The sequence below is a fragment of the Heloderma suspectum genome, chromosome 10 (assembly GCF_057233095.1).
Source record: "Heloderma suspectum isolate Gila_16-S chromosome 10, 16-S_ref, whole genome shotgun sequence".
Classification (NCBI taxonomy): domain Eukaryota; kingdom Metazoa; phylum Chordata; class Lepidosauria; order Squamata; family Helodermatidae; genus Heloderma; species Heloderma suspectum.
Genome location: NC_139467.1, coordinates 33,100,011 through 33,244,189, shown reverse-complemented (window position 1 = coordinate 33,244,189; position 144,179 = coordinate 33,100,011). Strand labels below are relative to the sequence as shown.

General features: G+C 47.1%; 1 protein-coding gene across 1 annotated transcript; it reads left to right on the top strand.

Moving 5' to 3' along the window:
• Window positions 1–49,292: 49,292 nt before the first annotated feature.
• On the top strand, window positions 49,293–139,300 carry EXTL1 (exostosin like glycosyltransferase 1). The gene is made up of 11 exons (XM_084814410.1): window positions 49,293–50,921; window positions 110,509–110,602; window positions 113,125–113,232; window positions 114,613–114,732; window positions 115,772–115,904; window positions 117,670–117,788; window positions 127,161–127,256; window positions 130,000–130,086; window positions 133,521–133,681; window positions 134,535–134,706; window positions 138,802–139,300. Exons 1-11 carry the CDS (start codon window positions 49,984–49,986, stop codon window positions 138,988–138,990), a joined length of 2,217 nt encoding a protein of 738 aa, XP_084670536.1. The 5' UTR covers window positions 49,293–49,983; the 3' UTR covers window positions 138,991–139,300.
• Window positions 139,301–144,179: the final 4,879 nt, after the last annotated feature.

Here is a 144,179-nt window from a genome sequence, read left to right as displayed (position 1 = left end):
GTATGGAATGCAAATCACAGACACGGACAGCATCTTTTGGTAGAGTTTCACATAATGGGAAAAGCCGGTTTTTCTTGCTAATTAATGTGTTTCATTGTGCTGCTTGACATGAGCTCAGTGAGCGGAGCAGAAATCAGGACAAAGTTGAACGTGAGCGTGTCCTGCTGGTAGCGTAACAGTAATTTAGAAATGGAGGTGCCCATCCTGAGTCCCATAGCCACGCCTCCAAGGAAGGTCCAAAAATTCAGGCATCTGTGCTGATCCATATCAACCAACCAGTTCTAGCAGTTTCCATCTCCAGCAGGAGCAGGTCTTTTGTAAAGTTAATGGGTCTTAGTTGCCATTCAAGACCAAATCACCTCAAAATACTTTGTATCATAACAGGGAGCAAGGTATTGTTGCTGGGAAAATTCATTTATATCCTGCCTTTCCTCCCAGGAGCCCAAGGCAGCGTACATGATCCCCCTCCTCTCCATGTTATCCTCACAACAACCTTGTGAGGTAGGTTAGGTTGAGAGTCAGTGACTGCCCCAAAGTCAGCTGGTGACTTCATGGCTGAGTGGGGAATAGAACCTGGATCTCCCGAGTCCCAGTCCAATACTCCCACTCCACACTGGCTCTCAATTTCATCCCCACTCAATATATATCCGGAGAACTCTAATCGGTAGAACATCCTTCATCTCCCATGTGAACCTGCCCAGTGGAGAACTGAATCTGAGGCCCTGATCTGAATGGCCCCATCTTCAGTGGTTAGGGAGCTGGCTACCAAAGACAGGGGCTTTTCTGTGGTGACCCCCCAACTTTGAAACCTCCTTCCTAAACATGTTTGCTTGTTGCAGTTGTTGCTATTTTTTAGACGCCTGGCTACGGGCCAAACTAGACTAGATGTTAACTGATGGGCTGGCCCTACCATTAGGTGGAGTGAGGCAGCTGCCTCAGACACCAGCTTTGGGTTTCATGAAAGCGCAGCAAATTTTAGTTATTAAATTTGTTATTATTGTATGCTTGGGATCAAGGATGGGGAGGGGTGCTTGTGGGATTTTCCACCTCAAGTACCAAAATAACTTGTCTGGCTTTGGGCACTGTGCACCTTGAATCGAATCATTGGGGGATGCCATTTGTTGCTCAGGCAGCAAAAGGCCTTGGTGAACTGCATGAATGAGAGATTGAGGTGCGTGTTTTTTGTTATGTAAATAGCAGCCCCAGGGGAAAGTGAGCAGGCCTAGGACTGTGGATGGTAAGGAGGGGGAGTTTAACTCTTTCTGTCCCTGCCGCAGCCCCCCCTCCCCCAAATCACCTCCCTGAGAGTGCTTCTTTGCATTTCAGGGGAAGCCTCCACTACGTCTCATTTGACCCCAAGCCCATCCTATTTCCTGGAGGTTTTTATTGTATTTAAGATCCCTAAGGTGACTGCTTTTATCTGTTTTAATCGCTCTTTACCTGTGTTTTTAATTATATTCATTTATGCTGTTGCATTGGTTTTGTCACATTTTCTGTTCTTTACATTATTACATTTTCAGCAGCATACATGGCTTCTCCCCCTCCCCGTTTTATATCTTCGCAACAACCCTGTGAGGTCGGTTAGGCTGAGAAGTAGCGACTGGCTCAAGGCAGCTAGTGAGCTTTGTGGCTGAGGGGGCATGTGAACGTGGGTCTCCCCACTCCTAATCACACCCTCTCCCCACTATACCAGGGCTGGGGATCCTTTCTTCAGCCTGAGGGCCAAATTGCTTTTGAGCAAGCAATCTCTCTTGCTGTCTTTCTCACCCGCCCCCTGCCCCCTTGCATTGCAATCAGGCTTTTGAAAAGCCTCTATTGATGCCAGTGGAGGCTTTTGCTGCAGCAGGAGAGGGGTGGTTTTGGGGAGGGGGCTGCAGCATTCCTCCCAGCAGTGACCCCACCAGAAATGCCCCTCCACGCTACTTAAAAGGTTAAAATGCAACATACGGCCTTCTTAGAGTACACCTATTGAAATGAATGGGACCAAACTTAGTCATGACTAACTTAAGTCCCATTCATTATAATGGGTTTGCTCTAACTAGAACTTGTGTTGAATTTTACCTAAACCCTCCCGTGGCATCAACGGAGGCTTCTTCTTTTAAGCCTCATTGCAGCATGGGATGGAGGCAGGGGAACCCTTTATCTCCCGTCACTGATTGGAGAGAAAGGCAGCAGGGAAGTCAGTCGCTGGATGGGGACCTTCGCTATCCCTGCACTACAAAAACTAGCTGAACCCTTCTGCCTTAGGTGCTACATTTCTATGTTCAGCCTGTGCAGGGAGATTTTCTTCTCATGCATTCACATGACCACTCTCAAGTATTCAATCCAGGCTTAGATTCTTGACTTTTTAAGGGCATTTAATTTTAAATTAAAATAAACTGCTGGAATGCCTGAATTGGAATGGGGCGGTGGTGCAAGGGGAGGGGAATGTAAGCTCCCCCATGCATGCCATGTCCTGAATCTCAATCGCCCTCCCCAAACCTGCTATTAGACCCACAGTGGAATGCATAACAGGTGTTTCGGAGCTGAAACGTACTGGGAGACCTGATCTTACGGATCTCCAGCGGTTCATCTCCTTTGGCCCATAGGCTCTTGATGCAACCGGTGAGAACTACTCCCTTTCCCCGTTTGCTAGCTGGCAGCAAGATGTGAACACTCTTCTGAGGGTAGGGCATCTCCCTGCAGTCCTGTCTGTCATCTCTCCTGGAGAGGAGCAGGGCCTGAGAATAAAACTTCTGTAGAAGAAAATTTACATAAAGGGTAGACTGAAATTAATGTTTACTAATGAGAGCTGCTGGGCTCTCTGGGGACCAGTTTATGAAAAATAAATCACAGTGCCCTTGCTTTGGAAAACAGGCTGTTAATTACAGCCTGCTTCCCTTTGGGACATTCACACTCGGAGGCAGAGAGAGAAGAATGGCCCCGTCGCGAGGGCGTTTATGGAACTTCTCCGAGCTTTCAGCTGTTTAATCTCTGCTTCAGCCTGTATTGGCACAGCGGGCCCTGCCCAGAGGGCTCAAGGTGAGATGTCTGCCCTCATGCAGGCGATTCGGGGAGCCATGTGAATCCCAGTGGACGTGGGTGGCTCCAATGTCAGTGGGGCAGTGAACCCACTCCAGGGTTCAGTCAGAACCAGTCAGAACTGTGCGAAGCACCTTGGATAGCTCCTTTAGAGTTCTGACTGGTTCAGACTGAAACCCGGAGCGAATTCAGCATCCCACTGACATCGGAGACACCAGCTTCCATGGTGAATCCTGAGAGATCCCTTCCTTTGACCTTTGCGTCTCCAGCGCACCCCCCCCCCGCAGTCTGAGGGTCTCTTGCTCCCCACAAAGGCTCCGCCCTTTCTCCCTCACTGCCCCTCATTCCTGAAATGGCCTCCCGAAACACCTGCATGATGCCCCCTGTCTGACTTCCTCAAATCCCTCCGTATTGGAGTTACAGGAGAAGCTGCTTAGGGTGGCCATGTGTCCTCTTTTACAGAGGGCAGGCCTCTTTGTGAAGGTGTCCTCTGTTTGAAGAGCTGTCCTGTCCAATGCCAGCTTGAAGATAAAGAATCATAAGAATGGTTGCCTGTCCACAGTTAGCATCAGGCCTGTAGCTGCAGGAGGGGGTCTAGGGGGCTGGCCCCTGCTAATTTTTTTCTTACACACAAATAATTCAAAAACAGTTTGCAGTTTGTCTGCAAACCAGATGAACCCCCCATTTCCCCCCCCCCTGTTTTTGGCTGGCTACAGGCCTCATTAGCACCTGGACAGCGGACTGAACAAGCAGGCATGCAACTCACCTGGGTAGACTTCCCCAGTATAGTGAGATGGCCTGGATTTCTATTTAAATTATAGTGATTATTTCTAAGTGTGCATCTATGCCTATAAATTAGCACATGCACATTTTATGCAAATCGGGGCCCTCTTTTGAGATGTATTTCTTTTTTGGTGATTCATAAGTGGCCACCATGCTTATATCAACTCAGACCAGTGGCCCAACTAGACCAGTACTGTTTACACCGGGGGTGGAGGACGTTTGTCCTGTTGATGTCCCCATCCCAGCACTCAGTATGGTCAGAGGCCAAGGAGGCAGAGGCCAAGGGGGCGGCGTTTACAAAATGGGCCGGGCTCCATGTGAAACTAGGCCAAAATCTGGACTGCACGTGGCCCTCACTCAGGATGGAGGTTCCCCACCTCTGGTCTGCACTGACTGGCAGCAGCAGCTCTGCAGGGTTTCCCAACCCTACCTGGAGATGCCAGGGGTCGAACGTGGGATCTTCTGCACGCAAAGCAGGGGCTTTACCACTGCGCTATAGCCTTTCCCCAGAAAATGCCTGCGTTTTATGACTTTACAGTTTCCACCCTTGACTGGCGGCAACTCACCAGAGTTTTAGACAAGAGCCTTCCCAAGCCCTACCCGGAGATGCTGGGACCTTTCGTGTGCTCTGCCCCCGGTGGAGGCTGGTGGCTCCAAAGTCAGTGGGGCTGTGTATCTGCTCTGAGTTTGAGTCAGAACCAGCCAGAACTCTAAAGGAACTATCCAAGGTGCTGAAGCTAGTTTGGGGGGTTGGGTTCAGCACTTTGGATAGCTCCCTTAGAGTTCTAACTGAAATCCAGGGTGGAAACACAGCTCCACTGACATCGGAACCGCCAGTCTTCGCTGACTGCCACTGAGCTATGGTCTTTCCCATAAAAGTGAAGCCAGGTTCCCGTTCTCAGGGCTGATTAAAATAGGAAGATGGGCAGCTGCCTTATACCGAGTCAGGGCCATTGGTCTATCTAGCTCAGTATGGTTGATTCTGAAGGGCAGCCAAGGGTTTTTCCTAGCCCTATCCTGAGATGCAGGGGATTGAATTTAGGACCTTCTACATGCAAGCAAGGGTTCTACCACTGAACTCCGGCCCTTCCCGAAATTTTCTGTGATACCTCTGGCAAAAAACCTTAGTTCCTATCCTTAGTCCCCACCGTAGTTAAGACTAAGTAGGCATGATTGAGGTACATTCATACTCTTCTCCCATTTAGCTGTGCCTCCATTTCCCTCCCCTTCTTGTGCCATCTCCCCTGTGTTGGAGTTTAGATTGTAAACTCCTGGGGGCAGAGAACTGTCCTCTCGTGCTTTGTAAAGCACCATGCACATTGATGGCATGATATGAATATTAACTAATATTAATAATATGATATATGATAATCATCACCATCATTTAATTTGTATGCCGCTTTTCCACAAAAAGTGCCCAAATCAGTTAACGAAACAGCAATACAACAACAACATTGTAACAGGACCTCATTACAATCCTAAACAACTCATTTCACTGATACTAACATAATAACATTTCAGATTCATTACAAAATAGGCGAAATCAAACACTGCAACACAGTATCAATTATTATCTTTCAGTAGTGTGTGAACCAGAGCCCAATAAACTACATCTTTCCTATGCATTAAGGCTTCAATAAACACCGCGAACTGCAACAGCTACACTGGGAAAACAAAGTTCAGAAAACAGCAGCCAGGTTTCTTACAGCCTGCAGCAGCTGATCTCTCCCATGCTCCGCTCTCTCACGCTGGCGAAGTGCTCAGGGCTGCAACAGTGGTGTTCAGTCTCTTCCTCTGTGCTCTGGGTGTTTCTGCTGCTCCTGGAGGGCCTGCGGTGGCTGCAGATACACCCGGATATATACCCACATATATATTATGTTGTGATAGTGTATTTTATTCTTTTAAATATCTGTGTTGTGTTTCATATTTTGAACTGTGACAAGGCATTTTAGTTTTCTAATTGGTTGTAATCTGCCCACGGAATATTGGTTATTGGGCTGATTAGAAATGTAGCAGTTAAAATCAAATCAAATAATTTAGGGCAGCAGAATCGGAGACAGGTGCGAGCCATCATGGGCACAATCCACCAGGAATTCCTCCTGCACTGGTCTCACTGAGTTCAATGGGATTTATGCCGGAGAACTTCGCCATCATTGGACCCTGTCTTAATTTGTGTGCGTGTTTTCAGGTGCCATTTTGATTTTCCATTTGGTTGTTTACCTTTCTCTCCCCACCTGCCCTGGGAGAAATGCGGAATTACCTTTCTCCCAGGGCAGGTGGGATGGAGGGGAACATTTTGTTACCAGCAAAGTAACAATGATGGCAATAATAAACAGGGATTCTACTCCATGAGTCATGTTATGGGTACGGTTGCCAACAGTAGAGGCTGGTGGCTCCAATGTCAGTGGGGCAGTGAATCCCCTCTGAGTCTCAGTCAGAACCAGTCAGATCTTCGCACCTTAGGGAGGTCCTTTAGAGTTCTGACTGGTTCTGACTGAAACCTGGAGCAGGTCCACCACTCCACTGACATCAAAGCCTCCAGCCTCCCCTGGTTGCCACCTCCCTCCTGCTCTCTGCAGGACTTCTGGGCCTTTATGTCTGGGGTGGGGAACCTGTTGCTCTTCAGGTGTTTGTGGACTCCGACTCCCATCCACTCCAGCCAGCATGGCCAATGGTAGCCCAACAACATCAGGAGGGCCACAAGTTCCCCCACCCCTCCTTGCAGTGCTGTATGACAGGCAGAAATGCAACAGTGAAGCATTACTTGTTCCTACACATGCACGCGCACACACACACACACACACGCTTCACCAGTTGAATTTCTGCCTGTTGATCAGCTATTAGATACATAGGAGCCTGCAGAGACGGAGAAGAAGTCACAGCAATGCCAGCTCCCAGGACATTGGAAACCTTAAAAGATTAAGAGTGTGGATCTCTGGGCTGCATCCTGGCAACACAAACGAAGGCTGCAAAGCACTCTGCAAAATTATGATAGCAATATAAAAGACAAATAGTAGCAGTCTAAATTTCCCTGTGATGTAATCACATTAGCGTGTCTGTTTGCAGTGATGTAACAGGGACGTAGCACCAGCTCATTTTGATTATCAGGGACACTGATATGGACCTGGTTTGCACGATCACTGCAGCCCCACCACCACAGCTTATTAACCATGGTGGGTTGCGACACCTGCAGGCACCAAATTGCTAAATCAAGCCCCCACTACCATGGCTTCTCGTTTCATCCAAACCTGGCGAGGGAGGCTTGTTCGCAACCTGCAACAGGCCATGGGTCCTGGGTGGTTTGTTAACCAAACCACCCAACCAGCCACCCTTGCCGGGCTCGGAAGACACGAGAAGCTGCGCCCGGTGAGGCTAATTGTGTAAATCAGCTGGCCTGTGACTGGCAAGTGCAGGGTTCACAAGCCACTGTGGCTTGTTAACCACCCTGTGATCGTGGGAACCAGACCGTGATCTTCCCCTCCCCTCCCAATTCCCTGTTCCCTCTGAGCTTAGCTGGGTCACGGTAGCTAGGGGGGAGATGAATTTTCCCAGCAACACCATATTCCTCCTTGTTCTAATGCAAAGTATTTTGAGGTGATTCGGTCATAAAACCCGTGAGCTTTACAAAAGACCTGCTCCTGGTGGAGATGAAAACTGCTAGAAGAGGTTTGTTGACAGGGAGCAACACAAATGCTTGCAGTGTTGGACCCGCCTTGGGGGCTGTGATCATACACACCTGGACTTCAACATTTACCCCTGCACCATTGTGTGCATGTGTATTATGGGCTGGGGTGCCTTCCCATTCTCTTTGAGGTGTTACAAGACGATCACAACGGGAAAATGTTGAAAAGAAGCCCCCCCCCCATAAAATATTGCAGGCTAAAGTCCATTCTTCGCTTTCAGGCTCAACAGGCCTGAAAAAATTCCAGACACCTTAGCCAGACTTGTCCAGACTGCTGCTTGCAGGTCAGACTAGCCGCTCACAGTGACACAAGATATATCAGTGAGCACGTGCGCGTTGTCTGCAAAATGCGGTCTCTTTTTCCCCTCCGTTTTGGGCGATTCATGAGTGACAGGCCTAGTGGTGTGAACTGGGGATCTTCCCAGCTCACAAGAGTCGGATCTGGATGTGGCAAACCCAGGCTCTGACCTCAGGTTCTGGCTTTGGAGCAGCTGCAGGAATGGTTTCAGCCCCACCCCCACCCCCAGGGCTGCGTGTGTGATCATGCAACGTAGACTGGCTTTCAGAACCCGGGGTTCTGCTGGACTGGCCTCGCCCGCCTCACTGTTCCAGTCACCCTGCTGTTCACTGTTCCAGTCACTGTTCCAGTCACTATGATGGCAGATCATAACACCCTGCTGCTGCATGCCAGGCACTCCAAGTCGGTTAGCCTGGGGAGTCAAGAGCCTGCCCATCTTGGAAATTTCGGCGACGGGCCCTCGAGGCTTGGCTGTTTCTGATTTTATGCCAGCCAGCTTGACCTGATTTCCATGCCGAGGGGTGACGGGCAACCCTCCAATCTGATTGGCTCACAGCTGGTTTCTGTCCCGCTGGCTGTTTTGACTCAGTGCTGAGAATGCCGTGGAAGGGCGTGGAGCTCACGTGGAGGCAAATAGAACTGGGACCGGGGGAGGGAGAGGCAGCCCGTCCAGACACGCCCGCCGCAAACTCCTCCTGGCGGCGTGACGACTGCAAGAAGTCCTTGCCTTCTGGGCCTGACTGCTCCCAACAGTGGCTACTTGTTCCAGGCCTTGCAACTTACTCACTATGGGTATCAACCCGAGAACTCTGGCAACCACTGGAGGCTGGTGGCTCGGAGATCAGTGGGGCGGTGAATGCGCTCTGGGTTTCAGTCAGAACTCGAAAGGAGCTAGAGAGTTCTGACTGGTTCTGACTGAAACCCAGAGTGAATTCACCAGCTCACTGATATCAAAGATACCAGCTTCCACTGGTTGCCAGAGTCCTCAGTTTGACACCCTGATAGTAAGTTGCAAGGCCTGGAACAAGGGTTGCAAGGCCTGGAACAAGGCCTGGAACAAGGGTTGCAAGTCCTGGAACAAGGCCTGGAACAAGTTGCAAGACCTGGAACAAGGCCTCCACTGGAATTAGGGTTGCCACCTCTTTTTTTTTTTTAAACAGGCTCCTCCTCTTTAGCAACTACCTGGCAGGTGGGTACGTCATGCTCCTCTCCATGCTGAGAATAGCTGCACCTTTAATTTGTCTGGTATAAATAGATGAGAATTATGTTTTTAAATAAGAATTTACCAAAATGCACACATTTCTTCACATTTGGGATGGAAAGAACATGGGGTTTAAAAAGTTCGAATCTGGTAGAAATTGAAACTGAGCAGTTAATCCATCCCTAGTCTCTGTGTGCCACCAAGGTAGTTTACTGGAGTTAGTCACCTGCCTTCTGCTGCAGTTCTGCGAGTGGGACATACAGGCACCCTTTCTAGAATTACTTGATTGCCCAAAGTGGTACAGATGGCAGATCATAGCAGTGTGCTGGGGTTCGCAGCATATCCTGGTTTTTCTCCCATCTGTGTATGTCAGCAGACTAGGCCCTAAGAAGGCCCCCACAGCCGTCCTGATGGTGCCCCACTGCCTCCCCAATCGACATTGCCTGTGACTGCCAGATCTCTAATGACAGCCTTTGCAGTGGTGAAAAGCAGAGGATCGTGGGAGCTTAGCTGAGGTCTAAATGCAGCATGAGCCATAAATGTAGGGGTTGGGGGAGGGAAAATGGAGCGGGGAACAGAAATTCAGCACTGTGACGCAGGCGTTAGAGAAAGAGTAACGTGTCCAGAAATGCAATCGCAGCAACAGCTATTTTACAGTTCTAATAACATATCTGCACCACAGACCTAAACCACACTCATGCATCCACACGCCAACTTTCCTCCAAGTAACTCAGGGCAGCACACATAGTTCTCCCCCTGCTTTATCCTCTCAACAACCCTGTGTGGTTGGTCAGGCAGAGGGATAGTGGCTGGCCCAAGGTCACCCTGTGAGCTTCATGGCAGAGTGGGGATTTGCATCCCACGTCTCTCCATTCCGACGCCATTAACTGCCACCCCACACTGGCTCTTACAGTAATTTTATTGCCATTTTCTCTCCCCAGAGAACCTTGGAAACTGTATTTTGGGTGTGGGGGGGTGGGAACTAGGATCTCTAACCAAACGTACAGTACCTTCACCAAACTACAGTTCTCCAGAAATATTCTTTGGGGAAAGCCATGGCAATTAAACTGGAACATCTACTGCTGAGGTGTGGGCCCTCCCAATTGGTATAAAACCACTATACATTTGTAGTGCAGACATATCAAGGACCGTATCAGGGCCCTGAAATTTATCCAAGGAGGGGGTACTGACCTCACTACATCCTGTCCTCCATCCTTCTGTGTCCTCTGTTTCCTATTTTTGGTTTCAACACAAAAACTTGCACATCTCAAAGACCTACACCATCCCCAAATAATGGAGCCTTTACAAGCAAACAAAGCAGAATTCATGCTGCCCCCCATATAACTTGCTCATTTCACATAGCAGAAACTAAATTTGGGCCCCATCTACATGGCACCACTTTCACCCTTCACCCCATCACAACTGCACAGCATTTCAGCTTCAAATTAACTTCTGCTGGGATACACTCGTGATTTACCCTAACAGACTCCGCCGTGCCCTTTTTTTGCCATTATACTTTACTGCGCAGCTGTGCAGTCCCATGAGTGTGGGGGTGCGACACTGCAGTGGCTGTTTTGTATTTTAGGGGTTCTGCTATGTCTTTCCGTCCCTTGTTGGGTAAAAAGTGGGTGTTCTGTGCTCCTTCATTTCCACGCCATCTGTTTGTCAGTTCCCCACCCGGAGACGCTCGCGATGGTTCGCACTCACAAGGCGTGAGCAGTACGTGCCTACCCATCACTCCAAAATGGTGGCCGGAATGAAGTTGGTCCTCCCCCAAGACACCCCCACCCCCAGCCCTTGGGCACTGAGTCCAAAAGTAACCGTTGCGAGGATATGAAGCTGCAAAACTGTGCAAAAGTGTGATTAAATAGATGAAAACGCCTCTCTGTGCCTCTGTAACTGCGCAGCTGCGAAGGGATGGGGGAGTAAAGAGGCATCACAGAGTGATACAAACACTACACACGCTTACAACACGCCCACTGCAAAATGCGAAGTCAGTTTGGTGAAAGGACAGACGGCTCGCAACCGTGGGGAAACCTTCAACAAACGGAAAACATCACAGCAAAACGCCTCCTTGGAAATCCACATTTTACAGGAGAAAACCACAGATGGCTGAGAGAAGTGGCTACTACATTGTCTGTCCCGAGGGACCTCAACTCGCAGCTGCCCTGGAGTAAAAGTCCCTATAGATGGGGCCTTGGCTTCACCATCCCCTCTCAAGATACCCACTGCAACCTTTTAAAACCACAAACAGACTGGTTTCGCATGATCACGTGGGGAAAAGAAGCCACCATGGCCTCTCCACCAGCCCTGAGCGTGCTGCGTGGCAGCACAGGTAATTATGTAAACGACCAGCGTGCACGCATGGCGCACACACGGGTGGGAGGGGAGAAGCCACGATGGCTTCTTTTACCCCCGTGATCATGTGAACCCGGCCACTGCGTCAAATGTATTGGGTGTGTATATCCATGCAGGCATTCATACAAGGGGAGCAAGCTTTATTAGATCTCTTTTCCTTGCATTTGCAGTCCCAGGAAGAAGGACCATTTTATCTAAGGGAAATATGTGAAGCTTTGGTCCCAGAGCCAGTTCTTCTGCTGTCAAATAACTGCAAGGTGGGCAAAGCGGCCCAAGATATCTTGATGCCTGTGGTGAAGAACAAGGTGGCACCCCCACCCATTCCATGTAGAAAAGCTGACTAGACTGACAATTAGAGCTCTCTTCAACACTGGTGGTGGGACAGTACGCTCTGCCACACCTGAAGGCAGCAGACCAGCTAAAGGGGCACAGGGCAGGCTGTGCTCTCTCCTCTGACTCCTTGTTGCTGCCTCTCGGCATCTGCCGCCCAAGGCAACTGCCTCACTCTGCCTAATGGTAGGGCTGGCTCTGAAGATCATAGAATCATAGAATAGTCAGGTTGGAAGGGGCCTATAAGACCATCGAGTCCAACCCCCTGCTCAATGCAGGAGTCTAAGTCAAAGCATCCATGACAGGTGGCTGTCCAGATTTATCTTGAATGCCTCCAGTGTGGGAGAGCCCACTACCTTCCTAGGTAATTGGTTCCATTGTCATATTGCTATGTCAGGAAATTTTTCCTGATGTTCAGCTAGAATCTGGCTTCCTATAACTTGAGCCCGTTATTCTGTGTCCTGCACTCTGGGACGATTGAGAAGAGATCCTGGCCTTCCTCTCTGTGACAGCCTTTAAAGTTCTTGAAGAGAGCTATCCTATCTCCCCTCAGTCTTCTCTTCTCAATGCTAAGCATGCCCAGTTTTCAGTCTCTCCTCATAGGGTTTTGTTTCCAGTCCCTCGATTATCCTCATTGACCTCCTGTGAACCCTCTCCAGTTGTCTGCATCCTTCTTAAAGTGTGGTGCCCAGAACTGGACAAAGTACTCCAAATAAGGCCTAACCAGTGTTGAGCAGGGGGGAACTAGTAGTTCACGGGATTTGGAAGCTATACTTCTACTAATGCAGCCCAAAATAGCACTTGCCTGTTTTGCAGCCACATCACATTGCTGGCTCATATTCAGCTTGTGATCTACAACAATTCCAAGATCCTTCTATGCTGGCTGGGGAATGCTGGGACTTGTAGGACTTTCTTCGGTCTAAACATGCATAGGATTGAGCCCTTAGTTGTTCTTTTCTGCACCCTTTCCTGCTCTACATTATCCTTTTTGAGATGTGGCCACCAGAACAGCACATGGTATTCCGTGTGTGGTTGTACCATAGATTTGTATAAGGGCATTACTATGATATTGGGAGGTGAATTTTTGATCCCTTTCCTAATTATTCCTAACACCATTCAAGGCCCTTCTATGCCACAACTGGTCTTCTAATTGCAGAACTCCCCTAATAAGACCATTTGAAACCCATAGGAGAATCAGAGTTGTTAATTTAAACACACTCCCCCCACGCCCGCCCCCAGACAGAGTCAGGATTCTGTGTGGGCGTTTTTTGTATATGAGGGAGAGAACAGGAGACAGACAACCAAGGCACATAAAAGCTATTAAATAAATAACTGAAATGAAATCAGACTTTCTAATCAACACTAAAGAATGTGCCTGTAGTGCAATAAAAGCTTCAATTAAAACACATAGTGCTCCTGACTACAAAGGGATTCCACACTCATAAACACATTCCCCAGGATCCAACAAAAAGAGCAACACATTCATCTGTTTTAAAAGGAAGACAAATTGGGTTAGTAACACGCTTCTGCTGGGACTACCAACGTTGTAGCCGTGCCTTTAACAGAGGCCTGAGATTGGATCCAGATTTAGTCTTACTTAGAGAAGACCCATTGAAATCAATGGGACTTAAGTCTGGATCCAACTCAGTGTTCATTTCCTTGCTGTGCAAAGCTGATTCCTACGGATCAGGCTGATATTAATGGCGTAGGAGCAGGTCAGGTCTTCCTTTTTTTCTTTCCTGGTTACTGCTGTGTTTTTCTCCTTTGTCATTGCTTCTGGGGCAAACTGTCACCCAGCTAGGCTGCCACCTTCATTTTTGGCATGGCTCCTCTGCCTTCAGCCACTGGTCATTTAAAAATTCTCTGAAGAATGGTGCTGGGAATGTTGGAACACGATAACATAGTATTCGCAGTGACATAAGAATAGCCCTGCAGGATCAGACCAAGGGTCCATCTAGTTCAGCATTCTGTTCATACAGTGGCCAACCAGCTGCCCACAGGAAACCCACAAGCAGGACATGAACGCAACAGCACCCTCCCGCCCATGTTCCCCAGCAACTGGTGTACATAGGCTCACTATCTCTGGTTCTGGGGGTAGCACATAGCCATCAAGACTAGTTGTTGTTGTTGTTCAGTCGTTCAGTCGTGTCCGACTCTTCGTGACCCCATGGACCATAGCATGCCAGGCCTTCCTGTCCTCCGCTCTCTCCCGGAGTATGCTCAAGTTCATATTCATTGCATCGGTGATGCTATCTAGCCATCTCATCCTCTGCCATCCCCTTCTCCTTTTGCCTTCAATCTTTCCCAGCATCAGGGTCTTTTCCAGAGAGTTTTCTCTTCGCATTAGGTGGCCAAAATATTTGAGCTTCAGCTTCAGTATCTGTCCTTCCAATGAGCAGTCAGGGTTGATTTCCTTTAGGATTGACTGATTGGACCTCCTTGCAGTCCAGGAGACTCGTAAGAGTTTTCTCCAGCACCACAGTTCGAAAGCATGGATTCTTCAGCGCTCAGCCTTCCTTATAGTCCAGCTCTCACAGCCATACATTGCTACTGGGAAAACCATAGCTTTGATTATATGAATCTTTGTCGGCAAGGTGATGTCTCTGCTTCTTACTATGCTGTCTAGGTTTGCCATAGCTTTCCTCCCAAGGAGCAAGCGTCTTTTAATTTCATGGCTACAGTCACCGTCTGCGGTGATCTTGGAGCCCAAGAAAATAAAATCTGTCACTGCTTCCATTTCTTCCCCTTCTATATGCCAGGAAGTGATGGGGCCAGATGCCATGATCTTATTTTTTTTTAATGTTGAGTTTCAAACCAGCTTTTGCACTCTCCACTTTCACCCTCAACAAGAGGCTCTTTAGATTCTCTTCGCTTTCTGCCATTATCGTCTGCATATCGGAGGTTGTTGATAATTCTCCCAGCAATCTTAATTCCGACCTGTGATTCATCCAACCTGGCGTTTCTCATGATGTACTCTGCATATAAATTAAATAAGCAGGGCAACAATATATAGCCTTGTCGTACTCCTTTCCCAATTTTGAACCAATCGGTTGTTCCATGTCTGGTTCTTACTGTTGCTTCTTGACCCTCGTACCGGTTTCTCAGGAGACAGGTATGGTGGTCTGGTACTCCCATCTCTTTCAGAATTTGCCAGTTTGTTGTGATCCACACAATCAAAGGCTTTAGCGTAGTCAATGAAGCAGAAATAGACGTTTTTCTGGAATTCTCTTGCTTTCTCCATGATGCAGCAAATGTTGGCAATTTGATCTCTAGTTCCTCTGCCTGTTCGAAACCCAGCTTGTACTTCCGGTAGTTCTTGGTTCACATACTGCTGAAGCCTAGCTTGTAGGATTTTGAGCATAACCTTGCTGGCATGTGAAATGAACGTAATTCTACAGTAGTTTGAACACTCTTTGGCATTGCCCTTCTTTGGAATTGGAATGTAAACTGACCTTTTCCAGTCTTGTGGCCACTGTTGAGTGTTCCAAATGTGTTGGCATATTGAGTGCAGCACTTTAACAGCATCATCTTTTAGGATTTTAAATAGGTCAGCTGGAATACTGTCATCTCCGCTAGCTTTGTTGTTACTAATGCTTCCTAAGGCCCACTTGACTTCACTCTCGAGGATGTCCGGCTCAAGTTCAGTGACCGCACTATCATGGCTATCAGGGACATTCAGATCTTTCCTGTATAGTTCTTCTGTGTATTCTTGCCACCTCTTCTTAATCTCATCTGCTTCTGTTAGGTCCCTGCCTTCTTTGTCCTTTATCATGCCCGTCTTTGCACAAAACACTCCCTTGAGATCTTCGATTTTCTTGAACAGATCTCTACTCTTTCTCATTCTATTGTTTTCCTCAATTTCTTTGCATTGTTCATTTAAGAAGGCCTTCTTGTCTCCCCTTGCTATACTCTGGAAATCTGCATTCAGTTGGGTATATCTTCCCCTTTCTCCCTTGCTTTTCACTTCTCTTCTTTCCTCAGCTACTTGTAAAGCCTCATCAGCCAGCCACTTTGCTTTCTTGCATTTCTTTTTCTTTGGGATGGATTGAGTTGCTGCCTCCTGAACAATGTTACGGATCTCCGTCCATAGTTCCTCAGGCACTCTGTCTATCAGGTCTAATCCCTTAAATCTATTCCTCACCTCCACTGTATATTCAGAAGGGATATGATTTAGGTCATACCTGAATGGTTTAGTGGTTTTCCCTGTGTTCTTCAATTTAAGCTGGAATTTTGCAAGAAGCAGCTCATGATCTGAGCCACAGTCACCTCCAGGTCTTGTTTTTACTGACTGTATAGAACTGCTCCATCTTTGGCTGCAAAGTACATAATCAATCTGATTTCGATATTGACCATCTGGTGATGTCCATTTGTAGAGTCGCCTCCTGTGCTGTTGGAAAAGAGTGTTTGATATGATCAGCATGTTGTCTTGGCAAAACTCAATTAGCCTTTGTCCTGCTTCATTTTGTACACCAAGGCCATGCTTGCCTGTTATCCTGGTGATTTCTTGACTTCCTACTTTAGCATTCCAATTCCCTATGATGAAGAGGACATCTTTTTTTTGGTGTTAGTTCTAGAAGGTGTTGTAGGTCTTCATAGAACTGATCAACCATCTTCTTCAGCCTCAGTGGTTGGGGCATGGACTTGAATTACTGTGATGTTGAATGGTTTGCTTTGGATTCGTACTGAGATCATTCTGTCATTTTTGAGATTGTACCCCAGTACTGCTTTTCCCACCCTTTTATTGACTATGAGTGCTACTCCATTTCTTCTAAGGGATTCTTGCCCACAGTAGTAGATATAATGGTCACCTGAATTAAATTCACCCATGCCAGTCCATTTTAGTTTGCTGATTCCCAAGATGTCGATGTTCAGTCTTGCCATCTCATGTTTGACCACCTCCAGCTTACCTTGATTCATTGACATTCCAGGTTCCTAAACAATATTGTTCTTTACAGCATCGGACTTTCTTTTCACCACCAGACACAGCTGAGTGTCCTTTCAGCTTTGGCCCAGCCGCTTCACTCTTTCTGGCGCTACTTGGAAATTCCCTTTGCTCTTCCCCAGTAGTATATTGGACACCTTCCGACCTGAGGGGCTCATCTTCTGGCGTCATATCTTTTAGCCTTGTGATACGTTCCATGGGGTTTTCTTGGCAAGAATACTGGAGTGGGTTGCCATTTCCTTCTCCAGTGGACATTTTGTCAGAACTCTCCACCATGACCTGTCTGCCTTGGGTGGCCCTGCATAGCATAGCTTATGGCTTCACTGAGTTACTCAAGCCCCTTTGCCACAACAAGGCAGTGATCCATGATGGGGTCAAGACTAGTAGCCATTGATAACCTTTTCCTCCAGGATGAGGAATTTGTCTAATCCCCTTTTAAAGCCATCCAAATTGGTGGCCATCACTACATCGTATGTGTATTGTATGGGGCAGGGGGACATGGCTGTGGGTGAGACATAAGATGATGTGTAGTCCAACACATCTGGAGGGTAACAGTTTGGGAAAGGCTGCCCTAAAGAAAAACAAAACAGGAAGTGTATTGACTCTTAATCACATGTATTTTGAAATTAGAAGTCACTGAGGCTGTGCATACAACACACTTACCCACACTCAGTGGTTGAGTGTGAGCTGTTTTGAACCGTGGGTGGTTTATTGAAAGATGGGTTAGTGTGCTGTCTGAACACAGCATGCTTTCTGCAGGGTGGGTCATTGTGTTGTCTGAATGCAGCCAGTGTGTCTTGTTAACCACTTGAAGAAGCCAACAACAAAGCATAGGTGAAGCCACACTGTGTGGTTAACAAGCTACCCTGCAGAAAATGGCCTGGATTCAGAAAACACATTAACCCACAGTTCAACAAACAACCCATGGTTCATCAACAACCCACGCTCAGTCACTGAGCTTGGGTTAGCGTATTGTGCGAACCCAGTCACTGTTTGGCCCTCTTCAGATGTGCATGGGGGGAGGGTGATTAGGGTAACTACGGAGCGGGGAGGTTAGTATAACCGTGACGCGTGTGCCCATCACACAACTGGGAACCATGTGGTGCCACGTGATTCCCATAACCACCTCCCTCTGTAGTTACTGTAGCCACCCTCCTGCTGCAGGTGCCGCTGGCGATCCTAGTGGCCCTCATGCTGTGAAAATGCCGAGCACTCCATCTGTCATGATGTGCCGGTGACCACAGAGAAAGTCTGCACTGGCTAGAGTGCTGCTAGAAGTGTGGGATGCTCTAGGCCACCGTCTCTATGGTTGTGACCTGTACACCACCCGGAGCCCATTTAACCACTGGGGAACACAACACACATAATGGTAAGCCACCCGGGGGCCCCTAAACCCTGCTGCAGGGGGGTGGTTAGTCAGGGTTTTGGAACCATGGTTAGCGGGTTTTTCTCCCCCCACATGACACACTAAGCCACCATGGCTTGCGCAAATTCCCTAACCATCATGGCTTCCTGTTATGTGTGAACATGGCCTTTATAAATGCTGATGTTTATTATCGATGTGATACACATCTTTTTTATTTGAAGAATTTGTTTCCAAGCTAAATCTGTTGTTGATGTTGTTGTTGTTGTTGTTGTTATTATTATTAGCAGTAGCACAATAATGGTCTGAAACTAGATTTACCGGCCTTTTTTTCTAATAAAGGATCCTGCACTTTTAACTGCTGCATGCCAAGCAGAAATTCAGCGGGTGAAGTGTTTCCCCGTTTGCCGATGAAAGGATTGGGAAAGCTTCACCAGTTGAACTCTGCCTGAGCCACTGTTAAAAGCCTAGGAGCTGTTCTAAATTGGTTTGTTTGGTTTGCTAAAAGTGCCAGTTTTTCAGTTGCTTATAGCTTTGGGTTGCTTGCTTTCTGAAGAACAACTAAAAGTAGAAATTCCAGAGGGATAGCTGAATTAGGCTGCAATCCTAAACATGCTTACTAGGGAGTAAGCTCCACTGGACACAATGGTATGTATTTCTGAGTAAACATACATAGGATTGTGCTGTTTGCCTGTTAACAGCCAACACAACTCAACCAGAGCCTGCTTGCACCTTAAAAGCTAATAGATTTATTGTGGCAGGAAGTTCATAGACTTTCATCAGATGTGAGTGGGCTTCTACTCCATGGAAGCTTATGGTACAATAAATCTCTTAATCTTTCAGGCTCCACAGGACTCTTTTTTTGTGATTAAAGATACAGGAGCCCTGTCAAGGCTGGCTTCAGCACCTGGCCCCTTGGGCAAGTGCCCTGGTAGGGCAGAAAAGGCCTCAGTCCTCCCTCCTTGTGCTGAATAGCCAGGTATGTGAGCCACCATCTTTTCTTTCCCACAATGCCTCTGACATAGTGCCACTCCAGAGCATTGTGGGAAACTTAACATTATGGCTCGTAGCTGCTATCACAAGCAGGCCTAGCATCAGGCATGTTGGTAGCCGTGAGCCCCAGAGGGTCTACTGGGACTCACATCAGCCGCCGATGTCCCTTTTTCTTTTCCAAACTTAAGTTGGCACTGGGGCAGCAGGGCTGCTGGTATTCAGAAGCGAAGTGCTGATGTGGGCCTGCCACCCGCCGCCTTCCTTCCCCAAAATGCTTCGGAGTGCTGCCAGCCCTGCCCAGCAAGTAAGAAAGGGTTTTAAAAAGAAAGAGGGGGAAGGATGTTGGTTCCCACTACTGCCAGGCACCACCTGGTAGGCTTACAGAGCGACCTGCCAAGGTGGCATGGGGGACTCATTGGTGGGGAGAGGTTAGAGGGCATCTTTCCCAGAGGCCCCTCAAACCTGGCCCTGGCTGCCAGGTAGGTAACCCTGCAGCTGGCAGCCTGCCAATATAGAAGGGGCAGGGGGCAATTTGCACAGCCCCTGCCTCCTGAAGCCATCTTAACTTTCTTTTGGTCACACCTACAAAGCAGTCGTGAGCGAGGGTGCAGCAGGGGATTCCTAGGAGCAATTCAAGGCCCAGGGTTAGAGCACCAGGTTTCTCTGGGCCTCCCCCATCTCTGTCTCCTTCACTGTTATTGTTTCCTCCCCAAGGTAGAACGCTTTCCCCCCTTCCCCATCCTTCCTCGGCTGCGAGTATTTATGCGGCTGGCACACACCAGAATAATGGTGGCGTCTCCATAGATCATCCCCAAAAGCCATAAAAGCTGGCAGAATGAAATGAGTTTAGTGCACGGGAAAGGGCGGGTGGGGAGAAGAAGAGGAGAAATGATTGAAAATGTTGCAGATCAGTCCAAGGCCTCGTCTCACTTTTGCAGGGAGCAAATGACCCCCCTCTCCCATCCCAGGGCCGTGCCGCTTCCTCCTCTCTGCTCTTGATTAAATCGGGCCTCTGCAGCTTTTTACATATTTATTGGGCCACCGAGGAAGTGCTGGGGCGGGGAAGGAGGGGTGTGTGTGCCGTTCCCTGGTTAGCCCTCTAAACATGGCAAGGACACCACCGTTCGTCCTGCAGTGGCTGCAGTTGGAAAGACGTGCAAAGGTCTTTCTTAGAAGCTCCCAAATTCAGACAAGCAAAGAAACAAATAAGGGGTGCCTGTCCCAGATCCAGGGACTAATCTGATGAATAGCCATGCTGCTTGTGGATGATAGGAGTTGTAGTTCAATGCATCTGGAGGACGGATGTGGGAGAAGACTGGGTTAAATCCACAGATCTTCAGAGACCTAGTACAGCAGTGGGCTATGGCCATGTCTTTTACAGAGGACAGTGCTCTGTTTGAAAGGCCACCCCATCCAATTCTGGCTTAAAGAGAAATAACCATCAGAAGTCCTGCCCATCCACAGGTAGCACCTGGACAGCAGCCTGAACGGGCAGGCACACAGCTCACCTGGTCATACTCTTCCATGCTATGGTGAGAGATGTATTTCTATTTAAATTATAATAATTATCTCTAAATGTGCATCTAGACATATGAATTAGTGTATGCAAATGTTAGGTAAATCGATGTCCTCTTTTGTCCTCTTTTTCAGTGATGCATTTCCTCTCTTCTTCTTCTTCTTTGGCGATTCAAATGTGGTCACCTTACCTGTGTTGCTCCCAGACTCTGGAACGCACTCCTCGGAGCTGAGACTAGTTCCCAGTCTCTCTGCATTCAGGAAGGGGGTCACACCACATCTTTTTAACTTGGCTTTTTACATTGTTGTTATGGTTTTTAATGTTGCTTTTAGTGCTTTGCAATGTAAAGAACCCTCAGAACTGTTGCCTGTCCACAGTTAGCACCTGTACAGCACACTGAACAGGTAGGCGCACAGCTCACCTGGTCACAGTCATCCCCACGATGGTGAAATAGACTGTATTTCTATTTAAAGTATAATGATTCTTTCTAAAGTTGCACGTTTACATTTATTTATTTATTTAAAAAATTAGGCCGCCTTTAAGGGTAAAACCCTCTCATATCAATTAGTATGTTACATATCATTTAGTATATGCAAATCACTGCACCTGTTTGTCCTCTCCTTTGGTGCTGCATTTCCTCATTTTTGGCAATCCACAAGCAGGCCACCCTAGACCAGCATAAAGCTTACTTTATGTTTCAACAGTTCCTGTTTGGACAGACTCTATTTTCCTTCCGCTAAGCCTGACAAGTTACTGTCCCTATGTCATTTATTTTTGTAGCATAAGCCTACCCGGCCTTTTGTGCAATGTCCCCAAGGTGGCTTACAGTAAAAATATAAAAGTATACCCCCCTTAAAGGACAATAAAACAATAAAAGCAGCAGAATAAAAAGCAGCAGAGTAAACCACAGAAAACAAGCCAATGAAACCAGCAGTTAAAAATGGAGATTTTTGTTTTTAAAGGCTGCAGATTCAAAAGGCAAGTAACTGACAGTGCAATCTTATACATGTCTACTCAAAAGTAAGTCCCATTGAGCTCAGTGGAGCTTACTCCCAGGTAAGTGGATATAGGATTGCAGCATCTCTGTCTGGTGTAATCCTATGCATGTTTACTCAGAAATCTCCCATTGAATTCAATGGGACTTACTCCCTACTAAGCATGGTAAGGTTTCCAGCCTTAAGGTCATTAAAGGCACATGAAAACAGGACTGACTTTACCTGATGCCTAAACGTTAACAGAGATGCTCTGTTCTCTCCCCAGAAGCCCTACTTCAGATGGTAGGGGTACCTGGACAAGAACAGCCTGTCCATAACCAGCAATCTTCATCAGAGGGCCTCTTATATGTTCCACCACCAAGGGAGGTTAGGCTGATGGGTGCATGAGATGGGGCTTTTTCTGTAGCAGCATCCCGACTTTGGAATACCCTGCTGAAGGAGGTCAGGTTGGCTGCAACCTTACCAAGTTTTAGAAGATAGTAAAAGCTACACTGTTTCACTGGGTCTTTGATGGGTTTTAATATTGCTCTGGCTTGCTTTAAAGTATGTTTTGCTTCTGCTTTTATTCTAGTGTGAATTTATTGTATCGTTGTTTTAAACTGTATATCGCTTTGAGGGTCCTGGTGGGCAGGAAAGCCATTTTTATAAGTATTTTAAATGAACAAACAAACAAATAAATAAATAAAATCTTTATAGGCAGGCAGGTTCATGTGTGAGAAGGCAATTTTATTTATTTATTAGATCTAAAACATTTCTATACTGCCCTTCATCAAATCAGACTCCAGGGCAATGTACAACAATCTAATAAATTATTATAATAATTTAATAAAGTCAGTTATTAATCAATGTATTGAATTATAATACATTATTTAAAACTCAAGACAATACAATAAAACACCGATATGAATAACTGTAATAAAAGCAGATAAAAATTTCATGGCAGACTGCGGGATTATACAGTTTTAAATGCCTGGGTAAATAAAAACATCTTAACCTGGTGCCCAAAACATAGTAAGGTAGGTACCAGGCATACCCCTTTCAGGAGGCCATTCCAAAATAATTCCAAAATTAGGGGCCACCACTGAGAAAGCCCTCTTCTTCTTTGTGATTACAGTAGCACACTTCCAATAAAGAGGAAGGTCTCGGCGGAAGTTCTTAAGACACGGGCTGGCTGATATGGGAAGAAGGGTCCTTTCAGATATTTGGGTCTCAAACTGTTTAGGGATTTCAACTTAAGTACCAGCAGTACCTTGGACTGGGGCCGGAAATAAGTAGGCGATCGGTGCCGTTCTTTTAAGATTGAAATAATGTGAACAAACCTGGCTGTACCAGTTAAAATTCTGGCAGGTGAATTCCGCACTTTCTCAAAAGCTTTCTTCGAGGCCAGCCCAATGTATAATGCAGGGATGCAGAATTAGTTTAAGGTGTGTGTGCGTGCGTCCAAATCACCCTCCACCAGGCCCTCAGTGGGCTGGATAACGTCTGTGGCCATGGCCACACCCGCTGATGTCATCACCCCACACATTTTTCCTTTCTCCATGCTGAGAGAGGCATGGACGTCTGTACCTCTCCCAGCAAAGAGAAAAGGCCTCAGCTGGCGCTGGGAAGAGTTGGGTGCCTCCTTTGTGTGCCTCTCGCCATCCACATCAGGGCCAAGCACTGGAGGAACCCAACGAGGCTCCAAGGGCTGGATGCGGAACCTCCATGGCCATATGCAGCCCATGGGCCAGACGTTCTGCATCCCTGGTATAACGCATTACAGTAATCCAACTAGGAGGTGACCAGAGCATGGATTTCTATGGCCAGACTATCTCTCTACAGGAACAGCCACAACTGGTGAACCAGCTATAGTGGAAATGTGGAAGACGATTGCATATTGAGGAGTCCGTGGTGCACCAGTTCTCCTGCACATGTCTAGAGTGCTGATTGAGCTGATTGTGGGGAGGGTAGCTCTGCTAGTTCCCAGAGAATCACTCGTGGATGCTGTAGTCAGGACTTGTAGATAAAGTCTTTGGCAGAATGTCAAGGCCAGGCGAGAGCAGAGATGGTACCTATCTGTGTTGGGCTGCCTGCCTGCTAGTTATTGAGGCTGGTTGTTTTCCAGGCTGCAAGAATGTAGAATGTAGTCAGGAGACCATGTTCAGAATGGTAGGGAACAGTGTATGATTCCCTGGGACCCTCCCAATTCAGACCTTCTCCCTGGGCTGAGTCAACAAGTATTATGGGCCAGGCCTTTGGAGCTGTTCATCACCGCTCTTATCTGATTTGCTGATCTTAAGATAAGAGCACGGTGATCCCGGTGACTGAAGGAACATATGCTTTATGCTTGCAATGCATTGTCTTGCTTTTTCTTGCTTTATTGGCCTATTTTAGCTAAATAAACTTTCCTTCCCGTATTGATGTGTTCACTGCTTCTGAATATCCCCCAAAGAACCATTGCCTGTCAACAAGACAATTGGCAAAACACCAGCCAAAGCTGGTAAAAGTTACTCTGTACCTCCCAGATCACCTCAGCCTCTAGTGAGAAAGCTGGGTCTTGGAGCATCTCCAAGCTGCCCACCTGCCCTTTCAGGGGGAGTGCAACGCCATCCAAAAACAGTTGAAAAACACATCCTTGGACCCGAGAACCATCGACCCACTGTGCCTCCATTTTACCAGGATTCAGCTTCAGTTTATTATTTAGCTTCAGCCCATCCAGACTGTTTCTGAATCCAGGGGCCAGTTCAGCATCCGCACAGCCTTCCGGGTTGAATTATTGGGACTTCCATAAATGTCTAAGGGCGCAATCCTGTCTGGATGCCTGTCAGCCTCTGAACCTGGAGGCTGAAGGGCATCCTATGCAGAGCAGGAGGAGCACAGAGGCGAGCATTGCCTCCATGGTTCTCCCGCTCTGCTTTTTTGCTAGACTGGCATTTTTGCCTGTTATGCTAGGGCTCTGCGGAGGGGGAGGAAGGGAGGCTGGGGGAGGTTCAAGATAGCACATATCCCTGCTTCCCCAGTCCCCTCCACTCCCCGCCCACAGAACCGCCCCCTTTCCGTCCTCTCTGAGGTCCATTTTGCGTGCTTGAAGAGGCCTCCGGTGCCGTTCTCTCTGTGCTTGCTGCGAGGGGAGGGGGCAGGGAGCTCGGACTCCTGGGTCTGAGCTCAGAACACTGTCTTCGACCTCAGATCCAGGAATCTGAAATCTCCTATGCCACCACAGATGCTGTCTAGGGGCCATAGGGTTGCTCTCTCCATCTCTCTAAGTCAGGGCAGCTGCATCTTGACACTAGCCACATGCGTGTCAACGTGCGAACCTGGGTGCAAATGTTAAGGTGCAGCTTCCTTCCTATACCCACCCCCACATATGCTTAGACAGATCGTAAATGTTGCTGAAGGTACGTGGAATTACCAAATCCATTTGTGAGATTACACACTCTATTAAAATCTACTTGTGTTTTTATAGTCAGTTTACAGCAGGTGGAAAAGAAACGTCAACAACGTGCAATGGAATTTGGGAGTTAGTTTCCAAGTCACAAGAAGAAATAGTTCCACTTTGTTCTGTTCTGGTCTAGAGCGGGGTGGGCAGACGGCAGGGCAGGATCTACGGGGAGATCGCTGGGTGATTTGAAGTAGATCGGCAAGGATCGCTGATTGTTTAACAAGAGCAGCAACAAAATGACCCCTTGCTCACCCAAAATTATACTACTGAAATGATGAAAGCTTGGAGTAACCAGTACCAGATTTTTGTGTGGAAGGACTGTGAGCTAGGGGTGTACAAAACCCCACTTACCGTGCTCCGCTGGGGTCCACGGGGGGGGGAGGTGATCCAGTCCTCCCCCCCGGAATCCTGCCCGGCCACAGCTGGACTTCTGGCCGCTGCCGGGCTGCTGCGGCTGCAAATGGCGACCATCGTAGCAGCCATGATTTGCGTCCTTGAATTAGGCTGTGATAGGCTACATAAGTATTTACGTAGCCTATCACAGCAGAAGGCAGGGACGCAAATGGCGGCCGCTACGCCATTTGCATCCCTTCCTTTTGCCGTGAAAGGCTACGTAAATACTTACGTAGCCTATCACAGCAAAGAGCAGGGGCGCAAATGGCGTAGCGGCCGCCATTTGCGCCCCTGCTCTTTGCCGTCATAGGCTACGTAAGTATTTACGTAGCCTATCACGACCTAATGCCGCTACGCAAATGGTGGCCGCTACGACGGCCTCCATTTGTGGCCACAGCAGCCCGGCAGTGGCCAGAAGACGAGCTGGAGCTGCTGCCGCTGCCACATCCACCCGCCACCACCGCATCCACCCGCCACATCCACCACCAGGTAGGTCCATCCTGGGGGGATTTGGGGGGGGCGCGGTGGGGGAGTGTTCTGCCATGGACTCCGGGGGGTGGCGGATTCCAAAGAATCCAGCCTCACTGGAGCCTGTGGCGGATTTCTCCAACATCCCTACTGTGAGTTCCGTTCAGTTCTGGTACTCAGAACAAATCCCTAGCGCAGAATTCTTCCGTTCTAAATGTGTGTGTTTTGTTCCAGGCTCCAGCTGATGGATCCCCACTGACATTGGAGCCACCAGCCTCCACTGGGTGGGTCTAAGGGTTCTTATCAAAAACAAAGGAGATCCTGCAAGCCTGAAGTTTGCCCATCCCTGGTCTACAGCGTAGAGTCTCATTCTGGGTGCTGCACTTAAACACGGGTATCGACAAATTGGAATGAGTTTAGAGGAGATGGCTAGGGATGTGGAAAACAAGCCCTGTGAGGAAATGTTGAAGGAACTGAGTGTCTTTATTTATTTACTTCAGAATTTACTTAAATAATTTATTTACTTATTTATTATTATTTATAATAATAATATTTATATAATATAGAATAATATTTAATAATATTTTTATTATTTATTATTTACTTAGGTCGCAATCCTATGGGCACTAGTCAGTGGCTAGATGACCATAGGATAGGTTGGTTCCCGGAGAACCGACCCCTAACCCTTCCTGCGCCACCTCGTAGGCAGCACGGATTGGCTCCGTGCTCATAAGAGCAGCACAGAGCGGTGAAAACAGGGCGTTCCCAGGGGCAGGGCGGGAAGTGGGAAACCCAGTATGTGTTGTCCGGTCGCCGCTTCCCACGCTCCGAGGTCCCGTGGCTAGACAGCCAAAATCGGCCGTCTAGCCACGAAAGCAGGGCTGTAGGAGCGAGGAAGAGATCTGCTCCTCACCACTCCTCCCGCCCTGCACTGGATAGGTGGTTGCCCCTGGGGTTGAAGGTGACTGTCGATCTTTATAGGATTACTCCCTTAGTTATTTCCTTATTTATATATTTTCTTGTTTATTATTATTATTATTTATGTATTTACTTAAGAATTTATTTAAGAATTTATATACCACCTTTCAAAGCAGTTTTCTCAAGACAGCTTGCAGTAATTATAATAAAATATTTTCTTTAAATATTTTTTTAAAGACATTAAGTAAAAGCAGCAGCATAAGACAATTTCAATCGGACCCATAAAAAGCACATTACCCTTAAAAACCAAGAGAAATGACATTAAAAATCCAACTTATTATTTCAGGAAAAAGCAGAATGAAATAAAGAAAGGTCTTTAAAGCCTGCTTAAAAGCAAACAAGGACAGAGCCAACTGTACCTCTTTCGGAGATGTGGGGCCACCACTGAAAAGGGGGAGATGCAGCCCATCCAAGGGGTGAAAATGGCCTCCAAAACTCCCCAGGCTGCCTACCTGTCGTATACAGTCAGGGCCAGAAATATTGGAGCAAGGGTAACTGTTTTGGAAGTTGGCCTCTGTACACCACCACATTGAAGTTGAAAGGAAACACACCCAGATGGGACCGAAGTCAGGACTTTCAGCTGTAATTCAAGGGGTTTGACAAAAGTGGGGCACTAACCATTCAGGTGTCAGGGTGGAAACTGAGCCGATAGAACCCCAGAGCAGTTCTGATTCTGAGGAGGATCAGCAATCCGTGGGAGAGGAGCCAGCTCATCCCTCACAGGCACAGCAGCTGGCACAGATTCCTCCTGCCGGCATTCCTGAGATAGATAGTGACCCGGGCAGTGAGAGAGTGCGGGAGGGGAGCTTGCTAGATGCTTGACGCAGACACAGGGAGCGACAAGTGATGGAGGGTGCGGAAAGGAGGTGTAGCACCCGTTTGGCATGCAAGCAACGGCCACCTCCCGTGGAGCCAAGGGAAAGAGGGAAGATCTCTCCCTAGCCCATAAGTTCAGGGTCTTCAAGTGATTCTCCTTCAAACGGGGACCAACAGCCTACCCGGAGCATAGGCTACTCCGCTGTTCATTGCTTAGTCGCGGGTGATTAGCATCTGAAAGAGTCATTAAGTTGTAAAAGGATTAAAGCCTTAAAAAGAATCCTTTCGTCTGTGTCTTGAGTTGGCTATTGGAGTGTATTGAAAGAGGCCGTTAGGGTGCTCCTGACATCAGGAAGGACAGCCAGTGGCATAAACACCCCCCCCCCATTGTTGGTGGCTCATAAGTAATGGAACAAATGGCTGACAAGCAGCTGCATGGCCAGGTGTGGCCTGTTTCCTGGGCACCCCATGACCAATCAAGCAGATAAAAGGCCTGGAAATGGTTCTGAGTGTTACATTTGCATTTGGTAGCTGTTCACTGGAACTCCAAACATGAGCTCCAAAGAGGTGTCCATGCTAGTGAAGGAGGCCATCGTTAGGCTGAGGAAACAAAATAAACCCATCAGAGAGATAGCAAAAACAGTGGGAGTGGGCAGCACAACAGTTTGGAACATCCTGAAAAAGAAGGAATTAACTGGCAAGCTCAGCAACAGCAAAAGGCCTGGCAGACCACGGAAGACAACTAAAGTGGATGACCACAGAATTCTGTTCATGGTGAAGAGCAACCCTTCCACAACATCTAGCCAGGTCAAGAACGCTTTTGCGGAGGTAGGCATGTCATTGTCAACATCTACAGTCAAGAGACGGCTTTATGAATGTAAATACAGGGGCTTCACAACAAGGTGCAAACCACTGATAACACTCAAGAACAGACAGGCCAGATTAGCCTTTGCCAGCAAACACCTAAAAAAGCCTGCCCAGTTGTGGAATAAGATTCTTTGGACTGATGAAACCAAGATTAACTTGTACCAGAATGATGAGAAGAGAAAAGTATGGAGAAGGAAAGGATCATGATCCAAAGCTTACCACATCATCTGTCAAACATGGTGGAGGCAGTGTTATGGCATAGGCATGTATGGCTACCAGTGGAACCGGGTCACTGGTGTTTATTGATGACCTGACTGCTGATCAAAGCAGCAGGATGAATTCTGGAGTGTATAGGGCTATATTTTCTTCTCAGATTCAGCCGAATGCTGCCAAACTGATAGGACGCCGCTTCATATTGCAGATGGTTAATGACCCAAAACATACAGCAAAAGCTAACCAAGAGTTTCTCAAGGCAAAGAAGTGGGATGTTCTTCAACGGCCAAGACAGTCACCTGATCTCCACCCAATAGAGCATGCTTTTCACTTAGTGAAGACAAGACTGAAGGCAGAAAGACCCACAAACAAGCAGCAGCTGAAGGCAGCTGCAGTCAAGGCCTGGCAAAGCATCTCGAGGGAGGAAACTCAGCATTTGCTCATGTCCATGGGTTCCAGACTTCAGGCAGTCATTGACTGCAAAGGATTTTCATCCAGGTATTAAAGGCGATCCTTAAGTTTGAAATGATGTTGGTTTGTTCCATTACTTACGAGCCACCAGTGATGGGTGTGTGTGTATGCCACTGGCTGTACTTCCTGAATGGTTAGTGCCCCACTTTTGTCAAACACCTTGAATTACAGCTGAAAGTCCTGACTTCACTCCCATCTGGGTGTGTTTCCTTTCACCTTCAATGTGGTGGTGTACAGAGGCCAACTGCCAAAACAGTTATCCTTGCTCCAATATTGCTGGCCCTGACTGTATATACATGCTCTCTTCCAGGTTCAGTGGTTGCAGCTGGGTAATTTCCCTCCTCCCGAGTAGACCCTGAGCGAGAGGGCCTTGTGGCGGTTAGGTGGGCGCTCTCAGTGATGACTCTGAGGCTTTCTTCACAAGGAGCTTTATCCTGCAATTGAGATTGCTCCTTCATGGAAGTTTGCGGGCTTTTTACATGACGCAGTGACCCTCCAGGGCGTCTCCTGCACTAAATGCCCTTTGTTCCGTTTTTAAATAGATCGCAGATAATGAGTGATCAAATTACCCCACTGTGTTCCGCTTCCGTTTCCTCCGTGAAAAGAGTTAAAACGGCAAGAAGAGGAACGAGATCAATGAAAGAGAATGGAAGACTCAGATATGGGGAGAAGGAGGGGGAAAGGAAGCACGTCAAAAAGGGAGTTGTTGTGATCCTGCATATAAAACGGAAGCAGAAAGCCCCATTTTAAATGCAGGATTTTAGGCTGGTGCAGAGATGCCCTAGGTCTTGTACCTGTTCTGCCACCACCTATGCTGTGGAGGAGGGGAGGAGCATCTGGAACCAAGGCAGGTCTTGGGATGGGGTCTGAGGGCTTCCCTGGGGCCACCCCAGGTGAACTATCCTTGCAACGGGGTTCTACAGGCTGCCCCATGTCTTCTGTGGGAGTGGGGTTTGCTGCAGCATCCCACTCCTGCCCCCTCCTCTGAAAGGTCGCCCCTGAGCTCGGGTTGGCTGGGAACCTGACACTGCAGTGCCAGGCCTCTGCAGTTTAGGCCAGAACCTTGAGTCAGCCAAGCCAAAACTCTGGCGTCTCTTCAAAGCAAGAAAAAGCTTCATTCGAGGGTAAAAGAAGAGAGCCTAAAATCAAGCACGGAAGAATATAAACACAAGGGCGTCAGGCCGGCACCAGAGTTCCAAAGAGCTCTTCATCTGTTTCAGGCGGCTCCTTGTCCACACTCAACTGAGTGCAAACAGCAAGCACCCCACCCCGTATGGGCGCGCTGGGAGATCACGTTTCTGCTTCTAGCAAGGCAGGGGCCGGGGTTAGGAGAAACACTTCCTTGTCTAAGAGATGCTCTTCAATGAGTGAAGTGTTTCTGGAAACCAATCCAAAGAACGTCGGCCGCATTTCAAATTAGACAACACAGAGTTGAGTTGCCGGCGGCTTCCAGGAGAGGCCTTGTGTGTGCCATCACCCCGCCCTGTTCACAGAATTTGACCAGGGGTGGTGATGGTCCAGAGGAATTCATCATCATCTTCCACTTGTAACCCTCCCATGCTTTGCCACCGCTTTGTCAATCTTTTATTCATCTTTTCACAAAAATATCCATTAAGCAGGGAAAGATGGAATAGGCCTACAATGCCTTTTGATTGGTAGTACTAAGAGCCCCCTGTCTGGGAGCACCCACTGAGTCCAGGAAGAAGGTAGCCATGTGGGGCCGGCCCTACCGTTAAGCAAAGTGAGGCAGCTGGTTTGCAGGGGCATTTCCCAGCAGGGGCAAAGGTGCTAGTGGGATGTTCTTCCTCCGGTGCCAAAATAACTTGGTTGACCTTGGGTGCTAGCTAATCACCTAGACTTAAGTGGGTGGGATGCCATTTGCTCTTCCGTCTCAGGCAGCAAATAGTCTTGGCCTATCCCTGTAGCAAAGAAATCACAGCTGATTACAGTGGCGATCGCCTTTGTTCTCACATTACATTGGTCCCCTTGTCCAAGGATGGTTGGAACAGTCTGAGTGCGTGTGCATTCCTTGTGTGAACTGGCCGTTATTGACAGTGCACTTCATTTTCTTATGGGTCCCAGGGCGTGGTCTGGAAGCAGATGATGCCTCTCACCTTGTTGAAACTAAGCAGGTCTGGATGGGCACGGAATGAGCTCCGTGATGGAACCCATGATGCTTAGAGTTCCATCATGAAGAAAGGTGGGGTAGCGATGCAATGCATACTAAACAGGCTTAAGTTTAAAAAAGCAGGCAAGAGTATTAGAGCAGGAGTGAGCAACCTGTGGCCCTCCAGATGTTGTTGGGCTTCAATTCCCATCATTCATGACCATTGGTCATGCTGGCCAGGGCTGATGGGAGTTGTAGTCCAACAATATCTGGAGGGCCCAGATAACTTTAGGGTATCATCTAGCACCGGTGGGAATGATCTAGGGGAATGTTCCTATCAGACCTAAAGGGGAACCTTTTTTCAAAATACAGTGTCAGTGGTCTCTCATTCCTCATAGATTAAGTTAAATCTGCAACTTGATGCAGCGCCTTTGATAGGGATGTTCTGTACCACATGCAGATTTTTACCACATTTTTGGGACCTGTCCAATCATTTGAGGATTTTGGACAATTGTCGGCTTGACTGAAGAAATGACAGGGCTACCTGCATATCAAAAAGTGATACCATTATGCTACCATGATGATAGCAGGAGACAGATTTAAAGTTGGTAAATAATTTTTTGACTGTGGCTAAGATCTGCGGATGAAATTATTCATGTGGGGAAACAGATGGCCCTTTAATTTCAGAGAAGTATCTGAGGATATGGAATATTGTTATGATGTCTAAGAGCGCAATCCTATGCTTCTTTAGACAGAAAAAAGTCCTACAACCCAAGATTCCCCAGCCAGTATGGATTGCACCCTAAATGGACTTATTTCTTAAGGAAGCAGAACAAGTCATAGGTATACAGATTTACAGAAAGCTGGGCTGTATTTGTTACATTTTGGAACAACAGAATAGGAGATTCAGTACTTACTTTTGTTCTGCTTCCTCCTACCCTGGTTATAGGGCAATGTTAAGATTATACCCTTTATTTGATTAGCTTGGATAAAAGGAATCTATTATGAAAAGTAAATAAATAGTAAATGGATTTCTATATAATGTCGTTGAAAATAGCAATAAATGCCTACTTTATTGTCCACTTGGTGCAAGGCAAAGACCTTTCTATTTTCCCTGAGTCTTTTAGATGCAATTTTAATCCCATTGACTGTTTAACCTGCTGTTATCATTTTCCGGGTTTTAGACTTTTTTTTTTGTATTTACATTTTGATTGTTTGATTGTTTTTGTTAAGTCATCTTGGGAATATGATTGTAGGGCAGTATAAACATACTTATAATAAATTAATAAATATAAACTTGAGAGAGTGATTATCTGGCCTCTCTCAACTAGGCACCTGGGGGTGTTTGTCTTGCCTCTAATTCCCACCCTGGACCATTCTGCTCATTTCTGGCTGTGCTTTGAAGTCCAACAAAGCTCAGCCAGGCTGAGTGAACTGCATCTTCCCTTGGCTAAATTTCATGGCTGGGAAAGTGGTCATCCCTCACCCAGGATGGTGCTGCATTTTAAGTAGTGCTGGGGAGAAAAGGAGGAAGATCTCATCCATATCTTTGTGTTTCATATATATATATATATATTTCCCTCAGGTCACCTTTGGTCTTAAAGTTATGTTGCAAATCTTTTCTCCTAGAATTTAGGAGCTAGATGGAGGCCGAGAGTGCTTCCAGAGGAAGCTTTTATCCTGCCTCATTCACAGAATTTACAAGGCGTCCAGATGAGGTTGTCTCCAATTTGCAACTCTCCTGTGTTTTCCCCCAGTTTCTTCTGTCTTTTTCTTACCATAAAAAATCTGTGAAGTCCGGAAAAAAAGACAGAGTTCAATTTGGCTTTTTTGACTAGTAGCCCTCAATCTGGAAGCACCTTTAGGGTGGGTTTTTCCCCCTTCGCCCCCCTCTGAAACTATTAGCTCTGGAACTGTGCTGAATGCCAGAACCTGGACATTCAGCCTATGCAGTTGTCCTAGCAGAGTTTCTGATGATGAATGTGATCAGAATGTGATCACGTCACCAGCAGTAACCCAAACATGTTAGGGATTGTTATCATCATCACCATCATCATTCATTTATATATCACCTTATTTGCTAAAAAGCCATTGAGGCAGCGCACAAAAAATTTAAAACAGTAACACCTTAAATTAAACAATAAGAAACAAGAATATTAAAAACAGCCTAACATTATATCAATGAAATAATTTGAAATTATTTTAAATAATTTAAAATTTTAATACAAGCAGACCTATAGGCCATGCCAGGTGCTCACTCAGCACCTGTCTGTTTAGAGCTTGAAGTTTCTAGTCTAGTGAATTTAGCCTTTCTCGAGGGCTTGAATAAGGCTGCCCTATACTGAGAGCAGGTGTGGTGGACTGGTTAGAGCAGGGGTGCTTATCTTCAGGCCTGCGGGCCAAATCTGTCCTTCCTGGGTTCCCAGTCCAGCCCTCCCAGGTTCCCCAGATGGCTCCACCCCCTTCCCTCCAAAAACCATTTTTTGGTTGGTTTCCTGACTTTTGTACAGTTCCCTTCCCCCATCATAAAAGGTTGAAATGCCTCTCCTAAGGCTTAGTCACTGGCAGTCAGAGCTATACGACTCAATATGTTGACATTTTTGGCCCCACCCCTTTTGTCTTCAGCCCCGCCCACCCCTGGAATGCGGCCCCCAAGAAGTTATCTGAAATGGAATTTGGCCCTCGGGCTGAAAGAGATTCTGCACCCCTGGGTTAGAGCAACCTTCCCCAACATGAGCTGGCTGGGAATGATGGGAATTGCAGTCCAACACATCTGGAGGACATAGGCTGGGTTAAAGTGCGGACTAAGAATGGGGTGACCCAGGTTCAAAACCCTACTCAGTCACAAAACTCACTAGGTGACTTTGGCCCAGTCACCATCTCTCAACTTAGCCTACCTCGCAGGGTTATTGTGAGGACAAAAATGGAAAGAAGATAGACGCAGAAATCTTTTCAGTTGTAATTGTCCTCAGGAAAGCGATGGAAAATAAAACTACAGTACTTGTGGGGGTACTTTTACCAATATAATAGTAGTTAAAACCAATATCGTAATACATATATATATATATATATATTTGTGTATATATATATATATTTGTATACACATATATACACAAATCGCACTTGGAATAATGTGTGCAGTTCTGGTTGCTGCAACTCAAAAAGGATGCTGTAGAGCTAGAGAAATGCAGAAAAGGGCAACCAAAATGATCGAGGGGCTAGAGCAACTCCCCTACGAGGGGAGGTTACAACAGCTGGGATTGTTTAGCTTGGAAAAAAAGTGAGTAAGACGTATGTGATATAGTAGCCTTCCCCAGCCTGGTGCCTTCTCGATGTATCAGACTACAGCTCCCAGCATCCCCCAGCCAGCAGGAGGCTAGCTTAGGGGACGTAGGGCAGACCATGGAGCACACACAGCTCCATCCTCCAACACTTTTCTGATACTCTCCACCATCTCACCCCCCACCCCACAACTACTGCCTGAGGCATTCGCCTCACTCTGTGTCATGGCAAGGCCGGCCTTAACCTGGACCCTGAAGATAAAAACAATGACAGGCAGGGTGCTAACGTCCTCTTCCTGGGCAAGGTGGTCGCTGATCAAAGCCAGGCACTCTTGGGTGAAAATGATGTCTAGATCCAGTTCAATTCAGTTTCAGGCCTTGGTTTATAACAGAAACGACCTTGGTCACCCTGTCCAACAAAACGTTCTGGGAGAGGAACAGGGGAAGTGTGACTTTGTTGTCTTTCTTGGACCCTTCAGTGTCTTTTGATACCATTGACAATGGTTTTTTTCTGAGCTGGATATCATAGAACTGTATTGCTGTGGTTCTGCTCCTACTTGGATGGCTGATTCTAGAAGGTGGTGCTGGGAGAGTATTGCTTTGTCCCTTGGCGGTTGTGCTATGGGGTTCCTCAGGGCTTTCTTTTATCCCCCATGCTTTTCAGCGTGTACACCACTGGGAGAGGTTACCAGGGGATGTGGGCTGAGGTGTCACCAATATGTGGATGACAAAAGAGAGGTCTACCTCTCTTTTTCTTCTAATACACGTGAGCCAGTTGATGTTCTGAACCGGTGCTTGGGCAGGGTAATGGACTGGATGAAGGCCAATAGACTGAGACTCAGTCCAGACAAGACAGAGAAATTATTTGTGGCTGGTTCATCTGTGCAGTTACATGATGCTCACAGTGTTCGGGGTGCAGGGGTGGGGTTGCAATGCTCCTAAAGCATCAGGTTTGCCGTTTGGGGGACACTCTTGGGTCCAGCATTGTCACTAGAGGCACACGGGGCCTCGGTGGCTTGGAGTGCCTTTCATTAGCTCAGGATGATATACCAAACATGACCCTATGTGGACAGAGAGTGCTTTGTGAGAGTCATTCAGGCTCCAGTAACCTCCCATCTGGATTATTGCAATGTGTTATATATAGGGATGGCAGAGAATTCTGCCACGGATCTCAGTGAGGCCGAATGCCAGTGCATTCAGCCCCCCGAACTCTATGGCGGAACGGCCTGCCACCCCCCCGCCCCCTTGCGGATCCCCCCCGGGACGAGACTTATCTGGGTGGATCTTCCGGGCTGTGGCAGTGGCTTTGGTGGCGGCGGCAGCTGCAGCGGCTGGTCTTCCAACCGGCTGCCGCCACCGCCATTTCCAGTCTTGTTAAAAAAAAAAAAGAGAGACGCGATAGGCTACGTAAAGATTTACTTACCCTATCATGGCTGGGTTTAAAAAACAAAACAAAACATGATGTGATAGGCTTGTTGTTGTTCAGTCGTTCAGTCGTGTCCGACTCTTCGTGACCCCATGGACCATAGCACGCCAGGCCTTCCTGTCCTGCGCGCTCTCCCGGAGTGTGCTCAAGTTTGTGATAGGCTACGTAAATCTTTATGTAGCCTATCGTGGCTGGCTGGGTTTAAAAACAAACAAACAACTGCGTACGCAAATGGCGGTGGCTACGGCCGCCGCCATTTGCGTTCCTTGTTTTTGACCAACTACGTAAATATTTATGTAGACTATGACGGCGAAAATAAAGGGGAATGCAAATAGCGTAGCGGGCGCTATTTGCGTCCTTTTTTGATTCGCCGTTTTAGCCTACATAAAATAAAAAATATTTAGAGGGAAAAAAAAATCCTAAGGAAGCCCGCCCCCGCTCCCAACAGTCCAATAAGGATTGAGCATGCTCAGGGTTCAAGAAATGTGGATGGAGGAGGGGGAAGGAATGGACTATCCAGGAAGAGGGCATGGCTGGCTGCAATCCGGAACAGGAGCATTTCACGTGCAACTTTTTGTTGCAGGTCCCACTTATATATTGTTATTGTCCATTTTACCGAACATATTTTACTTTTGTAGATCAACAGCTTCAAAATGGAGAGCCTTGTGGACAGAGAGGTGGGCTTGCACCAGCAAGGTCTTGCAGGTGAGTAAGCAGGCTGGCAGAGGAGGGACAGGTTGCTCCCACCCCCCTCCACTAGTCTGCTTTGCAGAACGGCCTTTTTTCTTTTTTACTTGCCTGCTAAAGGGGCTTCGCTTCCTCCATGGCTAGCATGAAAACGGAGGCTACTAGTCTCTTAGCACACGTAGTTTATCTGGGCCGGTAACTTTTGTGGGCTTATTTAGAAGACTGGCTTAAAACTCAACGCTTGCAGTGGCATTTAACTCTGGGCATGGATGGCACCTTCTGTTATATGCGCGTGGGCTCGCCATGGCCTGATGCGACAGCACAGGTAAGTTTTCTCCACCAGTGGCTACCACACATTTGGAATGCTAATGTGAGCAGACCTTGCGCCTGGCTGGCCTAGGCCTGGCTAATGCACGCAGAGATCCTAGAAGGGACTCATGGGGTGCCAAAATTCAAATGCAGGACACATGATTCACCATAGGCAACTGCAGTGCTAAGCACGCTGACTTGGTAATATGTCTCTGAGTTCATTTGTATTTATTTTATGTATTACTATGTTTATATCTTGCCTTTTCTCCCCTTGCAAGGAACCCAAGGAGGCTCACATGGTCCACCTCCTCTCCATATTATCCCCACAACAACCCTGTGAGGGAGGTTAGGCTGAGAGCCAGGGACTGGCCCAAAGGCACCCAGTGAGCTGCATGGCTGAGCGGGGACCAGAACCTGCATCTCCCAAGGCCCAGTCCAGCACTCTACCTGCTACGCTACACTGGCTTTAGTGAGGCTTCTGAGAAAACATCCCCAGCGTCGGCGTGCATGAGACTTAACATAAGAATGGGAAGTTCAGCAAATGCAGTTTCTCCAGCCATGGCAGCGAGACAAGGAAAGAAGCTGCATAGGCTGAGGTTCTCCCTTCTCTGCCGTTATTAAAGGTGCAGGGGCTGGGTCTTTCATGGGCTCCAGCAACTCTGGCACCAAGCGATCCTCACTTCTGATGCCCAACTCGCCCCCCCCCCCCGGCCAATCACTTCTGCCTTATTTTAGGTCACTTAAAAACAACCGAATGCTGGTTTTGATAACGGCAGGGCGCCAATTGGCAAGGATGTGCCATGTAACTTCTCTACAAATCAGGCCAATTGTGTTGCCATGGTGAAAAGGCTGTGATCTCATAAAGAATTGTACTATCAGATTATAAGCAGAACTAAGAGATTTCCGGAAGAGAGAGCGGGTGGAGATGGGGTCTAGGCAGGGGTGGCAGGTCAGGTGGGTTAGATTGCCTCGTGGTGCTATGCTTGGCAGGACCAAGAAGCAGCTCTCTCTTTCAGCCCCACACCCACACTTCCCTCTCTCCAAGAAATCCCTCAACTGACTGTTCCTGGGACTGCACACTTTTGCCTTTTCCATCCGCAGAGAACCAAGAGCCCCTGGGAGACGACATACCATGCCTCCCAGAAGGAACATGGCAAGGAGGAGACCAACCTGATCCCATAAATCAGTCAGAGAGGGAACAGCTGCAGGGAGCTGGTTTTGCCCTTCCCTGCCAGAAAGAACACCTGTAAGAACATTAAAAGTAAGAACTGGTAGCTGAGTTTTGCGTCTTCTTTTTTCCTCTTCCCTTCCAGTCACTTTTCCTTTTGTGTCGTGTCTTTCAGATTTTAAACCTGAGGGTAGGGACGGTCTCATGATTAATCTTTGTAAGCTGCTCTGGGGGCCTTTTTTTTTTTTTTTGCTGAGGAGTGGGGTAAAAATACTACAACTAAATAAACAAATAAATAAATGAAATTCTCAAAGCACATGGGAAGAGATAGACCCTGCTTTAGATGGTATTGTTCGGATAACGCAAAGTGAGATGACCAGTGGAGGCTGGTGGCTCTGATGTCAGTGGGGCGGAGAATCCGCTCCGTGTTTCAGTCAGAACCAGTGATTGCTCTGTGATGCACCTTGGATAGCTCCTTTAGAGTTCGGACTGGTTCTGACTGAAATCTGGAGTGGATTCCCCGCCCCACTGACATCGGAGCCACCAGCCCCCGCTGGAGTTTACCTCTAGGCTTTTGTTCAGGAAGTGCAAGATGCTTCCTCAGTTGGCACAGAAGGTTAGAGAAGACGCAGGCTCAGAAACACGCAGTACCTACTTGGATGCAGGCTGGAGAGAAACAAAATATGGCTTGGGACCAGGCTACCTGAAAAGCCGCCTTCTCCTGTATGAGTCTGCCCCGTTCCTAAGATCTTCTGGAGAGGCCTTTTTTCCCAAGATCACTGCCTTCAGAGGTGCGTTTGGTGGCGACATGAGAGAGAGCCTTTTCAGGGGCCACTCCCAGGCTGGGTAACTCCCTCCCAAGGGAGGCTAGGTTTGCTCCCTCTCTGCTGTCCTTCTGTCAGCAGGTGAAGACCGCTTTATTCGAGAAGGCCTGTGGTCTGTACTGGGGAGGCTGGTGACTCCAATTTCAATGGGGCAGAGATTCCATTCTGGGTTTTAGTTACAACCAGCCAGAAATCTAAAGGAGCTATCCAAGGTGCTGCACCCTATCCCCCAAATGGCTCCAGGCCCTTGGATAGGTCCTGTAGAGTTCTGGCTGGTTGTAACTAAAACCCAGAATGGAATCTCTGCCCCACTGAAATTGGACTTACCAACCACCCCTTGGCCTGTAAGTGGGTCTGTTGGGTTGGGTGCTGTTTTTATTCTGTAACTGTTATATTTTTATTGCATTTTAATGTATTGTTTTAACCCATTTTCATTGTCTCTGTAAGCCGCCTTGAGTGCCATTTTTTGGTAGAAAGGCATGGTACAAATCAAATACATAAGTTTGGCACTGGCAGGTCTGAATGTAGTCAGCAAAGGAGACGCGCCATCCCGACAACATGCTGTCTGCTTTGGTGAGAATTGCTGCTACTTTAAAGACTAGTGTTTCTTGTCTGTCTGTCTGTCTGCTCCTTTTACATGCTCAACTTGTATTATATTTGTCATTAAATAGATACTACGAGAACACCATAGGACTCCTCACAATGAAATTGATGCTTCTTGCTTTCTTTTCTCTGTAACGTCATCCTTGTTTCACTCATTTTTTTACTGTGGCCCCAAATGACAAATAACTGCAGTCCAGTGTATTCTCAGCTGTCCTCCTGCCTTTTTCCAGACTTAATTAGTAGCATTTAAAAATGCAAAAAAATGCAATCCCAGCACCAGCCTGCTCCCTGTGGACAGACAAAGTGCTGTTGAGACTTCTCAGAGGTCCTGTGCCTTTCAGGTCCTGCCTGGTTTATTCCCATTGCTCATGTCTGTGGGATTAGTGATGAGTGTACCTCCCTTAATTGCCCTGAAGTCAGTTTCCGTTCTCACAGAGGGAGGAGACTTTAAGTACTCTTACAAGAGTTCTGAAGGTGTAGGACACAGGGCGGAGTTGGTTAATTAACTGTACTATGCATAGAAAATGTACACAATACAATGTTCAAAGTACGTTCATAAATGGCATTAGCCCACAAATTGTTTCTGGCCGACACATACATATATTAGTCATTTATGGCCTACAAGAAGAAAAGAATCATTTTGTGTAAAGCTTCTATGTCTGGTCACCTGGAAAGGGATTCTTACTCTCCACTGGTGACTAGTTGAGTATCTATAACACCTGTGCTATAAAACTACTGGTTTTATTTTCTATTTCTCTGCTGTTTAACCATGTTTTATATGTGGCCGAATAAGCTAGTTTACCAGCTGTTTTATTGTTATTTTATGCATTATTATGCTATTTTCATTGTAGTTTGATTTTTAAAAAAATTCTTGTATCATATGCTGCTTTAGAAACTGGCCAAGAGGCTGAAAAATTGGATATAAATATTATTTTTTGAAATAAATACTTATGTTTGATTTAAAAAAAATTAACATCTTTGTTGAAAGTGCTTGATAAAATGTTGCTAAACACCATCAACAAAAGAATGCATTTGGAGATGTCATGTCATGTTGGAAGATGCTCTCCATAAATGTTAAATAGTCCAATGCCAGAAAAGTAGAATTGTGCCTACCAAGTCCCAGTGAACATACAATGCTTAACCATGGTTAGTGGTAACCAGGTTTTGTTACTTTAACCCTGGTAAATATTCCAGAAATACAATGAAATCATGTTTTTACCACACAATCCTATGAATGATTATTCAGGATGAAGTGCCACTAGGTTCAATTGACTGCTCATTGGAAGGACAGATATTGAAGCTGAAGCTCAAATATTTTGGCCACCTAATGCGAAGAGAAAACTCCCTGGAAAAGACCCTGATGCTGGGAAAGATTGAAGGCAAAAGGAGAAGGGGACGGCAGAGGATGAGATGGCTAGATAGCATCACGGATGCAATGAATATGAACTTGAGCACGCTCCGGGAGAGAGCGCAGGACAGGAAGGCCTGGCGTGCTATGGTCCATGGGGTCACGAAGAGTCGGACACGACCTAACGACTGAACAACAATGAAGTATGTTTAGAATGGCAGACTCTGTTTGTCAGGCTTAAGTCCAGCTCCTGGAAGGCATGGACAGGGAGATACAAGTGTGACTTTCTTGTCACTTCGCCAACAGAGTGATGGGGGATGCATGGAAACTGCCTTATAGAGCAATCATAAATGTGTCCAGGAGGTTGGAGGAAGTGATCATGCACTAATTCCAAAGCCCTGTCAGCCCATGCTGTCCAAGTCAGGTGGTAGTCTCCCCTTCTTCGCCCCAGCCAGCAGATCTGGGGCTCAGGATTGCTCTGTTAACCATGGTTTCCTCCATTAAGATGTAAACCTTAAACATGGTTAATGCAAACCATGCTTCGTAAACCAGCTTCAAACCATGCTTTTGTATCCTGTTTTCCTAGCAAACCTTAACCATGATTAAGCATCTTGTCTGCACGAGGACACAGATCGTTTGCGGTCAGCCAAAATACAGTTGGGATAGCATACCACAGAGTTAATCCGAACAGGAAACTCCATACCCAATAGTGACAACTTTACGAAAATATACACTCCCCTATCTTTTTCCATGACACAACCATAGGGGAGTTCTGTCAGTGTGGTACAAACTCAGCTTTGGATCTCCCTTAATATTTACAGACATGAAAGGCGGCAGTGCTTCCGAAACCAGGCTAATTAAAACCCTGGCTTGGTGGAATGTGCGTCTCCCGTTTCAAAGGAAACACTGATGTCAAGTGGATTATTTTTAAAGACAGCTCGCATGGGTGGGTTCTGTGAAGAACTGGTTGGTGCCACGTGGTATGGAAATAAGGACTGGCTACTGTGAGAAGCATGGGGGTGAGGGTGATCTTGAGTCTGTGTTTAAACCAGCTTTCCCCAACCCTCCACACACAACACACAAACCTTGTGTTTAAACCAGCCCTCCGATTTCATTAGGGCTGTGAATCCTTTCTGGATTTCAGTCAGAACCAGCCAGAACTCTAAAGGAGCTATCCAAAGTGCTGAGCCTATTTTGGGGACAGGGTTCAGAACCTTGGATAGCTCCTTTAGAGTTCTGGCTGGTTCTGACTAAAAGCCAGAATGGATTCACAGCCCCAGCGAACTTGAAGCTACCAGCCTTCCACTGTTTGGACTACAACTCCTATCACCCTCAGCTAACGGGGCCATGTTGATGGTATGATGGGAGTTGTAGTCAATACATCTGGAAGGGTGCCAGTTAGGGATGCCTGGCTTAAATAGTTGATTTCCACAAACTTTTACTGCTGATCCGAGGTCGAAGAGGAACTTCTCCTATACCAGCCACATTCACACTTGGACGTGGCTAGGACTTCCTGCAGAAGCGACCTTCTACCAGGTGAGATTATTTATCCATCTAGATTTTCTATTCTGACTGGCAGCAGATCTCCAGGGTCTCTGGCAGGAGGTCTTTCCCACTGCCTGCTACCTAGGGATGTCGGAGAAATCCACAACGGATTCAAATGAGTTTGGATTTCTATGTATCTGATCTGTGGATCCTGCAGCAAACCGGCTTTTTCCTTTAAAAAGAAGATGATTTTATTAGTTTTCCAAAACAAAATCAAACCAAAAAAAGAACAAGAAAAAGAAAGAAGAAAGGAAGTAAATAGATGAAAAGAAATACGTTAAGTTTTAATCTAATTATTGACAGAGAGTGGTACATTTAACATCTGTTCATAGTTTTCTGCTTTCTGATCAAGATATGAGTGTAATCTATAGGCTCCATAAAAGTTTTCATTGTAATTCTTCAATATATCAAGTTTATATTTAGTCTCTTTCCCATTATCTGGGAAAGGCTTTCACGAATACTGCTGTGTATGCCCCTGATCAGTATATAAAATAAAATCCTGCCATATTTTATAAAAGTGAGATATTTTGCCTTTGCCTTTAACGAATTTCAGTAGATATGTCAATTTTTCTGCCGTGGCTATTTGCCATAATTCCATATACCATGATTTCAATATTAAAAGTTCTGCAGTTTTCCACCTTTTAGCTATGACTCTTTTGGCTGCTATTAGCATGAACTCAGTTTAATCCTTAGATGTCACTTTTGCATTTTATTCTTCCCATATTGTTAATAAGGCCAATGCTGGTGTCGGGTGTATGGTCTGATGTGTAATATTTGCCATTTCTAAAAATATGATCTTCCCAAACTGACACAAGAGGTCATGTCCACCACATTTGAATATATAAACCTTGCTGATTGCAGTTTTTCCAACATTTTGTGTTATTTGTGTTGGCTATTCTTGTCAGACGTACTGGCATGATATACCGTCTGTGTAACTATTCTGACATATTGTCCCTGAGAGTTATTGAAATAGTTTTCCTTGATTGTGTCACCAATACTTTATCCCATACCTTTTGTTCTATTGGTACCCCAATATCATCTTCCCGTTATGTTCAGACCATCTGTCATATTCGTATCTATTTCAATGATTTCTTAATAAATTTTCCAAACCAGTCCTTCTGTATTAACTATATGTTCCAATAATATACCTTCAAATTTTGTCATGCCTCTAGGCATAGTTGATTTTACCAAAGAATTTGTAATAAAATCATGCATTTGGTTAAGGAGCATCCAGTTTATTTGCATTCCCTGAAGCTTTTCTTCTAGTTTTACTACAGTAAGGGCACAATCCTATTGGGATAGACGGCTGCCTCAAAACTCGGAGGTGACCGCCTATTCAATGCAGGGCAGGAGAAGCGCGGAGGGGATTGTCCCCTCCGTGCTTCAGCCGCCCTGCATTCACGGCTAGACAGCTGATTTTGGCTATTTAGGCATGGGAAGTTGGAGTGGGGGGGATCGGACACTGGACGATGCACAGGAAGCATCAGAATGGCATGTCTGCCCTCCCCGCCCCGCCCCCAGGAACACCCCGTTTTCACTGCTCTGTGCTCCTCTTCCGAGCATGGAGTGTGGGGCCAATCCACGCTACCTATGAGGCAGCGTGGGAGAGGGTGGAGGTCAGTTCTCAGGGAACCAACCTATCCTATGGCCATCTAGCCACTGACTAGCAGCCATAGGATTGCGCCCTAAGGAAGAGTTTATTTTCATAGAAATCTCTCATTCTATAAAACCCCCTTTGTTGCCATTTTGCATATTGCTCTTGTTTATCTATAGAAGTAAAATTTGGATGAAACAAGACTGGAAGGAATGGGGATATTTCCATAATTAATTTGTTTTTCCATTTCCCCCCACCCCATTTTTTTTTAAAAAACTAGCATATATAAATTAATTCTGGAAATTAATTTTTTCTGAATAGAATTTCAGATGTGTTATATTTTCCCTTCCAAGCAAAATTTGTTCAATTAGAAATCTTTCCCTGTTGCTTCCATGCCTACCCACAGCTTTTCTGATGCTCCCTTTATATATGATATCACTGTTCTTAATTTATTTGCTTCACAATAATTATGAATATTTGGCTCTCCCCATCCGCCTTGGTACAATCGCCTTTGCCTCAGTTTTTTTTGCAAGTCTTGGTCTTTTCCCGTGATGATTATAATTTACAAATATTTTTTGCCATTGTGCTAAATCTTTTGAATCAATTATACTGGGAAGCATTTGAAAAAATTTTTTTTGGCATTGCTCCCATTTTTATAGCATTAATCCTACCCATAATTGTTAAATGTACCTGGGACCATCTTTGGATATCCTTCTTTATTTGCCTTATCACTGGGTGTAAATTTAATTGCTAAAGTTTATTTAGATTTTTTGGTAAAGTTACTCCTAGGTATTTAAATGATTTATGAAATGTTGGAATGCCCAAGTGGTTTTGGGTTTCATGTTGTACTTTGGGTTTAATATTTATATATAGTATTCCAGATTTTTTATAATATGCCTTTTCCAAGTCATGTAGATTCTGCAGATTTCAGGACTGGTCGTTTACTTAGGGGCAGGGGGATTTGCACAAATTCGCATTTGCATTAACGCACACTTGCACTAATCTGCATCCCTAAAAAAATGATTCTGTCCATGAGTAAACAACGGAATGAAAGACATCTGACAATCTGCAAAACACAGGCAGAACAGATTTAATTTAATTTTTGTGAACCGCCCAGAGAGCTTCGGCTCTTGGGTGGTATAGAAATGAAAGAAAGAAAGAAAGAAAGAAAGAAAGAAAGAAAGAAAGAAAGAAAGACCATACACCATTACTGCTACTTGATCTCTTAAAAGGGGGGGGATGCCAGTGCTTGAACCTGTCACTTCCTGCATGCATTGAACCATGGTCCTTCCCCCATATTTGGTTGCCCAGCAACCACAAAAATACTTCATCCCCCTCCGTCTTTTTCAGATCTGGCAAAAAGGCCAGCCAAGGGCTGACACACAGCCCAGGAAGACCATGGTAGCGGCAACCGTATGCTGAGGCAAAGGAGGAAGAGTTTTAGTCTGGACTCTGGTGGATGCAGAAAGAGGAAGGACAATGCAAAACACAGTTGCAGCACCAGAGAGACAGAGTGTCAGGGCCTCCTCCAGGGCTGTCCTTGACCTACACCTCCCCTAGCAACTGTCTCCATAGTAAGGCCTCCTTCCTACATGAGCACCATGAACGGAGTGTAAGAGCAGCAATGGACAATATTGCCTCTTCGCTCTTCTAAACTTTGAAACCATTGACTGTCAATCAATTGCAAGCAGATCTGCACAACATGTCAAACGCAGCCCAACAAACGTATGGCCATGAGCTCATTAAATCACATGGGCAGTAGCCAATGGTTTCTTACTTAAAGTATACCCGTTGAAATGAATGGGACTTAAGTTGCCCATGGCTAACTTTAGTCCCATTCATTCTAATGGTCTACTCTAAATAGAACAAACGGATACTTCCCCATGTTTTTGCTGCGTCCCTGGGATGGCAAAATAATGGGTGAGATCAACACCTGGCAGGCTGTGAGATGTGGCTTCAGGGCTATGTTTTGCATGTTTGGTCACCTAGTGTGCAAGGCTCCCTCAACAGAACAGATCAGTGTAACATGGCCATTGGCTGGGAACAATGGGAGTTGAGTTCTACACACCTGGAGGGTACCAGGTTGGGAAAGGCTGCACTCTAAGGCGCAGCTGCAAAGACGGAGACACACAGGCCACGTTTGCACAGAGCACTAAGCCAGGACTGCTGGCAAACCCTGGCTTACCGGGAATGAGCTATGTGCTGGTGCATGCAGCGCATTCGCTCCTGCTTAGCTTCTCCCACTGTCATGAGTGGGTAATGTCATCTGAACCAGGGAACCTGGCTTGTTGCTCCCAACCAAGCCAGGTGTCATAAACCAACAACAAACCTTGGCTTATTCCTGGCTTGTGATCCTAGCTTGTAAAGGGAGCAACAAGCCAGGATCCCAGAGTAGGAAGACCTACACAGCAAACCATTTTTGGTTTGTTTACCCACACACTGTAATGGAAGGAGCCAAGCTGGAGTAAACGGGCTGGATGCACTGGAACACAGCTCATTCACGGTAAGCCAGGATTCACCAGCAATCCTGGCTCACCATTCTGTACAAATGTGGGCACAGAGTCAGAGCCTCCTACAGGGCACCAATTGGCCTTGGCCTGCCTTCCCAATGGATATCATTTTTCACCTTATAGTGGGAGCTCCCTGCTGGAAAACAAAACAAAATGGTGGTGCCTGTGAGCTCAGATCCTGGGGTGATACTTAAGCCAGACTAATTAATCCAGAGCACAAGGATATGCTTGCTGACTTCAGTTGACTTTATATGACTTCAGTGGCTTTGGCCTTAAAATACGGGGTTAGAAATGACAACAACGGGATAATTTCCAGTACAAATAAATTGGTAGGGGTTTGTCCATTAGGTCCTGGGGTGTGTACATGTGTGCGTTTGTATGTGTCTGCGGGAGAAGACAGCAGGACTGTTTATGTCTAGGGTGAAATGATTCCTATAACATTCCCTTGTCTGAGCCTGATGTTTTACCAATTGTCTTGTCAATAGGCAATGGTTCTTTTTGGATATTCAGAGGCAATGAACACACCAATGGGGGAAGGAAATAAGTTTATTTAGCTCAAATAGGCCAATAAAGCAAGAAAAAGCAAGACAAGCTTTCCAAGCATAAAGCATACGTTCCTTCAGTCACTGGGAACCCCGTGCTCTTATCTTAAGATCAGCAAATCAGATAAGAGTGGTGATGAACAGCTCCAAAGGCCTGGCCTGTAGCACCTGTTGACTCAGCCCAGGGAGAGGGTCTGAATTGGGAGGGTTCCAGGGAACCATACACTATCGTCTTCATTCCTCCCATTCTCGGCATGGTCCCCTGACGTCATATGTTCTACATTCTTGTAGACTGGAGAACAACCAGCCTCAATAACTAGCAGGCAGGCAGCCCAACACAGATAGCTCCCTTCTCCACTCTTGGCTGGCCTTGGCATTCTCCCAAAGACTGTATCCACAAGCCCTGAATACAGCATCAACAACTGATTCTCTGGAACTGGCATAGCTACCCGCCCCTGCTCCCAGTCAGCTCAACTGGCACTCTAGACACGGGCAGGAGAACTGATGCACCACTGACTCCTCGATATGCAGTGGTCTTCCGTGTTTCCACTAAACTTGCCACACATTAAGTTCCTTTACAGCAGTTTCCCCAACCTGGCACCTTCCAGATGTGTTTGGACTACAACACCCATCATCATCAGCTGACACGGCCATGCCTTCTAGGGATGATGACTGTTGTCCAGGCCATCACCCCCAGGCACCACAGCCATGTCGGCTGGGGGTGATGGGTTTTGTAGTCCAACACATCGGGAGGGCGGGGCATGCACCCTCTCCCCTGGGGTTTTGGACAGGAATCTCTTCCTCGGCCCTACCGAGAAGCGCCAGCGTTGGAGCCTGGCATTTTCCGCACGCAAAACATGCGCTTGGGCACCGAGCTTTCCAAGGCGCGGAACCCATTTTGGGGATGGGGTTCAGCACCTTGGATAGCCCCTTTGGAGTTCGGACTTGCTCCGACCGAAACCCAGAGCGGATCCTCCGCCCCACTGACGCTGGGGCCGCCAGCCTCCGCTGCCTGCCTTCCTGAGCGGCTGCAGCCCGCCAGCCGGCCGGCCGGGCAATGGAAAGCCGGCGTCCCCCTCCCCTCCGCTCCTCCGGCGAGGAAAGGGTCACCGAGCAGCCGCGCCTCTTCGGTCGGCGGAGGGCCAATCGGAGGCCAGGGGGCGTGGCCGGGCGGAATGTTGTGAAGGTGGAGTCGGAGCGCCGTGTGTGAGCGCCAGATGCTGGCTGGCAGCCGGAGAGACGAGGTGGGCAGTCCAGCTAGCTGCGCCACCCGATGCATTAAGCTCAGCAGAGATACAGGATGGAGGAGAGGGATGTAGTTTATTGCATTATTGACTGTAGCAGGGGAGCCGGTAAGTGGAGGGTGATCGCTCGCAATGACTAATGGAATAGGAAGGGGGGACGAGCGGAAACCCCGGGGCAATTAGGTGTGCGGAGGAGGACCGGGGTTGAAGTCGTGCCCCCCCCCCCCCCCCGCAAATCTGATCTCTCGACACCTCGACCTGGAAGGATCCGGTAGCACAGGGCTCGTCGGACAAGGGTCAGGTTCTGCTCATCTCCGGCCAAGAGGGAAAGTGACAGACCCGTTTATTTTTTTTTTTAAGGGGAGAAGCGAGAAACAAAAACCAGAACCAACGCGCAGGGATAGAAATAACTTCCATCAGAGAGCAGGGTGGTGGTGGTGGTGGTGAGGTGCCAGGGGAGAAACAAACTAAAGGAGATCAGGGGAAAAAGCAGGAGATTAATATATCAAAAGGCCGCTTAGTCTGAAAGGACCTCCAAAAGGCTTCTGGAATGAGGATGAGAATGTAAGCTTGTTGTAACTCCCGAGCAACTAAAATAATAACAGTAATAATAATTAAGGAAAAAAAGTGGGGCCCATGACAAGGTAGACAAGGGCACTGGGAAAGGGCTCTCTTGTCTGCACCAGGAAAGAGTTTTGATTGGCAAGGCACCTTAGAAACAACGGCCCGAGGAGTCCAGAGGAAATGGAGAGAAAAGGGACCTCTGGTTGCTGCTGGACTGTGGTCTTCTTGTGAATTCTCTCTCTCTCTCTCCCCGCCACCCCAATTTGTTCAATGGCAGAAGAAACCTGGGCCCGTCTCTTTGATTCTTTCAAGGCAAAGGTTCCTGGCAGGAGTGGGGGAGAGGCAGATTCCTCAGCAAGTGAAGAATCAAGTATCTTAGAGAAACCATCATCGGTTGAGTGTAGGACAGCGTGAACTCCCTAGAGGGGTGTGACAAGGAAACCGGGCAGTGTCTGGCCAAATCTGACACCAGAACTTAGAACAAAAGGAAACCGAACCCAACCCAACCACAAACTAGGCAAGAGAGTTGATAAAATGAAATGACATAGCTGTTGTTGCTTTTAAAATGAAAGAGGAGAAAAAATAGGACAGACTCTTTGAAGATTGAAAAGAGGGAGGCGGAACTCCCTAGGAAGTTTTTTTTGGGGGGGAGTCATCATCACAGCCCAGGGTGGTGACACAGGTTGAAGTAAACATTGTACTGTAGGGAACGGGTGCGGCAAGCTCAGAGGGCATCAAGATGTTGAAGGCTGCATACTGCACAAGAGACACTGCTGGAGTAGAAAAAGCCATTGGAAATTAAAACTCCAGCAGCAGGAAAAGCAGAAAGCGGAACTTCCAGAACAGGAGTGGCAGTCAAAACTGGGGTGTGTGCATGTGTCGTAAGATGGGGAAAGGATTCGGAAAGCTAATGCTGTCTTCCCGGGCTCTCTGTGAGGTGCTGTCATCTGCAGAATGATTGGCACAGTTCTCCAGTTATTGAGACTTGGGCTCCTGCATATCTCAAGGGGGTTTAGTGCCGTCATTTGAGCCTGCCTGAACATTTTCCCTTTCTGGATCTACCTACTGAGCAAGCTGGCCTCCTTTTTCAAATAAGGGGTTGGGGGGGTTCTGTATGAACCTATGCAGGCCAGGAAAAAATATATTTTCATGACTTTCTTTGCCACTTGGCTTCTGATCTTCTTATTTGGAGGAGACCAAATAAGACGCCTGGCCTTCTTCTCCAGCAAGAAAGCCGGAGTGCTAAAGACCTGGCCTCGCTGGGCGGACGGGTTTCTCCTGAAGAGCTTTGCAGATCCCGAAGAGCTCCAGGGAGACGATGGAGACCCCGACGAGCAAGCCCCCAAAGCCCGGAGAGGGTTGAAGCAGAGTATCTACAAGAACAGCCGATGCCGTATGGAGACTTGCTTTGACTTTTCCCGCTGCCGGGAACACGGGTTCAAAGTCTTTGTCTACCCCTTGGAAAGAGGGGATCCTGTGTCGGAGAGTTACCTCAAAATCATCACCTCCATCGAAGACTCGCGGTATTACACCACCAATCCTGAAGAGGCCTGTCTGTTCATCCTAAACATTGATACTTTGGATAGAGACCACCTCTCCATACAGTATGTCCACAGCATCAATGAAAAAATCCAAGGTTTCCCTCTGTGGAACGATGGCCGAAACCATCTCATATTTAACCTTTATTCTGGCACTTGGCCTAATTACACAGAAGATTTGGGCTTTGATATCGGTCAGGCTATCCTAGCCAAGGCCAGCTTTTATGTGGAGAACTTCCGGCCCGGTTTTGATATCTCCATCCCTTTGTTTTCAAAGGACCATCCCCAGAAAGGTGGGGAGAGAGGATGGCTGCATAAGACCACTATCCCTCCTAAGAAAAAGTACCTCTTGGTTTTTAAAGGGAAAAGGTACCTGACTGGCATTGGTTCGGACACCAGGAACGCTCTCCACCATGTCCACAATGGCAAAGATATCATCTCCTTGACCACGTGCAGACATGGCAAAGACTGGGAGAAACACAAGGACAAACGATGCGACAAGGATAATACAGACTATGAAAAGTAAGTGAAAGGCTTTTTCTATCTCTATCCATACCATGAGGCAAGCTGAGGTGGCAGCCTTCGGTGGCAGGTTTTGGGTACCGTTAACAAGCAAGCAGGGGTGGGATGAAAATACATATGATGTAGGGCGTTTCCAAGGGGAAATTTGGCAGACGTCTCGTGGGAATGAACATTAGTTATTTGCTTAAGAGCACATACTCGTTTCAATGAAGCTGGCGCAAAAGCATTTCCCAGGTGGACCACATTAATAAGTGTGTGTGGGGGGTGTAAATGTTATTTTCTGCCTCAGGCCCCGAAATGTTTGGGGCAAGCCCTGTTGGTAGCTATTTGTCTCTGAGATGCTGAGGTGGAGATGCTCGCGTAGGGAGGAAAACCGAAGAGTCAGCAAATAAAAATGCCAGTATTGTAGAATTTCCGCAATCAAAAGCTGGGATATCTTGAACGGCGTGTTGCTTAGATTCGTGGTATGACATTCCCTCCCTCCCCCATCATTTGGTGATGTGTCAGCATAACCCTATATGAGTATCAGTGGGTTGTTTACCCAAACATCTAGGGTTTAAATAGAGCCATTGTTTGCTAGGGTTTGTCCCTGGAACCTTTTTAATTAGCAGGGCTCAGCTTTAGAATGTGTGAAATGATACTCAAGGGTAGAGTGTCTCTGAACATGTGCAGAGTGTTTTCCTTTCAATATTGAGTCTCCACAGCCAGCTCCCATCTTTCTAGGTTTAGAGGTAATGGCCTCTGTATTGGAGAGGGTTCCCACACTTCCCCCATATTTGAGCCTTGGTACCTCCTCATTTTAGCCTGCAAACATCTGTTATCTGCAGTATTTTGCAAGCTTTACAGGGCATATGCAAACTATATTGTTTCCTTGACCAAAAGGGCATTGGAGATGGCTAAGCAATCATTAGCTATTTCCTCTTTCTTTCTTACTTTCTTTCGTTCTTTCTTTCTTTCTTTCTTTCTTTCACTTTTGAACAGCTAAGCCTGAAGAAGAGTTCTGTGTGACCCTCAAGCTTGCTTAGAGAATTTGCAATACTAATTGACCCTAATAAAAATATTGTATTATTTGCATGGTGCTTCAGGTTCAACACTGAAGGCAGCAGTTGGTCTATAATTGTCAGCTAATTTAGCACACTTTACACAACATTTTCAGAAAGCTATAAGTTGCCAGGCACTAGATCTGTTGAATGTTTCATCTGTGATATCAAATTTATCCTAATTCTGGCATTATTCCTCCCCTTGAGTCAGCTCTTCATAAAGCTCCTATCAAGATCTGAAGTGCATTTGGGCTTCTGTCTACCTGCCCCCATGCTTGAAAGTCTTTAGCTCTTATTGCCATCCTCATTTTCAGCTTTATTTTTTCATCCAGTGAGAGCCTAGAACCATGCTTTTAACTTAAAACAATTTAAAATCTTGCACTCAGTTTCTCAGTATTCTAACAAAAGCCGTGGGGTAAGAAATATATACTATGTTCCAGATAATATAAAGCAGTTATTAAGTCTCAGCCGAATCCTCTGGATGTTTACTCAGAAGTAAACACCAGTGTCCAGTGGGGCTTGCTCCTAAGTAAGCCTGAATAGGATTGCTACCCTCTTTATGTTAGTGATAAAGAGCTAAGAACATGGATGAGAAACTTACAAGGGACTTTAGAGAGTGTTTGACAATGTAATCTTATTGTTTACTTAGAGGTAAGCCCCCTGAGTTCAATGAGGTTACCTCTAGCGTTTTTAGGATTGCAGTCCAAGGCTGTAATGCAATACTTAGGGAGCAAAACCCAGTGAACTTGGTGGGAGTTACTTCTGAGTAAACATGCATAGGATTGGGATGCACCCTTTGACTGGGTTGTTGTATCCCTGATCCAGGTAATTGGTTTTAATAATATTTGGGATGGGTTAATAGATGATTTACTATATGCCTAATCATTAAGAAGGTCTGCAAGACCATAACTACTTAAAAAGAAGTATTGTAACTAACATTTATATATGGGCCATCTTGGATGTTAACTGTTATTTCGAACATGACTGGAAAAAATCTATGCTTATTTTTAATCATCTGTTTTAGTTTATTATTGAACAAGATAAATTCTCAAATAGTGCCCCAGTCCAAAAAAGGAGATAAAATTACAAAACTTTCTGTAAAAAAGAAGTACAGTATGGCAAATCCCATAAAAAGTCTATCAGAATAATTAGCCTACTGAGAGAATCAATTATTTATAATCTAGACAGAATGCAACCCTATGCAAGCATTCTTAAAGTAGGTGCAATCAATGTATGGAGCAGGGATTAGAATCACACCTTTTGCCCCCACCACTGACCTCTGTATGTTGATCAGACCTTGTGTACTGTCAGAGCCTCTGTGTATACCATGCGGATGGATAATTTGTGCAAAGGGTTGATCAACACATGGAGGTCGGGTTCTGCGAGGCACTCCCAATCCCCCCTCTACACATTGACTCTACTCACTTTTAGAATTTCTCCACAGGGCAGACATATCATTCTGCATGATGGGTAGGTAGGATTTTCCAAAAGGCTACAAAATGGTTCCATATCTTTGCATTTCTATCCTCCACTTGAAGTACGTATGTTACTTTGCATATAAGGCCATAGTTTGAAGCAGACTTCCCCAACCTGGTTCCCTCCGGATGGGTTGGACTCCAACTCCCATCAGCTCCAGCCAGCATGGGTAATGTAGTCCACCCCATAAGAAGGGCACCAGATTGGGGATACCCTTAATACAGTGTTGCTGCTCTTCCTCGTGCGGCTGGATTCGCATGTGATGGCAATTCCTGGGCTGTTTAACCCGGGAAATGATGTGGCTGAGTGGGAGAGAGTGAGCACTCTGCCTCCTCCACGCTTTCAATCAACAACCCAGGAGCAACAAACTGGGTTGTTATCATGACATCTGAACCCAGGAACCCCTGGTTTGTTGTTGGGTATTGTGTGTTGGATGAGATAAGTCAATTTTGGAAGTAGCTGCTAGCCTGTGGCAACTAGGAACTGAATCCCAGTGACCAGACAAGCAAGCGATGAAAATTCCTTTGGAGAGAAAGCAGAGGTATGATTGGTATGCTGTTTAGGAATTGTCCTCCAGATTAAGGCCATTTGGACTAAGAGTTCTGAGTCTATAGATCCAGAAATGTTCCCCTTTGTCAAACATATCAGGGTCTTTTGTTTGTTCTATTGGAATCATGCCACTCCTGGTATCCATTTAACAGCACAGCTACTGATGAGGGCAGAAGCTGAAACGTTTTGTGTAAAATACTCTGTTGTTAGTCTTTCTGATACATTTTACCTTAAGACTGCATCCACAGTGGATCCAGAGCCTCCTTGTTGCGTTGCAGTTGTGCTGCTTTACACCAACCTATATGTGATGACATAGTACCTAGAAAGCAGAGCTGTACTTCAGTGAAGATAAGTTGCATAGTCAGGAGCACTATGCATACTGAAGCAAGCCTGTGTCTGTACATCCCAGCTGGATGGAAAACCACATGTGTTAATGGGGTCCTGCGGTTCCCCTGTCCCATCCAGCATCAGAGGTGAGCATGCAGTATCCATTTGAACTTATTAGAATTCTGCCCATTAACTGCTTGGAAGGGTGAGAATGGGATAGATGCTGCTGCTGCTCCAACCATTTGCACAGCTAAAAGAAAGAAAGGGAGGAAAGGTCCCTGCCCCAAGGGGCTTTCAGTCTAGAAAATGACACAATCTAGCAAAATGACACAAAACAAATCTAGCAAAACTGACACAAATTTCAATCTAGCAAAATGACACAAATGATACAAGAAAGACGAAAGAGAGGAAAGGTCCCTGCCCCAAGGGGCTTTCAGTCTAGCAAATGACACAAGGGAGACAGAAGAGGAAGGGGGTGGGGATGGAAGAAGGGCTAAACAGGGGAAGAATATTTCTTTGTCAAGGTTTGTACCCCCCCCCCCATTTTTAAGGCTTGGAGCAGGTAAAGCATAACAGATGTAGAACAAAATCTTACCGCAGGATATATGATGATCCAGGAAAATAGGAGTTCGAATGCCCAAAGTTGGGATAAATGATCTGGATTGTTTGTTGTTGTTTTCTGACCTTTAAAGTCTGTTCTAATCAGCAGGCTTGTGCTGTTATAGAACATGACTCCTGGTTTTGGAGAACATAACAGATGGCGAATAATTTCTTTGATCACCCCTCTCTCTTTCACATCACTACTCAATTTTCTTGATGGGAAAAGCATCTAGAAATTCAGGGATTCCCAAGCAGCTCGTCATTAATAATCCAGCTAAATCTGGTCCCATTTTTCTTGGGTGTGATTAGTTTTTCACCAGAATTCCAGCTGTGATGAATCAGGCTTTCATTGTGGTTGTTCAGTAGTAGACAGTTGATGAGATTCAACCTTGAGATAAAGGCAACTCTTGGGTGCTAGTTCACACATGCATGTACACCACTTTGACTGCTCAACACTTGATGACTCGCAGCCAGATGTGTGAACGGCCTCCACTAAGTCACTGCAGTGATCATGCTGGTACACAAGGGATATGAAAGTTATCTCTGTGGTGCTCAATCTCTGTTGGCTCATTCACACATTCAGATCATGGACAGGTGCCATGTGTGAACCAACCATTTGTATTTGAAACCCAGCAGTGTAACTTTTGGTAGTGTTTGAAATCTGGATGCATGGGTAACCCATGTTTGCCCACCAGTGCGAATGTGGGTTTGTTTATTTTTTAGGTTGCTTTACATGAGTTGAATAACAGTTCAAAATAGGACTTTATGGCATAATTAAGGGGAGGGGAGAGAGAGATTTGAAAAGCAGAGGCTTGGGGATTTGGGATGCCCTTCGGTGCTTGTTGTGGCTTCTAGATTCAGTACTACTGTGGTGTTGTCAATATTTGTGTATGAAAGAGATAATGGGCTGGTCCAGATATAGAGATCTCACTGCCATCAACCACGGTTTATTGGACTAAGAATGAACGTTGTAGCGCTTCTCCTCCCCTCCCCTCCTCCATTCTGTCATATACCTCAATGCAAGAATTCTGGGGTTTATTAAACCGCAACTTCCCTTTATGTCTGAACTAGGAGATGGGTGTTGAAAGCTCTGGCTGCAAACCAGGATTGTATACCAGGATCAAACCATAGTTTGCAATTAAGATGTCAGAGAAATCCTCAACGGAAATAAATGAGGCCAGATTTTCATGAATCTGATCCCTGGTGTCAAAATTCCTTTTGCCCCCACTGAACCTCTAACGCCGAATCAAACACAGACAAGAGGCTTCAGTCTGCAGCTTTTAATGGATACTTCAAAGGGTCATACAGATGCAAATTCTCAGTGACTCTCAGCCTACAAGGAAATGCCTTCAGGGGGTTCAAAAGGTAGCTAAGAAGGTTGCCTGCCGTTTGAAAGGAAGGCGGTCTCACTAACCTAACTTAAGAGGTGGGGGGAGGTCTCTGTCTCTCTCATGAGGTTTCTAGGTGCAGCTGTTCACTCAAGGCCACTCAGGTAGACTGTCTAAGTTCAGCCCCAGCCTTCTCTCTCTTTGCTCTGTGTCCGCACCTGGCATCTATTAATTCAGACTCCCCAAACCCCGCCTCTCCCTGTTTGCTATCTCTCACAGGGGGTGAAGAGGGACGCTCCTCCTCCAGCTGGACCTTTGAAACCTGAGGAGCCTGCCTAGCCATGTCTGAACTAGCCTGGGAAAATACCTCCCCCATGTCTGGCGGTTCTTCTTCAGAATCTGAACTACTATCCCACTCCCTGCATTCAGAAACACTGCATATGGAATCTGGCAGGTGGAGTCTGTGGATGTGTGGATTGGTTTTCTAACCTTCCTGAAGTTTGTGCAAATTTCGTCATAGAAAAATACGCAACATAAAAACCCAGCCAAAAATGCACGTTTTCTCCATAGTTTAAAGCATGCAAATGCACATTTTGGGGGATTTGAGCATTTTTGCATGTGCAAAATCACGCAAATGCGAATTTGCGCAAATCTGGAAACAAAAAATCTAATTTGGGCAGATGACGGAACAAGATGCCGGGCAATCAGAAATATGAAAAATAGATGGAATAGATTTTACACAACCTGTACATTCCTATTTATAATCATGGATTCTAGTTGGAGCTTAAACCATGTTTTCCAGGTTTAGACATAATGGGAAACTTGTATAACAAAATCTGGCAGTAAAGTGCAAAAGACAGAGGAGAAGGCAAGAGGAAGAGGGAGTGTGAGGGCACAATGTTAGTTTTCCGTCTGATAAACTGTGGTTTATTGGATCACGATTATGTCTTAACAAGGCCAGAATTGGCAAGTGCAGCTTCTCCCACAATAGCAGCACTGTGATGGGAGAAGCTGTAATTCTAAAAATTCTCCTTAATAACAATCAAACTAAGGAGTTCCATCTCACATTGTACTGAATCTGGTAACAGAAGAGAGTGTTGGTATGGTATGACCAGTTATCTTGGGAGAAATCATCCCCTTACCTTTCTTCCACTTCACATCAGTCAAGAAAACTACCCTGAAGGTGGCTGAAAACTCTTGTATCTATATCTCACTTTGGCATATGTGTTAAGTAGGTGCAGGCAATATGGGAAGTACATATACCAAGTCTTGCCAAAGGCCAAATCTGATTTTTGCTCTTGAAGTGTGGGAATATCTTTGTGTGAGAATTACGTGGAATAATAAATGCACCATATCCACTATTTATTCTTTGGCATTTCTCTGATCTTGGAAGTGTTATGCATTTCTCTTTCAACTAAATGGAACTGCAGCATGCATAATAGCCAAGCACATGATATATTTCTGATGTAGATTTTGCTTCTTTAAAATATATAAATATATATATATATATATATAATTTTTAATCTTTAATGCAACATTAAACTGTGCAGATAAAAGAATAACAAAACGTGTAATATATTCAAAGGCTACAATTCAAGTCACTAAACTATCTAAAGGAAAATACAAATTCGGGGGAAAAAAAGGCAGGAAAGAATAGAAATGTAACATTTGATATGAGACTGATGTTCTCAAGCAGATGGTACAGCATTAAGAAACCAGCTTGTATTGGGAGTCACAGTCATGCTTATGAAGAGGTGAGCCCCATTCAGAATTGACAACCAGGGCCAGTGCCAAGGGTAGCCATGGCTGGGCACATGCCAAGGGCCCACACCCCAGTAGGGGTCCACTTGCAAGAGCCCCCTGGACTTGCTCCTCTTCTTCACCATTGCAACTGGCTTGTTCACCCGCTGATGTCAGGGTTGGATCGGAGCCCAGAGAGCCCCAAAGCAGTTCTGATTGTGAGGAAGAGATAGAAACCACGAGAGAGGAACCCACACGCTGTTCAGAGGAGCAGCGGGGGGGGACAGCCCCTCCCCGTACACATTCCTGAGAGTGATAGTGACCCTGGCAGGGAGAGGGAGGTGCAACAGCAGTTTCTGGATGCTAGGTGCTGGCGCAGCGTCAAGCGGGAGATGGCGGGCGCTGAGAGGAGGCGCTCAGCCCGCTTGGCACAACAGCAACAGCGGTGCCCCGATGCCCCACGGGAAAAGGGTGGACTCTCTCCGCCTAGCCCATAAGTACAGAGGTTTCCCACCTTCCCCTCCAAACGGAGATCAACTGATTCCTAAGGCTAGAATCCCCAAGTAGGCAGCTCTCTTAAGTCTCACTCGTAGGATCAAGCAATTAGCATCTGTCATTAGGTTGAATGAGAATAATGCCTTGGAAAAGAGCCCTATTGTCTGCGTGTTGATTCTGGCTACCTGAGGATTTCAGAAGGCAGCAGGGGTGACCGCTTGACAGCCTCTCGCTCTGGCCCAGACAGTGGTGGTGGTGAGAAGGAGGAACAGCACATTCCACGCCGTCCTGCTCTCTGCGTGTCAAGTGAGCGAGTAACGATGCAGCAATGGATGGAGAGCAATAGGAACTGATGGCACTGATGGCGAGAAAGGAGGCTGTGATAGCAGCGCTCTGATTACTGCTGGGTGGCTTGGAGCCACCATTTAGGTTTGCCTCAGTGCCCCTGGTGTAGTGTTGTTCTAGGGCATTGTGGGAAATTTAAATGGTGCCCCCTCCCAGACCAAGCTGCACAGTACAAGGCAGGGCTGCTCCAGCCCAAGGGCTGAATGCCGTTTTGGGAAATTCTCGGGGGGTCACGTTCCAATGGTGAGCGGCAGCAATGGAAAAAAGGACAGGAGCAAACGTATGCACATGCCTGCCTATTTTTGCTTAAAACTCTTGCCGCAAGTAACGTAGTCTTTGGGCGCAATCCTATGGCCGCTAGACAGCGGCTAGATGGCCATAGCATGGTTCGGTTTCTGGGAACCGACTGCAGAGCCCGTGGTCCAAGGTTGGTTCCCAGGAAACCAGCTCCCTGCCCCCTCTCTTGCCACCTCCCAGGCGGTGTGGATCATCCCCGGGCTCCACACTCAGATGAGCAGCGCAGAGCAGGGCAAAAGGGGGCATTCCCAGCGGAGAGGTGGGGAGTGTGGAAGGGCCAGTACGATGCTTCCTATGCATTGTCCGGCCTCCCCTTCCCCACCAAAGTCCCGCAGCTAGACAGCTGAAATTGGCTGTGTAGCCACGAATGCAGGGCGGCTACACAGGAGAGGATGCCCTCCATGCTTTGCCTGCCATGCATTGAATAGGATTGCTCCCTTAGAGGCATTTCAAGGTTTTAGACTGGGGGAAAAATGCTGCAGAAAAGCCGGGAAAACAGCAAACAGCCGGTGGTTGGGGCGAAAGGGGGTGGGGCAATGGCCAGGAGGAAGGGCCTTCTGGGGAATCCAGGCTGGTGAAATTTGGGCCCCTGGCCTGAGGTTCTACATCCATGGTAGGGGCCCCCAGTGCTGGTGTTAGTACCAGCGAGCACTTCTGGGGTCCTGGCAGCTGCCTGAAGGTGCCTGCTGCTGAGTGCAGTCCTGTTAATGATGATCAAAGAGGTTGTGTGTCTTCCATAGGGTCTAACTCTCCCTATTTACCAGGGACAAACCCTATTTTTGGTACATGGTTCTTGTAAATCACTGCCACTATTTTACTTTGGGGGGGAAATGTTGGGAATATGCTCGCACCCGCAAGGCCGGTCTGCATGATCACAACAAGCCACGGTGGCTTGAACAAGCCACGGTGGCTTGTTGTGATCATGCGAACCGGCCCTGAGGGGGTGGGCACATCCCTAGCCTCTCCCCACAAAATAAAATAGGGGCTTAAAGAAGCCACCGTGGCTTGTTGTGAGCCGCGGTGCGTGCCAGGCATGATTTGCGTCATCGCCGCCCGGCAGCAGGTTATCATGTCATCCGAACCCAGGTGGCATGGCTTGTTGGAGGATTAAACAACCCTAAAAGTACTTACCACAGCCCATGGGTTATTTGGTTGTTGTTTAAACCTCCCACAAACCCTGCTGCCTGGATCTGGATGACACTTTAAGCTGTGGCTGGATGATGATTATGCAAATCACGCCTGGCATGGGCCACGGCTCACAACAAGCTACCGTGGCTTGTTAAGCCACAGTGCCTTGTTGTGATTGTGCGAACCGGGCCAGAGAGAGAAAGAGAGAGTGAGAGAGAATTTCTTCAGTATTCAGCCCTCTCCTGCAGCATTAAATGTCTGTGTAGGGAGAGACTTAATCTTACCATGCATCTGTATAGAATGTGCAAGCATGTACATGAAATCCACACTGCTTTTCTTCTACCACCACCCTTGCCATGCGCACCTATCCAGGTAGTAAATGCAGCAGAACATGTTTCTGAGTTGTTCCTATGCCACAATCAGTGCAATCAGATCTATTGCGATATTAAATGTTCTATGGCACGTCCTTCGCAAACTGCTGTGGTCCATTTACTAAAGGTGGAACTAGACGTTAGCTTGCCAAGCACAGGTTCTGAAACCCACATTGTCTGAGTTTATGGGAATGCGGGGCGGTCACTTATAGGTAGGGATGTACGGATTGTGTAAAATCCATTCCATCTGTGCTTTGCAGATTGTCAGGCAGCTTTCATTACACTGGCCACCCAACAGTGGAATCGGATCTTTTAGTTTCCAAATTTGCGCAAACTCGCATGTGCAAAAAATGCTCATATTCCCCTCAAATGCATAAATCCCCCCCAGTGTATTTTCATGCTTTAGCCTATGGGGGAAATGTGCATTTTTGACTGTTTTTTTATTTTTCTACAGTGAAATTTGCGCAAAATTCCCAAAGATTAGAAAAATGGTGCGCAAGTTGGCAGAATCCACTTGACAGGGAAAAAGCCAGTCCGCTGCAGAATCCATGGGTGGGATTCATATAAATCCAAACTCATTTGGTTCCATTGTGGATTTCTCCGACATCCCGACTTATCAGAGATAATTATTGGGAGGGAGGAAAGGGTGCTTACCCTTTCACACCCAGTCTCCTCTGCAAATCCTCTCCCCACACTGTCTAGCCACCTGTCATTTTTCTTCTTAGGCTTGCTTCCTGTTTTGGAGTCCTGCTGCAGGAAAAAATAAGAATATCCTGGGAGTGGTATTTGCAGAGGAAAATTGGTGGGCAGTGAAGGGTCAAGCACCCCATTCATCCATTGACTTTCCCATCACTGTCCCCTGCTGCCCACATATTAGAAGTACAAGAAAAACGCATGATTGGGAACTCCACTTTTTCTTTGTACTGCTCTGTTTCAGCAGCCCACACAGTGCAGGCTAGCGCAGAATAAATAAACACAATGTTGAGAAGGGACTTTGGCAGTGTCTTTGATCTCTGCCTTGTACTTAGGTTCTTGGGCAAGTTATGTTTCTTTTTTCTCTTATGGGAAATGTGTATTTTGTGACTGGCCACACCCACCATGGCAGCCGTTTTGTGAATGGGCAAGCCATGACCTTGGCAAGCATTTTGTGAGAGTGTCCACACTCTCTCAAAATTCGAAATGTGCCCACCAACCCAAAAAGGTTGGAGACTTAAGGGATTTATCTACTACCTTTTAATAAAATTCTGAGGGTGGTTTTCAATAAATGTCAGTAAACATAAATACAATTTTAACTAAAGTAAATATTAAACAACAACTAATAAGGCAGTAAAATGCTGCAGCATAAAAAAAAAGTTTTAAAAGGCTATAGAAGATTAAAGTACCTGGGAAAATAACAAGATATTTGTTTGCCTGGCATCAACATGATAACAAAGTAGGTACTAAGCAAGCAAGCCTCTCTGGAGAGAGGATTCCTCAATTGTGGTGCCACCACTGAGAAGACACTCTCCCTGATAGCCACCAGCCTTGCCTAGGGTGGCCAGTTGCACATTGCCAAACAAGAGGACACAGATTTGCATAAAATTTGTTTATGCTAATTTATAGGTACAGAGGCAGATTTAGAAACTATGATTATAATATAAATAGAAATACCAGTTAGCTTAACATCTGTTCCCGGTAAATTGGTTGAAAGCATTATTACAGATAAAATTAGTAAGCATATAGAAGGACAAGCCCTGCTGAAAAAGAATCAACATGGCTTCCGTAAAGGTAAGTCCCGTCTCACTAACATTTTAGAGTTCTTTGAGAGTGTCAATAGACAGGTAGACAGGGGTGATCCAGTAGACATTGTCTACTTGGACTTCCAAAAGGCTTTTTACAAAGTCCCTCACCAAAGTCTCCTGAGCGAACTGAGCAGTCATGGAATAAGAGGGGAAGTTCTCTTATGGATCAGTAACTGGTTAAAGAACAGAAAGCAGAGAGAAGGAATAAATGGTGAATTCTCTCAATGCAGGGAAGTAAATAGTGGGGTCCCACAGGGATCTGTATTAGGACCAATGCTTTTCAATCTGTCATAAATGATCTGGAATTAGGAGTAAGCAGTGAAGTGCCCAAGTTTGCCGATGACACCAAATTATTTAGGGTGGTTAAAACAAAAAGGGATTGTGAGGAGCTCCAAAAGGATCTCCCCAAACTGGCAGAATGGGCATCCAAATGGCAAATGCGGTTCAGTGTAAGCAAGTGTAAGGTGATGCACGTTGGGGCAAGAAGTCCCTACTTCAGGTATAACCTGATGGGATCTGAGCTAGCGGTGACCAACCAAGAAAGAGATCTTGGGGTTGTGGTGGACAGCTCGATGAAAATGTCAGTCTAGTGTGCAGCCACTGTAAAAAAAGGCAAACTCCGTGGTAGGTATAATTAGGAAAGGAATTGAGAATAAAACTGTCAATATCGTACTGCCCTTATATAAATCTATGGTGCAACCACACTTAGAATGCTGTGTCCAGTTCTGATCACTACACCTAAAAAAAGATGTTGTAGAGATGGAAAAAGTGCAGAAAAAGGCAACTAAAATGATTGAGGAGCTGGAGCAACTCCTCTAAGAGGGAAGGTTACAACAGCTGGGATTGTTTAGCTTGGAAAAAAGGAGGGTCAGGGGAGACATGAGAGAGGTGTACAAAACTATGCATGGTGTGGAGAATGTGGATAGGGAGGCATTTTTCTCCCTCTCTCAAAATACTAGAACTGGGGGTCATCCTATGAAGCTGATTGGTGGGAGATTCAGGGCAGAGAAAAGGAAGCCCTTCTTCACACAGCACAGAGTTAAACTATGGAAGTTGCTACCACAGATGTAGTGATGGCCACCCATTTGAATGGCTTTAAAAGGGGGTTAGACACATTCCTGGAGGAGAAGGCTATCCATGGCGACTGTTCCTGATGGCTATGTGCTACCTCCAGTATCGGAGCAGTATGCTTATATATACCAGTTGCTGGGGAACGTGGGTGGGAGGGTGCTGTCGCACTTGTGTCCTGCTTGTGGTTTCCTGGTCAACAGCTGAGTGGCCACTCTGTGAACAGAATGGTGGACTAGATGGACCCTTGGGCTGATCCAACATGGCCCTTACGTTCTTATGTTCCTACGGTACATCTCACCGTAGTGAGGCTGTGACGGGGTGACCTGTGTGCCTGCTGCAGTACAGCTTCGTATTATTTTGTAAGGCTTAATGTGCCTAGGTGGCAGGAAGGTCCAGGGACCATTTGCTACAGGGTCTGTTTCCCTTTTAGGAGATCACACTGGAGACTTCTGGGGTTGGATCCAGACATGAGTCATGCTAGTTGTTAAGGAACACCCATTCTCTAGGGTATCCCTCTGCTGTTACCACCAAGTTGTGGGCTGATGTGAGTTATCCCACCGCTAGGTACACACTTGTGATGGTGATCCCATCTTAGTAACTGATTTGTGGGGAACATCTCCTTGAAGACTAGTAACTTTCCCTAAGTAGAAGTTCACTTAGTAATTATTCCTTTCCCCCTTTTTTCACAGCTATCATATGAACTCTTTTGTTTCCTGGTTAGCCTTAACAAAACCTGAGTTCAAGTAATGCAATCAAGAGATAGCAAATTTATTTAAAATTATAATTATAAAGCTAAAAATGTTCTATTAAATATAAAATAGCCCACAAGCTTAATAATCTATTGGTTTATATAGGTTAATGTTTCTTGTTAAAGGTTTACACAAACCACACCTACCTGGTTTGACCAAACTGTAGGCTGCTGTCTTCATTTGTTATTTACCGTCCTTAAGAACAGCAAACTTTTGGCACGAAAGAATAATCAGCAAAAAATAGTCAGGATTTTTTTTTTTAAGTTTACAATTATCATATATATATATATATATATATATATATGTCAAAAATTTGTGTGGGTTTGTGTGTTTGTGGCTGGCTGCAGGGCCGTCTGTAACGCAGGGAATAAGGGGGAGCTGCCCTGGGTGTAATCACACTATAGGGGCCCACTCAGCCTGTCATTTGGGCCCTACAGTTGCTGCCCCTCTTACTTCACATGCTCACTTGCCAGAGCGTATGACAGGAGTCAATGGGTTACATAATTACTTTGTTTATACTTTCCCTCTCTAACAAGTACACCCTCTCAATCATGGTACAGGCCAGGTTTCTGATTTCAGCTATGAGTCATCCTATTGGCCATCTTCCATTCTATTGGTCTCTCTCCCATTCACTCTGACTTCCTTCACATTGGATTGGCTGGCCACCATTTGTTCCCTCCCCTTTACTCATGGTTTCTTTTCTGACTGTGCAGAGCATTTAGTTTCTCTCCCCTGTTCCTGCAGTATCCAGCAAGGAAGTCTCTGTTGAAAATTTTAATAGTGGTATAAGATTCAGTGTGGATTATATTGTAGTAGTGCTTACAGATTCAGTCTCTTGCATTTTTAGTAGTGTTTTTTATTCAATCTGCTCATTATAATTGTGCTTTTTTAATCAAGTCTGGTGGATTCAACTTTTCACCTTTCTTATGGGGCCTTTCCGAGAAGCGTAAACCTACCTTAATGTGTTTCTAACAAATAGTGCCTATGACAAAATTACATCCCGGGCAACGCTGGGTATATCAGCTAATTCTTAATAAAATGTTTATAAAAAACATTGCTGATGAGGAACGCCTCATCATCTTAAAAGAGGCATTCCTTCCTGTGTGACCAAGAAAAGAAGTTGCATTTTCTAAGATGATACTTGCTGAAACATATTCTTGTATAATCTGAAAGGAATAAAATATGGGATTTGGGGGGAAATGCTTGTTTTTTCTTATATGCAACTTCTTGCAATTGATGATTTGCATAAAATGCAAATGACTCATTGACTAACATTTCTTAACACTGCGATCTTATACATGTCTACCTAGAAGTAAGCCCCATTGAATTCTATTTCACTTCCTTCTGCGCCATTACAGTGTGGTCCCAAATGTGTCTACTCAGAAGTATGGGACTTACTCCCAGGTAAGTATGTACAGGATTATAGCCTGAGGTAACAGCCCTGAAAAAAAACCCATTTCTATTACTAAGTCCAATAGCTTTATTAGACACATGAGTTCTGTAAAGGCTAGGATGATGGGCCATTAATTAGGGTTGAGGCAGGGCTAAAACCTCTTTTAGCCCAAGAATCTCTTGGGGGCCGCATTCCAATGGTGGGTGGGCCTGAAGGCATAATGGGCAGAGCCAAAGTACCAAAAATGCCTGTATATTTTAGCTTAAAGGCTCAGTGATGAATTTTGTGTCCCTAGAGATTAACAGGTTATTGTGGCAAAAGCATCCATGGACTAGAACCTGCTTTTTCAGATGCATTTTTTAAGTATTTATTTTTATGTTAACAATTTATACAACATATTATTAACTTACCACATAAAAATATAAATACAATGCACATTCATAGAAAATAATCAAATTTTGGCTTTGGAATTTAAAGATATTCTATGGTATCAACAAATTCAATAAAATCCTCCAAAAGGACTTTTGGGTCTCTGGGGGCGTGCATTCAGGAGCACCTCTATTCACAAACACAAAGAAGGCAGACCAAATTTCAGTAAAACAGTCCCTTTTGCTACGTCCTTGAAGAAGTCTGTTATGACACATCAGACACTCTGCCAGAGCTATTTGCCAAACCTTCGTTAGCCCACCTTGTAAAGTAAAATCCACAGTCAACTTCCAATGCTGAGTAATTTCTAAACGGGCCACTGCTAAGAAGAAGTTTTGTTGTTGTTGTTGTTGTTGTTGTTCAGTCATTCAGTCGTGTCCAACTCTTCGTGACCCCATGGACCATAGCACGCCAGGCCTTCCTGTCCTGTGCTCTCTCCCGGAGCGTGCTCAAGTCCATATTCATTGCATCAGTGATGCTATGTAGCCATCTCATCCTCTGCCGTCCCCTTCTCCTTTTGCCTTCAGTCTTTCCCAGCATCAGGGTCTTTTCCAGAGAGTTTTCTCTTCGCATTAGGTGGCCAAAATATTTGAGCTTCAGCTTCAGTATCTGTCCTTCCAATGAGCAGTCAGGGTTGATTTCCTTTAGGATTGACTGATTTGATCTCCTTGCAGTCCAGGGGACTCGTAAGAGTCTTCTCCAGCACCACAGTTCGAAAGCATCAATTCTTCGGCACTCAGCCTTCCTTATAGTCCAGCTCTCACAGCCATACATTACTACTGGGAAAACCATAGCTTTGATTAGACGGACCTTTGTCAGCAAGGTGATGTCTCTGCTTCTTACTATGCTGTCTAGGTTTGCCATAGCTTTCCTCCCAAGGAGCAAGCGTCTTTTAATTTCATGGCTACAGTCACCGTCTGCGGTGATCTTGGAGCCCAAGAAAGTAAAATATGTCACTGCTTCCATTTCTTCCCCTTCTATATGCCAGGAAGTGATGGGGCCAGATGCCATGATCTTCGTTTTTTTAATGTTGAGTTTCAAACCAGCTTTTGCACTCTCCTCTTTCACCCTCAACAAGAGGCTCTTGAGATCCTCTTCGCTTTCTGCCATTAGGGTGGTAATGCATATCTGCATATCGTCTGCATATCGGAGGTTGTTGATAATTCTCCCAGCAATCTTAATTCCAACCTCTGATTCATCCAGCCCGGCATTTCTCATGATGTACTCTGCATATAAGTTAAATAAGCAGGGTGACAATATGCAGCCTTGTCGTACTCCTTTCCCAATTTTGAACCACTCGGTTGTTCCATGTCTGGTTCTTACTGTTGCTTCTTGACCCTCGTACAAGTTTCTCAGGAGACAGGTAAGGTGGTCTGGTACTTCCATCACTTTCAGAATTTGCCACAGTTTGTTGTGATCCACACAATCAAAGGCTTTAGCGTAGTCAATGAAGCAGAAATAGACGTTTTTCTGGAATTCTCTTGCTTTCTCCATGATGCAGCAAATGTTGGCAATTTGATCTCTAGTTCCTCTGCCTCTTCGAAACCCAGCTTGTACTTCCGGTAGTTCTTGGTTCGCATACTGCTGAAGCCTAGCTTGTAGGATTTTGAGCATCACCTTGCTGGCATGTGAAATGAGCACAATTGTGCGGTAGTTTGAACAGTCTTTGGCATTGCCCTTCTTTGGAATTGGAATGTAAACTGACCTTTTCCAGTCTTGCGGCCATTGTTGAGTGTTCCAAATTTGTTGGCATATTGAAGTTTAACAAGTCCTTATAGATTATTTTTCTACCAACATTGTCATAAATGGATAATAAAGCAAGTAGTGGGTCAGGACTAACAGGTTGAGATATAATGTCTGAGATTATTCCAAAAATCTGAGACCAGAACACATAGACCCTGGAGCATTCCCACCACATGTGTTTTTTTTCAGATGCATAGAAACAGAGAATCATAGAATAGTAGGGTTGGTCTAAGACCATCGAGTCCAACCCCCTGCTCAATGCAGGAATCCAAGTCAAAGCATCCCTGCCAGATGGCTATCCAGCTTCATCTTGAATGCCTCCAGTGTGGCAGAGCTCACCAGCTCCCTAGGTAATTAGGGTAATTGCTCTAACAGTCAGGGAGTTTTTCTTGAACAACTATCCACAGTTGAGGAAGCAGGGCCTGGCCCATGGAAATTGCTGCCACAATATAACTGTTAGGGTGCAATCCTAAGCCTGTTTAGACAGAAAAAGTCTTACAGCTCCCAGCATCCCCCAGTCAGCATGGTTGGTTGGGTGATGCTGGGAGTTGTAGGTCTTTTCTCTGTCTCAACATGCATAGGATTGCGTCCTTAGTCTTTCAGTTCCCACAAAACTCTTTGTTGTGTTTGCTGCAGCAGGCTAATCTGGCTTCCCATCTGGAATTTTACAGGGCCAGCCCTACCATTAGGCAAAGTGACTTGGCTGCCTCAGGTGGGATGTGGCAGCGAGGGGTTGGAGGAGAGAGTTGTGTGTGCCTTGCACCCTGCCCTGCGTCTCCTAAGCTAGCCTGCTGCCTTTGGAGAGCATAGTCCCCTCACGAATGTGAGGGCATAGAGCTATGGCAGAGCTATGCGCGATTGGCTTACATACGGGGTTGCGTGCATTTGCACTCAAGTACGTAAGCCAGTCATGTACAGCAGAGCATTTAGTTTGGCCCTCAAAGTAAGGTTTTTCTGTACATGGGATGGGAGGGGAGGGCACCATCTTGTTCTTCATCCTCAGGTAGCAAAATGTCTTGTGCTGGCCCTGTATCACATGCCACTAGGTTCTGGAAATACTTTTGGATAGCCTTTTTGAATGTGTTTCTTCAGGAGGATGCAGAGGCTAAGTAAATATGCCTGAACTCTGCAGCTACAAACCTGGGCTCACTCACCTGGGAGTAGGGATGGACAAATCTGTCAATTTAAGTTCCTTTCAGTTTCTCATTTTCCAGTCTTAAATTTTGTTTGCCTTGAACTTTGAGAATTTCACCAGTCTTAAGTTGGATTTATTTCAAACGTTCAATTTTTTAAAAAAGATTTGCATGAAAATTCATGAGCCTTTTGGTGCACATTTCTCCTAATACATGCATTTTTGCCTAATATTTGCTTTTTTTCCCCAAGCAATTTTCCTAATATAATGCAGCGTTCAATGTTATTTTCCCCAATATGCACATTTTTGTACACACTCTTTTTTTATGGGAGAACTCCATTGCAAAATTCGGAGATGAGTGCATTTCAAAGCATAACCGAGTTTCAGTTCGAAAATGAGAAATGAAGTGAGTTTGCATTAAAACCTGAACTGAACACATTTCTCCCGCATTCCTAACTGGGAGGCAGCTCCATGGACCATAGTCAATAGGTCTGCTCATCCTTCTTCTGCCCATCCTTTGCATTTGGGAAGCCTCTCTTTAGCCCTGCCTTCTAGGAGTATTCTCCAGTCGCTTTGCCCTCTGCTTTTTCACCCACCCTTGGTTGCTGCTTTTCCTTCCAGAGAGGTTGCAATCAGTTAATTGCAAAGCAGGCTTTACTTCCCGGGTCTCCTGTGAACTGTGAAACCAGTCAGATGAGATAATGTATCTGTCAGAACAGCAGAGAGAGGCCGATTCATCTTGAGCTTGCTGTGTGTGTGCGTGTGTGTGTGTGTGTGTGTGTGAGAGAGAGAGAGAGAGAGAGAGAGATCTCATTTGCTTGTTTCTGGTGTCTGGAGCTGCAGTGCGACATCACAACCGAGCAGCAGGCCGAAGTGTGGTTACAGGGTTCCATGGCTTCTGAACAACCAAAGGCAAGGGCGTTTGTGGCGTCTCTGTGTGGCTGGAAGGAAGCAACCGGCCCAGGAACAGTCTCTGGTGTGTTGTGAGAAGGCTGCAACCAGGAGTCGCTGTGTGTGTGGAAGACTAGATGAAAACAAAGTATACCGCCCAGTGTTTGCCAAACAGAAGATGTTTTATGTTTTGTCAGCTGGCCAGGAGAACTGGCCTGTGCCTTTAGCAGCAGCTTTGGTTAAAACAAACCAAGACTGAACAGCGCTTTGATATCCTAGTTTGTTAACTAACTTTGGTTAGAACAAACCACAGTTCCCTGATTTCATACGTAACATGGAACTGTGGTTCTAAAGCAGTCTTTCCTACCTTGGTGCCCCGCAGAGGTTTTGGACTACAACTCCCAGCATTCCTGACCATTGGCCATGGTGGCTGGAGCTGATGGTTGTGGAAGTCCAAAATGTCTTGGGGGCACCAGGTTGGGGGAAGGCTGTTCTAAAATGGAACTTGGTTCTTTCACTCTCTTTCTCTCCTGTGTGAAGCAGAAGGAGAGGGCAGGAGAGTGGCAAGCTGCAGTTCAGTGTGGCTCTTTCCCAACCATCTAAACCACAAGTGGGGACCCTGTGCATCCCAGATCTTGCTAGGCTTCAATCCTCATCAGCCCTGACCATTGGCCGTGCGGGCTGGGGCTGATTTTTTTAGGTGGATTCCAACGACATTTGGAGGGGCACAATTCCCCCCTCCCCAGTCTAAACCATGGGTTAAATCAGGGGTTCCCAATGTGGCACCCATGGGTGCCTGTGAATGGGTTCCCAACGTGGTACATGCAGGTGCCTGGCATTTTTAAAATTTTCTTTTTTCCCCATTTTTTAAAAATATGCATACATGGATTTGTATGAAATGCATACAGCTTTCCAGCAATTATACATAGGCGTCAACAAAAGCAGACCAAATACCCAAATAGGTATCCATTTAAAGGTGGCGTCTGTATGCCACCTGTTCAAATATTGAAAGCATTGTAAGGTTCTCCATCCATTGCATAGTAGGAGGTGAGCATTTATCCTTCCAATGTTGTAACATCAGTCTTTTAGCTGTCAAAAGGGTGCAGAGAATCCATTTACGCTGACCATTCGTTAATTTTCATGAAGCAGGTAAATCATTTAAAAGAGCACGCACATCAGTGAATATTAAAGACTGTTCCAGTACAAAATTTTTCTGTGTAATAACCTCTCTGTAAAAAGAAGCAACTACTGGACATTGCCAAAACATATGTTTAAAAGAAGCATTAGCTGCATTGCACTGCCAGCAGTTAGCTGAATTAGTCAATCCCGTATTAAAGAGATGTTGCGGTGTCCAACAGACATGAAGCAAAAGGTTTTGCTGAGTAAGACACAGCCTAAGATCCATAGATGCGACAGAAGGCACCAAAGCACTGATCCACTGATCAGACATTTTGTGGTGATGCCCACAGCAATATCTCAAATTCTCAAATGTGCCCACAGTTCAAAAAGCTTGGGGACCCCTAAGTTAAATTATCATCTGAACTGGGCCAGACAGACAAGTGAGGGCTGGAGCATCACCTCTAAGAAGGAAGGCGAAGACATCTGTTGTTTTTTTGTTTGAGTTTAGGAAAAATGTGACTGAGGGGTTTACAAAATGCTACATGTTACAGATCAGCCTTCCCCAAACTGATGCTCTCCAGATATCCAAATATAAGTCCATTTGCAAGTTACGCCTATATACCGCTCTTTCAAATGTTGCTGGTGTTGTTAATAGGGATGGCGGAGAATTTCCCCCCGAATCTTCGGGAGGCCGAGCACCAACGCATTCGGCCCCCCGAAGTTGGTTGGGAAATTTTCCGCCAGCCCCCTGCCCCCCCCGGGACGGGACTTACCTCCTGCGAATGTCCCTCTCGGCGGTGGGTCCCGACGGCGGTTCGGCGGTGGTTCGGCGCGGGTGGGGGCGGCGGCCGGTCTCCCGACCGGCTGCCGCCACTACCATTGCAAAAAAAAAAAACTAAAGTAAAAAAACCAAAAAACACCCGTGATAGGCTATGTAACGATTTACGTAGCCTATCACGGCTAGGTTTCCAAAGTCAGCCATGATAGGTTACGTAAATCGTCACGTAGCCTATCATGGGTGACTTTGAAAAAAAAAAGTGCGTACGCCTTAGTTTGGCACGTCTAGTCTATGTAAAGATTTATGTAGACTATGGCGTGCCAAAATAAGGAACGCAAATGGCGGCGCCCCATGGGCGCCGCCATTTGCATACACGCTTTTTTTTTTCTAAAGTCACCCGTGATAGACTACGTGATGATTTACGTAGCCTATCACGGCTGACTTTGGAAATCTAGCCGTGATAGGCTACGTAAATCGTCACGTAGCCTATCATGGGGTCTTTTTTTTTTTTTACTTTTTGTTTCGCGGCCGGGGAGACGGGGCGCTTTTCCCCGCCTGAATTTCAGCCGGGCGAGGTGGGGCGCCTCCCCCCCGGCCTGAATTTCGGCCGGGCGAGGCGGGACGCCTCCCCCCCCTCGCCTGAACTTCGGGGGGCAAAGCGAAGCGCCTCCCCCCCACCGCGAAGCCAAGCTGCGAAAAGGTAAGTGACTTTTGTACATCCCTAGTTGTTAAATCTTCAATCCATTGCGTTATAGGCGGTGAGCTTTTATCCTTCCAATATCGTAGTATCAGTCTTAGCAACCACAAGGGCGCGAAAGATCCATTTATACTGACCATGTGTGACATTCTGAAAAACAGGTAAGTAATAAACTAGATAAACTAGAACTTGGGCTTACCCAGTGAAAACTGACCAGCAATTGATTCATGATAGGCTAGCAAAGGGCTGGATGTGCCTGATCTTTTCTGATCTTGGAAGCTAAGCAGGGTCAGCCCTGGTTAGTACTTGGATGAGAGACCGCCTGGGAATCAGCCGTCCTGCATTAAATCAGGCCCCTTCCAACCCTATGATACTATGATTCTAAAGAAAGTACTTCTTTGCCCAGTGCATCATTATGTCATTTGCTGCTGTGAGATATAGTGGCGGACACTGTTTAAGATAGCTCCGACAAGTTCGCAGAAGATGGGTATCGGTGGCTGTTAACCATGATTGCTAAATAGAGCTCCATGTTCAGTGGTAATGTATCTCTGAATACTGCTATTGCTGGGGTCAAACAATGGGGTATATTGCTCTTGTGCTCCAGTTGTGGCCTTCGTGGAGGCATCTGATTGGCTGCTCTGTGAAACAGGATGCTAGACTGGACAACCCTTTGGTGTGATCCAGGTGGACTTTTCTTATGTTCTTATGAATTAGTGGTCAATTTCATCAATATTTTTTTTATAACTGGACATTGAATCTCACTATTATAGTACATAGAATCATAGAATAGTAGGGTTGGAAGGGGCCTATAAGACCATCGAGTCGAACATGGAGATTATATGTCTGCTTACCCAACTATCCATCCTTCCATCCATTCATTCACCCCACCCACCCACCCATTCTTTTCTGCGTCGCATCCTACCTCCAAAGGGCTCATGGCACCACGATTATTCCATTTTATTGTCACAACGGTCCTGCAAGGTTGGCTAAGCTGACAAAGAACAATTGACTTTAAGACACATCGCTGTTTTTTGGGTTTTTTTGCAGAATATATTTAGTACCATTATGCATTGCAGGTATTTCTTCTTCTGAAACAAGCACTTCTAGATATTCAAAAAGAAGAAGCCAAACTGAGTAAGAAACAGAGGAATTATGATCTCACTGACTTCCTAACAGAGGCAGCATTCACTGGCCTGCGAGGCTGTGGCCACCTCGGGAAATGGATTTCAAGTACCATGAAACATGGCAGAGTGGGGGGCAGTCCTGACCACACTGGGGTTTGATCCACTAGGAAGCTTTCCTGCACAAACGCAGTGAAGTGAATGAGGCTTGGCCAAAAACATTTCTTGGTGGTTTGGTTTGGGTCCTATGATAATTAATGGTGGCATGTGGGGTGCCATTTTGATTTTCTGCATCAAATACCAACATGTCTTGGGATGTTCTCTTGAGAGCTTTGTCACATTTTTAAAAACTTGTCCGACTAGGGAGGAGAGTGGGGGTTATATTTATTTATTTGTTACATTCTATACCACCCAACAACCTCTGGGCAAGTCACAAAACTTGAAACCATAAACTACAACAATATAATAAAACGTAATATAAAAGATGAATCTCTTATGGCTGGAACCAGGCTTCTGGGTTGTCATGAGACCAAAGAGGCTGTCATTCTGAATATGAATCGCATACCAGAAACCTTGGAAAGGGATACAAAATGCTCTCACCCCCAGCCCTGCCCAAACCCCCAAGTGGATGAGCCTGAGGGAGAGAGAGGAGCTGGGAATTGTCCTTCTCTACCCCCTGCCCTCTGGCAGGCGGTGTCTGTTCTCGAGAGGATGCTAACAACATCTCCCTGTAGCTATTTTGGGCTTCCTCGTACTCCCAGGAATTAATTAAAGACAAGGCTGAAGTGAAGGGTTTTTATTTCCTCCACATGATGGAGGCATCGAGAGAAGCAGTGCAGAGACGCTTGCCGCCTCATGTATTATGAAATGGGTCCTTGCTCAATCGCATCAACCGAGCCGCTCGCTCGGTAATTGTCGTTCTGAGCATTAAACATAAATGGTGCGTTCTTTAAAGGACAAACAAAACCAACCCCCCCAGCTGCCCGCCTTACCGGATTTCACCGTCTGTTTTGACGGCTAGTTTTCCTCCACCCCCAAACCTCATGTTCTTGTTTGTTGGGAAGATATTTCCCTCAGTCTGTATAACAGGAGAGAGGCGTGTGTGTGCGTTTGTGCAAGTGGAGAGGTGTTGATGTGGGAGAGACAACTGAGTGTGCATCTTCTTCAAGCTGGGGCCTTCCTGATGTGTTGGCCATGCTGCTGGGGAATGATGGGAGTTGTAGTCCTAGAGGGCACCAGCCTGAGAAAGCCTAGCTTAATGTGAAGGAAAAACAACAGAGGATCTTGTGGCATTTATTCTGGCACAAGCTTTCAAGGATCACAGCCCACTTCATCAGATGCGTGAAGTACTGTAGAGAGTTTCCGGTTTATAAACGGTACATATATACATTGTATATATGCAATTTACATTGTATATTGTTTTCATTTTGGCGCCAAGTAAAAACATGGCTTTTTACCAAAGCCTTTAAGGGCTAAATGCATTCCCTAAAGTAGCACACTGTTTTAACTGTTTTATTGTTTTAGGGTTGAATTGGTAGTAGCTTGTTTAATGGTTTAATACGCTTTTAGCTGTTTAAATTATTTATTGTTTTATACTGTTTAAATTGATTTTATCTGTACGCCGCCCTGAGATCTTAATGATATAGGGTGGGATATAAATTTTTAAATAAATAAATAAAATAATATGGGGTGGGTGGAGAACTGTAAACAGTGAGATCACAAGGAAATTAAATGCTGAGAAAATCACTGACAGTGACAATCACATTATTGCCAGTGGGCGGCTGCTGTTTCATTCATTTAAGGTTTAATTCTATTGCCAGAGGCCTGAATTGGGATTAAGGCTTTTTATCACACTACAGATATTTATGACATTTCTGTAGAAATGTCATAAATGAAATCTTTGAGCGGTTCACAAAAATTAAAAGCCTTAAAATGCATTATACGTACTATAAAAATAATTTACATACCAACATATAAACAGACAACACAAACACAGATACACATATATGTAAACAATTTTAAATAATCAACAATAAGAAAAATTGAGGAGCTGATTAAAAGCTCGTCATCTGCTGCCAAATCCCTAAGAGAAGAGGAAGGTCTTAACCTGGAACCAAACAGATAACAATGCTGGTGCCAGGCAGGCCTCATTGGGGAGATCATTCCATAATTTGGCAGCCACCACCGAGAAGGTCCTCTCCCTTGTTGCCACCTTCCAAGCCTCCCTAAGGCCTTAGGAGGGCCTTAGGTGATGAACGTCACGTATGGGTAGTTTATGCCAGGAGAGGCACTCCATCAGGTATTACAGGTAGGAACATGGGTTAATTGGCTCACCTAGTACCAGAATGTTTGTGTTATCAGCAACTATTACACTATGAATGATCACTGTTTAAATCAGGGTGGCAGAAGCTCTTTCAGCCTGAGGGCTGAACTCCATTTTAGAGAAGCTTTCAGGGCCCACATCCTAGTGTTGTTGGGCAGGGCCAAAGACAAAGGAGACAGAGCCAAAAATACTGCCTATTTTACCTTAAAGCTCTTCCTGCCTGTAACTAACCCTTAGAGGCATTTCAGCTTTTTAGAATTGGGGGAGAGTGCTTCACAAAAGCAAGGAAACCACCAAATGATCTGTGGTTAGGGGAAAGGGGTGGGGCCAGAGAAAAGGGGCATGGCAACCTGGAGAACCCTGGAGCCGATTTGGCCCCCGGGGCCTGAGGTTCTCCACCCCTGGTTTAAACTTTTAAAAGGTAAAAGGGAGGTGGTGGGCTCTCCCACACTAGAGGCATTCAAGACGAGGCTGGACAGCCATCTGTCGGGGATGCTCTGACTTCGATTCCTGCATTGAGCAGGGGGTTGGACTCGGTGGCCTTGTAGGCCCCTTCCAACCCTAGTATTCTATGATTCCATGATTCTATGAAAAAAGGCAACCACAAACAGTGCTTTCTGCACCTGGCTTGTTTAAGCTAACCATAGTTAATGTCAACCACAGTTCCAGGTCCAAAGGACAGAGAAAGCTGCAGTTGACCAAAGGAGGAAAGCAGAGGGGGGAGCTTGCAGGACCAAGCTTGCTGTGGCTCATTCCTGCTCATGTATGTTAACCTAAACGAGTGCAACCCTGTGATTCCTAGACAGCATCTGGGGGGCCATAGGATAGTACGGATTCCTGGATCTGAGGTCAGAGACAACAGTCTGACCTCAGAGCCAGGATTCCGAGCTCCCCACCCACTCCCCCTTGCAGCCAGTGCGGAGAGAACTGTGCTGGGTGCTTCTCTGAGCTCACAAAAGCCATCTCAGAGAGGAGGAAAAGGGGGTGGTTCTTTGGGCAGGGAGGGGACTTGGGCAGCTGGCTTACAAAGAATCCTTCGGCCTCCCCAGCCTCCTGCCCTCCTGCTCCAAACAGCCCCAGCTAGATGGGCACTAGATGGTCTCAGGGCATGGTCTGAAGGCACGTGAGGCAGACACCTTGCTGAAGCTAAGCAGGTCTGGGTCTGGTCAGTGCTTGGAGGGGAGACCACCTCGGAACCACATGTAGCCACCTTGAATTCCACGATGGAAGAAAGGTAGGTTATAAATGTAATAAATAATAAATAATGGGCAAAAATGCCCATCTAGCAAAAATGCAGAAGGGGGGGGGGTACGTGGAGGCAAAGATCGCCTCTGCACTCCTCCTGCTCTGCATAGGTTGCCTGTCAGCCTCCAAGTTTGGAGGTTGATGGGCATCCTGATAGGATTGCGCCCTAGGCACAAAACTTTAGTGCGACATACTAACATGGCTGCTGAAACCACTGCTGCAAGAAACCCGTAGGAGTCCTTTCTCTGTTTCACCGCCCAAACCTCCTTTGGTCCTAAGACCTAGCTTTACATTTTACTCTGCTTTTTTCATGTCTTTCCCCTTTGGATCCTAGTTGCAACAGCAGAGATACACAGATTGATAGCAGGGTGACAATATGTCTGCAGCGGTGGTATAGGAATGCTGAGAAAATAGATGAACTTATTAATAAAAACATCTGCATCTCGATTCATATCTCAGTACATTAGGCCCGAGCACGCCGGCGGTGCATTTTCCATATCTGTTTATCTTTGCATGAAAGGCCCAAGAGGAGGCTAAGACTCATCATTGCAAAGAGGAGATGAGTGATCATCATGCCAAGAGCTGAGACAGACACTTGGTGATGCTGCAAATATGAACAGAGACGCCATTTGTGAATGTGCCACATATATCATCAAACATCTGCCAAGTCAACAGCATGAAAATGAGCAATGGGCTTTTTGTCGCTTGCGAGGCTTTTCAGGTACTGGATGCCCGCTAATTCTCTCTATATAACTGTTCCTTGATCACAGGTCACACTTTGGATGTGTGTACACGAGCTGGTATATTTGTACTAAGCTTGCACCAAATGTTCTCTAATTAGATATTCTCTTCTAAATGAGCATATTCAAGGAGGCCGAAGCAGTTACCTCAAAATTACTCACCTTGCCAAACATTTCATTTGTTTTGATGCCATTTGGTGTTCTTTTGTTTCCTTAACTGCTTCTTCTTCTTCTTCTTGGCACTATTTGTCTTCTTTGGCCTTACTATCCCTGGCTTCATTTGCCCTCACTGCTTAATTTCTTTGGTGGTAATGACCTACATGGTTTTCCATCTGGGCATTCATGATGTGACTATGCAAAGCATTCTGACTACGGATGGGGGAGAAATTTGTTACCTAATTCGCACTTCCTGAACCAATATGTGACTGAAACACAATATTCAGACTTGCTGTGATGCAGTTCTCCAATTAAAAAGTCAGTATAAAATTATATTAGTGAAAATAACTTACAAGAATGCACTATATTAGGAAGATTGCTTGCAGAAAAGTGCATATTGCGCAAAGTTGTGTTAGGAGAATTGTGCACAGAGATGTGCACACATTTTTGTGTGGACTCCTTTTAAAAATTGCAAACTTGATGCAGAAATGGGATGGAGCAGATGTAAGATTAGAAAAACTAGAAACTGAGAGAAATGAAAGCTAACATATTCATCTATCCCTAATTGTGACTTCATTGGCTACAGCAGCCGATGTGATTTCTGTCAAATGGATTGGCATCAAGGACAAAGAGGTCAAGCACAATGAGGGCGAAGAAGGAGGCGGAAAATGGCATCAAGAAGCAACCTCAGTGGGGTGGGCGAAAAAGGGTGCTGAACAGCACTGAAGCAGTGTGTTTGCAATGATAATTAGCTAGTATAAAACCATTATAAGTTTATAGTATTAATATATCCTAATCAGGTGTATTATAGTACTAAAGCATTAATATATAGCATTAATATATAGTATTAATAGTAATTGTAGTAATAGTATATACTATTATAGTATTAATATATAGTATTATTATAGTATTAATATGTAGTATGGAGCATTAATATATAGCATGATATGTTATAATACTATAATGTATAGCATTATAGTATTAAGATTATAGTATTAATATACCCTGATCAGGTGGATTAAACTCAAATGGGTTTTGAGGCCCAGAGCCATCCGCAACCAGCAGATACACAAGAGCACTGCATCGTTTAGTGGTTCTGATGGGGTGGCGGTCCTGTCCTTGGCTTCTAACAACATCCCTTGCTCTTCACTGTGTCGGCCTTCTATGTCTTGCCTGCCAACATCTCTTCAATGGCACCACCCCTACCACCATCGCTGAGCTGCCCTGCCCCGGCCTGAACTCAAATGTATACTTCCCCACCGTCTGAGCTCCATTGTCACACCTCACTGCTGGACTGGGATATATGCTTCTGTATACCAGTTTCTGGGGAACATGAGCAGGAGGGTGCTGTTGCACTCATGTCCTCCTTGTGGGCTTTACATGGGCCATTGTGGGAACAGAATGCTGGACTAGATGGATTCTTGGTCTGATCCAGCAGGGCTGTTCTTATGACCTCCAAATTCTTCTTACAGCTGCTTCCCAGTCCTTGTAGGATAAGCATCCCTTGACATCCAAGTCCCATTTTCCACTGAGCAAAGGCCACTGCCACCATGACACATTCGACACCCTTCCCTGGGGTAACCAGTTATGCATCACTGCCCCCCCCCAAGAGGGAACTCATCACCAAAAAGGACTAAAGAGGGCACTTGTTTGCATGACATTGGGATATGCTAATATGTATGTCTATAAATGCAAATTTGGAAATAATTACCATAATTTATATAGAAATGCAATACATTTCACCCTTGTGGGGAAGACGGTGACCAGGTGACCTGTGTGCCTGCCTGTTCAGTCTGCTGTCCAGGTGCTCCTTGTGCACGGGCAACTTCAAGGCCTCTGCTCTGTTCTTTCCTTCTTAGGGTTCTTTACCTTTAATCAAGATTTGGTCTGGAAGTCCTTCAGTTAGAGCAGGGCTAGGCAGCGTGGCACTTGTGGGCACCAGTGTGCTTCTGGACAGCTTAGTGCAAGGTGCCTTGGAGTTCTGACTGGTCCTGAGTGAAACCCAGAGCAGATACACTGCCCCACTGACTTTGGAGCCACCAGCCTCCACTGGGGGTCTCAAAAGGCCAGAAGGTGGTGCCCCCAAGGCCTTAGCTGAGGCAGCCCTGCTCTAAACAGTTGACAAGCCCCTACGGCCAGGCCAAACGATCCGGGAAGGGAGTGGGGGGAGAGGGTCTTCTGGAATTACTGATGAGGGGGAGGAGGTGGGGAGAGTTATTTCTGAACGGTCCCCCACCGGGTCCTCTTTCTGCTAATTGTGCTTCACTCGCAGATGCAGCCGTGGGTATCACTTCCGTGGCAGCTGGTCCCTCCGAAAGGAGAAACCAGCCAGATTTGCCCACCTTCTGTCTGGCCACCTGCAGAAATCAGGATAGTCGTTAAGAGCTGCCATATGGCTTTTTAATGAAAACATCACTTCCAATAGATTTGCTTTGGGATATACGCAGTGGGCTCTGTATGGAGGCAGGCTGGATCAAATCAAGAGCCACTAATCTCCAGGCAGGGGGGGAAAGCAAGTTCTGATTAAAGGGGACTGACCTGTTGGCCCAGAATGAGATATTTTTGAGATGAGGGTTTTTTGATTCGCTGTCTGCTCTTAATGTATCTGAGCCTCCCAATGGAGGGGGGGGCAGGGGGGAATTGGTGGAGTGCTTTCTGCTACTCTGTGATGTCCATATGATCTCTCACTCTGCGTAGCACAGAATTATGTTTGAAGAATGTAAGCCCTGGATACCCTATTGACTCCTGCATCAAATATTAATACTATTAATACTACACACACACATGAATATATATGACATGTGAAATTTCCAAATGTTTGCATTAGAGCAGCCCCCCCCACACATTTCCAGAAGGCACCAGATTGGGGGAGACCTTATTAGATCCTTTCAGCACCCTTGTAAGGTAGGTTCATAGTAGCATTATCCAAGATAAACTAACGAATATAAAGCTAATTGTATAGGGAAAGGCTAGATCCTTTCTACTCAACCTGTTTTTTTCTTTAAAAAAAAGGGGGGGGGGAAGCACATTCGAAACAGTTGGACAGTCATTTCTTCTCCCCAGGAAACTTGGGAATGTTAGTTCTGTGCAAGATGCTAGGGATCTTCAATGGAGGTTTCTCAGCACCCTCACCAGAATAATTCCCAGAATTCTTTGGGGCAAGCTATGATGGGAATAAAACCAAGATTAAGAAATACAGCTATGGCCTGAATGAAGTCTACCCGGAGAAAAGCCTTCATTGTGGTGGCCCCCTATCTGTGGAACTCCCTGTCTCTGGAGGTCAGGCAGACGCCAACACTGGGTTGTTTTTGGCACCTCCTAAAAAAATATTTATTTCAAAAAACCTTCCTTGATTAACCAGCCATGCTTTTTATTCATACTCTGTTTTTAAAAACAATTTAAAATTGTTTTAAAAAACAATTTCTGGATGTGGCATGGTATAGAAATGTTGTATATAAATAAACTAACAATAAATAAATTAAAAAGCTTGAAAGGATGTAATGAAAGCAAGAAAGTTGGATCTGCTCATTCGGAGACGTATTGGTCATCATAAGGGTGTTGATTTGGGTTTGCACAGCAACTGGCTGCATCTATTCCATCTGTGGCGAGTGACTGTAGCTCAGCGGCCAAAATGCCTGCTCAGTTCCTGGCATTTCCAGTAAAAAGCATCCGCTAGGAGGTGACAAGGAAGAGAAAAGCCATTGCGTGAGAGGCACTGCCATTTACAATAGACAGTAACAGGCAAGATGGGCAAATAGTTTGACGTGGTGTAAGCCAGCTTGCAGGGTGGGAAATGACTGCACTCTTTTGCTTTTTAGGGAGGCTTGCTTCATATGTTACGAGTGTGCCTAACTGTCTACCCAGCGAGTAAACACTGCTGCATATGTTTCAGGGCTTCATCACACAAGGCTAAAAATCCTGCAATTTGCCGGGGCTTCTGCTTCTGGAATCTATCTGGGATTAGATCAAGTCCTTTCCACGTGGCTTTTTAAAAACACTAAACTTCTATGTGTTTCATTATAAAGCCACTAGGTAGCGCTGTTGTTTTAGCTGCAATAAAAGCAACTTTAAACAGTATACCCTCATTTATATCGACTCCATGGTGGGAGGAGGGAAAATGCCAGACTTTCGTCGTCATGGAAAACAATGCAATAGACCTCACAAAGAGCGGGAGGTTTCCTGGAGGAGGGCTGCATCATGTACAGGACCCGCCAACTTCTGTGAGTAAGCAATCTCCATAGCAGGATAAAAGCCAGGTGTGAAGGAGCCCTCTGTTGCAACGATTCTGCACGCTAATAGCACATTCGTTCTCTGAGTGCCGAGCAGACATGGGGGAACAAAAGCCAACAAAAAGGGTGGACTTTTGAATGTATAAACATTATATATTGTCATTTTAGAGTACCCTGAAGGACGCGTCGGAGTTCTTTAATGCGTTAAACAACCTTTTTTCTACCCCTTTGCCCTTGGCTTTTCTGGCAGACTTGGGGGAAGCCCAGGCTTAACAGAAGTACAAAACATCTTCAGAAAACTACCCTGGCAGGAGGGGGAGGGGGGAACCCCAAAGAGTCCAAAGATAACTGAACATGCTCAGTGGCCATGGAATGCTGGCTTAGTGCGCAATCCTATGCATGTTTAGACAGAAAAAATTCCTACAACTCCCAGCAAGCCCCAGCCAGCCATGTGTATTTTCTGTCTAAATACACATAGGATTGAGCCTTTAAGGTTGGAGTGCCAAGGCAGGTAGGTGTGTGTGTGTGTGTGTGTGTGTGTGTAGAAAAGTGTGCAAGAGATGAGTTAATGGAACGGAGTATGGAAATGGGTATGACAGGCTGGAGCCTTGAACAGAAGAGCACTCTGCACTTTTTTTGTTCCAAGTTCCACTTGTTTTATATAAGAACAAACCAGAGCTTTTGTGAGATTAAGGGCGCAATCCATTGTATGTTCAGGCAGAAAAACGTGCTACAGTCCCCCAGTTGCATACGATTGAGGCCTAATGTTTTTAAATGTTTAAACAAGGAAAGTGATACGCTCAGTTTACTAACCCACAATGCTTCAGAAGCTATTGCAGCATGTAATAGAGTGTGTGCGCGTGTGTCTGTATATGAGAGAGAGAGAGAGAGAGAGAGAGAGAGAGAGAAGAGATGCTAAGGAATTCGATCTTGGTGTAAGAGTAATGGTGTTATGAATGCCTCTGTTTTCTTGAGCACAGTGTTGGATAATATGCAATTGTTGTGATTTACACAGAGTTTCACAAGCTTTTTGGTTGTTATAGTCTTGGATTATTTCAGCAATCAGCACCGAGTTCATGTTTACAGATGAGCTGTTTAATTCTGAAGTTTAATGGTAAAGTTTGCATTCCCTGAAAGAAAGCAATAAGCAAAATGCGAAATGTGTCAGGAATAAAGGATATTGTCTTTCTACATGGCTGTTTTAAAATTCCTCTTATACGCTGTTTACCCCTGTTTGATTCCTTGTTGACTTGATTCAGTGTTATTATCCTGTTATTATCCTGTTATCCTGTTATTATCCTGTTATCAGTGTTATTATGCTGGGCAGAAAACAACAGAATGGCATTTAATAGGGACAAATGCCAAGTTCTGCACCTAGGAAAAAGAAACCAAATGCACAGTTACAAGATGGGGGATACGTGGCTCAACCACACTACGAGCGAGAAGGATCTTGGAATTGTCGTCGATCACAAGCTGAATATGAGCCAACAATGTGATGTGGCTGCAAAAAAGGCAAATGCTATTTTGGGCTGCATTCATAGAAGCATCGCTTCCAAATCCCGGGAAGTACTAGTTCCCCTCTACTCAGCACTGGTTAGGCCTCATCTGGAGTACTGTGTCCAGTTCTGGGCACCACACTTTAAGAAGGATGCAGACAAGCTGGAGAGGGTTCAAAGGAGGGCAACAAAGATGATCAGGGGACTGGAAACAAAGCCCTATGAAGAGAGACTGAAAGAACTGGGCATGTTTAGCCTTGAGAAGAGAAGACTGAGGGGAGATATGATAGCGCTCTTCAAGTACTTGAAAGGTTGTCACAGAGAAGAAGGCCAGGATCTCTTCTCGATCATCCCAGAGTGCAGGACACGGAATAATGGGCTCAAGTTACAGGAACCCAGATTCCGACTGAACATCAGGAAAAACTTCCTGAGTGTCAGAGCAATACGGCAATGGAACCAATTACCTGGGGAGGTGGTGGGCTCTCCCACACTGGAGGCCTTCAAGACGAGGCTGGACAGCCATTTGTCAGGGATGCTCTGACTTGGATTCCTGCATTGAGCAGGGGGTTGGACTCGATGGCCTTGTAGGCCCCTTCCAACCCTACTATTCTATGATTCTATGATTCTATGATCCCTACATTACATTTGAAGGGGATGAAAGTGAAAGAATAATGGTTTGTCTGTTCTAAGACCACCTAAGACTAAGGCTGAGGCCAGAACTCTACAGGCAGCAAAGTGAGGTGGTAGAGCCCTGAGTTGGTAGACTGGCCTGTACCACTTTAAATGGTATAGCCTTCAGTGCGGTGGCACCCTTTCTTTGGAAATTCCTGCCCCTGGAGGTCAGGCAGGCACGCACCAATACTGTGTTGCTTCCGGAGCCTCCTGAAAACCATTCCTTAAGGAGTTAAGGAGCCATTCCTTAACTGACCAGTTAAGGAGCCATTCCTTAACTGACCAGACACGGTTTTATTGGCATTCTGTTTTTAAAAAGCATAATTTTAACATGGTGTTTTAATCGTTTTATCCTTTTACTATTTTACCCTTTATGTTCACCACTCTGAAATCTGTTTTAGATATGAAACAGTATACAAATATTGTAAATAAAATAAAATAAAATGCCAGGGGTGGAGATGCCATTTTTCTGAACCCTCCTACACGTAAAAAAGCCAAAATTCCCGCAAGCAGATAACTCATCTAGCATATCTAGTAAAAAGATTCTTGCTCAGCCCTCCTGTGGTTATTTTGGGAGAGGTGGGGGCTGCATACAGGGAGATTCAAAAATTTAGGGCACAATCCTATGCATGTTTAGTCAGAGAAAATGCATAGGATTACACCCTTAATCTCCATCCTGCAGTTTATCCTCCAACCCACCACTACCACCACATTCTGCTGCATATGTAGAGCCAGCTCTATTTGCTTGGTTCAGAATTAAAAAGAGCTGGGGTTCAGGGTAGGGCCCATGCTGTGAGGGATGCCAGTGTCTTCTACGCCTCCTGACCCACGAGGCACATTGCCTTTTCTACCGCCATGTTTCACACAATGACACGGCCACGCAGAAAATGCAGATATCCAAACATATGAACTGGCGTGCCGAGTCGTGAACTTGCACACCAGTTCCAAACAGGTAACATTTTGACCGTCCCCAGCAAGATGCATGTGGCTTTGCAGAATCTCTGTCCTACAAAAAGAACAGACCAGGCGAGCTTTCCTAAGCACTTTGAAGTCATGGCAGGTTAATTGAGTGAACTGACTCTTGCAGCTTAAATGCCACTGGAGGACAACAGCATCCAGATAGTTCTGTGTGCGCGCATGTATGTGAGATGCACAGACAGATTCTTTCCTAACTTCTAAATTAGGCTGCAGAGATGGAAGAAAAGCGTGCTGGGAATGTGTGTGTGTGGGGGGGGGGAGAGGGACAGAAAACAGGAGTGGGTTTTTTTGTGGGGCAAGGACAGTGAGCTTAGTTCTGGTACTGAAAATAAATTCCGGTGCTGAGCATGTGCTCAGAGGCACGCTTCTTCCTTAATTCCAGCTGTACATCTGTCCCTGTGAGCCACTATTTTGCACCTGGGTTCTACTTACCTGGGTTCTAGTAAAAACAAAGAAACAAGTAGATCCCATAAGTCTGATAAATGACCATTCCTGGAATAGGGATTTTTACTGATAAGTAGGGAGATTTGGAGTATATGAAAGTAGGGAAAGTTTGGACCAGAAAAACTCATTTTAGTGGTAATATTAATAATAATAATAAAAAGAATGGGGCTATAAAATGGCGCCCACTACAAATGTTCTGTGTGCTGGGCTGTGATAGGTTCCCCTGTCTGATACATCACTGTCCACGTCAAAGCCACACCTCTTTAAAAAGGTAAAGGTTTAGGGTTAAGGGCATCTACACCTGTGGAAATTGTGCCGCCTTTCCATTCTTCTCAATAAATTCTCTCAATCAATAGAGAGCCAGTGTGGTGTAGTGGCAAGAGTGTTGGACTGGGAGCCGGGAGATATGGGTTCTAGTACCCACTCGGCCATGGAAGCTCACTGGGTGACTTTGGGCCAGTCACACACTCTCAGCCCAACCTACCTCACAGGGTTGTTGTTGTGCGGATAAAATGGAGAGGAGGAGGATAATGTAAGCCGCCTTGGGTTCCTTGCAAGAGGAAAAAAGGCGGGATATAAATGCAATAAATATATAAATAATAAATAAATAAATAACGGAGGGCCTTGTGCTGTAAGAAAACAGGTGGAGGAAGGACTGGAAAAACATTTGAGGATTACCAATGGATGACAATGTCATGTGGACCCTCCGACCGCACCCACCCTCACCCCATAAAGAGCAAGGAATGTAGATTCCACAGCAGTATGGAAGCAGCCATAGAGGTAAGGTAGAGATTAGAGGGACACACAGCCTACAGTTCTGAAAGCCATTAGCCTCTGTTGGGCTGTATCCTTGCATCCTAACCCTGTGGAGAAAGCCTTATTTGCTTGGCATTGGCAACTAGAATGGCCACCAGTTCAATTTAATACCAGAAGTACCAATGAGAACTGAAGGGGAACTGTACCCGCTTGGTTAGAGGTAGGGATGTACATATTTTGTTACACCCATTCCGCCTACATTTCGCCAATTGTCTTTTATTCCGTCCTCTGCTCGTTGACGGAATGAGATCTTTTTAAGGATGTACGAGAATTTTGTTCTACTTATGCAAGCGCACATTTGCTGTGCATCCATCCTCATGCGCATTCATGCAGGTGCATATTCATGCTAATGCGCATTAGTGCAAGTGCACATCTGCAGCTGTGCTAATGTGAATGTGTGCAAATCCCCCCTAAAAAGGGGGGGGGTCTTTGGAATCTGCGTGACTTGGAAAAAACCTATCTGCTGAGGAATCCGCAGGTCAGATTCACAGAAATCGCAACTCATTTGAATCCATTGTGGATTTCTCCAACATGCCCAGCTGAAGGTCTTTTGTTTTACCTCCCCAAACTAGAATATGACTCTTAGTGTGCAATCCTATGCATGTTTAGACAGAGAAAAGGCCTACAACTCCTTCCCAGCATGCCCCGGCCAGCAATGCTGGCTGGGGCATGCTGGGAGGGAGTTGTAGGCCTTTTCTCTGTCTAAACATGCATAGGATTGCACCCTCAAACCTTCATATGTCTGAGGTGAACCATCTCGCAAATGATTTAGAGTAGCAACAGTTTTTTCCTCTTAGCCCTTAGGAGTTGTCTTCACCGTTGTCTCTGTGTCTCCCCCCTCACCCCCCGTCCGTGAATGCACACGTGGTTCTTTTTACAGACTCTCCTGACGTTATCAGGTTGCAGCACTGACGAGGATCCATCCATCATGTCCAATGAAAGAATTTGCCGGGTCAGAAAATCCCACCTGAGTTAGCAAAATGTCATGTTCCCACTTTGCCTCTGTGACAAAATAATAAATAACGCCATTTCCCTGGTATTAAGTTTTCTCCCCTTCAGCAATCTGCAATTTGTTTATTTTTAGAGGTGTGCGCTCGTTTGCACAGCCATTAGCATTTAATTTAAAGAAGAGTGGCCAGGATGGCCCTGAGGAACTGAAGCCTGATAGGGCTACAGATCCTGGCCTCTGAATACCAGTTCCTGGAGAACCTGGGTAGCAGGGTGCTGTTGCACTCATGTCTTACTTGTAGGTTTCCCATGGGCAGCTGGTTGGCCACTGTGTGAACAGAATGCTGGACTAGATAGGCCTTAGTCTGATACAACAGGGCTCTTCTTGTGTTCCAGTATATACAAGGAAAGTTTGGGTTGTTTTATTTATTACCCAGGGGAGCACTTTCAGTGCCATATTTGCATTCTGAAGTGGTATGGTCTCATCCTGTGCTATTGCCTGCCCCTGCAGAAAACTAGAGGCTATGCCGCACTTAAGATCCAGATTGAGAGCCAGTGTAGTGTAGTGGTGAGAGTGACAGACTGGGAGCTGGGAGATCCGGGTTCTAGTCCCCACTCGGCCATGGAAGCTCACTGGGTGACTTTGGGCCAGTCACAGACTCTCAGCCCAACCCACCTCACAGGGTGTTGTTGTGAGGATACAACGGAGAGGAGGAGGATAATGTAAGCCGCCTTGGGTTCCTTGCAAGAGGAAAAAAGGCGGGCTATAAATGCAATAATTAATAAGTAAGAAAGAAAGATGAAGGCTGGCTGCAGGCTCTGCTCCTTTGGACTTGATTTGTGGCAGCCTTGTTGTTGTTGTTGTTCAGTTGTTCAGTCGTGTCCGACTCTTCATGACCCCGTGGACCATAGCACGCCAGGCCTTCCTGTCCTGCGCTCTCTCCCGGAGCATGCTCAAGTCCACATTCATTGCATCAGTGATGCTATCTAGCCATCTCATCCTCTGCTGTCCCCTTCTCCTTTTGCCTTCAGTCTTACCCAGCATCAGGGTCTTTTCCAGAGAGTTTTCTTTTCGCATTAGGTGGCCAAAATATTTGAGCTTCAGCTTCAGTATCTGTCCTTCCAATGAGCACTCAGGGTTGATTTCCTTTAGGATGGACTGATTTGACCTCTTTGCAGTCCAGGGGACTCGTAAGAGTCTTCTCCAGCACCACAGTTCGAAAGCATCAATTCTTCGGCGCTCAGCCTTCCTTATAGTCCAGCTCTCACAGCAATACGTTACTAAGCCTTGTCATACATATTGCCAAAAACATGGGAGAGCCCCTAGTTGAGTGGTAGATGATCCCCTGCTTTGCATACTGAAGGCCCCAGGTGCAGTCCCTGGCATCTCCGCTCAGAAGGGTCAGGTAGTTAGTGTTAGGAAAGAGCCTGGTGAACCACAGCGACCTGGAGTTGATACAACTGGTTCAGATGAACAAGCAGTACAGCCTGGTATAAGGCAGCTCCCAGGGATGGGCGAACGAATGATGTTCGAGATGGCCACGATTCAGCGTACATCGTCTCGCCACTCGTCTCCTCCCCAATGCGCGTTTGCAGCTCGCTGTGCGTCAACTTGCTCAAATCAAGCAGCGATCCAACGTGAGATCTGTGCCGATTTCCCCAGTTCCTAATTTTTGCAGTTTTCCTCCATAGACTAAAGTGGGGCTGATTCAGCCAACAAAGGACATTTGTGCAAATTAGGAAATTTGTGCAAATTGATTTGGGGATCGGGAACGAGATGAACGTGATCAGATGTTTGGCAATTTCCAAATAATTTTGACTGACACGTGCTCAGATTTGGAGCTTCGTGCGGGGCACCCTCGCATGCTTTGCGAACAAAAACGAAATTCTTATCATCCAGTGGAGGCTGGTGGCTCTGGTGACAGCAGGGCGGTGAAATGACTCCAGGTGAATTCTGACTGGTTCTGACAGAGACCTGGAGCAGATTCACTGCCCCACTGACAGCGGAGCCACCAGCCTTCGCTGCATACCCCCTGGTGTTCCTAACATTGGCTACCAGTGTCCTAAATGCATCCCCTCATTACACCTTTCCCCTGGAATCTTTCCGATATCCTCAAAAGAACACCGAGCGAGTGTGAGGAATGCTGCCGGTCCGACATAGGCCTGGGATAAAGTCTCCATCGCCTTCAGTGACGAGCGAAGCCCTGAGACACTGGGAACTTCCCACAAGCTTACAGAGTCGGACATCTGCCATCTCATGAGCACCAGGGAGAGCTGCTTTAAACCAGCGATTGCACTCGGATGCCCTGCTCAGCCTTGGTCGTCCTGTGAGTGACCAGGATTTGCGGGGTTAAGCTGAGCATGTTCGTGGGGCGATGGGGTGGTAGCAGAGGAGGTGAAGATCTGGGACCTTTTAACATAGGCCCACAGCATTTTCCAGCCTTCTCCCACCTGGTGCTCTCCAGCTTTGTTGGACTGCAACTCCCATCTTCCCCAGCCAGTTCCCAGCCAGCACAGTTGGAGGGCACCAGGTTGGAGAAGGTTGGGGTATGCTGTGTACCTCTCTCTTTCTGATCGTTCCCCTTGCAGAAAGTGTCTGGGGAGAGGGGGTTGCATACAGAACGATCCCCCACCATTACCTACAAATGATTGCGAACACTCAGCCCCCCCCCACTCCCCTCCATTGTCTTTCCAGAGACTCAGTCTGTGTCTTCCATGGCTATTTGGTGCTTCGCTGCTGCCTCACACCACCAACCCCCTCATGGGCATCAACTTGGCGTCATTATTAAATAATCTGAAGCATGCGTAATTCACTCGAGGGGAAACCTTCTTATGACCCAAAGGTGCCCGATGGAGTTCTAGGAGGTCCAGTGTGGCCTTTTGCAGCATAGGTAGGAGCAGCCATTGTTGCCCAAATCCATGGGGTGCACTAGGGCACATGTCTCTTTCCTACAAGTGCCTGGAAGTGTAGAAACAGTGAAAATGATGCCACACTAGCTTGGCTTCCTGGAACCATTTCGACTCAATGGTGTGTCGAGGAGAGGAGGAGAAGACAGAGGAGAAGATAGAATCCAAGGGACCAGTGGAATTCCTCCCAGAAATCTCTGGGTCTTGTAAAGAGAGAATTTAGAGTTGGAAGGTACCTCAAAGGTCATCTAGTCCACCCTCTGCCAATGCTGGGAATCTGCAGCCACAGCATCCCTGATAGGTGATCATCCAGCCACTGCTTAAAAACCTCCAACAAAGCAGAGTCTAAATGTTTTTTTTTTGCAAATGCCTAATTTTAATCCACGCCTTCAATGCTTTCTTGCTGCTGAGTTCCTTAGTCACTCTTCTTCAGCCTTCCGCAACCTGGTGCCCTCCTGATGTATTGGCCTGCAACTCCAATCATCCTTGACCATAGGCCATGCTGTTCAGGGATGATGAGAGTTGTAGTCCAACAAATCTGGAGAGCACCAGGTTGGGGAAGGCTGATTTACTTCATTCCATTCTAACAGGGGGAGGGAGGAGGAGAGAGCCTAGCAGGAAACACGTTGCCAAGACTGAAAGCCCCAGCCTCAGAGCTTGCTGTTGTGGGGCCTGGTGGAGCTGGATTGATCCTTGGGGGCCAGCTGACTGAGTGCTCAGTTGGAGGGCAGGGCTCGGGTTCTAGCTTAGGTCTGGTCCTTGGGAAGCATGGCTCAGTCTGCAATGGCTCTGGCGGCAGCTCAGGGAGTGAGGTGCCAGAGCATGGCTGCTGGGTGTCCTGATTCGAGAGACCCCCACACCCACAATGCTCCGCTGCCGCCTGTGTGGTGAGCTATGAGAACTGCAGCTTGGAGCATCTTCCTGGCAGTGAAGTATTGTCAGACTTTGGATTGGTTCTGCCAACTGTGGACAGGAAGGGCTATAAAGAGCTTCCTGTTTGGTCTGGGGCTTCGCCTGAGCCACAGTGGTCTTTCTGGTCTGGTCCATGTGTGTGCCTGAGCATCCTTGGCTCGACTCCAATGGCTGTCTATAGCTCAGTCCTGACACCCTCTTAGGGTGGCCATGTGTCCTCTATTTCAAGGGCTGTCCAGTCCAATTCTGGTTTAAAGATAAAGAACCCTAAGAACTGTTACCCATCCACAGCACTGGAACAGGCAGGCATACAGGTCACCGGGTGACAGACTTCCACACACTGTGGTGAAATGTATTTCTGTTTATAATTTCGGTAAGTTATAATAATAATTTCTATACCTATCAAGTAGCATATGGAAATTTATGCAAATTATTTCTCCTTTCTTTGCGGGGATGCATTTCCTCTTCTTTTGTGCTATTTATAAATGGCCACCCTACCCACTCTCTTTTAAATCCCTCCTCAAGGCCTAGATTTTAGCCTGTTTCTTTTCCTAAACCATCCCAGGCTCATCTTACCTCCTCCACTGTCACAGTGCCCTGCTCCGTTCTGTCCTCGCCCACAGCTCCATGTTGTCCAGCCCAGATCTGCCCCCCTCCCCCAATCCATAACATGCTTGCTTTGTTAAAACCCTGACACGCTCGGGATAACCAATTTCCACACCACAAGCCAGATCTGCGAGCTTGCTCAATGCAAGTGCAGTGTCCGCAGAATGCCCGCACCCCTGTATTGATACCAGGAAGGCTCAGTTTAAGTATGGGGAATATCTTCTATTAGGGCAAATCCTGCTGGCAAGTCCATGCCAGTGGCTTGCTGGGCTTCATTCCAACCAATTGTGGGTTGTTGGTTTTGGACAGCCAGGATCGGAAATGCTATGAAGTCTGTCTTCCAACCGAGGGTATAAGCAAAGGTACCTGCTTCTATTCACCTAGAAAATGGTGAATCCTTGAATCCTTTGTACTTTTTGACTCCTTCTTTCCCAGGTATCTGGATGCTGAAATCCCCCCCCCCCATTTAAAATGGAGGTGCATTTCACTGTTATATCCCTAAAGGTTTACATTAGAGTAAAGGATGCTGCCATTATCCCTGCAGCTCACACACAGCCTTTCCCAACCATGGGTCCTCGGATGTTGTTGGGCTACAACTCCCATCAACCTCCACCCACATGGCCAATGGTTGGCATGATGGCAGCTGTAGTCCAACATAATCCTGGGACCCACACTTGGGAAAGGCTATGCTGCAATATCCATGCTGAGATGCAAGTCCATGCCAGTGGCTTGCTGAGCTTCATTCCAACCAATTGTGGGTTGCTGGTTTTGGACAGCCAGGATCAGAAATGCTGTGAAGTCCGTCTTCCGACCGAGGGCATAAGCAAAGGTACCTGTTTCTATTCACCTAGGAAATGGTGAATTCTTGAATCCTTTGCACTTTTTGACTCCGTCTTTCCCAAGTATCTGGGTGCTGAAATAACTGCCCAGAGAGAAGCATATCTTGAGCCCAGAGCGGTCAGTCATGCAGAAACACAACAGGCAGTCCACCACCTGAGAAGAGCCCTTCTGGATCAGACTAAAAATCTGCCTTGTCCAGCATCCTATTTCCCACAGTGGCCAAGATGCTTCTGGGAAGCCTAGAAGCAGGACATGTGGGCAATAGGCACCTCCCGCAGTTGTTCACCCTCGAGGTGAGGCCTTGCCCCAGTTCGGAGGGAGTGATAGCCTCCCACACCAGTTCTGAGTCAGAAGGGGATGCTGTAGAATCAGGCCCAGCTGTGGGAAGCTGGGTGCCTGAGAACTCAGTTCTACCTGTGGTTTCCCACTGGCTTGCCAGCCGGGAGTGGCAGAGACCCAGGACACTGATACGGCCTATCTGTCTCCACAGCCAGGAGACCTGACCTTGACAGAGGCCCTGGTTAGAATCATAGAATAGTAGGGCTGGAAGGGGCCTACAAGGCCATCGAGTCCAACCCCCTGCTCAAGGCAGGAATCCAAGTCAGAGCATCCATGACAGATGGCTGTCCAGCCTCATCTTGAATGCCTCCAGTGTGGGAGAGCCCACCACCTCCCTAGGTGCTTCTTGATCAGGGGAGCCTTCCATGGGAACAGAGCAACAGGAGGAGGAGAGGGTGTTTAAGGGGTGTCTCCTTTACTGCATTGTCCATTAAAGAGGGGGGAGCAGAGGTGTCCCGTGAGACTGCCTAAGAGGCAGGTTCCCCTGCCAGGATCGAATGTCCGATACTGATCTTTAGTGGCTGCTCGTCTGTATTTAAACCAGAGCTTTTAGCAGTAGACTTTGCCAGAAACAATGCTTGGATAACCTGCAAAGCTTCCCCACTTTCTCTTGGACTCTCTGGACTTACTGGGATTTATTCTGCCACCTTGATCCAGGTCTGCTTGGGGTTTTGTTCTGGTGCTCATGAACTGAACCTGGCCTAAGTCTTACAGTGTGAACTGTTATCTGTGGATCTTTACTGGGGCTGTAAAGGCATAAACCTACTTACTGGAATTACAGCAATAAAAGGCCTCATCTCTAGGAAGTCAGGTCCTGACATGCGACTGGGGGTTCTAATTAGCTGTCATGGCGTTCGTAGTCATGTCAGAATGCAGATGGGAGCTGGTGTCTTTAAGTGCCCCCCGTTTAAGAACAAAAAAACTGCCTTGATATTTCAGAACAATGTATTGTATTATGTATTTATTTAAAGTATTTTTACCGTGCTCCTCAACCAAAAAGGCTCCTGGATTATATATAATCAGTAAAACAAGACAGTCTGAGCCTGCAGCCTTGCAATCTAAAAAAACATGAGATGCAAGGAAAAAGGGATGGAGAAGGAAGAGGGAAAAAATAAATAGTTTTTCAGTGGGACTGGTGGAATGGCCCTGGTTCCTTTCTCATTTGCCTCTGTTACAGCCTGCTGGAATGGTTGCCGGAGGTCCATCTAGTCCAGTATTCTGCTTTCAACAAGGTCCAGCAGGATGCTTCCAGGAAGCCCATGGCAGTGCATGAAGGAAATAGCTCTCACCCGCTGCCCCAAGCAACTGATATTCAGCTATGCTGACTGGGGAATGTGGGGAGTTGTAGGACTTTCTTCGGTCTAAACATGCATAGGATTGTGCCCTTATTGTACTTTTAAACTGCCCAGTAACCAAAGTCCTCTGGATGGTGGTCAATACATTGTTGAAAACATAAAATACAGACAATGAAACAATGAATAAAAACATCACATTATAAAACCATGACAAAACTGGCAGCAAAGAGTAAAGACACTACAGCACATCAAACCAAAATAAAACCAGCAGCAAAATAAAAGAGTGGTAAAGTCTAAATGCACTAAGGGGGCAATCCTATGGCTGCTTAGACCGAAAAAAGGCATACAACTCTCAGCATTCCTCAGCCAGCATGGCTGCCTGGGGAATGCTGGGAGTCGTAGGACTTTTTTTCTGTCTAAACATGCATAGGATTGTGCCCTAAAGGAATTAAAAATGGACCTATGTGTTGCAGTTTGACAGCAGGTCCTGGGTCTGAAAGAAGTTGAAGACTGGACTTTTTTCTGTCTAAACGTGCATAGGATTGCACCCTTAAACAGTTCTTAAAATGGCTGGGAGAATAGAAAGGTCTTCGCTTGGCATCAAAAGGCCATAATGAAAGTGCCAGGGGGGCTGTCTGGGAAGAGCATTCCACAGATGGCACTCCACCACTAAAAAGGTTCAGTATAGAGCCATAATGGCTAATAGCCTTCAACAGACCTCTCCTCCTACATGAATTCGTCTAATTCTCCTTTAAAGCCATCTGAGCTAGTGGCCATCACCATCATCTGCTATTAGAGTGGCAAAGTATCTTCTTTTACAGATGACAGTCCTCTATTTGAAGAGACAGGGCTGGCCCAAGACATTTTGCTACCTGAGGCGAAGAACAAGATGGCACCCCTTCCCATTCCAAGTACAAAAGCCAATGGGACCGGCAGGTGAATCTGTCATCAACGTTGAAGATGGGACAGCATCATTCACTGCACCTGAAGGCAACAGACTAACTTAGGGGGTGTAGAGCAGGGCACATGGCACAGAGTCCCTCCTCAAACATCTTGCTGCCGCCTCCCAGCATCTGTTGCCTGAGGCAACTGATTCACTCTAGGGCTGGCCCTGTGAAGGGATGTCCAGTCCAAGGCAGTTATTGGGCGGTTTAAAGATAATGAACCATCAGAAGGAAGAGCTGGGCCTTGAAGTTGCCCATCCGCAGCACCTGGGTAGCACATTGAACAAGGCCCACATGTCACCTGGTCAGTCTTCCCTGCAATGGTGACAATGGACTGTATTTCTATTTCAGTTCTAATAATGATTTCTAAATTTGCATCTATCCATATAAATAAGCATAGGCAAGTCTTAAGCAAATCAGTGTCCTCTTTTGTCTTCTTTTTTGGTAATGCACATCCTCTTTTTTTGACGATTCACCAGTTGCCACCCTAGTCCTGTGGCAGTGAATTTCATAACTTAAATATGTCCTGTGCGAAGAAATATTTCCTGTCTCCCCTGAATTTACTGCAGTTTCGTTGGGTGACCCTGAAGCTTTAGTGGCTGAGCACTTTGGACTGAGGGGCATCTTTTCACTAATTTCTTGAAACATACTATGTACGTATGTATGTATTTTGTACCCTGCCTTTCTACCAGGAAATGGCACTCAAGGTGGATAACAGTACAAGCCAACATTTAAAATAAAAGCATAAATTAAAACAATCCTAAAACAAGTCTATTAAAAACACTATAAAAACCCCACAACAATAAAAGAATCAAAATAGCATCCAACCCAACAGACCAGCTTACATGCCAAAGGCTGGCTTGAATAAAAAGGTCTTTGCCACTAGCGTGGACCCAGCATGCAGTTTGGGAATTTCTGCTTTGTCTGGCCTGCCCCTGAGCAAAACCTCACCCCCTTGCCTTGACACTTGTGCAGGCAAATGGAGATTTCACAACGTCTGTTTCTTTTCTCTCCCCCTGTCCCCGCACCTTTTTTTAGGGCTAGACAAACAAACGGCGGCCTACATCCTTGTTGTAGTCTCCTTGGGGCCTGCAACAGTTGGGAAAGAATTTAAATTCTTTTCAGGTCTTCTTCCTTTCCATAAAAAAAAGCATGAGAAGGGATTGCTGGCCCAGCAACGGCTACCACTGCTGCCTTTGCTAGAATTTGGACACGGCCCTGAAATAGGCCACAAATTACAAGGATAAACCAGGGAAAACACTCCCCTTGGACATTGGGGTCTTGCAGAAATCCGTCCTGGCCTTGGAGAGTGATGGCAAGAGCGACTGAGCTGTTTCTTCATTTCTGCTGGGTGCCCTTAGTGTGAGTCACAGTCTGCAGAGGGGAGGAAAGGCATTCCATTACGCAAGTACAGTACTTGCGACAGGGCTGCTAATTCCTCCTTGGATTCGAGGAATGAGGAGTGTTATTCTTGTTACAAACTAGCAGTGGTGAACCTTTTTTTCTGTCGAGGGCCGCTTTCCCCCAGGCGTAATCTGCCGGGGGCCGCACGTTGCTGGTGGGAGGGGCTGAAGCCAGCGATGGGCAGAGCCAGAGCCCGTTCCTGGTGGCTCCTGGTGCTGACGTAGCGATTCGCCATGCAACTGGGGGGATGCCCATGTGGCGTGTTGCTTGTATATGTTGTGGTCATGCCATAGGAGTGTTGTTCAGAAGCCGGGATTTAAAGTGTAAATTTGGCTCTTGGGCCATACTAGACCTGTGTGCAAATGGCCTCTTGAAATTCTCCACCTTAGTTGGGGGCACAGAAATTTGGGATGCAATTTCACTGAATTTCTCCAGGGGGAGGAGAAATTCTCCACAGTTTCTCCCAGGTGGGGCTCCCAGGGCTTGAAGCACAGCTTCTTCGTTTTGTGGTAAGGGGTTTGGGGGTTTTCGTGCTGCAGCAGCATCAACTGCCTTGGCAGGCTGGCTGCCAGTTTGCATCCACTGCAATGCAGCTGGGGCAGTGTTGTGTCCAGCTCCAGGGGGGAGGTGGAGTTGGTGCTCTGCCAAAGTCCATCCTGAAAGTTTTCTCCCCCCATAAAAGAGGCTTCCATTGTTCTGCCTCAGTCAAGATGTTTTACAATTTATTTTTGTGTGTTTTTGAGCTTACCTAATCACAGCTAGCCTCCCTGGCTGCCTGCACGTCCTGATCTGAAGAGGGGAGGAATTACCTCATGGTGCCTCAAACTGGGCTTTAATTGAAGTGTAGGAAGCCGCGGAGGCTGCAGGCAGCCAGAGAGATGATTGTGCAATGAAAAACAGGACACTTGTGCTCACTTCTGGGCCACCTCCTAAGTAAGGTAAGCCCAAGAAACCCAAACTCAACCCATGAGAATTTCTCCAAAATTTCTTCACTATTGAATTACTTTTTGAGAGCAATTTCTCTTCTGTCAAATTGAATGTGAATGGTTGAAAAAAATGTGGGAGAAATTTTCGGCACAGCACTATGTCATACCTGCAGCCTTATCAGCTTAATTTATAGGAACGCATGAGAGCCCAAACCCCAACTATAGGATCCGTTGCAGGTAGGTTTGCCTTCCTGTTGTTTTGTAGCATGCCTTTTAACAGTGGTGTGACAAGTAGAAATTCAACAGGTGAAACTTTCACCTATATGCAAGAAAACACATCATCACTTGAATTTCATCCCTTCACATATCTGTTAAAGGCAACAGAGATCTCCAAGGGAAAAAGAAGAAGAAGAAGCTGGGAATCCTAGCTCTGGGCATGTACTGATTTGTAACAGGAGAGGTGCTGGCATTTACACACATCTACCTAGAGCTGATCTGGTAGCCATAGTTGTCTCTAATAATGAACATGCTGACTGGTAGAGCAGTGAAACAGGGCCACCCACAGACAAGTTAGGGGTTTCTCAATACCCAGCAGCCCACACTGGCATGCAGAAAAAAATTAGCTCGTAGAGTTGTTTTTTAAAAAGGAAGTTTGCAACCTCTGTAAAAATCCTCCTGATGAGGGCTGTGCTTAAACATGGGAACAGAGCATTAGAATACATCCAGCCCTGAAATCCTGTACATAGGAGGGATGGGTGGTAGAGGTGGTTATTCTCCCTTCCCCACGCTATACCACTCAGGGTGGAACTTCCTCCCACACCGCTGGTTCACTGCAGCACAGATTTGAGATACACCAGAGAGATGATGGGTTTCGGCTCTATTCCCTGCACTTTACAATTTAGGTCGAGGGCCACCTCCCCCTATCCTCCCATTACCACCACTTCCCTGCCCACAGTGTTTGCTTTGGGGGAAAAGGGGAACTAATTCCCCCCCATGTATTCTTATGGGCCCCAAATTTGTATCCCTTAATTTCCAGACATGCGGAAGTTTATTGTAGTTATTTATTGGCGAAGCGAAAGAACTTCCTCCTCCTCCTCCTCCAATGATGCACTGAAGTCATTTTAATGATGCATTATTCAAACGTGTATACAAGGAACAGATGCTTCGTAAACATCTGGGCTACAAGAGGAGCTTTTCACCTTAATCTGACCTGTGGGATTAGAGACAGTATTTAGGCTACCCAGTGCTGGAACTACGGAGCAAATTTTTAAAAGTACATTGCCAAATTACCCGTTTGTGGCTCCTGCTTGTTGCAGGTTGAAGATGAGGGATGAGGTGGTGGTGATGTGCCCTTGCCAGCCAGCCCCCTCCCCGTGACAGAGATGGTACAATTTGTACTAGCATTTTAACATGTGAGATTTAACATGTGGGCAACCACCACATGCCATGGCAAAGCAACCATCTCATTTATTTCCCTCTGTCACTGCAAAGGTGGCCTGGGCCGTGGTGTGGCAACCTATAATTGAGCATGTCACCCAGCAGTTTGCCAGGGATTCAGTGCTCACCACTAGACTTGTCAGCTTTGGAACCGCCCCCCGTAGCTGTCCCTTTAAGAGTAGCTTGCTGGGCAGCCTTCAGCAGTGGCCTGATGTTTCTCTCCCTCTCCCTGCTGTGAGAAGCGTCCTCCCTGGCTAATGTTGCCCATAATGCTGCTGCTAAAGACACAAGAGCAGCCCCCTCCCAGTTAGTTGGCAACCCTACTCCCCACCCACATCTCAGACACTAACATGTTTGCAGGAATTGGTTCAGCCAAGACTGCTGCTGCCTGAGCTCTGGGGCTCTTGGGGGGAGTGCAACTCCTCCAAGGAGACCCATGGGGAGGGTCCTTTTCGCCCACACAGGAAGCTGTACAGAGCAACACACGGGTTACTCAGCCCCTTTAGCAGGCTTGGAAAGTCCGTGAGCAGCACCAGCCAAACATCCAAAGGAACCGCTCCAGAAGCAATACAGCGCCAGCCTGCCAACTGTGGAGCAAGTTCACGACGAGCACATTGGGAGCGCGCTGGTATGTGGGGCAGAGAACTGGCGGCTTAGGGGGCTGCTGGACGTTTTGTGCTGCTAGGGCAGATGCGCCCAACATGGGGCCCTTCAGATGTATGGAGCATTGGACATGCTGGCTGTGGATGATGGGAGCTGCAGTCCAACATATCTTGAGGGCACCCAGCTGGGCAAGGCTGTGCCATTCTGGCTGTGGATGATGGTAGCTGCAGTCCAACATACTTTGAGGGCTCCAGGCTGGGTAAGGCTGTACCATGCTGGCTGTGAGTGATGGGAATTGTAGTTCATATCTTGAGGACACCTGGCTGGGCAAGGCTGTGCCATGCTGGCTGTGGATGATGGGAGCTGCAGTCCAACATACCTTGAGGGCGCTGGGCAAGGCTGTGCCGTGCTGGCTGGGGATGATGGGACTTGCAGTCCAACACATCTTGAGGGCGCCGTGCTGGGCAAGGCTGTGCCATGCTGGCTGGGGATGATGGGACTTGCAGTCCAACGCTGCAGGTTGGGCCAGGCTGTGCAAGGGTCTCTCTAGCCCCAGACTGCTCTCTGCTCCTGCCCAGGGCTATGCAGGCGCTGCCAGAAGGCCGGCCTGCAGTAGCAGCCTGCTTGTCTCCCTGTACTCTTCTTCCTAGTTATATAATTGTAGCCTCATGCCTCCAAAAGTTCATCCAGTGATACGCTGGGGATTCTTCCAGGCATGTCACAGTTTACCAAGCTGGGAGATGGGGTGGGGATATTCAAGTGGTTAACTGTATCTTTCTGTGAAGCCTTTGGGACAAGCCCCTAGGCCCCCTGCCCACAGCAATGAAGCCTAAATGTAGCAGCTAAGAGACTGAACTACAAAGCAAAAAGGCCCCGGTTCGAATCTCACCTCCGCCATGAGCTCACTAGGTTGGCCTTAGGCAAGCCGCTCTCTCTCAGCCTCAGTCCTCCCATCTGCAAGATGGGGGTAATAATACTGACCTACCACATGGGGTTGTTGGAAGGATTGCAGCTGGATAATGCATATAAAGAGCTATGAGCTTTTGAAAGCACAATGCAAATTATTATTGCAGACATTGTTCTGCTGTTTACCATAGCTCTGGTCTTATTTGCGAGGGGATTCCGGTGTTCTGGGGACAGAGGCCTATAGGAGCTGTGGACTGGAAAGGAAGAAAACTCTATTGAAGAGAAAACCCTAGTTCGTGGTTTGATTGGCAAAGCAGGCCCGTCTTCCTTGAGGGTAAATTGCTCTCCCTGGACGCTGAAATGTGCAAAGGACAGAAAATAGAAATGCTGACAAGGAAAAATGCAGAAAAGCTGGGAAATCACCAAACTATCAGCAGTAGGGGGAAAGGGGGCATGGATTGGGAACCGCCCGCAGTTCAGCACCCCTGCTGTAAATGGTTGTGCAGAGCAGATCCCAGTCTCTGTTACAAGAGCTTAATGTGTAGCAAATGTGGATTGAAATATGGGACGAGTTGCCCAGCTCAACCACTTTACCTGCATGATGGTGAACTCTACAGTGTGGTGCAGTTGTCTGTAGAAGCCGACTTTTCCATGATTTGCAAGTTGGGAGGCAGACTCAGGGCTTCCTCTTCCATGCTGAAGATCGGTGCATGTAGAACACTATGTAGAACACTTGTTGTTCCTGCCAACAACAAACAGTGTGCATGTGCTTTGGAAAGGGGAGGAGGAGGAGACCACATATTCCCGAGGCTAGTTCCCAGGTTGCAAACTGTATTTGCCTGGGACCTTCCATGCCTCCAATGAGCCCATGTTCGCAAAAGACCAGTGGTTATGTGTATCGGCCCTTGGAGAGGAATGGAGGATTGGTGATTCTGAAGACCTGATTGAATTCTCAGTTTGAGGTGGGGCTTCTCATAGATTAAGGGAGACAATTATTTATTTTTATTTCATGTATTTATTTACAACATTTGTATACTGCCCCACATCTAAAACAGATTCCGGAGCGGTGAACATGAAAGGTAGCTCCTCTGATTCCTTGTTAACCCAGTTTTGGACAAGTGTGTGGATGCACGCGCACGTAGCTGTATTTAGGCATGCAGTAAATCACTTGCCTGAACATGTGAGGGGGGGGTGGCCTCACCAAGTAGCCCCGCCCCTGAGATTGTACACATCACATAGGCCCTCCCCATGTTGTCTGAATGTACAGCTCGAACACCTGCAGGGAGGGGGCCTTTGCACATACAGCTGCGCATGCAAAGGCTTCTGTGTGGGCAGGAACCCCAACAGCACGGCACCAGGGGTGGGGCTTCTTGGCATGGCCCCATCCCCACTGGCGTGTTCAAGTGAGCGGTTTACGGCATGCCTGGATAGGGCTTGTCCCGAGTATTAGAACATCAGGTTGAGAAAATCTGGTCTGGGCACTGGAGTCATGGGCTGCACTTGATGGAAATGGGACCTCAAAGGGAGAGCAGTTCAGGCCAAACTGGAATATCCAACATTCCAGGTGGGAGAGGCCTCCGTGGTCTCATTTGCTGGGATAAGGTTTATTTCACGTTATGTGCTGCTCCCCGCTAGGTAGAAAGGGCAGCATGCGAACTGCAACAATGCAACAGCCCCCAGATGGGTGAAGAGACTGATGTGTGATGTTGCCCTCCCAAGCCTGAACTGAAGCATGGTCAGAATATGCCAGTGGTCTGAGCCAGGGCACCCAATGAATTCTGGCATATTTGCTACTAAGGGAACAAGTCTGAATCAAAACCAGTGGAGGCTGGTGGCTCTGATGTCAGTGGGGCGGTGAATCCACTCTGAGTTTCAGTCAGAACCAGTCAGAACTCTAAAGGAGCGATCCAAGGTGCCAAACTTTAACTTCTGTGGAGTTCTAACTGGTTCTGGCTGAAACCCGGAGCGGACTCACCGCCCCACTGACATCAGAGCCACCAGCCTCCACTGCTTCAAACACATTTATACACACACAAACAAAACACAATACAACCCCCCCCCCCCGAGATTTGTACACAAGCAAGTAGGTTTTGTACTGTGCCATGTGATTGCAGCTTGGTAGGTATTTAGATTCTGAATTTATAGAGTATGGGTGCAGGAAGGTGGTTAGAGAACCATGTAACTCAGTGATCTGTTCCGCCTTACACTCCCCTTGATGTTTGGTGTGGGCGGGAGCATCCCTCCTCCCCGCAAGCCAAGAGTACCATTCCATGCTGCACCGTGCCCCACACTGGCTCCTTTGTTCTCTTTACCTCACTTTGCTGCTCGTCGGCAGCGCGCAAGGTAGAAACACAAGACAGTGTGTCCAAAACGAATGTAAATATTGGATTTTCCACTGTGGTTACAGGCAGCCTGCAGTGAATTCACCTCTCCTTGAGCAGCGTTCACAGAGGCCTCTTTCATCTCCTGGTTCTTCATGAGGAGGCATGGCAGTTGCTGCCAAGTTCCAGGCTTCTCAAAATCAGGACATGGTAGGAACCAAGAGCAGAGCTGTTTGCGCACCAGGGAGATGTTTAGGAGAGACACAGTTAGGAACATGGGAACACAGGAAGCTGCCTTACACCACGTCATCAGTCTATCTAGCCCGGTACTGTTGACACTGACTGGCAGCAGCTCTCCAAGGTTTCAGGCAGGAGTTTTCCGGCCCTACCTGGAGATGCTGGGGATCAAACCTGGGACTTTCTGCATTGGGATGTGTGAGAATTTCTTTTCAGTTTGCAAATCCTCGAAAATGCCCCGTTTGCAACCCCCAATGGGAGCGCACGTTCTCAGAAAATGTCCACGAATTCCCGAACTTGCATTCGTATTCAGAAAATGTGCACTTTTGAAAATGCACACTTTAAAAATGCACATTTAAAAGTGCATTTTCATGCTTTAGTCAGTGGGGGAAAGCGCACATGAATGGGAGCGATCCAAGCTGGGTTTTGAAGTGATGTTCGGAGAATGTCGGTGAGCTAGAGCATCTCTGGGTCACCCAGCCCTACCTCAGCATGCAAAGCAGGTGCTCTACCACTGACCCACGGCCCCTCGATGAGCACTTGTCCAACATCATGACCAGCCTCTTGTTTTTCAGCTGATGAAGGCTCAGGGTGAGTGAACTGTAGGCAAGCCTCAGCAGCATAGCTTTATACGAGGCAATCCAAAGCAAATGCTAACACAGGCAGAGATTGGCAGTGGTGCCCTCAGAACAGGACTCTGGGCAGAACTCCAGGACCCCACTCAAGAGAATAAGCAGGGCCCCAAATGATCAGCAGAAGAGCGCGAGAGCCCCTGTCAGGGTTCCCCTTATGGCTTGGACCCCCTGAGCAACTCCTTCAGGATCTCTTGCCTCCTTAAGAGTCCCACCTTCCTTCTTTTACCCCTTCTTTTTACCCCTTTTACCCCTTGTTTTACCCCTTTCCGGTAATGTGGGGTTTAGGCTGTAGACACGAGGTGATTGGTGCTTCAGACACTTGGGTGTTAACCACAACAGTTTACTCATAAATTAAAGCAAGCAAATCACAACTAAAGGTATTTACACAATAGAGCTGAGTGATACAAAAGGCATTAAGATAAAATAAAAGTCGCAGAATGCAAGTTCCTTTACCCTAGCTGTACCTAGACTTCTCCAGGCTGCTTCTTCCTGCTTCCTCTTCAGGCTCTGGTCTCCCTGACCCAGCTATTACTCACTCTGGTCTTTCTGACTCTCTCTTTTTATACCTTCCTCCCCGCAAACCGAAAGTATTGCTTCAAACCTGAAGAAATGAAATGGAACTGGGGAAATGAAATGGAACCTTAACTGAGGCAATGAAACCAAACCTTAACTGAGGCAATGAAACCAGTCTTAGGGTTACCCCCTCCGATCAACCCCCAGGCCTATAGCCTGACCTTTTACCTTGCCTCTGTAGGCCTCAAACCTTTGCAGCCCCCAAACCACTTCATGGTTGAGGGACAAACTAGGGATGGAGAGATCCAGTGCAGGCTAGTGACTCTGATTTCAGTGGAGCTGTGAATCCATGCTGGGTTTCATTCAGAACCTGCCAAAACTCTAAAGAAGCTATCCAAGGTGCTGAACCTATTTTTGGGATAGGGTTCAGCACCTTGGATAGTTCCTTTAGAGTTCTGGCAGGTTCTGACTGAAACCCAGAGCGGATATGCAGCCCCACCTAAATCAGAGCCACCAGCCTGCACAGGAAAGATCAGTCTATTTCTGATCTCTTTCAGTGTCACATGTGTTAGTTCATAAGTCCTTTCCATCCCATTTTCTCATTAATTTGAAAATTAAAAAAAAATCTGCGCAAACATTTGTGCGCATATAGTTTTGAATGTATTTTTATGCGTAATACGCATTTATAAACGTAGTTTATCTCAAAGCATGCATTTCTACAATATTTTAACCCACAATATGTCTTTTAGGGCGCATTTCAGTACATTTTTAGGAGCTGACAACTGCATATGAATTTAGAGGCCCGTTTCTCATTAGTGGCAAATTCACAGCTTCCGGAACACACAGCAATGGGTGCATTGGCATTTGAACACAACTCCGCTTCCTCCCAGCCCATTCAGTTTATATGCGGGAGGGGGTATGTCTACACAGCCCTACTGTTGTTCAATAAAGAGTAGCAAACCGGGAGTGGGGTGGGGGTTTCTAAGGCATGGTCTGAAGGAACATGATGCTGTAGCTAAGCAGGTCTGGGCCTGGTCAGTGTATGGGGCTAGGTTGATCTTCCTCTTGTTGCTGTGACTGTCCTAGCTAGGAGGCAGGCTCTTTTAATAAATAAACAGTGTTTGCGTGTGAAAAATGTATTCCCCATGCAATGGGGAAGAATGGTTACCCTACCAAAGGAGGCATTTTTTTCCAGGCAATTATTGCATTTTCCCAGGATCCCTTATGTGCAATAAGTGAATCTACTTAACACACTGAAATCACAATCAGCTTGAATATTTTATATATGAGGCATATTAAAATATATGACTGGCACTGCAAACAGATAAACTGGCAGCATAGGTTGCTAGAAAACAAAAGGTGTTGTTTATGACAGACAGTGTTCTCAGAAAGTTTGCATGCAGTAGAAAAATTGGACCATCTTCACCCATATCAGCCTGCCCACACTTTAAGATGAGCAATAGAGGCCTTTCTCACTTGCCCACCTTTGAGGGCAGTTAGGTGGGCAAGTAGATGTGAGAAGGCCTTTTCTTCAGTGGCCCCACACCTCTGGAATAGGTTGCCATCAGGGGCCTCATCATTTCACTCTTTTAAGAAGGCCCTGAAAACTTACTTGGCCTTCCTGATTATGTTTTATTGGGCTGTTTTGCTCTGCAGCTGCCAGTATGTTATAGGTTTTTAGTAATGTTCTAATGCTGGTGTTTGTTGTTTTATGGATGTTTTCTGCCGTGATACTATATCGGTGTATTATTATACGAATTTTATTGTAAAGCCGCCTTGGGTGGGCTTCTGCCCTGAAAGCCAGCCTAGAAATATTTAAAATAAATAAACATTAAGAGGCATTTGTAAGGTGAAAGAGGATTCCGACCCATGCGTAGGTTAGCCTTTCCCAACCTGGTGCCTGTCAGATGGGTTGGTCTGCAATCATCCACCAGCCAGGAGGGCCGTTGGCTTGGGATGGTGGGAATCGTAGCCCAGCACAACTGGACAGCACCAGGTTGGGGAAGGCAGCTGTAGGTTTTATGTCCATGCCTTAGAAACCCGACTGAAGCTGGAGCCACTTTAAGCCATGGCTGAAAACACCCTTGTGCTCTTGTTTGTGAGCCAAACAGCTCTCGGCCCGGTAGAGAAACCGTGAAGCGTTATGCACACACATCCTGTGGGAAATCCTTCCTCAGACAAAGCTGCTCTGTGGTCCCCCTCCCTGTTGCTGCTTGGGATATTCGTGTGTGTGTGGTGAGGGAAGCTCAGTGCTGTTAACCGAGCTGCATGGAAACTTCTGTCTCTCTTCAGCCCCCCGCCTCTCCTCCACCAGAGCAGCATTGCGTTCAGCACACACGGCTCTCTCTGTTGGCGGCTCGCGGGGCCGTGAGTGCGCTCTTTGTTGCGCCATGCCCTAAACTCACATGGGAAGGATGTATGCAATGCCAGCACCTCAGACCTGACCTGACGTGGCTGCACATTCAGAGTGGTTCCTCAGAACGATGGAAACAGAACGGACTGCTTGAGCCTCTCAGTGGTTTCGAGGCACTCACTGTGGCCTAGTTGTTCACTCTTTAAGCTGGCTGCCATACAAGTACCTCAGGAGCAGAGGAAGCTGCCTTCTACCGAGTCAGACTTTGTCCATCTAAGCCAGTGTTGTCTACTCAGACTGGCAGCAGCCCTTCCTACCCGATTTATTATTACTACATTTATATCTTGCCTATTTATTGATTTGATTCAAACCTCACCTTTCTACCAAAAATGGCGCTCAAGGCAGCTTACAAAAACAATTTAAAGTAGATTAAAACAACAAACTCATTAGAATATGATAAAAACATCACAGTCACAGAATAAAAACAGCACCCAACCTACATAACCCACTTGCAGGCCAACGACCTTCTTGAATAAAGTGGTCTTTGCCTGCCATCGGAAGGATAGCAGAGAGTGAGCGAACCTAGCTTCCCCTGGGAGGGAGTTCCACAGCCTGGGAGCCGCCACCGACAAGGGCCTCTCTCGCATCGCCACCAAACACACCTCTGATGGTGGCGGTCTTGAAAGAACACCACCACCTCCTGCAAGGAACCCAAGGCAGCTTACCTGATTGCTCTCCTCCCCATTTTATCCTCATGACAACCTTGTGAGGTAGGTTAGGCTGAGAGTCAGTGACTGGGCCAAAGTCATTCAGCGAGCTTGATGGCTGAGTGGGAACTAGACCCTGGATCTCCTGAAGCCCAGTCAAACACTCTAACCACTACATGGCACTGGCTGTACCCAGTCCTTTTATCTGGAGATGGTGGGGCTTGAATCTGGAGCCTTCTGCAGACAAAGCATATGCCTGAGCTGTCATCCCTCCCTCACGCAGGGAGCACGCGGAGGCTGACTGCACGGCAGTGGCCATGGAGAGGCGCTCTTTTGGGAGAATTGGCATCTCCACATGGAGCTGTGCTCTAACGCAGTGCTGTAAATCCTGCCCCATTTCCCCCCCCCCCCGAAAGTGAGGTAGCATTTTGGCTGAAGTACACAGAGGGCAGGAGAAATAGTTAACATTTTTGGCCCCCAGAGGAGGCATACGTTGACAAGCAGTGGTGCTGACGACAGCGGTGCTTTTTGTGGGTGGGGGGCTGTCCTCTTCTCCCTTCTTCCAAACACACAATACCACAATGTCATGACGTACGAACCTTCCGGGGAGGTGTTGCAGGAGAAAATGGTGGCCAGGCCATGGCGGTCAGTTCCGTCACCACAAGTGGCGACACTTACGAATCGCCAGAAAAGAGGAAATGCCAAAAAGAAAATAAAAGATGGCATCTATTTGCATAAAAATTGCATATGCTCATTTATATGTATAGATGCAAATGCAGAAATCATAATGAGAATCAAAATAGAAATACAGTCCGTCCCACAGTAGTGGAGAAGACTGTGTCCAGGTGCCTTGCTCAGTTGCTGCCCGGGTGCTGTTGATGGGCAGCCTTCTGATGGCTCCTTATCTTTTAAACTGGACTTGGACTGGACAGCCCTTCCCACAGAGGAAACCTTCAGAACAGAGGACAGTCCTCTGGCAGCCCTGCAAATAGAGGACTGCGCTCTATTTCCTTGGCAGTGGCCCTGGTTCTCGTTGATGCTTGGAAAGCACATATGCAAGTGTTCCTCACGGTCCTCACTCACCCAGAAGTCTTGGCTGCAAATATTGAGTGCAACTTATCCCCACATGACATGCAGCGCATTGGTGCACGGCCCACCTGGTCCTCTTGTGTAGCCACATTCCCTTCCTCCGACCTCTGCTTTGAGCATAGGTGGCGCAGTTTACGGGGCTCCCCCATGAGCTTTGTGGTAGAGGCACCTGCTTTGCACGCCAAAGGCCCCAGGTTCAATCCCTGGCATCTCCAGGTAAAAGGAGCTCAGGTAGCAGGTGATGGGAACTCCCCTTCTCTTCTTGAGACCCTGGAGAGCCACAACAGCCAATAAGAGTAGAGAATACTGGGCAAGATGGACAAAGAATCTGACCTGTAAATGACTGCTACCTATGTTCGTAGCAGCCACAGAGATCCCTCAGGTGTGGTGGTGGAGGTCTTGCTTTGCTGTCAGGTACGGGTTTTGAACTGGAGGCCCTGCAGCATCGTTCTTTTAAGTTCTGCCATTTTTAGATAGCCTGACTTTTTATTCTCACTTGGTACATGATCACATTCACTCCCATTTCAGCTTTTGTAGTTCCGCCCACCTCTTCCCTTTTGTGGATTCTCCCCCCCCCCACCCGTTGTCTAGGTTTTCCAGCAGTGTGCTTCTAACACGAGGATTACTTTGACTTGACATTGCCACACATGGTGTACAATAATCACTCAGGCTCCCAGGTGGAAAGAAAACGCTGTGAGCGCACACTTCATTTGAGCTTGAGCTACCGCAGCGAATGCGCCGTTATTCTAAGTGTAACTCTTTGTGCAGATCTTAATCTTGAAGGCGGCAGTGGTGGGAAAATCGCTGTGAAATGTGCTGACCATGTATGTACCCCAGGGGTCGGTAACACATGGCACATGTGGCCTCCCTCTAGCTGATTTTGTGCCCCCCACCATAGTACACTACTGCTGTTGCGATTGCTGCTGAATTTGCTGCCATAGCAGCAGCAAAAATTGTGCCAATTTAGCAGGGAAACAAGGCGCCGCAGCAAATTCAGCAATGGCAGTTTCAGTGGGGGTGGTGTGCAGTGGTTCAGGGTGGGCAATGTGGCCTCCAGCCCTCAGAATCTGCCCACCCTCTGATATATTGGCTGGCTAAGCCACTGGTTCTCAAGGGATGTGTGAAACATTTCCAGGGCAAGGAATCTCCTCTATATCCACTGCTGCAAAATCTGACGCTTTGGGGGCTCGATGTACTCCCGCTCCACTCACATTTGTGGGCTGAGATGTGTGGCTTTTCCTGAAATCTGGGAACGTCTCCATTTTTCAAAATTTGCATTAAAAGAAATGTGTGCAATTTACGCAAAATGTGGCTACAATTTGCGTAATTTACACAAATTGTGGTCATCCTTTGCATATATTACACACAAATTACAGCTGAAATTTGTGTAGATTGTGCAAATTTTGGCTGAAATTTGCGTACATTTCTTTTTACGCATTAAAAACAAAAAACAAAAAACAGAAAATCTATGAACTGGCCCTATTCGATGCAGATTGGGTTGGGTCAGCTCGTGGGGAAATAAGCCGAAGTCCGGGGGGCTGAGCTGATGAAAGGCCAGCAAACTCCACCTCCCAGAAGGATTCCTCTGGCATCCCTACTCTCTGTGCACCAGCTCAGGTAACCGTCCATGTGTACTGTTGAAACATGGGCTGAGAGGGTTGCAGTGTGTAGAGCAAGGAAGGGGGAGCAGTGTGCAAAGTGCTTCAAAGTGCAGTGAAGCTGGTGCAGCAAATGGCCATGGTGGCTGGGAATCATGGGACCTGCAGTCCAACACATCTGGAGAGCACCAGGTTGGGAAAGGGCGTTCTATTGCATCCCATCACCTTAACAATGGATGAGTTGGGTTTCATTTATTCCACAAAGAGCCACTGAATCAGACACTACTGCTCATAACTCCAGAGGGAAACGGGGAGACCCAGAGCCACTGTAACAACCTTCTGAAATAACATTTGTGTCTTTTGTTTCCCAGGTTTGATTACCAGGAGCTTTTGCACAACTCCACCTTCTGCATCATTCCCCGAGGGAGACGCCTGGGATCCTTCCGGTTCTTAGAAGCATTGCAGGTACAATGAGAGATACAATGAGAGGTACAAGGTGCAGTGAGAGGTACAATTGCACTGCAGGTGCACTGCAGGCACAATGAGTGGTACAATGAGAGGTACAAGCATTGCAGGTACAGTGAGAGGTACAATTGTACGTTGCAGGTACAATTGCAGGTGCAATGTGTCTGTTATATCATCACAGGCAGAAAATGGTTGGCTAGCAATTGCTGCTCCTCGTTCCCAGAAAGTAGGGGGTGCAAGGGAACTCTGAGAATGTACAACACCCTCACCAAACCAGAATTCCCATGATTCTTTGTGGGGAAGCCATAATGGTTACCAGATTTGTAGCACAGATATACTCCATGGTTGCGAATATGCTACAGACATAAACAGATTTAACAGTCATTCCCTTTCCCCAGTTCCTGGGGCTGGGGGAGAGGGTGAATTGGGGAGAGAGCATTCCCCATTTTGTAATGGTGCAGGGCAGGGGTGGGTAACTTCTGGGATTCTGGAGAACAATTCTGCCCCACCCCCGAGCTCATTGGGGGCTGCTCCCAAAATTCGATGCCCAGTGTGTGGCAGCGGCCCCAAAGGTCCAATTTGGCGTCAAAATGAGGTGTGTGGACCTTGCTTTAAAGCTAAATTGGTCCTTTGGGGCAGTCACTGCCACAACGTTCAGCGGCAAACCAGTGCTTTTTTTGCAGCCAGTGCAGCAAATTCAGTGGCAGTGCTGGGAGCAGTGGGAGCCGCCCCAAAGACTGGGGGGGGGGGGTGTCTGTGATGTCACATGCACCCAGGTCTAGGGGAAGGAGGCACTTACTGTGCTGACAGTGGGGGTGATAGAAGCAGCTTGCTTCCCCCTCTTAAAGCCAAAACCAGAGCAAAAAAATCTGTTGCAGGGCTGCAATGACCAGGGCAGAAGCAGATCAGAAAGAGTTTAGCCCCCCCGCCCCGCCCCCAATTGCACTCCCCATTTTTCAGGGAGCTGAAACTCCCTTTCTTCCCCTCCCCCGAATTCAGCCAAAACTATTGTTTCAGCAGAGTTTGCTACATTCTGGTTCTACAGTCATGGGCTGGGGCAGCCTTCCGAACCGGTGCCTTCCAGATATTTTGAGTGGCAACTCCCATCACTCCCAGCCACCATGGCCAATTGTTAGGGATGATGGGAGTTGTAGTTCAAAACAGTTTAATGGGCACTGGGTTAGAGAAGGCTGCCTTACACAGTTCATTGTACCTCCCTTTCCCCTGCCTTCTCTGCAAGATGAGCATAATAATTGCCTGCGTTACAGGGCTGACTTTATAAGTTATTAAGGGTGCAATCCTTTGCATGTTTAGACAGAAAAGCTCCTATAATTCCCAGCATTCTCCAGCCAGCCAAGTCAGCTGGGGAATGCTGGGAGTTGTAGGACTTTTTGCTATCTAAACATGCATAGGATTGTGCCCTTAGTGACTTCAGTTAAGATAGATAGATAGATAGATAGATAGATAGATAGATAGATAGATAGATAGTTAAAGCTATATAGATACGTAGTTTTATTTTTGCATTTTATTAAGTGTAAGCCACTTTCAGGGCCACTAAATGGCAGAAATCTGGACATTATCTACCGAGATAATGTCCAGGGAGCATTTTGAGCCCTTGTTATTTTATAAGTTAGCCTTGAAAATAAGCTCACGACATTTACTAACAACAGGATTTCAAAGATTGCAATCTTAATGTTGTAGGATGGGGTTGGGGGCAGGACAAGAGAGGGTTAACAGATTGAGGAGTACACCTGGAGACTGCCCCAACAGCCCTGGCAAAGTTGCCAAGTGACTCCTTTGTTAAGGAGATGGGCTGATTGCGATCAATAGCTGGCCTTCACAATGGCTAAAAAATCCCTCTCCTCCTCCCACCTGATGTGATCTGGGCATCTGCCTCAGGGCCGGCCCTACCATTAGGCAGAGTGCAGCAGTTGCCTCAGGCAGCAGATGCTGGGCGGAGGCAGCACGGTGTTGGAGGAGAGAGCTGTGTGCCACATGGCCTGCCCTGCACCCCCTAAGCTAGCCTGCTGCCTTCCAGTGCAGTAGGGGATGTTTTCCCATTGTCAGTGTTGGAGAACAATTCAACTGCCACTCCAGTCAGCTTTTGTACATGGAATGGGAGGGGCCGCCATCTTGTCCTTTGCCTCAGGCAGCGAAATCCCTTGCCTGTGAAGAGAAATGGCCAAGAATTTTGGACTATCGTTTGGAGTGTTAAACTGGTGACCCCCACCATACGCTCAACCCATATTTGTGAATACATGCAAATATTACAAATACCTATCAGCCTCTTTCCAATGGAAATCAAACCCGCTTACCGCCCCAGAATTTCTCACAGAAGTGGGGTGAGGTAACGTTGTGTTCGCTTACCTGGAAGTAAGCCCTACCGAACACAATTTGACATAGGTATTTGAGGAGGAGGCATGCCTAGGGCTGTGCCGCAAACCCTAAAGCTGCCCCTGACAGCACATGGCTCGCTTTCCTGCGTCTCTTTGATCTTTGCTCTCCATCTCTCATCGATTCAGGCTGCCTGCATCCCAGTGCTGCTCAGCAATGGCTGGGAGCTGCCGTTTTCGGAGGTGGTCGATTGGAGCAAATCAGCCATCGTCGGGGATGAGAGGCTCCTTCTGCAGGTAACAACAGCTGCAGTGTGTTAACAAGGGCGGGCCAGAGTCCAGCCAGCCTGGTACAAGATGGTGCCACATAATAACAAGCCCTCTATGCAGCAGGGGTGTGCTTCTCACACAGGGTACTGTGAGGTTACTGTATAGCAGGCACAGTCGTGAAGTCATCACGGTGCTGGGATGAACAGATCCTTGGTAGCTCGTTGCATCTGATGGGATAAGCCAGAAACGTGGCACGCACAAGGGTCAATTTAAAAAAAACTTTGAATATACAGTATATTTATTTCTTACATTTCTATATCGCCCAATAGCCGAAGCTTTCTGGGTGGTTCACAAAATAGAGGTTCAAAATCATAAAATAGAAGGAAATCATAAAATATAATGTAAAAAAAAAATCACTGCAGAATAAAACCAAAGTAAAACCAGCTGGAGGGGACAACAGCTGCACAAAGACCTAAAAGCACCAACACCATTTTTTTTTAAATGGAAGGGCTAAAAAGTGTGGGAGAATAAAGAGGTCTTTGCCTGCCACCAAAAGGATCATAACTGAGGTGCCAGGTGAGTTTGCTCTGCGGAGGGCATTCTGCAACTGAGACCGCACTGCTGAAAGAGCCCTCTCCTGAGTAGCCAACCACCTCACCAGGGCTGCAATATTCCTTTCGCTCCTTTGTTATTTCCATTAGGGTTAATTCAAAAGTTTGATTCAAAGGGGAGAAGCAGATCTAGTAATGGATGCAACTGTGGCAGCTGGCAGAATTGTTTTTATGGAATTGCCCTGGGTCCCCTGGGGCAGGTTTATTTTGTGGTGGCAACAGCAGATGGCCTTTGTAAGTCAGCGGCATATCAATATTATAAATAAGTAAATAAAATTCCTATAGGTAACAGGAGGCCGCACCCTCTACCTCCCAGGAAGAATATTCTGGCAAGGGGAAACCAACCTGGCCTCATCCATCAGCCACAGAAGGAACAGCTGCAGGGAGCTTATTTTGCCCTTCCCTGCCAGAAAGAACAGCTAGAAGAACTGTAGCAAAGCTTGAGTTTGCCTTTTCTTTTCCTTCTTCCTCCCAATCCTTTTTCCTTTTGAGTTGTGCCTTTTAGATTGCAAACCTGAGACTCTCTTATTAGTCATGTTTGTAAGCTGCTCCTGGAGCCTTTTTTGGCTGCAGAGTTGGGTAAAAATGCTTTAAGTAAACATCTAATATAATATAATTTGTGTGGATGCAGCTGTTAGGCAATGCTTGTCTTGTATCTTGCTTGCTTGGCTCAAAACCGTAACCCTTCCTCTGTGAGGGCTCTTGTCCCTTGGTTTAGGGCCTAGCTGTCTGGGTGGCTCCCTTGGTCATAAATCACTCTGCTTTCTCTTCTGTGCGCCCCTCCGCCTCCTCGCAGATTCCATCTACCGTCCGATGTCTCCACAGTGACAAGATCCTGGCCTTCCAGCAGCAAACCCAGTTCCTGTGGGAAGCATATTTCTCCTCCGTAGAGAAGATTGTGCAAACCACCCTCGAGGTAAGCTGCAAAGGCCCGGGCAGCTCTTTCTTCTGGTGGCCCAGCGTCTTGTCTGAAGTTGCCAACTAGCTAGAAAAGAAATGCTGGCCTGACCTGCTCCTGTCTTTTTAAGAGGGGCTTGATCCACAGAAGTCAGCAGTGCAGCTTTTCAGGTAGGGTGGCCAGATGCAAAAGACAAGAGGAAATCTGGGACCTTCCACAGGTAAAGCATGTACAGCACCTTGGAGAGCTCCTTTAGAGTTCTGACTGAAACCCAGAGTGGATTTACCTCCCCACTGACATTGGAGCGCATGGCGGCTGCCATTTGCGTGGCTGCCTTTACCGTGATAGGCTACGTAAATACTTACGTAGCCTATCACGGCTGTCTGCAAGGATGCAAATGGCGGCCGCTACGACGGCCACCATTTGCAGCCGCAGCAGCCCAGCAGCAGCCAGCCGGGAGACCAGCCGGAGCCACCGCCGCCGCCGCATCTGCCCCAGGTAAGCTCCGTCCCGGGGGGATTCCGCGGGGTGGCGGGGGGGAGGCCATTCCGCCACGGATTCTGGGGGGCTGGATTCTAAAGAATCCGGCCTCACTGGAGTCCGTGGCGGAATTCTCTGACATCCCTAACTGTGTACCAGCTCTGTTCCAGCCTAGCACAGCTTGGGAAGCATCCTAATACTACTTAGCACTTATATAACTCCTCAGAGCTTTCAGATGGCTTCACCTACATTATTCTGACTATGCTTACAACGTCCCTGCAAGGTGGGCCAGTATTATTGTCTCCGTATTGGAAATGCAGGGCCTGGGGATGAGGCCAAGAGAATAATGGCGTGCCTAAATGCCTCTATGCAGAGGCAAAACCTGAATTGGGATTTCTTGGCTCACAGTTGACACCCTTTGCTAATATGCTTCACCATCCCAGCCTTCTTTAGCTTGAGGTATGATGGGTGGTTGGGGTTGATCTCACAGCCCAGGTGCCGCCTCTTCCTCTATCAGGTGCTGACAGCTTCAGAGGCATCGTGCTTGTGTGATGACAACGTACTTTCTCGTCATTAGATAATCAAGGATCGGATATTTCTTCAGGAATCCCGCCCCAGGTTCTTCTGGAACGCACTTCCTGGGGGTCTCCTGGCTCTGCCGGAGTACTCCACTCATCTCCAGGACTTCCCTTTCTACTACCTGCAGCACGGTACGTGCACCCTTCTCCTGCCGTCTCTCCCTCTTGTTTCTCTGCGGCCCTGTCTTGGCTGCGCTCCTGTTGCCACTCACCGGCTGCGTTCGCTTTCAACAGGAGTGATCGGTATTACTAGCCCTTGGGCGTACAGCCTTACAGAGTTACATGGACAGGTCTCTGCTCCCAAGGAGCTTCTAATCAGAGAGTGGGGAAACAGTAGAAGGAAGGAAGGCCAAGCAAAGGGCAGAATGGGGGCAAATGCCGTCCCACATACGCAAGAGCTCCCTCGTTGGCAGCCATGCCCTACCGCAGAGATGGTGAACCTCCACCCTGTGGGCTGAGAGAAGGGGGAGGAGGCGGGTGAGAAACAGGGAGCGCTCCTCTATGCCGCCTAGCGCCTCTCTCACCTTTCCCAATTGGGACAGCAAGTGCTGTGTAAATCCGGTGTGCAGATCAGCAGGTGCCTCGAGGGGCCGCTCCGTAAGGGGCCAGCGGAGTCCCGTTCATGCGTGTGAGTCTGTGCACGTGTGTGTGTGTATGGGAGTGCATTGGGAACATATGGCAGCCCTGGGGATGGCCCCGCCCAGTTCAGCTGTGGCTCCGCCCACTGCTGGCATGCAGCTCCCAGGGCGTTTGTCCAGCAGAGCCCACATGGTCCTCGGGCTGGAATAGGTTTCCCGTGCCTGTCCTGCTCTTATCAAGCCTGTAACCAAGCATGACTGGAACAAGTCCGCATTGCTTCCCTGTTTCCCTTTCCCTCCACGCCCCTCCCTTTCTTCTGTTGTTTGCCCTTTGTTGAATTTTATATTGTCAGGCAGGGGGCGCCAACGTGGCACCCATGGGCACCTCCAGTGGCGCCCATGAAGCTCTCCACTCCCTGGCCCCTTCAGAATATATATTTTTAAATAAAATCCTTTGAAAGTGTTAGTCTTCTTTCTCTCTCTTTCTAACCTGTAGCCTTGCTCTTTCTCTTTCCTCTACCCCTTTGCTTGCTATATTTCTCCCTCTGTCCCAGCCTCTAGCCTCACTATTCCCCGCTTCTTTAGCTCACTGTTTCTCCCCCTCCTAGCCTCTAGCCTTGGTCTTTCCCTCCCCCCTGGGCCTCTAGCCTTTGTCTTTCTCTCCATCCCAGTCTCTAGCCTTGCTCTTTCTCTCCCTCCTAGCCTCTAGCCTGGCTCTTTCTCCCCCTCCCCGCCTCTAGCCTTGCTCTTTCTCTCCATCCTAGCCTCTAGCCTTGCTCTTTTTCTACCCCTTTGCCTTGCTATTTCCCACTCCTCCTAGCCTCTATCTTCAGTATTTCTCTCCCCACCTCTTTACCTTGCTGTTTCTCCTCCCAGCCTCCAGCCTTGCTGTTTCTTTCCCCTCCACCCCTTTGCTTTGCTGTTTCTCCCCCTCCTAGCCTCATTATTTCTCCCCCACATGCGCCTCTTTAGCTCACCTTTGACCAGGCCCCCACAGCAGCCATTATGTGGCTAGCCAGATCCTCTGTGGGAGCCATTTTGTGGTGGTGCCCACAGCAGTTTCTCAAATTCCCAAATATGCCCACAGGTCCAAAAAGGTTGGGGACACCTGTTGGAAGGTCCTTGGACCAGGAACCAACTGCTTTCTTGGACTTTGTAAAGCTTCCTGCACGGTGATGGTGCTAGATAAACAATAAAATAATAATGCTTGGTTCATTTGGGAGTGAAGACTCAAAAGATAAGCCAGAGGCCACATGGAAAAGGTAGGTTTTCAGGAGGAGGCTGGGCATCCAGACTCATCACGTCTCTCCCTATAACAGGATCGAACCCTTCCAGCAAGTTTACGGCATTCATCCGGGCTGTCTCACCAGTTGTCTCCCTCTCTCAGCCCATCCTCAAGCTCATCCAGGCTGTCTCCAGATCTCAATACTGCGCCCAGGTAAAGAGGAGGCATAGCCTGTGCACGGCAGGGATGAGGAAAAGCTGCACCTGGCAAAATTCCTCCTTCTGCACACAGCTGCTAAAATGTACTGGAGTCGGGTCTGTGATGCAGCCAGTAACACTGCTTACTAGTGGCAGAGGAGCTCGTTCGCCGTGTCGATTGGAGATGCTTTAAGGCAGGGGTGGCAATCCCCTTTCCACCCGAGGCCGAATTCAGTTTCAGAGAAGCTCTCGGGGGCCACATTCCAGGGGTGGGTGGAGTTGAAGGCAAAAGGGGTGGGGCCAAAAATTCCAGCCATCCAAAGAAGGTGTGCAGAGGGGTCAGCTCCTTGGTGTGAACACACTTTGCAATCTCTTCCATTTGCACATCCCGGATGTGGGGGCCAAATCTGCACAAATATGTGCAAATGTCCTATCTTAATTTGTGTAGATACTTTTCAGCCTGAATACAATACATCAGACCTCCCTCTTATATTCCCTTTATTGTACTCTCCATCTTAGACCTAGTCTTACACATGCATCAGGACCAGGTGATGGAATCCGGAGGCAGTAGAGTGGGCTGTGCGACTCTAATCTGCTGGGAGTGGAAGGGTTGAAAGTCACATTTTAGAAATTTAAAAATAAAAGCACGCCCACCCAAACCCAACAAGAAAAGTTCTATCCTAGCCCTCTTTCTGCAATTCTAGTGTTGACTTGCAATGTGTTTGTTCGTTTGTTTTACATAGGGGAGCATTTTTTTTTTTTTAAGTCATTTAAAAAAGTCCCTCTCTGCAGTCTGAAGTGGTACAATATATTCCACCACCTCAAGATTCTGCCACCTTTCCCCCTCTTCATTCAATAGGGGTCTAGCAGCTACATCTTTTTTTAAAAAAAGAATGTTTCTCTAGGGTAGGCGCATGAGCCCAGTTTGGATTGGGACCCTCAAGTGTGGGGGAGGTGGGGGTTAAGATTTGGATCAGGCCCTCTGCCCTCTCACACTGCTGCTGTCCCCTTAAACCAGCCTTCCCAAACCTGGGACCCTCCAGATGTTTTGGACTACAACTCCCATCATACCTGACCCTGCTAGCTCAGGCAGATGGGAGTCATAATCCCCTCTCCAGGAATATTTGACATTGTTCTACTAAGCCCCTATTAAGCGGCTGTTTTTCTGTTCCCACTTAAACACACACTCAAAGTATGGATGATGGCAAAGTATGGATGGTGGTTGATGATTTGGCAGGCTAGGGAGACACCTGGGCGGGTGATGTGCCTCTTTACCTGCGGGCAGGTGCTGCCTCACCTCTTCCTCTGATTACAGGGCAAGTCCTGTCAGCAGCTGTGTCTTGCTGAAGGACTCAGCCAACAGGGCCTCGCCTGTCTCAGACCACCCTGTGTGCTTCAAAATGCAAAGCAGCCCGCTAGCCTAAGGATGCCAGCACGTTGCCCTTGCACCCTGGATCGGCACCACGTTTACTTGGAACTCAGGCCCATTTTTCTCCAGCAAAGCCTGCTCCATGTGCACAGGCTTAAACCTGAGGTCTTGGACACTGTGATGGAGAGCCAGTATGGTACAGCAGTTGGGGGGGTTGGACTGGGACTCGGGAGATCCAGGTTCTAGTTCCCACTCAGCCATGAAGCTCACTGGGTGACTTTGGACCAGTCCCTGATTCTCAGCCTCACCTACCTCACACAGTTGTTAGGAGGATAAAAAGGACAGGAGAACCATGTAAACTGCCTTGAGTTCCTTGCAAGAAGGAAAAAGGTGGGATAGAAATGTAATCAATCAATCAATCTGTGGCAAAGGTGCAAATCCTCCTTCAGCCTGAGTTACACTCTCTTGGAGGCCACATCCTAGCAGTGGGCGGGGCCAGAGGCAAAATGGGCAGGGCCAAATACCAGCCTATTTTAATTGAAGCTCTTACTGCCAGGAACTCAGCTTTAGGAGAGAGATTTCAACTTTTTAGAAGCGGGAGGGGGGAAACTGCACAAAAACCAGGAAGCCACCAAAGGATCGGTGGGTGGGGAAGGGGTGGGGCCAGGGGAAGGGGCAGGGCCGTCTGGAGAATCCTGGAGGGCTGGGTTTGACTCCCTGCCTAGTGTCCTGCGCCCTGCACTATCATGCTGTAGACGGAAGGCTCAGTTTCCTTGGGGGGAAAGGCTTGGTTGCAACTACGGATGGCGGAGAATTTCTCCGCGAATCTCTGGGAGGCCAAATGCCAATGCATTCGGCCCCCTGAAATTGGTGGGGAAATTCTCCGACAACCCCCCGCACCCCCCCCCGGGATGGGACTTACCTCGTGCGAATGTGCCTCTCGCCGCCGCCATTTCCCAGTAAAGTAAAAAACAAAAACAAAAACGTGATAGGCTACGTAACGATTTACGTAGCTATCATGGCTAGATTTTCAAAGTCAGCTGCGATAGGCTACGTAAATCTTTACGTAGCCTATCACGGCTGACTTGGAAAAAAGAAAAAGTGCTATTTGCGTTGCCCTTATTTTCACCGTAGTCTACGTAAATCTTTACGTAGACTACCCGTGCCCAAATAAGGAACGCAAATGGCGGCGCCCATGGGCGCCGCCATTTGCGTACGCGCTTTTTTTTTTCCAAGTCAGCCGTGATAGTCTACGTAAAGATTTACGTAGCCTATCATGGCTGACTTTGAAAATCTAGCCATGATAGGCTACGTAAATCATTACGTAGCCTATCACGTTTTTTTTTACAATTAACTTTTTTATTTCACGGCCGGGGAGATGGGGCGCTCCCCCCCGGCCAGAATTTTGGTGGGGAGGGATGGGGCGCCTCCCCCCCGGCCTGAATTTCAGCCGGGCGGGGTGCCTCCCCCCCGCCAAGAATTTCGGGGAGAGAAACAGAGCGCCTCCCCCCCACACCGAAAACAGCTGCGGGACCAGGTAAGGGACTTTCGTCTATCCTTAGTTGCAACGTCCTGTCCTTGTTTGACCGTGCTGCAAAATATGAACTGTGGGTGGGGACAATGGGGGTTGCATTCCAGCACACCCAGAGGGAACCAGCTTGCAGGAGGCTGGTCTGTCCTGACTGGCAGCAGCTCTCCAAGGTCGCAGGAAGAGAAGGGTCTTTTTCATCATTATCATCATTATTTACATTTCTATACCGCCCCATAGCTGAGCCCTCTGGGTGGTTTACAAATGTTAACACATCTCCTGCGACCTAGCCCTTTGAAGTGGAGATGCTGGGAGTTGAACCTGGGATCTTCTGAATGCAAGACAGGAGCCCTTCTACTGAGCTCTGGTCTTACACCCTCCCTCCCCAAAGCATCAGCCATAAGAGTATTAGAGTATTAAACACACCAAGAAGGACAGCAATTATAACAATACTAGGCAGATAAAAGTAAGCTCACGCAGGGCACAATCCTGTGCATGTTTAGACAGGAAAAAGTCCTACAACTCCCAGCATGCCCCATGCTGGCTGGGAGATACTGGGAGTTGTAGGGTTTTTCTGTCTAAACATGCATAGGATTGCACCCTAAAAAAGCTAAAGGGCTTGGGTAAATAAAAGCTCTTCAGTGTGCAGAGGGTGCCACCACTGAGAAGGCCTTTTCCTCTGTTGCCGCCCACTTCACCTCTGATGGTGGAGGAACCAAGAAAATGTCCAGTGATGGAGATCCCAGTGCCCTAGGCAGGTTCGTAGGGGAGTACGAATGCCTTGGGCCCTTCGGTTTACTCCCAAGCAGCAGTCAGAAGGAGTTTGCTGGGGCCACTTCTAAGCCAGCCTTCTGCAGCCTGGTGCTCTCCAGATGTGTTGGAGCTCAATCCCCATCATTACCAGCCAGCACAGGAATGATGGGAGTTGCAGTCCAACCAATCTGGAGGGCACCAAGTTGGGGAAAGCTCTTCTGTGTCCTGGCTGTAGAGTTTGTATTTGTTGCAGGGAATGACTTCCATCTTCAACTGCAGTATCCAATGTTAGTCCTACTTAGAGTAGACCCATTGAGATGAATGGGACTTGGGTTAGTCATGACTAACTTAAGTCCCATTTGTTTCAATAGATCTACTCTAAGTAGGATTAACATTGGATACTGTCCCAAGAATCCCCATGTACCTAGAACTTTGAGCTGGTCCAAGAACTGTCACTAGGGCCCCATCTACACCTGCATTTTACTCCGGCGCGGGTGCAAGTCGAGGTCCCTTGTGGTAGATGACACAGTTGCGACTTCGGAGCCATCCGTGGTTTTCACCCAGAAAATGCTGACTTGCAAGGAATCGTTTTGCTGCGATGTTTTTTGTTTGCTACGGGTTTCCCTGCGCTTGGGAGCCATCTGTCCCTTCCCCAAACCAACTTTTCATTTTGCAGTGGGTGTGTTGTAGGCGTGCGTAGTGCCTGCATCACTCTGTGACGCCCCTTTACTCCCCTTGTCCCTTCGCAGCTGCGCAGTTATAGAGGCACAGAGAGGTGTTTCCATCTATTTAATCACACTTTCGCACTGTTTTGCAGCTTCGTATCTTTGCAACGGTTCCTTTGGACTCAGTACCCAAGGGCCGGGTGAGGGGAGGTCTTGGGGGAGGACCAACATCGCTCCGGACACCATTTCGGAGTGATGGGTAGGCACGTACTGCTCACGCTTGTGAGTGCGAACCATCATGACAGTCTCAGGCTGGGCAAAAAACACCCACTTTTTACCTAAAAAGGGACGGAAAGACACAGCAGAGCCCCTCAAATACAAACAGCCACTGAAGTGTCCCACCCCCACACTCATGGGACTGCACAGCTGCGCATTTCAGTATAATAGCAAAAAAGGGGGCATGGCGAGTCTGTTAGGGGAGCCCGCAGTACATCGCAAATGTATCGCAGGACATGCTGATTCAATGCCGCATTGCTGCGCAGTTGCGACGGGGTGGGTGGTCAAAGCGGTGCCATATAGATGGGGACTAGGAGACAAAAACCCAGCAGTATTTGAATATGTATTTGTGACCAATGAGAGATCCGGAACAGTGAAGGCTTTGGTGCACTCATTAGCCACATCCCCCACAAAGGGAGCATCGGATTGGTTCATTGCTACTCAAAGTGAGCAAAGAAAAAAAATTAACATGGCGTGCTGTGGGACTGCAGCTGTGGGGCTTCCTTTTAGCAGTGGAGCGGCAAGAGGAGGAGTCCCTACCTCTTCTCAGGAGGTCCTTTGAGGACCCTCCTGGACTATCGGGCCCTGGACCTCCACCCGGTGGTCCAGCTCTGGTCGTACCTTTGTGGCCGCTGCCTGGCAAAATCGATACATCAAGTAAAAGCTGCTACGTGGCCTGACAAAATGACTTCTTTGCGCCTTGCTACCTGTTTCTAGCTTGTGCGGAAGGCGGAAATAGGAAACGTAAACCACTGGAGAAATATAAAGCCTTCTTGCTATATTAAGTGGAAAAGCCCCATCACAACACATGCTCTTCCCCCTGAGAGTCTTTTATTAGCAATGATAACTTGCTTTTAATAATAATGTTGTGATTATATTAAAAAACACACAAGACCTGCACGGTGGAACTGTAATTGCTTCTAACACCTTAATTATATTGTTGATGTTATGTTGTTTTTTAATCTCAGAAATACAAACTAATAAAAATATTTGGAATAGGAAGAGGGACAGGAAGGTGAATAGTTCAAATACAAGGACATTTGCCCCCAACCCAGCTAAACTTAGTATTAATTAGGGATGGGGGAGAAATTAGTTTGGCATTTTAATATGAACCCACCTGATTTCCACTTCCAAGCTAATGCACAAACCGGAACACAATTATCCTTCGGTGGTATTTGCACTTCTCCAAAAGCTGTGATGCAGTTCTCCAATCAAAGAATGCATAAAAACATGTATACCTAAGGGGAAATTTACAAAAATGCAGACACTACGGGTGCAAGCCTATGGACTGTGCCCTCACTGCTCAAAAGCCACTAAACCTGGAGCCTTCCAAGATTCCTATGCTCTGTTGGGCTGAAATAGGCAGGGTGGCAGGAGTGGCAGAGGCGACCTTCACCTCCCCATCCCCCATCTTCCTTGATTTTCACTAGATGGGCTTTTCAGCCCATCTGGCGAGGGCACTTTGGAGGGAGAGGGAAGGAGACTGGAGGAGGCTCAGGATATCTCTTATCCTGGCCTCTCTGATCTCCTTCCCTCCCTGCTCACCAGCATGCCCCTTTCCCCCCCTCTCTGAGGTCACTTGTCCAACCTTGGAGAGGCAACCAGTACTGTTCTCTGCACTGGCTGCAAGGGGTTGGGATCGGATCTCCGACTCCCCCTTCCGAAGTCGGAGCACTATCTTTTACCTCGGCGGGGGTTTTCCAAGCCATCCTATGGTCTCTGAGATGCAATCCCTTACTTTAAGGCTGGAGAAATCTTCAAAGTTTAAGACAAACCAAACTGAAGATTGGAAAAAGGAGAAACTGAGAGAAACCAACATGGACAGATTCATTCATCTCTAAGACTCAGCCCAGGGGTCCCCAACTTTTTGGGGCCAGTGGGTTTTTGGATTTGGAGGAGTGCTGTGGGCACTCTCACAAAATGGATGCCATAGGGGGGTTTGCCCATTGACCAATGGCTGCCGTGGTGGGTATGGCCAGTCACAAAAGACAAACTAGTGTTTTTAGACAAACTCTAAAAGAAAAGTGGGGCCCAGATGCGTCCTTGGAAATAAAGATGGCACTGGGGGCCAACACTTTTCTTTCCAGCAAAAAAATCCCCTCCCCCATATATATATGGAGTGGCAAGGAGCCAGGCAGGCCCCCAGGGAGGTGTCTGCGGGCACTACCTTGAGGACCACAGCTTTAGACAGTGGTAACTTCAGTTGGATCATGGTTGGTGGTTTAATGCAGCAGAACTACGTCCCTTTGGACTCCATAGTACTTCCAGCTGAACATGCATAAGATCAGTGAGCTGTTGATTGGTCGGAAGCTTTCCTGCAAAATATTCCACATCTCTCCCAAAGATTAGTGCTTCCACAGTTTTTTAAATCCAACCATAAGCCAGGGAATGGCAAGTGTCATGCACATATATTGCTAACAGAACATCATCCAGTGTGGTGTAGTGGCTAGAGTGTTGGACTGGGAGTCAGGAGATCCAGGTTCTAGTCCCCACTCGGCCATGGAAGCTCACTGGGTGGTGTTGGGCCAGTCACAGACTCTCAGCCCAACCCACCTCACAGGGTTGTTGTTGTGAGGATAAAATGGAGGAGGGGGAGGATTATGTATGCTGCCTCGGGTTCCTTGAGGAGGAAAAACAGCGGGATATAAATGTAATAATAAATAAAATCCCCCTTTAAAAGTCCTGAGTAGAAGTTCGTATTCTTGGCATCCTTTAAAAAAAAAATGTCCTTGGTGTGCAAATTAGAGCCCACTTAAGTACAGAAGTAGACCTCAAAAAACAGCTGCACGTGAGTGGTTTGGCCCCTGGCAACTCCCAAGCCTACTTGGTTGAAAGCAACCATGGAGGTGGGAGTACCTTATTTGAACTTTTTGCAGGTATAGGAGGGAGAGGGTTGGTGCCTGGCTATGTGTTTGCGAGGGAGGCACCCGACACGCACGGCGGCAAATACACACCTTCCCTCCTGTATAAATACACATGTGCAAACACACCAAACCCACCCCCAAACACAGGCTCTGCGATAACACAGATTGGGCTGCCAACTTTGGGGTGAGGTTTAAGAGAAGCAATTTGCAGCAATGCGCAGGTGATCAGGGTTTTAATGCCATGCCGTGTCACGATTCACTTGCTGATTTGTACAGATCAGACCTCCTCTTAAAGCCCAAGAGTAGATCTCTGGTGAGCTGGTAACCCTACATGCCCAGAATCTTTTAAAGCAGGGGTGGGCAACTTTGGGAGGTCTGGGGCCATTTTTACCCTCCGGACACCCCCACTTTCCATGGGTGCACCTCCACCCCAGGGCACCGATAATGATGATGATGTGTCCAGAGTGGCTATGTAGTGCAAAAGGGTCAAAATCAGCTTGTTTGCAAAAAGGGTCCGGAAAAGGGGTCAAAATGGCTGTTGCAGAAACCATTTTTAAAAGCTAGAGGCCACATGCAGCTCACCCCTGTTTTAAAACTAGGGTTGCCATTACAACGCCCATCATCAGCTCTAGCCAGCATAGCCAATAGTCAGGGATGGTGGGGGTTGTAAGCCAAAACATCTCGAGGGCCACAGGTTGCCCAGCCCTGCTCCAAGTGCTCCAGCCAGGGGGAATGCCTACATTTGCACAACGTGACCCTGTATCCCAAAACTCCTTTAAGAAACGTGTACCACCACCTACAGATGGCCCTCTTAATTATAGCCTCCTCCTCCTTACCCCCTTTAATACAGTGAGATAATATAAATGAGTCCTGGTTCAGAAGGCTTGCAATCTGCTTAGAGTGGTTGGGTGTCCTACTTTATAGTCCTCTATATGAAGATGTCTGCTATTTGAAGGACTGTCTGGTACAAGTCTGGCTTAAAGTTAAGGAACCACTTAAGAAGGGAGAGCAGAACAGGGGCCTTGAAGTCGCCCATCCACAGTTAGAAGTACCTGGACAGCAGACGGAGCAGAAGGCTCACAGCTCACCTGGTCACAGTCTTTCCCACTAGGGTGAGATGTATTTAAATTATAGTCTGTCAGTCTGTCTGTCTGTCTTATAAATTACCATATGCAAATGTTATGCAGTTCTGTGCCTTGTCTTGTCCTTGTTTTGGTGATGTGTAAGTGGCCACCTTAAATCAGCTGCTCAAGCAGACAGGTAGAGCCCAACTTCACAAGGTATATCACCCAAGGCCTCGATGAAGCTCCAGTTTCACCCAGCTATGTCTAACAAGTTGAGTAGTAAGAACAGCACAGTCGCCTTGCTGGATTAGCCAAAGGTCCATGTAATCCCACACTCCGCTTCCAACAGTTAGACCCACAGTCTAATTCTGGCCCAGCTCAGATCCCAGAACGGCCCTCTGGGGTTTCCCAGGTGGCCACACCTCTTCCCCAGGCTTCACCTCCTTGACAATCATTTGGTGTGTTCTTGGCTTTTGCATGCTTTTTTCCACTTCTAAAAGGTGGAAATGCCTCTCCTAAGACCTAGTCACTGGCAGTATGAGCTTTAAGCTTTAAGCTAAAATATGCTGGTATGTTGGACCTGCCCTGTTTTGCTTCTGGGCCTGCCCACTGCTGGAATCTTGGGGGAGTCCTGAGAACTCCTCCAAGATTGCATCAGGCCCTCGGGCTGAAAGAGCTTCAATACCCAAGCATTAACATTTGTTTGCCGAAGAGCATTCCTGTTTACATTTGTGAAACGTAGGCGATTATGACTTTCAGAAAAAAGAACAGTGGCCCTTTGGGGGCTTTTGTAGATGGTTGTTCTGAATTCCATCTTGCTGACTTGAGATGTCCTTTGTTTCTGCCTTTCTTCTTCATTTTAAATACAGATTTTGATTTTATGGAGCTGTGAGAAGCCACCGCCACAGAGCAGTAAATGGCCTCAGACAGCAGTTCCTTTGACCATCATCCATGGCAGCAACAGGGTAAGCAGAGTGTTCGATGGGCTTTGGTTGGGGTGGAGGATGTTGACCATGGGAAAGAAACATCGAGATATGTACGTCTCTTGACGGCGGGGCTAGCCTTAGCGGGTTGGCATCACTGGGTGCCTGCCAACACCTACATCACAGTAGGGGGCCAAATCAAGCCCTCCTAGGGTCCCAGCTCAGCCCTCTGGGTTTCTCCAGAAGGCTACGCCCCCTTTCCCTGGCCCCACCCCCTTTCCTCCAGCCACCAATTGTTTACTAGTTTCATGGCTTTTGTGCAATTTTTTCTCCATTCTAAATGGCAGAAATGCTCTTCCTAAGGCTTAGTTACTGACAGTAAGAGCTTTAAGCTAAAATGTGCTGGGTGCATGTGTGGTATTTCTGACCTTACCCCTTTTGTGACAAGAAGTCTTTGCACTCTAAGCCCCAGAAGTCTTTGCACTCTAAGCATTTGGCAGAACTACTGCACCAACCTGCCTAGCTGCAAATATTTTCACAAATTAGCTAACTTGCAAATATGTACCCCAAAGGAAAAGTTATTAGTCTTCTGTATCTCTCGCTCTCTCTCATAAGTTTATAACTTTTATAAGGAAACAAATGAAATATTTAGAAATGTTTTATTGTATGAAATGTGAATCTGTTTGATTCTAACAGAAGCATTCTGGCTGACGTGCTATAACTTTTCACTGATCTCTAAGCTTGCTAACATGGGAAAAGCAAAGTTTCCCACCTATAGTCAGGAAAAGCAAGTCAGAAAAAAATGTGCATTAGATAAGAGGGAAGGAAGGATAACTGTTGTATTGTACTATTGTACATATGTTTGCTTATGATGCAAATGCCATAAAATATTTTGGGAAGCAAATTGAATCTATGAAAGAGAAACAGATGGTAACCTGTCTGGGGAAAATTAGAAAATGTGTCTCAGCAAATCTGATCCAAATTATAGCTGGGAACTTTGTAAAAGAGAATAATTCATTGTTATGAGCTAAATTCCATTTTGTTGTGAAACATATTTAAGTAGCACTAAAACAATGCATATGAGAAGCAAAATATGGGAACTTGGGGATATACGATCTGTCATCCTTGGGACCATGGCACCTGTTCCCTCATATTGACTTCTCTGCTCGCTACAGGTACAAAAATGTCACTGGATAAGATCTTTAAAATGGGCACGTTCCTGGACCTAAACTTTAAAAGTGTTTTGAAATGTTTTTCGCTTGCAACTTCTGTACATTTTTATATGCTCAGTTCTCTTATATCAAATGTAAAAATCGCTTCAGATTTTAAAGTAAAAGATGCAAAGGCACGCCTGATCTCAGAATCCTCTGTAAAAATCCTCTGTGTGTTAATACCGGAAGTCAGTAAAAACCTGCATACTTGGTGGCACTTTGTCCTGGGGAAATGGTATGGTATATTATACTTGCTGATCCATGATCAAACTAAATACAGAAATCCTATCTCATAAGGCATCTCTACACCAGCCTAAAATCCTGCCTTTAAAATGGGGCTTTCTGCTTCCATTTTAAATGCAGGATCACAAAGACTGTCTTTTTCACCCACTTCCTTTCCCCCCTCCCCTCCCCTCCCCTCCCCCTTCCCATATCTGAGTCTTCCTTTATCTGTCATTGATCTCACTCCTCTTATTGCTACTTTTCCTCTTTTCACCGAGGGAACTCAAGCGGAACACAAGGGGGTAATTTGATGGCTCATTATCTGCGATCAATGTAAAAACAGAACAAAGGGAATTTACTGCAGGAGACGCCTTGGAGGTTCATGGCGTCATGTAAAGAGCCCGCAAACTTCCATGAAGGAGCAATCTCAATTGCAGGATAAAAACTCTATGTGAAGAAAGCCATAGAATCCCTGGACAAAGACATCTCCGTCACACTTCTGCCTTTGGCTCCACCCTTAGAGAGCTTCTCTGAAATGGAGTTCATCTCTCGGGCTAAAAGAGATTCCCCACCCCTGCTGTGATGTCTCTGCCCATCAAAGACAAATGCGGTCTGAGGTGAAGGCTGGTGGCTCCAATGTAAGTGGGGCAGTGAATCCACTCCGGGTTTCAGTCAGAACCAGTCAGAACTCTAAAGGAGCTCTCCAAGGTGCTGTACATGCTTTACCTGTGGAAGGTCTCAGATTTCCTCTTGTCTTTTGCATCTGGCCACCCTACCTGAAAAGCTGCACTGCTGACTTTTGTGGATCAAGCCCCTCTTAAAGAGACAGGAGCAGGCCAGGCCAGTGTTTCTTGTCTAGCCAGTTAGCAACTTCAGACAAGACACTGGGCCACCAGAGGAAAGAGCTGCCCAGGCCTTTGCGGCTTACCTCGAGGGTGGTTTGCACAATCTTCTCCACAGAAGAGAAATATGCTTCCCACAGGAACTGGGTTTGCTGCCAGAAGGCCTGGATCTTGTCGCTGTAGAGACACCGGACTGTAGGTGGAATCTGCGAGGAGGGGGAGGGGCACACAGAAGAGAAAGCAGAGGGAACCATCCAGACAGCTAGGCCCTAAACCAAGGGACAAGAGCCCTCACAGAGGAAGGGTTATGGTTTTGAGCCAAGCAAGCGAGATGCAATACAAGCATTGCCTAACTAGTTCTGACTGGTTCTAAGTGAAACCCAGAGCAGATTCACCACCCCACTGACATCGGAACCACCAGCCTCTATTGGCATTCTGTCATTCTGAGAGGGAAGGTTCCTTCCTGGCCTTTCTGTTCACTTCCCTCTCCTCTCCTCTCTCCTGCTAAAGGTCAGTGACCGGTTTTTGCCTTACTCAGCCATTCGGACAGACGCAGTACTAAGCCTGGATGAACACACCAGCCTCTCGACCAGCGAGGTGAGGCAACGCTTTGGGGCCCTTTAGCCTTCTAATCACACACAGCCAGAATATATGAACGTGCCAGTGGGCAGCCATTTCTGGAGTGGAGCCTGGGCAAATTAAGAGGGCATCGTGACGATTTCACCCCTGGCATGAGGCCCAGAGCCTGGGGCTGCCCAGTTAAGAACTAATTAAATCACACTTGCCTTTACGGAGGGTGTTTTATGGGGTGCCTGAGAAATTTGGTTGTGCAGATAGATAGATAGATAGATAGATAGATAGATAGATTTAAAACCTCTCAGATGAATGTGAAAATGGGAATGGACTTATGGGTGAACACATGCGAAAGAGACATGGATGGGAAATATGCTGTAAGATATAGTTGAATCTCTTTCAGCCCAAGAGCTGAATAACATTTTGAAGAAGTTCTCAGGGGCCATATTCCAGGGGTTGATGGGGTCAAAAATGCCAGCGTACTTTAGTTTAAAACTCGTATTGCCAGTAACTAAGCCTTAAGAGAGGCATTTCAACCTTTTAGAATGGGGAAAACTGTAGAAAAGCCAAGAAATCACCCAAGGATTAGTGGTTGGGCGAAAGGCAGTAGGACCAGGGAAAGAGAGGACCATCTGGAGAACCTGAGGTTCTGCAGCCCTGCCGTAGGGGGTGGGGAGAACAGCTCCTCAGGGAAAGGGCCATAGCTCAGTAACAGAGCACCTGCTTTGCATGCCAAGGTCCCAAGTTCAGCCCCCAGCATCTCCAGGAAGGGCTTGGAAAGAACCCCTGACTAAAACCCTGGTGAGGGTAGAGAACATTGAGGAAGATGGATCAATTGTCTGACCTGGCATGAGGAAGCCTTATATTGTTGAATAAGAAAAAAGAGGGCAGTGATGGGGGCAGGGGAGAAAGATGCAGAGAAAGTTTAAAAGGTAGTCGTAATATCCTTTTTTAAATTAAAGATTTCAAGGTGGGCTTTAAAGGTGGTTCTGAAAAGCTCGTTGGGGAAGAATGTTGGACTCTCACCTGAATGGGAGCCACCTGACAATTAGGGATATACAGATTTTGTTAAATCCGTTCTATCTGTGTTTCATGGATTGTCAGGCATCTTTCGTCCCATCATCTGCCCATTGACTGAATTAGATTCTTTAAATCAGAATTTTGTTCTACTTGCGTTAATTGATATTAGCACTAATGTGCACTTGCGCAAATGTGAATGAGCTCACTGGTTAATGTGGATGTGTGCTAATGAGCATTAACAAATGTGCATTTGCACAGGTGTGCATGAGTGCAACTCCCCTCAAGTGAAAATGGCCCACAAGTCCATGTAATCTGTGCGACTTGGAAAAAGCCGTTGCACTGTGGAATTGGCAGGTCGGATTCATAGAAATCCAAACTCATTTGAAGCCATTGCAGATTTCTCTGACATCCCTACTGACAATATGATTCTGCCATTTAGTCAAGTGTTTGCCATCCCTTTGGCACTCTGTCAGTGTCCCCTGCCAATCCACAATCACCGAGCAGTGCTACGTTTCTAAAAGAAGGGGCGCTGCTCTTCACGTCTGCCTGGACGTTAGAACTCAGAAAGCTCCCTTATAGCCGGTCAGACTCTTGGTCTGCCTAGCCCAGCACGGTCTGCTCAGACTGGCAACAGCTCTCCAGGGTCTGAGGCAGAGGAGGGTCCATTTCATTACTTCATCCTTTTAACTGGAGATGCCAAACAGGGATTCTGTGACTGCATCCTGCCCTGCACACCCTGCTCTGGGGGATGGGTGGGGGTGGACTAGATGTTCTCCAAGGTACCTTCCAACTCTTTGATTCTAAGATTGAACCTGTGACCATCTGCCTGGAAAGCAAGTGCTTTGCCATGGAGCTAGGCCCCCTCCCCAAACTTAAGTCTTGCCCCTTCCCTGTAGTTGAAGGCCAAAGACAGGGGACAGAGGCACTGCACTTCAGTGGTGATTGAGAGAGAGAGAGAGACAGACAGACAGACAGACTCTGGACGTGCTCAAGTCACTCTTGTCTTAATTACTCCTCCAGAAGTACAAAGGCTGAGCTCCGGCATTGGAAATGGGTCCTGGGGCTAATTCCTGCTCTGGAGCCATGGCTCGTGTCACGCCCTGCCATCTGGGCACCAAACCTGGCGAGGCGGGGCAAGCGCACCATGGAAGAGACCTCTGGGGAAGCTCATTTGGCGTTGTGCCACCTCCTAATTAATGGCCTCCTCTGTTGCTGCACCACCTGGCTTTTATCCTCCCAAACCCAGCCTGGCGCTGCTTCTCGGCAGAAAACGGGCGGGATCCTGGTGCCAGGCAGGATGGCCTTGGGCTTGTGATTTGAGGCGCTTGTATTTAATTGTTTTAGGGAGTGGTGAGCGAGGGAGAAGTCCCTTTCTCTCAAGCAGGGCTCAGAGGAGCAAATTGTTTGGGGTGGGGCAAAAGGGTTGGTTTCGGGGTTTGTTTTCTTAACAGGTGTGCCTGCTTTTCCCAGAGGACAGGCAAGGAAGGCAAGACGTTCAAGAGGTCACATCTCAAACTGGCAGTTGCCCAACTTGTACGCAGTTGCATCTTGCATTATCTTCCCCGGATGGATCGCCCAATCAGATTCAACTGGGATAGTCCCACAGGGACTATACCACTTGGAAACAGGGGGCAAGGCATAGCTCATTGGCAGAAAGCATGTGGAAGGTTGCAGGTTCGATCCCACCAGCTCTCCCATGATTAAATTGGCTCTCCTTAGTTTTTCTTCTTTTTAGAATTCTACTTGTATTTGTATTGTTCTTGTATTGCCCCTGCAGTAGGCTCTAAACTCTTAATTTAGAGGTGCCAAGATAGTGATAAATCAGATCCAGGTTTACTGATAAAGGAGTACTTTATTGAGTAACTTACAGCACACAGGTGTACCCAATGGTTGGATCAGACAGCTTCTCTGAACCCAGAGCCATGGGATACAATGGGTTTTATACCATACATGTTAGCAATCAGGCAGCATAACAGCAGCAAGCGCCCCTAGCGTTCCTTCCCAGCATAGGCTAGAAGTGTTTGGTTCTCAGCACAGCCACCTGGTGCTTAGCATAAACACATAGCTTCGCTTCCCGGGGACATCTTGATATTGGCCTTTTGACTAATCTCAACAAGCTCAGAGGCCTACTAGCAAGGGAATTGCACCAATAATGAACTTAAGCAAGCATTATGGATCTCTAGGCCTCTCTAACACTACAAATGACTTGGCTACACTCCTGGGGCCAATACAGTTCTCAATCTACTTTAAAAGTACCAGAAGCCCCACTGTCCTCTTATGCATCTCTGATGGATGGTACATGTTTTAAAATGTTTTATTATATGCTGTACATCGCCCAGAGTGGCTGGGTGACCAGCCAGATGGGCGATTAATAAATTTAATAATAAATAAATAAAATAAAAATCTCTTCTTTTCTTACTCTGTCCTCAACTCTCCAGGTTGACTTTGCCTTTGTGGTGTGGAGAAGTTTCCCTGACCGTATTGTAGGGTTCCCTATGCGCAGCCACTTCTGGGATACCAGCAAGAGCCAATGGAGCTACACCTCAAAATGGACCAACGAGTTCTCCATGGTCCTCACTGCAGCTGCATTCTACCACAGGTACCCTCCCTATGTTATCATTATTCGGAATTACAAGGGGGACCATCAACAAAACGCTGCAGTGCTGAGTGCTTCTTTCAGGAGGCCATGTCCTCTCCCAAGTTACTCCATTCCGTTGTCCCTCCCCCCTACTTTTCCATTCCCGTCCTTCAGTAGTCACCCTGCATTCTGCGGCTACTGAGTGTGCTCAGTCTTCACTGGGTGGTTTGGGGTTCCTCCCCCCACTCTTAGGGTATTTTTCTAAACAATTTTTTTAAACTTCTGTAGACCCTGGGGTTTCCCTCAACATACTGATACCTTCCTCTTGTGCATGCATGCAGAAGAGCATTTACACACATGCACACGCACACACATACACACACAAAGGGGTAAAGTAGCAAGTGTCATAAGGCCTGCTCCATCAACTGAGAAATTGTGATGATTTTCTCTGAGTACCCCCATCTTTGGAAGTTAGGCAAGTGGCCACCAGAGAGAGTGCCTTTTCTGTGGTGGCACCTTAGTTGTGAAGCATGAGCCAAGGAACAAAAGCAGTGGAGGAAAACAGGTAGGAAAAGCTATGACTGCTAAGTCTTCTGCTTGATTAGCAGATTTAAAGGCATTCAGTGCAAGGATTCTTTCAGATGGGGGCTTTACCGTAGCAGGTTTTTAACTCATGCACTTGAGTCACACTTCAAAGAAAGGATGCCGGCAAACAACTGTGGACCATGGCTCTGTGCACTGATTTGGGTGCCAGGAGCACTAAGGTCTCCTCTCTGCTTGATCACTGACTCCCTGTACAGTCTTAGATGAATCTTTGATGGGTCTGTTTCTTCTTTCTGCCTCTTCCCCCCACCCCCAATTTTTTGATCAACAGGTATTATCATACTCTCTTCACCAATTATTTGCCTGCTAGACTAAGGAGCCTCATCGATCAGTTTGCCAACTGTGAGGACATATTGATGAACTTCCTGGTTTCTGCCGTCACCAAGCTACCTCCCATCAAGGTGACCCAGAAGAAACAGCACCGAGAGAGCCCCCTGCCACAGGTACAGGGTCTAGAGAAGCCAACATAGGGACTATAGAAATGAAGGATTGTTCCCATATCATGTTTTTTTCCTAACAGCTGATGGGGCCTTTTGGACATTATTTTAGATTCATAAGAACATAAGAAGAGCCGTGCTGGATCAGATCAATGGCTCATCTAGTCCAGCAATCTGTTTCACACAGTGGTCAATCAGATGCCCTTGGGAAGCCCATAGGCAAGACACAAGTGCAATAGGACCTTCCTAGGAACATAGGAAGCTGCCTTATACTGAGTCAGACCCTGGGTCCACCTAGCCCAGGATTGTTGACACTGACTGGCGGCAGCAGCTCTCGAGGGTTTCAGGCAGGATTCTTTCCTAGCCCTACCTGGAGATGCTGGGGATTGAACCTGGGACCTTCTGCATGCCAAGCACGTGCTCTACCACTGAGCTACAGCCACTCCCTATATTTCACAGCATGTGAAAAGTGCGCTACTATTCAGTAAGAAACAGATTTGGAATAGGGTGTGAAAGCACAATTGGTGTGTAACTAATCAGCACCATGGAAAGCTCCGACTGGTTCAGGGGCTGGAGGCCAGACAGGCTTATCTGTATGTTGCTCCAACAAGGAGCAGAACAAAACTGAGGCTTAAATAAGAGAGTAGCTGGATTTAGGCTGGTTGGCGCTGCTTCCATAGTGACCGAGGCTTGGTCTCTTAAAGGGGCCTCACCTGTTTTAGCAATGTCATAGGAAGCTGCCTTATACTGAGTCAGAACATGGGTCCATCTAGCCCAGCATTGTCAACACTGACTGGCAGCAGCTCTCCAGCGTTTTAGGCAGGATTCTTTCCTAGCCCAACCTGGAGATGCCGGGGATCAAACCTAGAACCTTCTGCATGTAAAGCATGTGCTCTACCACTGAGCTACAGCCACTCCTGCTCATGTTCCCAGCAACTGATACTGAAACACATACTTCCTCCAATCCTGGAGGTAGCATTTCCGATTTTCAGATGTTGCGAATGTTTTAGATGTAGAGCAGTTTATAAACATTATAAATAAATAAAATAAAATAAAATAAAATAAAATAAATGAATATATAGCTATCATGACTAATTTGACTTATTTATTATTAACATTTATATACTGCCTTTTCTGCTAAAAAGCCATCAAGGCAGCATGCAACAATTTAAAACAATAAACCCTGCAACAATAAAAGCATGGACATTAAAACAGTTCAAACAACACTTTATTTATTTATTTATTTATTTTTAACATAGTATTAAATTTAATAACACTGGGAAGTTACCCTGTATGAAGGGTGTTTGCTATTTCATTCTTATATTTCACACAAAATGAGACATGTGGCATCTAGTAGAAGATGCCAACGGAACTGGTAATTACCTGGTCTGGAATACATTTGCCTGCTCACAATACTCCAAAATACAAGAAAGACAAACCTTATTTCTGCAGACGTTTTTCTACTGCTCAAAATGACAAATGAGATTCCACATTTGCGTAATAGTTTTTAATTTAAGTCTGTTCTGTGGGAGAAGTTATTGATGTCCAGGACTCAGGCTAAAAATAGACGATATTTTAAGCCCATTTAATATAGTGCAACCAGTGTTATGATTTAATTTATAATGCTCAGAGAAAAAAAGTGTGTGTGTTTTCTGAGTTTGTAATTAGTGATCCCTTTCCGAATCCAGCTGATGGCAGTTAACCCATCGTTATTCTCCAGCTATTCTAGCACTGGATTTCAGTATTTAACATTTTGACTTGGCTGTTGGAGATTTGGCATGAAATGATAGACCATTAGTTTTCCCAAGCAGGCCTAAGATGGGATACTTAGAGTGCTACCAACATTTTCTAGAAAGAAAGAAAGAAGCCTTCCCCCCGCCCCAGTCGTAAAGCAGCCTTTCCCAAACTTGGTGTCCTCCAGATGTGTTGAACTACAACTCCCATCACCCCAGCCAACATGACTAGTTTTAGTCCAACACATCTGGAGAGCATCGGGTTGGGAAGGGCTGTTCTAAAACACAGAGAAGGAGAAATACAAAGAGAAAGGTGCCCTGATGCAAAAGGCGAGCTAGGCTCTTTTACTTTGGATTGTTGTGTTAAAAGGGGAATTTTAGAAGGCATACTCCTGCATAAGAATCTGCACATGTCAAAACCCTCACCTTTGTATCTGGTCACTCTACAGAGACAGACAGATGGACAGACAGACATAGGCTGTAAGGGTGCAAACCTTTGCATGTTTAGACATAAAAAAAGTCCTACAACTCCCAATACTCCCAGCCAGCCATACTAGCAGGGGAATGCTGGCAGTTCTAGGGCTTTTTCTGTCTAAACATGGATAGGATTGCACCCGAAAGCAATTAAAAATGGACCCCATGTGTTGCAGTTTGAGTTAAAGGCAGGTCCTGGGTCTGAAAGTAGTTGAAGATTGGTGGCATATCGTACTTCACAGAGCTTGTGACATTTCAAATTTGATACCTTCCAGCAGGGATGCAGAACATGTGACCCTGCAGAAGTGGTTGGAGGGCAACTCCTATCATCCCTCACAACTGGCCAGGCTGCATGGGGCTGATGGAAGTTGCAGTCCAAGAATAACTGCAGGGCCAAACTTTCCCAACCCTTGCCTTCCACAATCAATACCAGTAGCATCAATGAAAAGCACACTTTTTTTTTTTTTTAAGCAAAGGGATTTGTGCCTTTGACTTGCATATCTGGTAAATAGGCCCATTTAATTGCTTATAACAAGAATCGTTCAGTGTGCAGAACCAATGATCCAGCCAGAGACATGGGTGCCTCTGAGAAATCATCACAAGTGATATGATTATGTTCCTAAAGATTATATTTGCAACTGAATGAGAGTTGGAAAGGTACATGGCGCCTCCACGTTCAGAGACAGTGTACCTCTCAGTACCAGCTGCTAAGAAGAAGAGGGCTGTTACCCTTTCTATATTCTCGAGAAGGAGCCATAGCTCGGTGGTAGATCACATACTTTGCACACACAGGGTCCCTGATTCAGTCCCTGGCATCTGTAGTCAAAATGATCAGGTAGCAGATGACGGGGAAGAAAGATCTACTTGAGACCTTGGAGGGGCACTGCCAGTAAACATAATACTGGGCTAAAGGAAAAAAAAAGTTTGACCTGGTGTAAGGCAGTGTGACAGCCAGTGTGGTGTAGTGGTTAGAGTGTTGGACTGGGACTCGGGAGACCTGGGTTCTAGTCCTCATTCGGTTATGAAGCTCACTGGGTGAGTTTGGGCCAGTCCCTGACTCTCAGCCTAACCTACTTTGCAGGGTTGTTGTGAGGATAAAATGGAGAGCAGAAGGACTATATAAGCTGCGTTGGGTTTCTTGCAAGAAGAAAAAAGGCGGGATATAAATGTAATAATAAATAAATAAAATAGGGTAGCTTCCCCTGTGAAAGTCAAGAGGAGGGGCACTCATGTTTATTCTCTCTCTCGATCAATCTTTATTTGCTTAAAACCAAACATCACCACAAAACAGAGAAGAACGTGGGTAAAACCAAATCCGCAATAAAAGGTCAAATCTGATCATGTTCATTACTAATAAATATGATCATATGCAAATAATGCAACTTGATACATAACGTATTTGTTCTGATCAGCCAAAAGCATGCACATTTTCTCAAAATCTATCGCAGGGCAAGAAAGAAAACTGGATAAAAATCTCTAATCACCCTGTACAACATGAGAACCAATAATGACAGATATCCGCCATCTCTCCCGGCCGACAGAGACGTTGGCCCCATGGAACTTTAAGGAACCTTCTTTCCAAATAGGCAGTAGGCACAGTCTGAAAGCATATTTACTGAGGGAAAGCATTGCTTATTAAGGGGAACGGAAGGTTATATACATACCGCTGCAATGTATGATTAAGGACGCAATCCTCTGCATGTTTACACAGAAAAAAATATCCTACAACTCCCAGCATGCCCTAGCCAGCCAGAAAAAAGCCTTAAAACTCCCTGTCTGGGGCACGCTGGGAGTTGTGGGACTTTTTCTGTCTAAACACGCATAGGATTGTGCCCTACCCTCCTTTCCCTCTCTCCCTCTGCCCCTCTGACTGGCTCCCTTTGTTTCTCTGTAGCTACTGAAGAGCGCTCCCCCGTCCAACGGGAACCTTCACTTCTCTCAGCGCCAGGAGTGCATCAACCAGTTTGCAGCCTGGTTTGGGTACATGCCTCTGGTGCATTCTCAGTTCCGCCTGGACCCCCTGCTCTTCAAAGACCAGGTATCTGTGCTGCGGAAAAAGTACCGTCATCTGGAGAGAGACTAGCTCTGGAGAGCAGCGGATTGCTGCTCTAGTCCCAAGCAGAAGCAACCGGCGGGAGCAGCCCGCCCCCTACTGGACACTGGGAGCTCCACAGCACGGTGGCACAGCTTTGCTGCTGATCTGGGACCCATTCGCACAGTCAGTGATATCGCAGAGATGCAAGTTACACCAACAGCATCGGATTCCTCCTCCTCGCTTTGGATACTGAAAGGTGGAAACCCATCTTGCTGGTAGCTATGGAGATGCCAGATGAATTTTCAGTCTTTATTGGGTTTTACCAGTACAAATAAAGGTTTGCAGGAAATTACTCTCTTTGCTTGCTTTCGACGGGCCTCTTTGTATGGTTCGCACCTCACAGCATTTTTTCCTGAGATGGCTGGGCTCGAAATTTATTGGCCTGCTCTATGATTTCATCTTCCTGCCCAGTTGCCAGAACAAGAGGAGACTAAGCCAGAAAAAGGCTTATGTGTTCCATTTCTTTGTTATTTGTCTACTTTCAAAAACATTAATTAAAGAGAGAGAGCGCGCTTTTGGGCGGGGGGGGAGAAGCACTCTGCATATGCTCAAAGCACTGTGTCCTGACATTGTTATTATTATTATTTTTATTTATTATTAAATTTATTAATCACCCATCTGGCTGGTCACCCAGCCACTCTGGGCGATGTACAACACACCATAAAACAATTTAAAACAATAAAATTCTACCATAAAATTTTTTAAAAATACCCTAACCCACCCCACATGCCTGCCTGAACAACCACGTTTTTAATGCACGACGGAAGCTCATTAAAGAGGGGGCATGACGGAGTTCCCTAGGGAGGGAGTTCCACAGAGTGGGGGCCACCACAGAAAAGGCCCTCTCCCTCGTCCCCACCAGTCTAGCTGTCCTGGCTGATGGGACAGAGAGAAGGCCATCCGAGGCTGATCTTGTTAAGCGGCCTGTCTGGTGTTGCTGGAGGCGCTCCTTAAGATAGGCTGGGCCAGAGCCATATAGGGTTTTAAAGGTCAAAACCAACACCTTGAATTTGGCCCGGAAAACAACTGGTAACCAGTGCAACTCCTTCAGCACTGGAGTGATGTGATCTCGCCGGCGGCTGCCTTTAATCAGGCGAGCCGCCGCGTTCTGTACCAGCTGCAGTTTCCGAACTGTCTTCAAGGGTAACCCCACATAGAGCGCATTACAGTAGTCTAAACAAGAGGAGACCAGGGCATGTACTACCAATGGGAGCAGATGGTCGGGAAGGAAGGGGTGCAGCCGCCATATCAGATGGAGTTGATAAAGCACTGTCCGGCTCACAGCTGACACCTGAGCCTCCATGGACAGCTGGGAGTCCAAAATGACCCCCAGGCTGCGGACCTGGTCTTTCAAGGGTAGCCGTACCCCATTCAACACCAGGTCAACATCCCCCAGCCTCCGCTTGTCTCCCACCAAAAGTACCTCGGTCTTGTCAGGGTTCAGCTTCAGCTTATTCCTCCCCATCCAGCCACTCACCGTCTCCAGACATTTGGACAGGGATTCTACGGCCAACCTTGGTGAAGATTTGAATGAGAGGTAGAGCTGCGTGTCATCCGCATATTGATGACACTACACCCCAAACCTCCTGATGATAGCCCCCAGCGGCTTCACATAGATGTTAAATAGCATCGGGGAGAGGATGGAACCCTGTGGCACCCCACAAGTAAGTGGCCACGGGTCCGAAACCTCCTCTCCCAGTGCTACCCTCTGGTACCTGCCGGAGAGGAAGGACCGGAACCACCGCAATACAGTGTCTCCAATGCCCAACCCCTCCAGGCGGTCCAGGAGGATACCATGGTCAATGGTATCAAAAGCCGCTGAGAGGTCGAGGAGAACAAGGAAGGAGCATTCACCCCTATCCAGAGCCCTCCTCATATCATCCACCAAGGCGACCAAGGCTGTTTCTGTCCCATGCCCAGGCCTGAAGCCCGACTGAAATGGGTCTAAATAATCAGTTTCTTCCAAGTGTGCCTTCAACTGCACCGCCACCACCCGCTCAATCACCTTGCCCAAAAATGGCAGATTTGAGACTGGGCGAAAGTTGTTCAGAACTTGAGGATCCAAGGAGGGCTTCTTTAAGAGCGGTCTTATCACTGCCTCCTTGAGGGCTGATGGCATCACTCCCTCCTCAAGGGAGGCATTCACCACCGCCTTGATCCCCTCACCCAGTCTCTCTCTGCAGCTCATAATGAGCCAAGATGGGCAAGGATCAAGTAAGCAGGTGGTCGGCCTTACAGATGAAAGCACCTTGTCCACTTCATCAGGAGGAGGAAGCTGGAACCGATCCCACAAAACCGGTTTGCCACAGGCCGCCTCTTGCTCACTAACTGTATCCACAGCGTGCAGAGTAACACACCTAATCTGATCCATTTTATCTGCAAAGTGCCTTGCCAAGGCCTCACAGGAGGCCTTAGAATGCTCCAGTGGTTCCGGAGCCACAGGACCGACCAGGCTCCGGACCACTTGGAACAGCCTCCTGGGACAGCACTCTGCAGACGCGATGGAGGCAGCATAATATTCCTTTTTTGCTGCCTTCACCGCCGCGTGATAGGCTGAAGATACAGCTCTAGCCCGTGTCTGATCGTCTTTGGAGCGAGACTTCCGCCACCGGCGCTCTAGCCGTCTCACCTCCTGTTTCAGAGCTCGTAACCGCGGATTGAACCATGGTGCAGTCCGAGCCCTGTTCAGGGGGAGAGGGCGTTTCGGAGCCACCCGATCTAATGCCCCAGTGATTGCGGCATTCCAGCCACCCACCAGGGTCTCGACCGAGTGGCCGTTGGCATGCCCCAGAGAATCCCCAAGCGCGTTCAGGAATCCATTTGGATCCATAAGATGCCTGGGGCGGACCATTTTAATGGGTCCTCCACCCCTGCGGAGGGGTTGTGGAACCGAGAAGTCCAACATCACCAGATAGTGATCTGACCATGACAAGGAGGTGGTGGATATACCCCCGACTTCCAGATCACTCCCCACTTCTCCAGAAACAAACACAAGGTCTAGTGCATGACCGGCTACATGGGTGGGCCCAGTTAGAATATGGTGCAGCTCCCAGGAGGCCATGGTCTCCATGAAGTCCCGAGGTGCTCCTGTGAGGATGGCCTCCGAATGTACGTTGAAGTCCCCCAACACCAGTAAGTTAGGGGACTGTACACGCACATCAGAGACCACCTCAAGCACCTCGGCCAGGGAGTCAGTCATGCAGCGGGGTGGACGGTACATGAGCAGAATCCCCAGACTGCCCTTCGGGCCCAACCTCCAGTACATGCACTCAGCAACCTTGGTCTCCCGGAGAGGGGGTCTGGTGAAGACCAAGGACTCTCGGTAGATAACAGCCACTCTCCCTCCCCAATCCCCAGCCCTCGGCTGCTGTGCATACGAAAATCCAGCTGGACACATGGCTGCAAGGGTTGGAGCAGCAGCCTCGGCCAGCCAGGTCTCCGTGGTACATGCCAGGTCTGCACCCTCATCCAGGATCATGTCATGGATGAGGGAGGTTTTCTGGGCAACAGACCTGGCAATGCAGAGCAGCAAACGAAGGCCAGAAGATGGGGTCACGCCTCCCCCAGCCATCCTTTGGCTCTGGACAGGCCCGGAGCAGGGGACAGATACTACACATCTCTCCCTTGTTCCCCTTACCTGGCATGGCCTGCCCCTAGCGCTCCGCCAGCACCTGCCGCCCAGCCTCGGTATGTTCTGGCCCCCAACACTCCCCCCACTGCCTCCATCAGGTGGACACATGCCCCCTCGCTCCCGCCTATCAGGCAGGCTACCCACCCCTAAAAACACAACAAAATCCCCCCAAACAAAATAAAACAAACAAACAAAACAATTAAAATCCCCTTAAAAATGCCAGGCAGGAGTCCACAGGGAAGGCCTGGTGGCGGCGGCAGCAGCAGCAGCAGCAGGCCCAGCAGCAGCAGGCACGCCTCTTCCCCAGTGGTGGTGGTGGCTTCTCCTGCAGGCCCTGGCTCTCCCAGGCCACCTCAGCCAGCCAGCTTATGTAGCCCCTCCAGGGAGGGGCAGGTGGAGCAGCACAGCTGGCTCGGTACCTGGGGGCCTGGTCCTGCAGGGACTGGCGGTCCGCCAGGCAGAAGTCCACAGGGAAGGCCTGGTGGTGGTGGCAGTGGCGGCAGCAGCAGGCCCCGCGGCGGCAGGCCCAGCGGCGGCAAACACGCCTCTTCCCCAGTGGTGGTGGTGGCAGCTTCTCCTGCAGGCCCTGGCTCTCCACTGATTTCTTTCCCAGTGCTTGAATTATTGAGGAAAAGGTAGGAGGGTTAATAAAATCTACCAACGCCACCTGGTGAACCCTGCAACTTTAGCCAATCATGCCCCTCCCATAGCTTTCTACAAACAGTGGCTACGGGCACAATCCTATGCATGTTTAGACAAAAAAAGTCCTACAACTCCCAGCATTCCTCAGCCAGCATGGGAAATGGCTGGCTGGGGAATGCTGGGAGTTGTAGGAGTTTTTCCTGTCTAGTCATACATAGGATTGCACCCTAAAGGGCCATGAAAAAAGGTAAGAGGACCAGGCCATTTCTGGCCTTCTGTAATGTGAGTACTCATGTTGTTTTTAACTGTTTACTATCAGAAAAGAAAGGTGCTCTGCAGATACTCAGAGGAGCTTTATCCTTCAAACAAAACCCCACCCTCTCCTGCTCAATAAAAATTTACACATGTTCAGAGGCACTCAGGTTGCACTCATAGCCAGGGCTCTTGCGCCTTTAACAGTGTCACAACAGTCAAACTTTCAATAGGTGAAGCTTTCCCCAGCATGCAGAGGAGAAGTTGTTCCACCTGCTGAATTCCTGCTCATCACACACAAGGGATTTGGGGATGGGAGGGAGAGAGTTAATAACTCTAACTTTGTAATAAGAATCCATTTCCATCCATATCCCTTCAATTTAGTAGGGATACAATTCTAGTTTTATGCTGACCGGCTGCCTAAGATTGCTGCTACTAGTACTTTGCAGTACAGACGGGGAGGAAACCTTCACAAGCATCATTTGTTGGGGGAGGGGGGATGTAAGCCAGAACCTATTCCATGAGTTAAGGTGAAGTGGCTGACCCGCTGTCTGGGCGGTTCACAAAAATTAAAATCAGAAAGTACATAATAAAGACAATATAAAATATAAAAGCTTAAAATGACAGTAATGTTAATTAGCGGAAGGAGGAA

Bases quoted from the DNA above. Each gene is read 5' to 3' on its own strand.
- EXTL1 (XM_084814410.1), top strand. From the start codon at position 49,984: ATGCAGGCCAGGAAAAAATATATTTTCATGACTTTCTTTGCCACTTGG. The intron at 117,789-127,160 runs GTAAAGAGGAGG...TTTTAAATACAG, and splicing joins GATCTCAATACTGCGCCCAG to ATTTTGATTTTATGGAGCTG. The intron at 134,707-138,801 runs GTACAGGGTCTA...GTTTCTCTGTAG, and splicing joins GAGAGAGCCCCCTGCCACAG to CTACTGAAGAGCGCTCCCCC.